Source organism: Anguilla rostrata, chromosome 6 (genome assembly GCF_018555375.3).
Source record: "Anguilla rostrata isolate EN2019 chromosome 6, ASM1855537v3, whole genome shotgun sequence".
Lineage (NCBI taxonomy): Eukaryota > Metazoa > Chordata > Actinopteri > Anguilliformes > Anguillidae > Anguilla > Anguilla rostrata.
The window spans coordinates 3348617-3488657 of NC_057938.1; the positions used below are offsets into that span (position 1 = coordinate 3348617).

A 140041-nucleotide genomic window follows, 5' to 3' on the forward strand; every position below is an offset into this window, starting at 1 on the left:
ACACCAACACACACACAGGCACACACACACACACACACCAACACACACACAGGCACACGCACACACACACACACACACCAACACACACTCACACTCACACACACCAACACACACACACACACACCAACACACCCGCACACGCACACGCACACACACCAACACGCACTCACACTCACACACACACACACACACACACACACTCACACCAACACACACACACACACCAACACACACCAACACACACACACACACACACACACACTCACACACACACTCACACACACCAACACACACACACACACACACACACACACACACCAACACACACACACACACACACACACACTCACACTCACACTCACACTCGCACACACCAACACACACATACACTCACACACACACTCACACTCACACACCAACACACACACACACACACACACACACTCACACTCACACTCGCACACACCAACACACACACACACTCACACTCACACTCACACTCACACACACCAACACACTCACACTCACACTCACACACAAACTCACACGCACACGGACACGCACACACACCAACACACACACACGCACACTCACACGAACACACACCAACACGCGCTTTTTGGTTTTGTCAGGATTCTGAACACTCTTTCGCAGCTCTGAATTATGTCAATAATTTTTAAAAATGAACGATTATTTGTAATGCACCAAAAAAAAAAAAAAATTTATGTTGAAGCCCTAGTGCTTCAGAGTAGTTCGGTTTAAACAAATAGTAGATTTCAACGATTATAAATCCTTCTAAACAAACGAAGACAAAAAAGCCTAATAAATCAACGGCAATAAGAATAATATCATTTGGACACAGAGAACTAGGTTAAATCCCCCCCCTCCCAAAAAAAGGCCTCACCCCTTGTAGTACTGCGGGGGGGGCAGGGTCCCGGCCCTCAGCAGCTGGTGCAGCAGCAGCCCCATGTGCTGCCGGGCGATGGCACTGCGCTCCAGCGTGGACTCCACGCCGGTCCTCACAAACACGGAGAGCTGCTGAGGCGCGTCCATCTCCCGCACACACTGCAGCGCCTCCTGCAGGCCAGACCGGGAACAGCGGGCCACCCCAGTCAGCAGGAGGTTTGCATGCATCAGGCAGGGGGATGTCATACCGGTGTGTGTGTGTGTGTGCGCGCACGTGTGTTTGTGTGTGTGTGTATGTTTGTGTGCGCGCACATGTGCGTGCGTGCGTGTGTGTGTGTGTGTGATACTGCAGGTGGCAGGGAGGAGGTTGGAAATGACTTCCTGAGCGGTAAACTGAAGGGCTGCCCAGCGCGGCTGCTGGAGGTCTACCGTCCCGTATCGTCCAAGCCTGAGCACATCTCATTCAGCAGCCAGGGAACTCACTGAGCGGCTAAGCAGCAGAGTCAGGTGTGCCAAATTAGGGTTGGAGTGAAAACCTGCAGGACGGTAGATCTCCAGGAACAGGAGCTGGGCAGCCCTGAGCTAACCCTGCGTTCGTAACGTTGCGTGCCAGTCCGGCACTGGAGTTGCAGTGCCCCCTGCTGACCTTCATTTCGTTGATATGCAGGTACTCCTCAATGATGGCCTTGGACTTCCTCTCCACGTCCTCCTCGCTCATCGCAGGCTTGGGCGGAGCCAAAGTGGGCGGAGCCATCGGGGCCGCCTCATGCTGAGCTGTGGAGAAAGAAGGGGCGTCACCAACAGTCCATCACTCACAGTCTCTCCGCCCACAGGGTACATCTGCGGTGGGGGGGGTGTTTCCCTGAGCCTGGAGAGCCACAGGGCTTCTTCAGGACGACGCCTGCAGTACTGCGATTGGGTGATTGGGACCGACAAGCGGAGAGCACAGTAACAGTACAATGATACTGTCAACCCTCTAACTCACCATGGTAACCTCTCTCCATTCTCTCACCCATCTTCCTGGTAACCCCTCCCCCACATCACCCTGGAAACCCCTTCCCCATTCTCCCACCCATCTCCCTGGTAACCACTCGACATTCTCTCACCCATCTCCAAAGCAACCCCTTCCTGTTCTCTCACAATCTCCCTGGAAACCCCTTTGTCATTCACCCACCCATCTCCCTGGTAACATCTCCCCATTCTCCCACCCATCTCCCTGGTAACCCCTCCCCCATATGCTCACCATCTCCCTGGTAACCCATCCACATTCTCTTACCCATCTCTCGGGTGCTGCCCCGGTCCTGGGTCCCCTGATCTCGACTGCCCCGGTCCTGGGTCCCCCGATCTCGACTGCCCCGGTCCCGGGTCCCCCGATCTCGACTGCCCCGGTCCCGGCTGCCCCGGTCCTGGGTCCCCCGATCTCGACTGCCCCGGTCGTGGGTCCCCCGATCTCGACTGCCCCGGTCCTGGGTCCCCCCATCTCGACTGCCCCGGTCCTGGGTCCCTCGATCTCGACTTCCCCGGTCCTGGGTCCCCCGATCTCGACTGCCCCGGTCCCGGCTGCCCCGGTCGTCGGTCATGCTGGACACCCTGCGCAGGGCCTCTCGGGGCCCGCCCGGCTCCCCCTCCCTGCCGTAGCTCCTCTTGGTGACGGGCAGCCGCTGGCGGTCCGGCCTGTCCGAGCGGTCGCGGTCGCCGCCGCGGACCAGCCGCTCGGGCCGCTCGAACCGGTCGCCGCGGTCACCGCGATCCCCGCGGTCCCGGCTGGAGCTGTTCCTGCAGGGGTTAGGGAAGGGGGGGGGGGGGGGGGGTGGAAAGGGAGGGTGAAGACGGGACAAGAGAGAGGGGAGAGGCAGAGAGCGCTTACTGCACTGCCAGTACCGCCTCCCTTCAGGACAACGCTTTTTTTCTTCTTCTTCTTCTTTTTAACCAAGGCCAAGCACCCCCACAGGAAGTGACCCACACACCAATCAGGGGTGGTCAGGGGTTCGATTCCCCGCCACGGTGGTACCACCTCCACCTGAAACCCCCTCTGTTGTACCCCGTGTCGTAACACAGTGGAGAAGTGAGCGGGTCCAGCAGCCATCTTGTTCAGAGACCACGTTCAAACAGAAAAGTGTGACGGACATACGGACGGACGGGCGGGGGGCTGACCTCCGGGGGGTCCTAGGGTCGCTTTCGGCAGAGCGGGACAGAGAGGAGGAGGTCTGCTGCAGGGCAGAGAAGCGGTTCAGGGTGCTGGTGGCGGGACGTCCCGACTCCGGAGCTGTGGATAAGACCAGACCGTTTTACACCTGCCTGCACCTCCATGACCAGCACAGTGTGTGTGTGTGGGTGTGTGTGTGTGTGTCTCTGCGTGTGTGTGTGTGTGTGTGTGTGTGTGTGTGTGTGCGTGTGTGTGTGTGTGTGCGTGTGTGTGCGTGCGTACCAGCCTCCCCGCTGGGTTTGAATCCTGATCCTCCACTGCTGCCTTTGCCCCAACTGCCCCACGTTCCTTTACCCCCAGGGGCAAGAAGCTGGTTGTTGAAGTCCAGTGTTCCTGGCTGGGGAGGGGGAGAGAGGGGGGCTCAGACACGTCAGAGAAGGACAGCTGATCTTGGATCCGTCTGGCATTTGTGCTCATAATGGGTAAGGTTAGCATGCGGAGCGGGCCAAACCTGATCCTAGATCAGATCCCAGCACACGCTATTTTTTCGGGGGTGGGGGGGGGGGGGGTCTCACCTTGGTGATCTTGCTGAGCCTGCTGGTGTCGATCGGCCGGCTTTTGGCGGAGACGGGGACGGTGTTCCACCCCTCGTCCTGGGGATGGGGGCCACGCCCCCCTGGCCCGGCGTGCGGCCCGCCTCTGACCCCGCCCCCAGGCCCGGCCCCGCCTCCGCGCATGTCCTTCTTGGACAGGAGCTGCTGCTGAACTTTGACCTGCTCCCGCTGCTCTTCCAGCTCCGCCTCCTTGTGGATCTGCTGGATGGTCTTGGGGCCCTGGTCGCTCCTCCTGGGAACCCAGCTGTTCTGTGAGGGGCAGAGGGGCCCCGTTAGAAAGCCATAACCGTCTCCAGGGGTACATGTGGGGCGAGGGGTTTTTGGATGGGGGGGGGGGCGTTACCTGTCGGAGGTCCAGCACGTCCTGCAGCATAAATCGGATTCGGGACGAGGTCTTCCTCTCCTTGATTATTTTCTCCATCTGGGTGAAGTACTGATCCATGCGGGGCTGCGAACACAGGCAGGGGAGGTCATAATTTGTGTGCGTTTGTGTGTGTGTGTGTATGTATGTAGACTGGTTGTGCGTGTGTGTATGTATGTGTGTGTGCGTGTGTGTATGTATGTGCGTGTGTATGTATGTGTGCGTGTGTGTGTGTACATGTGTACGTGTGTATGTATGTAGACTGCGTGTGCATGTGTGTGTGTGTGTGTGTGTGTGTGTGTGTGTGTGTGTGTGTGTGTGTGTACATGTGTGTGTATGTATGTGCGTGTGTATGTATGTGTGCGTGTGTGTGTGTACATGTGTACGTGTGTATGTATGTAGACTGCGTGTGTATATGTGTGTGTGTGTGTGTGTGAGTGTGTGTATGTGTGTATGTATGTCGACTGCGTGTGCATGTGTGTGTGTGTGTGTGTGTGTGTATATGTGTGTGTGTATGTATGTGTGTGTGTGCGTGTGCATGTGTGTGTGTTTGAGTGTGTGTGTGTGTGTGTGTGTGTGTGTGTGTGAGTGTGTGTGTGTGTGTGTGTGTGTGTGTGTGTGTGTGTACATATGCATGTGTGTACACACGCGTGCTGCAGCACCTTGGCCTTCTGGAAGTCCAGGTCCTTGCCGATGGTGGTGAGCAGGCGGCACAGGCACTCCAGGGACTCCTCGTCGTGGCTCTTGAGCAGCTTCACCACGCAGTCGTGCATGATGGCCTCCGTCAGCATCTTCAGCTTGAACAGCTCCCCGATGAACTTGATGTTGCCCAGCGACCGTCTCCGGGCCTGTTCCCTGGCCTCCTCCAGCTCCTCCTTCAACCGCTGCTTCTCCTCCTCCTGAACACCCGGGGGGGGGGGGGGTGAGCAGGGCAGAGTGGAAGCCACAGGGTATATTACTACATGAATAAGCACACGCATGTGACAGTGCTGCATCCAATAAGGGTCCGATACATCACAATGGCCCTGGAACCAGAAACCGGAAGAGTCGTTACCCCGGCAACGCATCCTTGCTCATTCCCCTCCCTGCTCCCTTTCTCCGACACGGTCATGACCATAATTTTCATGAACTCTGACCACCACTGTCACTGCATGGTCACCTGTGGACCTCCTCTGCAGCCTGTTCCTCACCAAACCTGACACCCGCCCGCCACCCTGCACGTCTCCACCCAACGGTTACCGTGGCAGCGGCCTCCATCTCCTTCTGCTTCTGCTCAAAGATCTGGTCGTTGTCCTTGTCCTTCTCAAACTCCATCTGGCAGCGGTTCAGAAGCAGCTTGCGGAAGTTCACCGTGACCGTCTGCTTCTCCGCGGTCGGGACTTTCAGCTGGGGGTGGTGGGTGGGGGGGGGGACAGAGACAAAAGGATTTAAGGGAGGAAAGGGCTCATTTTCATGGACGTTCAGACGTATGCTGGTTGCCACAGCAACCTGGAGGCTTAGAGGGACAGACGGACAGGACACACAGACAGTTTTGAGAGAGGACACTGATAAAGTTTCTGAAACAATGGACGTACAGACAGACAGACAGAGACAGACAAACAGGCAGACAGACAGAGATAGACAGGCAGTCGGACAGACAGACAGACACAGGGAGACATACAGACAGAGAGAAAGGCAGACAGACAGAGACAGACAGACAGAGACAGAGACAGACAGACAGACATACAGACAGACAGACAGGCGGGCCGGACGGCCCTCTCGCTCACCCCCGTGAGGCAGCGGCACATGTTGGCGTAGGCGACGGAGAAGTTGGGCTCGGAGATGGCCTTCTCGAAGACCAGGTCGATGACGCCCTTGAGCCGCTCCGTGGTGTCGATGGCCAGCTCGCTCACCTGCTTCATCAGCGGCTGGAACATCTGGGGCGTCAGCTTGTTCAGGACGCTGCGCACCTGGCGGAAGAGCTCCTGCGTGCGGGCCGCGTCGGGGTCCTCCTGGCCCCGCCCGCCTGGCCCCGGCCCCGCCCCCGGCCCAGGCCCCGCCCCCTTCCGGGCGGACGGCTTCCAGGCCTTGTCTGCCCGGTTGAGCTGCACGTCTTCGCTGAGCGACACGCTGGCGATGATCTTCCGCGGCGGCTCCTTCCGCTGGCCCTGCTGCGACCGGCGGCCTCCGCCCATCCCAGGGGGCTGTAGGGGAGGGGGGGGGGCCGTGGTTATCCGCCATTTAGAACGCCTAATTGACACGCCGCTCGTCACCGCGACTCTCCGAAGAGCGCAAATACGAGCCGGCGCTCCTTCGCTCTCCACGCTGAGCTCACGCAGGCGCCGCGGCAGACAGGAGCCATCTTATTGAGGGCCCAAACGGAACCAGCGCGTAGCGCGCATTTAAACACTACCCACTGAGCCGCTTCCTGTTCACGCCCACACCCACTCGGGGACGGGGACCCCAGATTTTGGAGTTCAGCCAGTCGGGTGGGAAAATCAACCAGCTGGGGGGGAAGGGGGGGTTGGCAATGGGGAGAGAGATTCTTCCAATGGCACTGTTTTTTGGCTGGACCGCAACAGCAGGGGCCAGCCCCACAAATGCGAATCTCTGGGACCGAATGACCGAATGACCGAGTGACCGAGTGACTGAGTGACTGAGTGACTGAGTGAGTGAGTGAGTGAGTTATGAAGTTATACCGTTGGTCGGGTGAGTTATAAAGTTACACCATTGGTCGGCCGGATCACGTGTATTAGGTCCAGCCATATACTAGGTTTTTTGACCTGGTCTTGTTACTAAGTTGACCGTAAATATATGTCCCGAAGTTGGCGGCCAAACAGAGGCCTGTAGGCGGACATTTAGCAGACAGCTGCACTTGGGGAACTGGCCACTAGAGTAGCACAGGCCACACTGGATAACGGCATCTGCCCAAGTAATAGGTCATCATTCCAATGCAGGTTGAGGCACAGAAAGAGCCAGCTGAGGGGGCGTGGCCCAGAAAGAGGGTGTGGCCTGGAAAGGGGGGCATGTTCCAGGAAGTGAGGTGTGACGGGATGGGGGGGGGCGGGGACTCACCGGGGCTCGGCTGCCCGTGGGCTGCCTGCCCAGGTTGGCGAAGGAGGGGGTAAAGTCTGGACCACAGCTCATGCCCGTCATACGGCTGGGGTCCACGGGGCGCAGGGGGGTCCTGTGTGCCTGAGAGAGAGAAAGAGAGAGAGAGGGAGAGGGAGAGAGGGAGCGAGAGGGAGCGAGGGAGAGAGAGAGAAAGGGAGAGAGAAAGAGAGGGAGAGAGGGAGGGAGAGAGAAAGAGAGAGAGAGAGAAAGGGAGAGAGAAAGAGAGGGAGAAAGGGAGCGAGAGAGAGAAAAAGAGAGAGAGCGGGAAAGAGAGAGCGAGGGAGAGAGAGAGAGTGAAGGGGAGCAAGAGCGAGGGAGAGAGAGAGAATGAGCGAGAGAGAGAGCAAAAGAGAGGGAAAGCCATAGAGAGAGAGCGAGGGGGGAGGGAAAGAGAGAGAGAGAGAGAGAGGGAGAGAGAGCAAAGACGTGACAAGCGGTCAGAATCGCCACTGTGGAGTTTGTGGCCCTTATAAAGTACAGTACTTCCTCCGAGCCAGCAGAGGGCAGCCCTTGTCCCACCTTGTCCAGAACCACGTCGCTGATGTGCGGCAGCCCCTCAGGCTTGTGCATGCTGACGCCGGCGAACTGGAAGCCCAGCAGGAACTCACGGTCGTACCTCTTCTTCTCCTCCTGGTCGATGGGTTTCCACTGTTCTGAGATGGGGAAGCGGGGGCGGGCGCGGGGGCGGGGGCAGGGGGGGTTTGGGTGGAGAGCGAAAGAGAGAGAGAGCACGAGTCAGAGGGAGAAAGAGGCCGAGAGAGAGATGCGATACCTGCTAGCACTTCAAACAGGGCTATGCTGCCGTTAGATGGTCATTTAAAGCACTGTGAGGGAGTTGGGCCGAATAAGGGATTTGGTGGAGAGGAGAAGGCGTGGCCCTACCTCTTTTGTACTGATATTTCAGGTCTCCAAGCTTGAGGGCCTCGGGTTTTAGGCTGCCGGGGTCCTGCTTTTCCTCCTCGTCTGGCTCCCCAGCGGGCGTGGCAGGGCGGGGCTCTAAGGTGGGCGTGGCAGGGCTGGGATCGCTTGTGGGCGTGGCAGGGCGAGGATCGCTGGTGGGCGTGGCAGGGCTGGGCACGCTGGTGGGCGAGGAAGGGAGGTGCTTGCTGGTGGGTGTGGCAGGGCTGGGCTCGCTGGTGGGCGAGGAAGGGAGGTGCTTGCTGGTCGGCATGGCAGGCTGGTCATGAGGCACGTCTGCTTGGGCCTGCTCCAACTCAGAAGGACCCTCCACTGCCTGCTCCTGGGGGGGAGGGGCAGGGGAGGGGTCAGCGAGAGGGACGGACAGCCAGCCTCGAACCACAGCCTCTCGCCATCAGAACAGCCTCAGCTCAAAGCACGTGATCTCAAGCACTGCATCATTCATCACTTCCAAAGCAACGCTCCAATGGCGCTTCACCACCGAGCCGTGGCGGAATCCGTGCTCCCGCTTTGTTTTGCTTTCTCCACTGCCACCTGACCCGTGCCGGGCCACAAGTACCCGTGCCGATTTTAGCTACTGCTCTGGGGTAGGTACCAAAGGTATTATTCGATACTGCAGACCGTTGATTGGTCAATGGAAATCGTCACAAACACGTCAGACTCATCCCATGTTCAGTTTGTTCACCGGCAGCAACCGCCATTTTTAAATACCACAACAGCAAGAGAGAGTCACGTTAACTAGCAAATTCTACAGTCAATTTCTGTGACTAAATATTGAATAAATATACATCCTTACCATTGGTTTTAAGTGTAGAGACGTTCCTTTTAAGACTGAGTGGTCATATATTGTCTTGGACAATACATTTGTGAAATATACATGCATTTGTGATGCCTGGGTACCTTCGTAAATAACGAGCTGTGCGTAATACCACACCTGTTGTTTATGGCATTGTCGCCCTTTTTAGTACAGTCTGGCTTGATTGACAAATCATTTATTCACTAGGTGAGAGTATAAGCTTTCTAACGACGTATAACATATCTAACTTCGCTTTTGGAATAGTGTTTTATAGGTCAGCGTAACCAAAACTTTTGTAAATTTTATAAAAAATTTTAAAATGTCATTCAACAATCAACATGGACAGTATCAACGAAAATAACATAATAGATAGTACTAATCACTATAACAGCAATAATAAAACAATAATAACACTTAAAGTAAAAACAGTAAGCAGTATCACAATTGACAACAATATTGATAATAGTAACAGTAGTAATAATAAAAGTAATACTTATTATCACCATTATAATTCATCTACAGCCTTGCCCTCTAACACACAGCTGCACCCCTGCACCCCTGCACCTCTTTAAAGGCCTCCAGGACGCCTCCCATCTGCTCCTCCCTGTTCGGCTCCTCCTGCGCCTCCTTCCTCCTTCCTGTGGGCGCGGACTCTGAGGCTGGGGGGGAGACGGGGGACATTACATTACAGGCATTTAGCAGACGCTCTTATCCAGAGTGACTTACACAGCTTTTTACATTGTATCCATTTCTACAGCTGGATACATACTGAAGTAGTTCAGGTACCTTGCTCAAGGGTACATCGGCAGTGTCCTTACCCGGGAATCGAACCTGCGACCTTTCGGTTCCAAGCCCAGTGCCTTGCCCGCTGCGCTACACTGCCGCCCACGCACGGTGAGCGGACGGACTGGTGGGGGCGAGGGGGAGGTCACGTGAGAGGGGGCGGGGTCACGGGAGGCCACGCCCCTGCTACCGCCAACCAACCTAGTGAGCCGCCTCGCTGAAGCCGCCAAAGCCGCCACGGCCTCCGCGCGATTCGGTCGGCCGCCGTTCGGCACCGTGCCCGTCGGCGAGCGGAGAGGAAGGAGAGGGTCGTCCCGACCGAACCCGCGCCGCTGGTCCCGCCGTCTCCACGGTTACCACCACGGAGCGTCAAAAAAAGAGCGAAAGCGAACGTCGCCAGGGCGGACCGCGTCGACCGCGTACGTTCCGAGTTCTGCGTTAAACTTCGCAGCCGAACGAAACGCTTCCTTCTTGGTCAGTGAAAAGGTACACATTCCCTCCAGAACATCGTGTCATGAGCACCTGATACCATTGGCTGCTGAAGCGTTGCCCAAAGAGAATAATTATCCAGAAGACCAAGCGAGCGCTAGCCAGCCGTATCGCTACCTAACAACTGTATCCGTGTGACTGGATCACGCTAGGCCATCTCGCCGTGCGAATCGTGACCGCTCGCCCCAACTCAGACGAGCGAATCAGTCGCAGGCGGCCAGGCATCGTGCCATTCTTCCGTAAAAATTCAAATTAAAACAGCGGCTCGATTTGCAAGCCTGCTAATCCCCAAAAAAAATGCAAATCGTGGCCCGGTGGCACAGAGTGACAGAGCCAGTGATATCAAACTGAGCGGCGTGTGAACTCAACTGAAAGGCATGAAGTAGCTTAACAGCGTTGGTATGTGAAAGGTTAACCCTCCTAAATTTGCTGGGGGGTGGTGGGGGGGGGAGCAGGGGCACCGTGCTCACCTTGCACAGGGGCGGTCCTGTCAGGGGCCTCCTCTTCCCCTGGGGGAGGGTGCGGACCCGTCCGTGCGTCTGCGGGGGTTGTTTCCGTGACGACGGGGCTGCTCGGCACGGGGCCCAGGCCGTTCGGGAGGCGGAGCTCCTGCCGCCGAGAGGAGGGGGCCTCGGGGGGGCCGTGGGGCCCGGAGGGCGGGGGGGCCACGGCGGTCCCGTTGCTCAGTCCGGAAGGCGCGTCCGCGGGCGCTGCAGGGCTCCTGGAGGAGTCGGGAGCCGGGCTGGGGGCGGGGCCTGGGTCGGCATCGACAACCGCCCGAGCCGGTTCCCCCTGCTGCTTTTCTGTCAGGCTCTCCTCCTGCTCTTCCTCCTCCTCCTCCTCCTCTGTCTCAGGCACGGGCAGCTGTTCTCCTGTTGCCGTGGTTACTGGGTGTTCGCCCGCCGGCGAGGCGGCGGGGCGGGGGCGGGGGCAGGCAGGGGGGCGTCCTCGCTGTCGCTGGCCGAGTGGGATGGGGGGGGTGTAGGGGATGGAGGGGGCGAGCGTTTCGGGGTCTCTCCGGGTGGAAGGAGCTGCTCTGCCTGGGTGGAGACCGGATTATCCCCATCGGCGCCAGTCTCGTCTGCAGGGGGCGCTGTGGGGACGGGCTTGGGGATTCTGGTGGGGGGCAGGGGCAAGGTCTCAGGGGCTGGGGCCGCGGAACCCTCTCCAGACTCTGTGAAGCAGAAACGGCAGAGGGTCAAGAGTGACCCGTCCAAAAATCCCACAGGCTCCTAAACAGGAGCAGCTGAACTGCACAGGCACACACACACATACACACACACAACACGCATGGCACATACACACACACGATGGGCACACACCCACACACACACACGCGCACACACACACACACACACACACACACACACACACACCCACACACACACACACACACACACACACACACACACACACACACACACACACACACACACACACACACACACACTCACCTGGTGTGTCTGCAGTGCGGTTGGTCGGCTCACGCACCCCGTTGGCCTGGATTGGCCCGTCTCCCTCAGGACTGCCCACACCGCACTGAAGGGGGAGAGGGAGGGAAGGGGGGGGGGGGCAATTTTACTTCATTTCACTGCATTAATGAGCAACTATTTCATGACAACAGCGCCACCCTGTGGTACAGCAGCACGGGGGCTGTTCGCCTACGCTTTGTCATTTGGCAAACACTCCAGACACCACTCACAACACCAATTCACACTAAAACATCTGGGGAAAGTACTGTCCCAAGAGAGCAGGTCAAAATCAGTTCTATTGGCTGCTACCAACGTGCTCCGTGATTGGTGCAGCTCAGCTCTGTTTCCTACCAGCAGGGTAGCTGGTCTCATCCTGACTTCATTTATCATCTATAGGACAAGTGCGAATTAACAAAGACCCGTTAGCTAGAGAACCCAAAATAAACTAAATCAAGCTAACATTAGCTAAAGTTAGCTTAACGAGCTAAGATTCGCTTCCTTAGTTTTTTGCGCTTGTCCAGAGACAACGAAATAAGGAGCAGACCAGCCAACCCAGACGTAGGAAAGAGAGCGGAGCTCCACCAATCACAGAGCACGTTGGTGGCAACAAAGAGAACGACACTTTTACCCCCCTTTCACACAGAAGAAAAAAGGAGTTTTCGAGACGGCTTCGATACCGCGCTTACGTCTGCGCGAGCACGGCGCGACGGCTTTTAAAACGCCGCATCGAAAACGCCTCTCCCGGCGTTTTCGAGGCGGCTCGACTGCCGCCGCATTTCTCCCGCGGGAACGGAAAGCAGCATCGACGACTGCTTTCTTGGGCGGCGTTCGATTTGCGTTACAGACCCGCGTTCCACGCGCGCCCGTCTCTCAACCGAAAAAATGGCATACGGAGGAAAAGACCTGGACCCACAAAAAAAAAGTGGAAATATTACAGTTGAGAAGCGAGGAAGAAATTGCCTTCCAACTGGAAGGTACAGTGAGAGACTCGGTGGTATATGAGCGGCTGGTGGAGCTGATACACTGTAAAAGCTCTGAGAACGCGAAAACTAATAACAAACAAAATGCGACCACTTGCACTTAAAAACGTAACAGGTTTGTTTGTTTGATTGTTTTTTGTTTTGCCGGACAATTACAAGAAGATTGCAACGAAAATAAATAACAAGTGACGTTATAGCTTTGGGCCTACATCAAGTGTGTTACTACGGTATGGGAACGTAAACAATTCATTCACGAGAGTTGAGTTCCACTGTGTGTGAAAGGTAAAGACGGCTCGAATGCCGCATTACTAATTCTGTGGGAAAGGGAACCTGTTTCCGCATCAGAGGCGGCTCAGATGCGGTATTAGCTGTGTGAAAGGGGCTTTAGAGTGGGTAGCAGGTACTCAGGGTACTTGCACTGCGATCAGCTAGTAAAGTTAGCATAAGCTAATACTAGCTTGCAAAGCTAATGAAAAGCTAACTAAAGCTAATGTTCGCTAACGTAGCTTACCGGCGGGGGGGTCGGCGTTGGGGTGGTCCTGCCGCCTGACATGATCTCCTCTGTGATGTCGCGGCCACCCTGATTGGGGTCGCGTATTCTAATCTGCGTGTGACAGAAGGTTGTGGGGTCAGAGCCCTTACACGGTGGGGCGAACGCACAGAGATGGAGAGAGAGAGAGAGAGAGAGAGAGAACAAGAGAGGGTGAAAGAGAGCAAGGCGAGAGATAGAGGGAGGAAAGCAGAGAGAAGAGACAGAGATAGCAAAAAGAGAAGAGGGTCCGGATTCATTGGGCTACATTCAGAAGGGGAGAAAGGGGCAGTTTTTATTAGTTCCAGGTTCTCCAAACCCTCACGAGAGGACATAATAAACGTTCGAAAGCACACGCTACAACAGTCTGGGCCACGCGACAGGCAACTGACAACCAGGCCATAAAACTACGCACCATTCCAGAGATTTCTCTCTCTCTCTCACACACACACACACACACACACGCACGCGCGCGCGCAAGCACACGCACACAGACATGCCATCTGGTAAAAACAAGGTAAACGGCAAAATTCACCCGCCTGCAGCCCACAGAATTCTGCCTGTAATGGTCTGTTGTGAGTGACAGGCACTGGTGGACACGGACACTTGCGTGCGTGCATGCGCACGGACACACACACACACACACACACACACGCACACACACGCACACACACAGACCTCAGTCTTACCTGCAAAAGCCCTGGCAGCAGAGAGTAGGGTAAACATGCGAGCAGACAGCCCAAAGGAGCAGGCCTCTCTCATCCTGGGTCTAGAGTACGGCTCCAGCCCGGCCGCCTGAGCTACAGGCTGGGCAGAGTTTCAGGCTGGCTGGGCTGCGGGGGCCTCTCTCTCCCTGGCTGAGCAGGAGTGTTGGAATGCGCTCCCTCCCACCAAGAAGCGCACCACAGACGAGGGGGGGCAGGGCTTTGCTAACCGACAAACTTAAGAAGAAAAAAAAAAGAAGAAAAAGAAAAACTTTTTCTCCCTTCCCTTCTCTCTCTCTCTCTCCTTTTGCTTCCTCTCCTCACAGGTAGCTTCAGTTCTCTCCCACTCTTTCCTTCTCTCAGTTTCTCGTACTCTCTCGCTCCAGCCCCAGTTGGGGGGTGGGGGGGGGGGGGGTGCTGGTTCTGCCACAGCAGCAGCAGCCGGTGCCCTGAGCTCATCTGCTTCCGGGAGGGGGGGGGGGGGGGGGGCAGTGGAGGGGAAGGGGGGCGCGACGGGGAGGGGGGGGTGAAAGCCACGTGGAGCTGGGCTGTGTGCTGACATGTCCTACACTTCCCCGCCCCCTGGCTGTTCCTCCACCCCCACCCCCCAGCAGCCAACTGCCAGCACAGCATGAAGAGGGGTGGGTGTGGGGCAGGGTGGGGGAGGGAGGGGGTGACTGGAGTTCAGAGCGTTCAGTAGAGACAGCATGTCTCTCACCCCACACGCATGCATGCACGCTCTCCAAAATACTTAACAGACCGCACAGCTGGTCAAACCCATTAGCCATAACTCTCTCTCTCTCTCTCTCTCTCTCTCTCTTTTTCATGCGCAAGAACTACACATTACCAATACTAAATGTAAAATGTCCACCTGTAAAATGTCCACCTGAGCCATAATAATAATAATAACAATAATAATAATAAATAACTCTTCCCCTCCCTCACTGGAAAGACGGGATAAAGTGAAACAGGTCTTCTTTTTCTCTGCCCCCCCCCCCAATCAGAGCAGAGGAGGAGCCAGCCTCCAATCAGAGCAGAGGAGGAGCCAGCCTCCTCCATTCAGAGCAGAGGAGGAGCCGGCCTCCAATCAGAGCACAAGATGAGCCAGCCTCCAATCAGAGCAGAGGAGGAGCCAGTCTCCAATCAGAGCAGAGGAGGTGCCAGGCTCCATTCAGAGCAGAGGAGGAGCCGGCTCCAATCAGAGCAGAGGAGGCGCCAAGTGCTCCACAAGCATCTCCAGGAGGTACAACTGAAGTACTGTGTGTATGACAGTTACCTCCAAAATTATGTAACTAGAAGTTTTCAGAATTAGAAGCAACAAAAAAGTTAATCCGAACTTAGTCCGCTAGCAACAATTAATTTTGATTTGATTGGTGCATTTCCATCAACAATGCACATCCAACAGACAGACAGACAGCCTCAGGTGAGACAGGTTACAGGCTAGCAAGAAACTCTGGTGCAACAGGAGACCAGACACAGGTAAAAGCAGACTCAGGTGTAACAGGTGAGCAGACACAGGTAAAAGCAGACTAAGGTGTAACAGGTGAGCAGACAGACAGGTAAAGGCAGACTCAGGTGTAACAGGTGAGCAGACAGACAGGTAAAGGCAGACTCAGGTGTAACCGGTGAGCAGACAGACAGGTAAAGGCAGACTCAGGTGTAACAGGTGAGCAGACAGACAGGTAAAGGCAGACTCAGGTGTAACAGGGGAGCAGACACAGGTAAAGGCAGACTCAGGTGTAACAGGTGAGCAGACAGACAGGTAAAAGCAGACTCAGGTGTAACCGGTGAGCAGACAGACAGGTAAAGGCAGACTCAGGTGTAACAGGTGAGCAGACAGACAGGTAAAGGCAGACTCAGGTGTAACAGGTGAGCAGACAGACAGGTAAAGGCAGACTCGGGTGTAACAGGTGAGCAGACAGACAGGTAAAAGCAGACTCAGGTGTAACAGGTGAGCAGACACAGGTAAAAGCAGACTCAGGTGTAACAGGTGAGCAGACAGACAGGTAAAGGCAGACTCAGGTGTAACAGGTGAGCAGACAGACAGGTAAATGCAGACTCAGGTGTAACAGGTGAGCAGACAGACAGGTAAAGGCAGACTCAGGTGTACAGTGCAGCAACAGGTAAATGGATTGATGGTGCATTCATCAACAGTAAGCACAGTCCAACAGACAGACAGACAGCTCAGGTGAGACAGGTTACAGGCAGGTAAAGAACTCTGGTGAACAGGAGACAGACACAGGTAAAAGCAGACTCAGGTGTAACAGGTGAGCAGACACAGGTAAAAGCAGACTAAGGTGTAACAGGTGAGCAGACAGACAGGTAAAAGCAGACTCAGGTGTAACCGGTGAGCAGACAGATAGGTAAAAGCAGACTCAGGTGTAACAGGTGAGCAGACAGACAGGTAAAAGCAGACTCAGGTGTAACCGGTGAGCAGACAGACAGGTAAAATCAGACTCAGGTGTAACAGGTGAGCAGACAGACAGGTAAAAGCAGACTCAGGTGTAACCGGTGAGCAGACAGACAGGTAAAAGCAGACTCAGGTGTAACCGGTGAGCAGACAGACAGGTAAAAGCAGACTCAGGTGTAACAGGTGAGCAGACAGACAGGTAAAAGCAGACTCAGGTGTAACAGGTGAGCAGACAGACTGGTAAAAGCAGACTCAGGTGTAACCGGTGAGCAGACAGACAGGTAAAGGCAGACTCAGGTGTAACAGGTGAGCAGACAGACAGGTAAAAGCAGACTCAGGTGTAACAGGTGAGCAGACAGACAGGTAAAGGCAGACTCAGGTGTAACAGGTGAGCAGACAGACAGGTAAAGGCAGACTCAGGTGTAACAGGTGAGCAGACAGACAGGTAAAAGCAGACTCAGGTGTAACAGGTGAGCAGACAGACAGGTAAAGGCAGACTCAGGTGTAACAGGTGAGCAGACAGACAGGTAAAGGCAGACTCAGGTGTAACAGGTGAGCAGACAGACAGGTAAAGGCAGGTGAGACCTGCTGGGCAGTACCTGCGTTCGCCCCCTCATAGACTGGACTTGCAGCTGTGGCGTGGGCTGTGGCTGGGCGGAGCTTAAGATGACGGACGCAGCGGCAACAGTGGGAGGGTACTGTGGCTGTGCTGGGTAATACGTTCCTGCTTTGGGGGGGGGGGACAAAAACCACTGTCAGCCCAAAGATGGGTTGGGAGGGACTGCCTACAGAACAGTGGAACAAATGTAAACCTGTGAACCTAATAAGCCCTCCTCTCTGTTCTGCCTTTCACACACGCACACTCACACACTCACACACTCACACACGCACACTCACACACGCACACTCACACACTCACACACGCACACTCACACACGCACACTCACACACGCACACTCACACACTCACACACTCACACACGCACACTCACACACGCACACTCACACACGCACACTCACACACTCACACACTCACACACGCACACTCACACACTCACACACGCACACTCACACACGCACACTCACACACGCACACTCACACACTCACACACGCACACTCACACACGCACACACGCACACTCACACACTCACACACGCACACTCACACACGCACACTCACACACGCACACTCACACACTCACACACTCACACACGCACACGCACGCACGCACGCACACTCACTCACTCACTCACACACGCACACTCACTCACTCACTCACACACGCACACTCACACACTCACACACGCACGCACGCACGCACACTCACTCACACACGCACACTCACACACTCACACACGCACGCATGCACACACACTCACTCACACACGCACACTCACACACGCAGGCACGCACACACACTCACTCACACACGCACACTCACACACTCACACACGCACACTCACACACGCACACTCACACACGCAGGCACGCACACACACTCACTCACACACGCACACTCACACACGCACGCACGCACACTCACACACGCACACTCACACACGCACGCACGCACACACACTCACTCACACACGCACACTCACACACGCACACTCACACACGCACGCACGCACACTCACACACGCACACTCACACACGCACGCACGCACACACACTCACTCACACATGCACACTCACACACTCACACACGCACGCACACACACTCACTCACACACGCACACTCACACACGCACGCACGCACACACACTCACTCACTCACACACGCACGCAATCACACGCGCACATTCACACTCACACGCACGCGCACTCACACACACACACTCACTCACTCACTCACGCACGCACGCACACTCACTCACTCACACACGCACACTCACACAAACACGCACGCACGCACACTCACTCACACACGCACGCAATCACATGCGCACATTCACACTCACGCGCACTCACGCACGCACACTCACTCACGCATGCACACTCACTCACTCACGCACGCACACTCACACACACGCACGCACGCACGCACACTCACACAAACACGCACTCATACGTGCACACGCACATGCACACACACACACTCACACGAACGCACGCGCACTCACGCGCACACTCATATTCACACTTACACGCACGCACACACTCACGCGCACTCATACGTGCACACGCACATGCACACACACACACTCACATTCACACGAATGCACGCGCACTCACGCGCACACTCACACACACACATTCACACTCACACTCACACAAACGCACGCACGCACATGCACACAAACATACGCACACACACACATATATACATATGCACACACACACGCACGTACACGTACACACACACACACACACAGGCACACAAAAAAGGTCCAGTTTTGGTTTGCTAAATGCATGTAAGGATGTAAGGACCGAGCATTGGTTTCATTACATGTTTTTAGAAAAACCTGGCTAAATGATGAATTGTTACCATATTTTGCAGGGCTGGTCCCGGGGTAGAATCCAGGGATTCCACTGGCCATGGGGTACTGCTGGGGCGGGGTCACGTATGTGGGCCGGCACTGCAAAGATGGTTATGCTTACATTTCAGATATTGCTGTTAGTTCAGAAACACTGTTAAATGATACTTCTGCAGCAATGACATTCTTCTCATCACGACAGGTCAGGCAAGCACCCCCTAATGCAGCTAGTCTATGATAAATGCAAATTAGTTAACATTTTAAAAAAATAATATGCAGCAATGACTTGTTTCCCGTGGCTGGCAAGAAGAGTCTAATCACATAAAAATGCACACAGAATTTTACAAAGCATACGTCACAACACCAAGGGTGTACTTTATGAGTGGGGGGGGGGGGGGGTGTGGGGTGTTAAAACCACTCAATATTACAAAACAAGCCAAATAACCCCCCTCCCCCAATAACATAACATGACGATGAGAAAAATTATTTCTTATAATAAAGATGGGAAATTCATCTTGTGATTGGGATATATTGATCAGTAGTCAGAAGTATTTTTTTTAGTGCAGGGCTGCCCAACCCTATTCCTGGAAATCTACCGTTCTGCAGGTTTTCATTTCAACCCTAATTCAGCATACCTGATTCTACTAACTGGCAGCTCAAAAAGAGCTGTAGTTGTTGAATGAGGCGTGTTCTGTTAGGGTTGGTGTGAAAGCCTACAGGTCCGTTCGATCTCCAGGAACACGGTGGGACAGCGCTGAGTTTGGGCCCAGTGACGCTGTGACCGCGGCGTGGGCCCGGAAGGGGGTGGCGGAGCTACCTGTCCAGGTGGAATGAAGTAGGCGGGGCTCTGCGGATTGGCGAATGGCAGCTGCTGCTGGGAGATCAGCATCATCGGAGTGCCGGCCTGGTAGAGGTGCGTGGGTGCCACAGGCCGGGGTGTGCTGCCGGGCTGGCGGGGGGTGGAGCCAGGCAAACCAGGGCGGGGCTGGTAGTACGACTGCAGATGTGTGTGTGTGTGTGGGGGGGTGGGGGGGCTGGTTTATAGACTGTCATCATTACCATTTCATTGGAATGCGCACGCACGCATGCGCACGCACACGCACACACGCAAACACACACAGTTGCTGACAGCAGGCCTGTGGAGGAGAGGACGGGGAAGGAGGAGATGGAAGCATGGCTGAAAGCCAGAAGGGGGAGCCATTACTTGCAGAGACCTGAATCGCCGCTACCCCCCCCCCCCCCAGTAGCACAGCAAACGAGAGAGACAGCAAGAAAGCAGGAGAAACTGTTTGTGCAAATGAAGCCACACACACACACACACACAACACCACTGACATCCATTAAGGTAAAGGCAACGGCCTGCCATTTTTATAATCACCCCTGAACCCTCCCCTCTCCCCAGCAAGGATGCTTCAGTACCTGCTGGCTTAAAGCACGAGGCCCCACAGAACTAGGACAGCAGGAGAGAGACAGAGGTTTGGCAGTCATAGGTCAAGGGTCAGACCCACACAGACACTGGGATACACTAGAGTGCTCTTCAGTTCTCAGCAGCAGTGCAGGAGGCAAAGCACTTCAGTGCATAGACGAGGAGAAACAGAAGAAAGGGAAAAGAGAGAGAGAGGGGGAAAGAGAGAGAGGGACAGAGAGAGGGGGACAATGCTTCTGTAAAGAAAATAAGAAAAGGTGAACAGGAAGGATTCGTGCTACTGACTGCATGCAGGGGAACTGATTCATCTTCTACTGCTCGAAGTGAGTCATTTAATGCACCAGTACCTAAACAGGAGGCATACCTGGCGGGGTGGGGGCACTGTGTTCATCTGGGGTGGTGGGGTTCCAAAGACAACGCTGGGGGGCTGACCCAGAGGATATGTGGCCTGGAGAGGTTGGGATGGGGGGGGGCGGTGGAGAAGTATTTGGTTTTTTAAAATTATTATTACACAATAAACCATGATTGTTAAGGGAAGAAAAAAAATATGGGGCTGTGGAAGTTACCGGAGGGAGTCCGGGGGAGGGGGGTGCAGCTATTGGCTGAGGGGCTTTGTTCATTTCATCTGGCCGGGTATGGAGTGTCACAGACCTGCAGAGAAATGTGAGGAAGAAGGAAGGGTGACGGAACCGAGAGAGAGAGAGAGAGAGATAGAGAAAGACAACTACCTGTGCGACAGGATGAGACTACCTCGTGTTGGGGAGATGGTCCGGGGGGGGGGGGGGGGGGCAGTGAGAGAGTGAGAGAGAGAGAGAGATATGGGGTGGGGAAACAGAAAAGAACAGATGAATGACCCATTTTCCCCACTTCACATCACACAGTTATACGTTATACCAAGGGCCAAACTGACGCTCTGAAGAAAACATGACTTTGTGTGCATGTGCGTGAGTGTGTGTTTATGTTTGTGTGAAATACCTGCCCTGCCCAAACACATATGCACGCACCGCAATAAATAAATAAATAAAATGCTACAACAAACCATGCAATGACAACCAATGGTGATGTCAAAAACCAGCCTAAGAGCAGGAACAGAGGAGCCAATCACGTGACGGCACCAAGAAGAGAAGTCACCATACTTGGGAAGCAAAAATCAATCGCTTAATCGCTCAACTGATGGCAGGCCTGCAGACCATGCCAACGATCAGGGGAGGGGTCGTGTGGGAGAAGGCAGTGACACGGCGTTAGCCAGGAATGTCGAATGGGACAGCTAATTTAAATAGCTACACTTGCACGACGTAAATACAGCAAGAGCTGTACCTACGCCTAATCTGTCTTGAGCGGCACTACATGGTGATGGGAACTTCAATCATTTTTCCTGACTCCTTCGGTGAAGAGAGCGAATCTTTCGGTTAATTCTCTTGATCCAGTCTCGTTCATTCAGTGTAGTCGATAGCCATTCTTTCACGTGAGAGATTAACTTGGCCCATGAGAGGCAAACCATTGCAAAACACCGTTCTTATAGCAAACACAACGAGATAATGTTCGTCCATTCGTTCAATCATAAAACACGAGTTTAGACAATCAGCAGCTGATGGGTTTACCTTAGGTTTTACAATGTTATGTCCTGCGACATCGGGTCATTTAAATTCTTTTGCACAATGCAATAAATTATCATGTTAAACAACACGTTGGTTGGAAGCTGAGCGTGATGTAGGCGGATCAGTTCGGCCAATCGAACGAGTTAAATGAGCGACTCAACTGAAAAAAACTAATCATTACTCCCGAGAATGAATCGTTCGCGACCAAACACCAACAAATATTGTACGTTGACATGTGTCATTCAGTACTATTAGCTAAAGCGTCAGCATCATATTTCAGGCGAATATGAGAATTTTATTTACTTATCGTATTCCTTCAAGATAACAGTCAAATCGTCGTGAGTGCCAGCGACTTGCTTGAAAGGTTCACAAAATACCCCTCATTTTCTAAAAGCAACTAAAAGTTGACAACAGAACAGTCACTGTAGTTCAAAATAAGCCACAAACGAGCTGTAGGAACAGCAACTTTAGTCTGACGCGAATGACAGGAGATGTAATCCAGTTTGAATACGTTTACTGAAATTGTAAGGTTTAAATTACATTGTGTCACACGTATTCAAACTGGATTACATCTCCTGCCATTCGCGTCAGACTACTGTGGCTACAGCTCGTTTGTGGTTTATTTTGAAACGGAATGCCACCACAGTTAGTAGAAAAACTGTGCTCCCGTGCCTAACGCAGCTCTGCCCGACTACCCTGCGAATTACTCTACTTTACATGACACCAGTCACTATATTAAAAGCAGCATCAATATACATGCATTTGTTTTTGTACATTTCATACATTACCTATGTCTTATACAATGACTAGAAATGATAAACCATGAATTTTCCATAATATTTAAATAAATTTATATTCTCAAAGTGTGGCTCTAGTGTTACAGTCACCGTAAACCTATTAAAGCTCAGCCTCCATGGGATTACAGGGCACAAATGTTATCACAATGGGCCTAAGCAGTCCGTCCGTTTTTCTTCAATTTTGGGCGGTGATGGTGATTTTAAAGCTGTAAGTAGCTAATATGAAACTGCAGCTAACGGTAGCTGTAACAACTTAATTGCTCGGAGTTACCTTTTTGGTACACTTCAAAATTGTACCGTGGTAATACAGAAATGCAAGAACAAGTCATAAATAAACTATCCCGGTTTATTGGTCATACCGGACGTAAATATTATGATGGAGTGAAGGGCCTTGTAATTCATTATCCAATGTTAGCCGCTACCTGCTCTGCAAGTAGCCTAAACCACGTCTCTCCTGTCACGATAACTGACCAGCGAGCGGGTAACTGCTAGGTGAAGCTACTTTAACATAGGCTACTCATAATCGTAGACAGACAATATGAATATTAATCTATGTAACCACAAACAAAAAGCGAAGGACGTTGCTAGTCTAGCAAGAAGTGATTCATTCAGCTCCGTAACAAGCTAACTTGCTGGCAGAAAACTGTCTGGGTGGTTAGCTAGCTTGCCAACCTTCTCTGCGGTCAAACAGGCAACCACAGGCAACCACCCAGTTTAAATAACTAGGTCCAAATAGTTGTTCAACCTGCCTATTTAAAAACGAACAGATTAAATGTAGTTAAAATAGGCAGTGCGAATAATGAACTAATTAGCAATCAATTTAACTTGATGATGCTTACCAGAATTTAGAATTCAGAAGCTATGAAGAATGTAGCGAGAATAGGGCTTACGTTTTTGTATATAGTTAGCGAGCTAGCTAGCCATCTCCTTTTCGCCAGTTTCTTTAGTTCAGTTCACTTTGAAAAGCAGCATGTCCTCAAATTTCCAAAGGGTAAGGGGACGCCCCCATATAAATTGACTGGTCAGGGTGAGAACTTTTAAGTTTAGCTCAATCGTTAAATCCCTTGCAATGTGCAAAACAAACAATAAAAATAACAAAAACTTGACCGATACGGCTTTTGGGAAAGGATTATTGACATAGCACGTGTCCACGGCTTGAACCGTAGCACTTGGGTTGCATGTGCAAAGCGTGGATGGATGCGGATGGACTGCGAGCAGTGCGCACCCTTCACAATTTTGGAGGGTCTACTACTAGGGAGCCATAGTAGTGCTCCTTTTTCATCGTTAATCATCGAAGCACAGGCAGGCTGTCTTTACGGGAGCCGCATGGCAATTTCCGGGTTAATTACGTCATTATCTCCTTCTTTGGCCACCCATCGATAACGTATAGTATTACCTGATGAAAAACACGTTTTCAACGTACAAAAACGCCAGGTTACTTACACATACAAAGCATGGTCTATAAGTCATTGCTTCAAATCTAGGCCTGCCATTAAAAGTATTGCTATCAAACTTGTGCCAAGTTACATGAAACAATATTGGCTCTTAACTCACACAAATTACACAAGCTGTATTCCAAAGAAATGCTAATGGATAGGTTTGTAAGATTCTATATTTATTTAATAGGCCTCAATATGTATAATTTTTTTATGTGTATTTATGTATTTACATAAATATAGGCTACACCCCCTTCCATAGTGTGGATGATTGTATGTTTCTTGGTATAAATATCTGTTTACAAATGTGAATGTTACGTGCTCCTAGGGAAATATCGTCATAGGGAGAACGAAGTATTGCATATATGTCTGTATGTATGTATGTACAGTATTTATTTTACAATCAGTATTTATGTGAAGTTGAAACTATACAAGGACTTGTATATTTTGTAAAATGGAACTTGACAACAAAGTATAAACATATCCTTTCTGGAGGAATATCCTTTCTTTAGGTATTGACCAGCAGTTTCATACATTCATTTAAATGCCTTGCATGAGGTAATTTTTTTTTAAATTAGAGACTTTGATGTGACACAAAGTTTGAATGACAACATTGTTTTCAGATGGTAAGATTAAAACAACACAGGGCCAAGTGACTTGAAAGAATTTAGAAAACATTGGGTAGCATTGCTTTGGAATACAGCTTATGTAATTTGAGTGAGCTATGATAGCTAATATTGTTCCATGTAACTTTGCACAATTTTGATATCAATACTTTTAATGGCAGGCCTAGATTTGAAGTAATGACTTATAGATAGTGCTTTGTATGTGTGAGTAATTCGGCATTTTTGTACGTTGAAAACTGGTTTTTCATCCGATAATACATACAGTGCAGAAAACAAAAAAAACTGCACACAGACTTACTGTCCAGGACTGGAGTTGAGTACACCTGTCCTAGACCACTGGTTCCAGCCTACACCCAGGCCAGAGGTGGGCAGTTCCAGTCCTGGAGGACCGGTGTGTATGTAGGTTTTTGTTTCAAACAATTCTACTGACTAATTGAGCTAATTGGCCATATACACCAACACTGGTTCACACGTAGATTATAGCACAGTAAAAACACCTCATATAGGGACGCAAGAACGATCTTAGGCTGTCATTCATGCACTTATCAAGAAATGGAGCTCAAATTTAAGTCGGCAAAACTGCTCAGGCTAATTGAGTAATTATGGCCAGAAGTTGAGATGAAGACAGCCTTCGGTGCCCAGTTCACTCCTGCACTACGAGAATCAGTCACCAGAGGGCACTAGAGTCCACCATGGACACAAAAGCAAGCATTTACACAGCATGTAAACTTAGTGTCACACACGGTAATGGCAGCAAAAGATGAGGAGAGGTTCAAGAAGAACATGAAAAATTTTTTTTTTTTTTTTTTTTTTTTTTTTAAAGAAACGTTTGTAAAATACTTAAACTTAAATTACCACCACCCCCTCCTCACTGCTAGTCCTGGAAATCCAGGCGGATCCACAGTAGCGCCTGACCAGACAGTCCCAGTTCTGTGAGTGCAGTACAGTAGTTCTACTGAGGTCAGTGGTGATCAAATAAAATATAACTTTTCACTGTTTGAAAGGAACAGTTGAAAATTCATAGAAACTGCACCCCTGCAGTTATCTTGAGCTATAATGCTCTGTATCAGAAATTGAATATATTGTAATATGGAAGCTGTCAAGGTGACTGTGGTGTGGGGATGGCTGGTTTAAGCAGCCACACCTGCCCTGGGTCAAGCTAATTAGACCTGGCCAATTGGATAATTGGTTAAGAATTAGATAATTGGCCAGGCTAATTGGACCCGGGAACAGGAGTGGCTGCACCTGTGCGTAGTGAGGCACTCAGTGCGCACAGTTTAAATCTGCCATCCCCACCCACACAAAGCAGAGCCTCTGTCATGACAGTTTTTACATCTGCTCAGTTGGCTGTAACATCTTGCCACCCGCGTAAATAAACCTGTACTGTTTGAACATCATCTCCCTGTGCTGGAGGGCCCCTTGGAAAGCCACTTCGGTGGCCTGTGGCAGGCTTGTTTGCCACAGTGACCTATTACAGTGTGAACACCAATAAAATCTTAATGCAAAATTTTACTAAGTTTGGCTTGGGACAGCAGGAACGGGAGAGGATGTGTGGAAGTAGTAATCTGAAATGTCTTTGTTGAAATGCTAGAATTACAAATGAATCATTTTTGGAACGATGGTGCTATGAATAGTGGGGGCTATGAGGATGGGGATGAATACAATATAGAGGGTATAATATAGAGGGGTACAAACTCACCAGGAAGGATAGATACAATAAGAGAGGTGGGGTATAGCTCTCTATGTAAAAGAAAATCTTAATGTGCAAGAGATTCCAGAAACTGGCCAACTCATGTCTGGTGAGGATATTTGGATTAAGCTCATATAGGAACATGAAAGAGGCCTTACTATAGACGTGTTTCTGGCTGCCAGCTTCAGACAGTAGTCTGAAATCAATGCTTTTTGGAAACGGAACAGGCTTGTCAGGAAGGTGAGACTATTATTATGAGTGACTTCAATTAGCTCATCATTAATTGGGAATTGATGACAGCAAGGAAAACGTGAGGAAGAATCTTTAGATGTAATAAATGACATTTTTTGGCACAATATGTCAGTCAGCCTACAAGTCAGTCAATTCTGGATCTGGTGCTATGCAACTTGCAGCATAGAGATAATCGAGCCACTTGGGGAAATTGATCATTCTGCTTTTTTTCTAGATATATTTTGGCAAATTAACAGGGCCTCCTCGAAGTCCAGATTTATTTATTTGAAACTAGCCGATTTTAACAAGATACGAGCAGCTTCTTGATTGCAAGACTGAATGAAGTGTGGCAGGTTTTAAAGGGTTATTCTTGAGGCACAATGTAAATTTATTCCACAGCTAAGGAAAATTAAGTTGAAGAAGCAGTCTCCCCAATGAACAAAGCCACGCGAGAGAGTTTGAGAAAAAAAAGATATGTAAAGTTCTACATGTGTAAAATAAGAACATAAGGTAGGATTACTTGTACAAAATTGGAATATGCTCAATTTGAAAAAGGCTTTTATCAACCATTACTCCCAAGTCTTTCAGGTTCTAGGTACCGTGCCGTAGTAGTTTATTATTGCAGAGTTTTTATGTGTTTGTTTTGTACATTTTTTCAGAATCAACCAGAAGCTGAACAAAAAAAAGAACTCCCTGCCCCCTTGCATGCAGATGGTTGGCGAACTGCCAAAGACAGGGGGTTTGTGAGGGTGAGTGATGCTCTTCTACACCTTCTGCTGGCAGGTGTGGAAAGTGCAGGCCTTCTCCAGTTCTGTGGGGCCGAGAGAAGAGGGGGAGAAAAACATGGCATCAGTTATTGCATGAACAGGGCTATCAGGTTAGGCGTCAGTTATCATACAAACAGGGCTATCAGGTTAGGCGTCAGTTATCATACAAACAGGGCTATCAGGTTAGGCGTCAGTTATCATACAAACAGGGCTATCAGGATAGGCGTCAGTTATCATACAAACAGGGCTATCAGGATAGGCGTCAGTTATCATACAAACAGGGCTATCAGGATAGGTGTCAGTTATCATACAAACAGGGAAATCAGGATAGGCGTCAGTTATCATACAAACAGGGCTATCAGGTTAGGCGTCAGTTATCATACAAACAGGGTTATCAGGTTAGACGTCAGTTATCATACAAACAGGTTGGCAGCCAGGTGTCTTTTTTGATGGGGGCCCGGCGCAGGCCAGCGACAGACCGATGGCAGAATTAAGGTAAGGCCCTATAGTTTCTGTGATAACAGAATCACAGACGGAATCGCGGAATTGAGAATTTAAAAAAGCTGTAACACAGATTCCATAGGGCCCTACATTAAGCCAGTGCTAAAAGCTGACTGGAGATTTGAAAATATGACTACGTAATGTGATTGTTGTTATAAATAAGTCGTTTTTTTAAAAATGCGTGTTGAATAAATAACTATTTACAGCACAGCATAGTCTTACAAAGAATCTGACAACAATGTACAGACTTGGAATGCTGTGTTTTCAACAACAACAAAAGAAATTAAATAAAAATAAATATCAAAGTTTTTGCACTCTACAAAACAACTTGAAAAAAGTCCTGATTGGCTACTGAATCTTACAACAAGCCTTGGAATGCTGGGCACATTTAAATAGGGATGACAATCGAGAACCGGTTCCAAGTTGTCCCATTCATTGGAATCGTATGCCTCCAAGCTTATCGATTCCGCTTCTTGAAGCCAGCATGTTTTTACGACAGCTGTGCATTGCAAAACAATGACGTAACGCCTTGGGGGAGGCACGCACGCAGGCGGCCTCTCTCAGGTGTTTGTTCTGGATGGCAGCTGTCACAACAAGTTTGATCCGGGCTGTCAGCCTGGATAGAATCTTTATTGCAAGAGAATGTAAGACAATTTCTAAGGCAATTTCTGGATGGTCCGGTGTGGTTTCAGTTACACGCAGGGAAAATGGTCGAGACAAAACCTACCTGACACGCTGGTGGAGCAAGTCTTGAGCGAGGTCACAGCGTCGTAATATTCTTTCCCCAGGAAGTCCTTGAAACTCTGGCCTTTAATCACCTCCTGGAGACACTTGGTGGAGTCTTTAAAGAGGAGGTTACTCCCTTCGGACTGGAACATCTTAAACAAGCCAGTGTCGGAGCCGTTGATTCCGAACAGGCTCTACGGGAGAAGGTACAAAAGACTGTTCAGAAACTAGCTACTTGCAGCTGGGCCTGTGTGTGTGTGTGTGTGTATGCGTGTGTGAGAATGTGTATTAAAGTTACCTCACAAAACTGTAATACCTGGGCAAATTTCTTAGCTACCAGGATAGGCTGCGAAACACATGCATGTTATGTTAAAGTTTTTTTTTTGTCAAGGTCTGGGGGGCATACTACAAAGCAAGATTATGTGGATAGCAAGCTACACTACATTTCCAAAAGTATACTGTATGAACACCTGAACATCACACCTGTATGTACTTAAAGGCATTCCTGGGGGAAGAACTAGGTGCAGATATACTCAGGGGTGTCTTTGCGGTGCAAAATTATTTACACCAACATATTCCGCTGGCTTTCCCCAAGGATACGCTCTATGAAAGATAAAGATTCTCAAAGGAATACAATACATATGCAAGCTCCTTTGACCATATATGTCTATATCCACGTATTCCTTAATCACGGTATAGTGATAAGCCACTGATATCAGTGTATCCTTGAGATTGTGAATACATTTTGGTGTGATTGCTCCGGGCCAGATTTTAAAGATTTTAGTGCTGTATAAAGTTTAAAGTTTTGGAACTCTTGAATGTGCAGTCGTCACTTGAAATAAACTGAAGGACAATCAGAAAGTATGTCGATCTATTTGTTATGAATGGTAATGTAAATAAGGTATTTACACGATTAGCATTTTTTTTCCAATGCTCCTCCCTGGCTTTGTTGGTGGCAACGGTGTTGTTTTAACCATTTTAACTGCTTTATATTCTTTATTTAGTCCTTTTAGTCTTTATTCCTCAGGACAGAATTAAGCTGCTCGAGTACGGTCAACAACAATGCCCCTTTTATGGGAACACGCACAGAGCTCAATTAACAAAGCCCATGTTCACTCAGCATGTTGATAACCGCCTTCACGATACTGGTTACACCCGATTGCGGTTGTAAGGTTTTGTCAAGCCAGCTAATGGAAAGGAACCCTGGTTATGTTAAGCTTCCTTTGTAGTGAACCCCCCAGAATAAACCTCATTTATTAGTCAACATTCTTACGGTACAAATGCTGCGGTTCAGGTGTACTGAATTTTAGGAGCACGGTTTTTTGGTCCTGCCCACCTCCTGGTCCTTCAGGAAAGCCACCACCTGGTCCTGCATCTCGGGCCGGGTCACGACGGCGTGGGCGGGCACTTTGGCCAGGTGACATTTCACGTAGTCAGAAACCGGGGCCCTTGTATTATCACGGCACAGCAGCTCAAAATCAGCAGACTTCAGGGCCGACGCCCAGGAGGGACCGTTTCCTAGGCAGAGATTAGGATGAGATGGTCTGCAGCGCACACACACACACAAGCACGCACACACACACACACATAGGTATGCACGCACACACACACACACACACACACATACACACCAGCATGTCCACACGCACACACACACATACACACAAGCATGTACATACATGCACACACACACGGGCACACACAGACACATGCAGATATTCATGCATGCACACACACATGCATGCGCACATGCACACACACAGACGCATGCACATACACTCAAACAAACACACCCATGCACACACACAGATGCATGCTTGTATGCATGCATGGACACACACAGGCATGCACAGTCACGTGCACACACACACACGTATACATACACATACAAACACATGTTGTGAAGGATATTTAGCCTATTTAGAGTAGCTTCAGTAAATATCCAGCTGTTTAAATGGATCTTATGTTTAAAAACATGCAAGCTTTCTTTGTCTTTTCACTGAGGGTGGGTCTGCTAAATATACAAATGGAAATGTTAATACTTTTCTATACAGCTATATACTGTATAGACAGAGTCTATACAGCTCATATATGTTTAGATAGATGACTTCATGCTAGTGCTAAAGACAGTTCTTACCATCACTGTTCTCTCCCACAATTGTGTGTTTCACAAAGGCAACATCACCACCACCCTCTGCCAGGCACCTTGCAGACAGGGAGAGGGAGGTCAGACACATCATGTGCACACAGAGAGAAACAAAAAACAAATGCATAACACAGACAGTGGAGGACATTACACACACACACCACACACATAGTGCGACTCAAAGTATAATGGGAAAGGAGCTGGTCTTGTAACCTAAAGGTCACAGGTTTGATTCACTGGCAGGACACGGTTGTACCCTTGAGCAAGGTACTTAAGTATATATATTGCTTCAGTGTATATCCAGCTGTATAAATGGATGCGATGTAAATGCTGTGTAAAAACGTTGTGTAAGTCGCTCTGGTTAAGAGAGTCTGATAAAGGCCGGCAATGTAATGTAACACACGCAAAGTATAAATGTGCCTTACACATCACTGACAGAGGGACCAATACACACACGCACACACACACACAAACACACACACACAGGGAGGGAAAAACAAAACCAGTCTAGTCACGTCACGCATGTGCAGCAACAGAGAAACAACTGATAGCAGAATATAGAGAGAGTGAAGAACTGTGCACATCACACAGAAGAAAGAGATGGAGAGAGAGACAGAGACGGAGAGAGAGGAGAAAACAGAGAGAGAGGGTGAGAGAGAGATAGACACAGGGAGAGAGAGATAGAGACAGGGAGGGAGAGAGAGAGAGACAGGGAGAGAGGGAGAGAGAGAGACAGAGAGAGGAGAAAAACGAGAGAGAGGGTGAGAGAGAGAGAGAGAGAGAGAGACAGCCTGTGCACATCTCACAGAGAGGGGAGCAGGCCGTGCAGCCCTACTGTACCGGAAAGCTCCGCTGTTGCCGTAGTACAGCTCCTCTGTGCTAGCTCTGCACTTGACGCCTCCCACGTTGTCCTTTCCCTTGCCAACGCACAGTTTGCACAGACTGGACCCCTCGTCAGCCCCAGGGGCACAGCTCTCGCTGAAGAAACTGGCTGTAAAACGAGGGAGCAACGTAACCCTCGTACGGTAAGCAGTAGCCCCCTTCTCTCTGTGTTGTCCACTGCAGAGCCCGTGACCACAAACCCACAGAACTGCATTTCAGACGGAACGGCTACTCCCAATCAATGAGACAAGGGACAGCCATTCCAGTTATTATAGCATTTGTGGTAATGTTCTCACTTTAACATAAATAACATTCATTTAATTACAATATAAAAATATAATTTAAAAAATGGGAACCTACACAGTTGTGTGTGTATGTGTACAGGGTTGACAAATGACACCCCTCCAGAGTGCTCCAACGCACACACACATACACACACACACACACAAAGACACAGAACACATTCAGCGTCACGGCTTCAGTGTCACTATAACACTTTGCCAGCACTCTCAGGCCTGTGACCCATGACCCCCAACACTACTCACAGAATTCACAGTCATTTGTGTCCTTGTGGATGAGACCCATGGGGACGTTCCAGCCCGCAGTGCGCCCCATTCCAGTGTGACACGACTTCTTGCCCCTCAGGTCAGCCCAGGAGAAGCCTGTGCCCTTCTTCGCCACGGCAACAGCATAGTAAGAGGAGGCGGGGGTATCTCCAGAATTACTACATTTAGCTGTGAATAGAAACAGACAGAGAGATATAAAATTACATTATAAATAATGTGGTTCCAAATGAGGGAATTGGTGGATGTAGAGATGGTTGGAACAGATAAACCAGCCTATCAGGGGTGGTTCTGAAGGTGGTTCTGACGGCGGTTCTGTGTTTGACCGGTACCTTCATCATACTGCTCCGCCATGACCGGAACCAGGCCACACATCCCCGCAGTGTACAACTCCCCTCCATCCAACGTCATGGCATCTGCCTCTTTACGCTGAGATGAGTGAGAGAAACATAAAGAGAGATAGAAATAGGTAGAGACACACATGAATAAAAAGAGATGAGAGAGAGAAAGAGGGAGAGAGACGGAGACAAAGAAATAAAGAAGGAACAAAAAGAGAGGAAGAGAGAAGCAGCAAGAGAGAAATTTAACTGTCCTTCCCAAAAAATTGTATCTACATTTCTTAACACCGGATCTTGTTATGTAAGGCATAATCCCTGACGAGGCGGTCAGCTATTGAGAAATAAAGGCAGCCGCAGAGGGGAGGGGGCTTGCCTCTGTGAAGGCCATTATTTACCCATAGCTGACCAACTCATGCCTATTCAGGAGCATCGGCTAACGGGGTGCTGGAGCAAGATACAAGGCAAGTTGCCACTAGTAGGTCATCGGACTCTCCTTAATACAAATTAGCATAAAATGTAATAACGGACTGTCTCCTGACATCAATGGCATAACACTGTCTACCTGGACCAGACAACACAAAACCGCTGTATCGATAGCTGAAAGACAACTACTTTTTATTTTTTATTATTCTGCTCTGCCTCTGTAATTCTGGCTCACTGTCTCTCTCCTGACCCTGTCAGTGTCGCCGGCATTTATTTGCTCCCCGGCCTCTGATTCAGCCTCACACCTTTTGTAATGTCGCTAACACTAGGTCAGTTTTCTCTTCGCCCACTGCAAATCTGATTGAATGTACCGTACAGCTAGCGCAAGTCATACAACTAGGCACAATCACAAAAAAAGTTGTCAGCTGTGGCGCGTCTTTCTGCGGAGTGATATGAACAGTTCTAGGTTAAATCGGACTGTTACGCATAGCAGCAGTCATTATAAAGTAATATCTGACCACTGAATGCCTAAAGTGACCAATCAGAATCGAAAATTGAACAAAGCCGTGTAATGAACCATGTTATACCATGATCTTTTTGATGCAGTCGTCCACGGTGGGTGCAGTAGCACAGCTGATCTTGTCTTTTCAGAGTCTGGATCGATGCTTGAGGCCCAGTTATCGCATTTTCTGGTCTCCTCATGCCCCACCGCGCACCACTTCACCTCCTTGGCATCCCGCTTCATGTCAGTGCCAGCTGTGGGCAAGGGGATCCGCCAAGCACAAATGAGCCAGCCGGACACGGATATGGCTCCTGCTGATACATTGTGTGCGTGTGTATGTGTGTGTGTCAGAGTGAGTGTGCGTGTGTGTGTGTGCGTGTATGTGTGTGTGCATGTTTGTGTGTGAGCATGTGTGCATGTGCGTCTCTTTGTGTGTGCGTGCGTGTATGTGTGTGTGTTTGTGTGCGTGGGTGTTTGTGTGTACGTGTGTGCGTGTGCACGTGTGTGTTCGTCTGTGCGTGTGTGCGCGCACATGTGTGAGTGCATGCATGCGCGTGTGTCTCTGTGTGCGTGCATGTGAGTGCGCGTGTGTCCGTGTGCATGCGGGTGTGTGTGTATGTGTGTGCGCATATGGCTCCTGCTGATACACTGTGTGTGTGTGTATGTGTGCACGCCTGTGTGTGTGTGCGCACGCACGTGTGTGTGCGCATGTGTGTGCTTGCATGCGAGTGCATGTATGCATGCATGTGTGTGCGCATGTGCCTGTGTGTGCGTATGTGTCTCACCTTTCTGCAGCGAGCGGACGATGCTCATATACTCTGCACCCAGGTAAAGGAAGCTCTCTGTGCTCTTGGGAATCTGGACCAGTTTGACAGTGGAGTCTTTGAAGAGCAGGTCCTTGGCTTTGTAGTTGGTGGACGAGAAAAGGGAAAATTTCTGTTGCACACACACAGGCACAAACACAACCGGATTAGAACCTGACCACCCATTCCACAACAGAAGCTCTGGTTGAGCTGGCGCAGCCATATGGGGGAGACATATAGGTGTGGCAGGTGAATGGTACAAGTGTACAGGCCAGTGGTGCAGGTGTAGTGGCCCAGGTGTAAAGAAGGATGGTACAGATGTGACATTGTCAGGTGAGTCGGTTGCACATGACACAGGTGAGCAGCGAGGGTACGACTGATGGACAGCACAGGTGTTTCAGGTGTACAGGTAAAGAGTGTACCATGGCTGTCTGAAGCATTTGCCAGATACGGTCAGCCAGGTCTGCGTCCTTACGGCTGACCACAGCATGGGCGGGCACTTTGGCCAGGTGGCATTCAGTAAAGTCATTGACGCTCTTCCTGGTGCCATCCTTACACAGCAGCTCGTATTTTGATTTCTCTGAGTCTACAAACAGGAAGTAGGAAACAGGAGGCGGAGTCAGTTATGCACATGCTGTGAGTGGTAGGCCTTGTCTGAAACAGCATGCCTGCCTACTACTGAGTACACAAGTTGTGTACAACTTGTATGCAACTTGTACACTCAATAGTAAGCAAATCAGCTGTTTCAGACACGGCCCTAGCTTCTCTCCAGAAAAGGACATAAAGAAAAAACTGCAAGAGTAACCAAGGGGCCAAGACCAGGCTTAGTGTTTGAAGGTCACTTCCTGGTGTTGTTGAGAGACATTGCTCTCTAGCGCCAGTGTGGTTGGCTCCAGTATAGGTCTGTCAGCCACCAGATTAATTATAAGCCAACAGTACCAATGCGGTCAAAATATGAAGTCAATCATTTTTACATCAACGATAGGTGTTTTTTCTTTGTCTAGTGTCTCCGTATGTGTCAATTTGTTAAGTTATTGTATCATTTTGAGAATATTTGAAAATTTTGTGGACCAATCAGGGACAGTTTGCATCGCTGCCTATTCACAGCGTATCACTCGAATGTCTATGGGTAAGGGCACAGTCACTTTGTCCATATTGGGTTTTTTTAAGGTCTATGAGAGTAACGTGAGCATTGACGTCAGCATCAGCACATTTGTCATCAGTTCACACAAGTCTTATTAACACATATTACATGTTTCATATTACACAGCAAGCAAGTGCCAATCGGACCGCCATTAGTGCCAGATTTGGTCCCCTTCTGCTAACAACAGGGCTGTTCATCCTTCATCCTTCTCTTTTGCATTCTTTTAACACCAGATACCTCATCTTGACTGCTTAGCCACAACTGTACACCAGTGGACTAATTTGCAAAAGGTTCGCTGCGCTCTGTCAGGCCAATAAGGCACAATTTGAATTGGTGAATTTGTGATTACCTGGGACTGTCGTATGTTTCACAAAGGCTACATCACCACCACGCTCCACCAGGCACCTGACAAGAGAGAAAAGGATAAGATGTCCGACAACCCATATTTATTTTCTTAAGAGTGACTCCAAACACACAGAAAATTTTACTTTGTCATTTTTTTTTAAAAAAAAAAAAAAACAGAATCCATGTATGAAATCACAAATCAAAGCACACTAAAGCAACTCAGGTTAAGCACCTTACTTGGGCGTGCAACAGCAGTGTCCTGCCTGGGAATGAAACCTGCAGCCCCATTCCTTACCCACCCCAAAGCCTAAACTGAACATGCTGGATAGAGCCAATATTAAAATGTCCCTCTCAATGTGGTCCAACACTCACATTAGCTTTTTTCTGTGTATGTCAATGGTTTGAAGACAGACACAGCACGGACATAGCAGAACTGAAAAATGTACATCAACCACGTTGTTCATGCTGAGAGAAGGCAGTTGTACCGTCCACTTAAAATAAAATTTCTGACTGGTTTTTATCTAACTAGTTTCCCATTTTCTCATGAAATTTCAACTATTTTTCCAAAGAAGGAAATCTCCAACTTTATTTGTGTGATAGTCAGAGACAGAATATTCTCCATAGTCGGTAGTCAGCCACCCCTAATAACTATGACGATTAAAAATTATTTTGTTTGCACACCCTGTGCAATACGGTAAACCAGAGATTTTCATTTCTGACCCTGGCGGGCAGCAGTTTTCTCGGGACCAGGACCAGGGATGAAGATCATGGGGGTAGATAGGGAGAGATCAGAGGAGAAAGCAATGGTAGCCCTGCAGGGGGCGCTGTGGGACTCACTTGAAGGCTCCACTGTAGTCATAGTAGGGATTCTTGTGTGTACGGGAGCAGTCGTTCCCGCACAGCTTACACAGGTTCTTGTACTTCTTAGCGTGCATATCCTGGTCAGCTCCCGGAACACAACTTTCAGAGAAGAACTCTGACACGGCTGCAGAGAAAACGGAAAATGCATTTCAGTGCACTGAAACATGCTTAAAAATGCACTGAAACATGACAAAAATACACTGAAGCGTGTTTAAAAATGCACTAAAACATGTTTAAAAACATACTGAAGCATGTTTTACAATGCCCTGAAACGTTTGAAAATGCACTGAAACATGCTTAGACATGTTAAAACAAGTTTGAAAATGCACTGAAACACACATAGGCATGTTGAAAATGTTTAAAAGCGCACTGAAATATGCCCAGAAATGTGCTGTAAACACATTTAAACACACAGGCAAGGATTTATACACATTCTTGCACACACCGCACTGTGACAATTTTCATCGCACTGGCAAACATGACTTTCACTCCTGTGCTTTTCATCCGCCACCGGTGTTCTCAACACAATAAGGCAAAATCATGGGAATGTCTCCTTGGACCTATTTCACTGCATGGCCTAAAAGAAACTACATGGCCCACAGTGCAGTGCGGCAGATCACCTTTCACAAGAGTTTCATCGTCGATTCCACCCCAGGAGATCTGATTCTGAGCTAGCAGAGTACCGATGGGAATTTTCCAACCAGCAGACTTCCCCAGGCCCGTGTGACATGACTTCTTCCCCTTCAGATCTTTGAACCCGAAGTTCGTGCCCGCCTTTGCCACGGCAACAGCGTAGAAGCAGGTGTCAGAGCCTACAGGGGAAGGGGGTGGAGACAACTTAGTGAGTTTTCACCCTGCTTTCTCTCTCTCTCAACCCCACTGTCTGTGTCTTTACCCTGCTCCCTCCGTTTATGCAACATGGAACCTGTAATCACCAACTGAGCGTTCAACAGCATTAGATTAAAGAAGCACATAGAGAAATATCATACCATTCATCACAAAGGAACGATTCTCTGTTGAAAAAGATTGCCTCTACACATGAACTCCCCCTTGCCCCACCACCCCATTAACTGTGCTGCAATCCTTTATATCAGGAATGTTCAACCAGTAGCTCTGGAGTCAAATGTGGGCCACTGTAGTCCTAGCCATTTTATCATTGAGAAAAAAAAAATGAGACAGGGCACACAAGCCCCCCTGCTTGAGTTATATCAGCTATGCATCCTCAATCTTATCCAGAAAGGGCCGGTCTGGGTGCAGGAACACACCTGATTCTACTAATCAAGGTCCTTAGCAAAGACTCTAGTGGTTGATTAGTAGAATCAGGTGTGTAACTGCTTGGTTGGAATGAAAGCCTGCACCCACACCGGCCCTTTCTGGATAAGATTGAGGACCCCTGCTCTATGGTGTTTATTTCCATGTATATATAATTTATTGACCTATGATTCATGATACCAACATAGCTGTAATCTTATCATAACCTTCACCCTTCACTGCCGTGTCGAAAGCCCCTGGCCTACCTGGGCCGTAGTCCTCGGCGATGATCGGGTGCAGGTCATAGTTTTCGAGTCCAGCATGGTAGATATCACCTCCATCTAGGGTAACAGCATCTGCTTCCCTATCCTGAGAGAGAGAGAGATTTGAGTTTTAACAAACCTTTATTGTACAATACACAGCCAATGGCAACAACAAACCAAAATTAAGAAAAAAAAATTATATATATATAAAAAACAAAGCGAGAAAGAAAAACAATAGGACGCACAATTAACATAAAGCATTGGTTACACCGTCATCTTAGTATGCTGTTAAATACTAATTCTCCTCCCTCCAGCCTACACTCAGCCTCCCCACGGCACCACCTATCCTGAAAAAACACAAATATCCTGCATCCTACTGTAGTACTCAAAGTCTGCTGACACCCTTGATCTGATGAGAGACTTATGCATCTCAATGATGCTCACCGTTACCCCCGCTTCTACTTTTTTTTCCTGCTGAGGTACACAGCCAGAGAGAGAGAGCGAGAGAGAGAGATGCAAAATGCACGAAGGAATTTTTGTTCCTAAATACATTACTTTCTTCGCCAGCACGCACCGTTCTTTTATTTATTTTCACCCGCACAATCTATTATGGGCTTTTATATGTATTTTGAAAGCCGTACTAAAAACTAAAAACTGTTATGAGCAAAAATGTTTTTAATCATTAGTCAGACGTATATTAACGACAGACGCTTTGAAATTCACATCAATCAGACTTTTCGCCATAGATGCCGGCGATAGAGTGACAGCGCCGTCCACTCACCTTAATGGCTTTTATGCAACCATCTGCCCCTTCTTTCTGCACGCACGTCAAAAGGTCCTTCAGTTCATTTTTGCCCGCTAGGTCGTCACATTTCTTCTTCTCTGCTTCAGACTGCGCGCACCATTTCACCGGAGGAGCTGCCAGTGCCGAGGCTGTGGGGGGAAGGCGACCAGACAGCAGCGCCACACCTGACACGGTTATTCTAATGATCGTACTTTTTGCCCCATCATTGCCGTGCACGACTCTTAATTGCAGCGCTAACACTTGGAGAAACAGCGGTCAAACAGTTTCATCGTCATTCTAACCATTGTTCCTCATCATTTTTAACGTTAATTTATATAATTCTTTTTATTAGGGAACAGAAGGTTCGGTACTTTACCGAGGCATCCAATGAGGAGCAAAGACACGACAGCCTTCATGTCTGTGGGATTCTGGCGTTGTTTCTGATTGGGAAAAGTGCAGATTAAAACCAGGCCAGCGCCGCGGCTTTTATACCTGACGGGTGGGCTGAGTTTGCTGGATAAAAACTCTGTTTGTTCAAGCTTTCCCAATACCTGGTCCACATATCTGGACGCATAATACAGCGGCAAACACGACCACGTGTGTGCGGGGGCTTGCGAGCCGTTCCTGAAATGGAGGGAATTGTTTCGGGTCAATTTGGTAGGCTACAGGTCGTTTCTTCACGTTGGAATTGCCGCGCAAATTCCCCTGTATGTTAATGGTACGCTAAAGTGTTTAATGTGAGCGGCGATGTAATGACACTGAGTCTCCCCAGTATTTGTGTACATGTCCACAAACAACTTATCAAGGTGCAAAAAGGTGAAAAACAACATCAATACTAAGTAAAATGAGCTTGTAGCTCAGATGTTGCTGGTTCTAATGTCGCTTTTCCACCACATGGTACCGGCTCAACTCGACTCGACTTTTTTGGTTTTCCATCGGGCAAAAGTTGTGGATAGTACCAGGTACTTTTTTTGGTATCACCTCCGTCGAGGTTCCAAGCGAGCTGAGGCGATACCAAAAGGTTGACGTGAAAATACTGCAGACCACTGAGTGGTCAGAGCAACGCGTTTCATGCGGTGTCGCTATATGACGACCAGCTACATTGACGGGGGTACTGTCTGTAGTGGAAAACAAAGTACCTGGTACCAACAGCGAGTAGAGTTGAGTCGAGTTGAGCCGGTACCAACGCACGTGTTACGGCAGTATCTCATTCTCATTGTTTTACGCGCATCAGTTTTTAAATTAATCTGGCTGCGAAGAAAAATACAGCTGAAGAAGAAGAAGTGGCAGAACGGCCGACCGGCGTCAGCCTCGTCCCCGTTCCCGCCCAAAAACCCGTTCAAATTACGCTTCTGCACTGTGTTTAAAACGTGTCACAAAGGGCTCTGTGTGACAAAATGGGTTATGACAAGATCTCTTTCTTTGTGTGCGGATTTTTCTTTTCTCTTTCTTTCCTTTTTTTTTTTTAAATCAAGCAAAGCAAAGCAAACAGAGAGTGTTGAGAAATTTGGGAATTTCTAATCCGAACAAGGTCTCACAGGTTGACACCGCAAGCCAGTGGGCACATGATAATGTTTTGTCAGTACACACGGCAGTTGGACATGACCAGTGACCAGGGTGTGTGCGGTTGACTGGGTTCGGGGCAGAATTTCCTGCCAGATCCTGACTGGGCCATCAGGTGGCCTTGGATATTGGGAGTGTTTGCTCAGGAAACTGAACCAATGACAACAAACTTATTATGCTCACATACCCACCCCCCCCTCCCCCACCCCCCGCCCCCCAACCAACCCACCAAAACCTTTCCCGTTACCTCTCTCTCTCTTCTGCTAAAATGAATGTTTTCAACATATTTGGGCTGGCAGGTGGTCCATCCTGGTCATACGCTGGATTTTGAGGGAGCCTCAGAGCTTGTGCTCTGCTTCATTGACTCCCTTACATTACATTAGATTTACCAGTTGCTATCGTCTATCCCGTGTGCCATCAAAGGAATCTTCCTCCAAAGACTATTTAAATAGTTATAGTTCAAAGACACGCCAGCAGTATCCTACCCTGGATTTGAACCTGCACGCTCAGTACCCTTTCCAAATTACACTATACTGCCCCCCCCCCCCCCCATCCCCCACTACGCTACGCGTTGCGTGCGAACCGCACGCCTGCAGGCTTTGCACTTCTGGCGAGACGACCCGTGACCCGCGACCCGCCAGGCAGTGCTCCCCCTAAGAAGAAACGGGCATCACGGGCGACCCCGCAAAAATACAACTGGGCCTTCGAAACCGGGCACAGAAACGGCGTGCAGTCCGGATAGACACACGTTAGGTAATTCAGGCTGTTAAGATAACATGACATGCGGATTGCTCCATCGACATGGTGGAGCAATGGTGGTGCGATGTGGGGTTTTTTTCCGATTGGGGGGCGGGGGGGGCTCACATGGCTTTGAGGAATTTACTGGCTGGCTCAATTCCTTCCCGACAAGAGAACATTCCAGAATGGAGGAGGTCTGTTGGGTTTTTCCACATCGTACTCAGAGAAACAACAGAAAAAAAACTGAGAAAAAAAAAATCAGAGAGAGGACCATCCCTTTGACATGCGAAAGTGCAAACTTGCAGACACATCTGGCCAATCAGATTCCACCTAAGAGGAGGTGGCTTTCCGTGATTGGGCAGTGGCTGTCACAGGCTACCTGTTGCCACATCTCAATACAAATATTGAAGCAGACTGCATTTATAAAGCGCTTTTTCCACTACGGGGACACAAATCGCTTTACAATTAATGCCTCTCATTCACCCATTCACCCAACGGCAAACGGCAGGCATGCAAGATGCCAACCAGCTCGCCAAGGGCAATGAGGTGTTAAGTATCTTCGCTCAAGGACAACTTTGATGCTTTTTTGCCCAGAGGGGTCGGGACTCTCAAACCGCCAACTCTCCAGACGATGGCTCTGGCAACTATCTCCCCATATCTCCCTCTCCGTGTCTCCCAGTCTGGCTCCAGGGGCTGGTGGGAAAAGTGCCTTGTCATGACCGCCCCGCCCGCACAAGACAACTGCATGAAAAAACTCGGATCGAGCTGCCCCCCCCCCCCCCCCCCCCCCCCCCCCCTTCCCCGCTGGCCCCCACTTCCACTGTTTGCCGAGCAAAGTTCAGTGGACCTGGAGGGACTGCCGCCCCCCCTGGTCACCCCTCACCCCTCATGCAGGGACGCTGCCACAGTGAGCGTGTGCGGAGGAGGGCGGGCGGTGAGTCAGCGGCTCTACGGCGAGGGTGAAAAAAAAAAAAAGACCCAGGAGCAAGGCGAACGGCGGAGACGCCATGATGAGTCGGGGGAGCGGGCAGCTCCGGTCCGAGTTTTGTCATGCAGTTGTCTTGTATACATCGAAGGGGTGAAAAAAAACACACACACACACACACTCGCTGTCTGAAAACTGTCTCAGCTGTGTGCAAAGTGCCGTTTTAATGCTGTGCTCCAACAGCATTTTCACTGAACTGCCCCCACAGAAACTCTCAGGTGGGAGGTCACTGCAAGAGTTTTACTCCCCGCCCCCCCCCCCTCTCACACACACACACATTTTAATTCTTTATTTAGGTCCACATTTATAAAATACATCATAAGGACCCAAATATATTTCAGTTGCTGTCTGGTGTCCTTCACTTGAGTAGCAGAAAGCACACCAGTAGGGATAACGCAAACAAAATGCAGGTTAGACATTTGCATCTCAATTGCACCGACAGGAAACATTACGGGTACAAGAAACATCTTCTCCTCCAAAAACCGCGACTGCCTATAATGGAGGAAACTGAGCAATATTCTGCTAGTCGCTTTGCTCTCCATTTTGCCAGCCCCATTATCCTAAGACCTCTGACCACAAGCCTGTGGACATGGCCATGGCTTCCAAAATATAAAAACTAGAAGTTGACACTTACACCCTAGTTCTGTTATGGCTTGTAGTAATGGCTGGTATTTTAACTGTTTAGCAAGAAATGCTTCTTCTAGGCATCGAAGGCACGGCCTGCTTCCAGTAGGAACTCTCTGTGGTCCTCATCAATCACAGTAAGACCAGGTGTGTTTGCACTTACATGCGTACGCATGCGTGCACGCACACACACACACACACACACACCGGAGAATCTGATAACCCTATTTGTTTCCATTTCGTCATCTGTTACATGTGCCGCTGTTTGCCCAGCGCGGTTCTGGCCCACAGCTCTCCTGGCCCTTCCCCACGTTGTCTCCGGCTTTGCGGTTCTCCCTGCCAAGCTACTCTTTGCCGAGCATTTATTGACGAAATTCGTGACATAAACGCTCCACAGCAAACACGAGTCGATTGATCACCCAACGGGCTTTTAGAAACCAGCAAGTGCAGAACTTCTGCTTTTTTTCCCCCACCCCCCCCATAATACTTTTAAAATTTGCGAGTTCAGAGGTGGAGGGCGATGCCTTTGACGACAGCGTCTCTCGTTGCACACTTCGTAGAAGTGGAGGTCGGCCAGCCGCCAAAAACCGGCCTCACAGCATTGCCACCATGTAGTGGCAGCGTTATAACATTGACAGAACTTTCCAGTGACATTGGGCCTCACTCACCAACCGTTCTTAAGAAGAATGTTTGCTCTTAAAACCCACTTGCGCAGTTTTCACGAAGATTCTGATATTCACCAATGTTCTCTTATTTGGGATTTGTTCTTAGGTAAGAACAGAGTCAACGCACAGTCAAGAGCACACTTACGCACATTTGAGTGCTGACATGTTTGTGCAAAACAATTGGTTATTGCGTTTTCTTCAGTTCTACAGTTGTATAATATTATAGGATTTAAATTGCAATAATATTTTTATCATTTCTAATATTTTTGTAATGATTATTTTCATTATGGTCTTTTAAAATAAACAAACACTACACTAACACTTCATGGTGGACAAATGGCAAACACAGAAACAATGTACCAGGTTAATGGTAAATATATCTGCATAATTTTCATTTCTCGATCATAATGTGTGTAAATGATTGTTGACAGTTAGCCTACATGTACCAAGTACCTTCCGTTAATGGCATGACGCTAATAACAACAAACAACGGAGTTCGTGACTCGCTTCCGTTGTCGTGCGTTCCGCAGGTCCTCGGCAACTCGTAATGTCGGAAATTTATCATGTGATCAGCAGTGGGTGATCTCATTGGTCCGCCTCCTTTACATCCCCGGCAGACACAGGTACTGTTCATGTGATGAATTTATGCCATGACCGCCCGAATGCAAACACCTCGTAAATACGACTTGGTCACGTGATGAATTTCTGACTTCTCGAGGACTGGTCCAAATCAGAGACGGTAAAAAATAGGTCCAAATGCACGATCTGCATGTGCACACGGCCCTGCAGTCTCACGCCCTTTTATGGGGACTGGCGGGGCGTTCACCTATGCTAATGAGGAACAACTGTCACGCACTTTCAATTTACGAGGACGATGGGATTCATCGTTATAAGAACACAGGCACGAACAATTCTGCGGTTTGAGAGCGCGTCACGAATCTGACGTAGACTTTTCTTAGGACCTTTCTCAAAAACAAATTTAAGAAAAAACTTAGGAAGATATTGGTGAATGAGGCGCGTTGTGAGGACTGCCGGGTGGCTCCTGTTCAGTATGAAGCAATGGAGACTAACCCATAGGGTCAGAGGTATTACAGATTGCGTTTCCCCCCTGATACAGCAGGTAGAACGTTACCCTTGGGCCCCTCGCTGTCCGATCAGGTCATCCAGATTACAACGTGAGACCACCCCCGCCCCCCCCCCCTTCCCAAGATCGATCCATACATGCCAGGGTCATGTTCCGGGCATGCTACCGTCACACTTTAACTCCCCATTGATTACGCGTCCGGGAAAGCTTGTATGAACTTTCAGCTCTGAGCGGCGTGCAGGTGGCCGCTTGCTACAATCCCACTCTCTCTCTCTCTTCCTCTCCCCCCCCCTCCCCCCCCCCCCCCTCCCCCCACTCTATCTCCACCCCCCCATCTCTCCCCCTCTCTCTCACTCCCCCCCTTCTCTCTTCCCTCTCTCTCTCTCCCTCCTTTCTCTTGCTCTCGGACAGACGCGGTGGTCGCGGCCGGCTTGCGAGGGAGAGGAAGGCCGCGCGACGCGTGGCGTGAAGGTCGGGCCCGAGCTCGGGCCTCGCCGTGGCCGCCTCGAAGCCGGGGGTTGGTATCCCGGAGCGGTGACATCACGCCCTGCCGCCACGGCGACGGAGTTCTCCCGCTCCGGCCGTGCCGACCTCAGTGCGGGGGCGGAGAGGGGGGCGCGTAGCCTCAATATTTCAACAGCTGTGCTTCTCCCTCCATCTGACCCCGTGCACACTGTCAGAGGCCAGCAGGGCAGAACGTGCAAACAGCCGACGAAAGAAAACAAGTCCGTGGATGGCGCATTGTGAGGTAACAGCTACAAGACGCTTATCGATGATTTGGGGGGGTGGGGGGTGGGGGGTGAGTAACGTTGGAATGTGGTCTACATGGGAGGGGTGCGCAAAATCTGCAGAAATAGGGGTAACACGCCTGTACCCCGGCCAAAAGTAACAAGCACCCAGCTCTCTCTGTCGGTCTTTCTCTCTCCTGTAAATGCACACGCTCACACGCACGACCAAGGACATTTAACAGATGCTCTGATCCACAGCAACATGCAGAGGGAGCACTTTTTTAAAACACACAATCCACTTATACTGTGCACCAGTTGAGGCAAACTACCTCGCTAAGAACACAGAAGGTCAGAACAACAGGTGTTGGAAAAGCACTTATTTATTGGTTGATTTGTTTTTGTCTCTCTCTTTTTTTCTTTTGCAGGAAAATATTACAATATTAAGACAAGTTGTGTAAAAACAAAAGTTTGGTCCCTCAAAGCACATACTTTTTTGTCTTTTTCTTCTTGTTTTTAGTCAGTCTCTCACACACAACTCTACTGCTACGCTGTGTGTCGTTATATACAGGAAAGATTCTACTTTGCCGGATGCATCCAGCAGCTTCAGAACCACATGGGACGAGGCGAGACGGGGCAGGGTTTTTTTTTTTTAAATAAGCAAAGGGATCCTTCCTGGACTCCACCCCTTTCTGCCTACCTGCACACAGCTAGTCCAGCCAGGTAAGATCACAGCTCAGAGATGTTCGAGTGCATGGAGGGGGGCGGGGGGGGGGGTCGAACCTGTGTTTCTCTGCATCTAAAACGATAACGAAGCCCGTCTCCCCACCGTTCTACACACTGGCCCACCGTGCTTTCAAACGAGTCCTTAAAAAATCCAAGCTAAACTTTGTTAAAAACTGCACCTTGCAACGTACAAATGACAGCGGTTTGCCGAAAAATAAAATATAACAAAAAAGCAAAGCTAGGAGGCTATTTACAAACTCCCCGCTCTGAACCTATTCAAATTACCAACCCCCCCCCCCCCCCCCAAGCCCCCAAACCCCCAACCCCCCCCCCGCCTCCCCACAGTGACAAAGTCATAGTCCTAACTGATCCACCACTCTGGGCCTGACCCTAACCCTCCCCCACCACCCCATACAGCTAGAGGGATGCAGGCTTGTTTTAGCCCAACCTCCTCCATCTTCCCAGGGAGGGTGGGAGCCGGTAGGAGCTGCAGGAGGACTACTCTGACAGGGCTGGGGAAAGGCATCTGCTTCTGACTGGAAAAGCTGCCGAACGACCTCAGCGAGCCAGTCTATGACACTGCGATGGCCCAGCGATAAGCCAACGATAAGCATGGGACTGAGGACCACTTACACACCCTGCTTATCCCTCACCCACACCCCCCCCCCCCAAAAAAAAAAAAATACAGTTAAAAAATTCCTCTGGCGAGTTGTGCTAAAGTACTCCCACGGCAGTTTTTAACATCACCAAAGTCATTGCTATTCACACAGGAATAATATTTTCTATTGTTAAAAAAAAAAAAAAATCTTTTCATAATTTAACAAGATGCATCAACTGACAAGATGGCCATCATCAGTGCCCTGACATATAGGGAATTTACACAACCGCAAAATGGTGATGATGGGGGAAGGGGGGGGGGGGGGGGGGCGGCGGGTGACTCACTAATTACATATATGTTCAAAACCCAACACTGCTCCCATGTGGAAGAATTAAAAAACGATCCCATCCCTGTGCGGACTGGTACGCGGTGAGCCGAAAACTTCCAGCTGCGTTGAGCTGGTATCACTCAGCGCGCTCGGCTCTCATTGGGCCCAAGCCTGCACAGCCAATCAGCGGCGTCACCGATGAGGCGCGGAGACGGAGACGCTATTGGGCGAGCAGCGCCTGTGTGGATGGAGCTACAGAGCGCGCCGCCCTCTGAAGCGCGTCCTGGCTTTCCGTCACATTCGCATGCAGCAGTTACCCCGGCACAAGGAGCGGCACGTGTAATCCGGGCCGATTGGCTAGGGCACGTCACAGTCGACCCCTAGGAGGCGTACACCACTCAAATGCCAATGGCTGTAGAGACCCTGGGGAGTCATTCCATTACTATGTCGTCATAGTTCCGTATTTTAGCAGATGAATAAAATTTGGTGTCAGTTTTTAAATACTGGCCTTAATTTCAGAATAATACCCATCTTGATTAAAAAAAAGGCATCTCCCACAATGCACCTGTAACTTCTTTTTTTAGAAGCACCTGACTGACAACCTGTTTGTTTATTTTTTCGTTTTTTTTTTTTTAATTGGTAGCCATGTCAACAAATTATCTGTGCTTGAGATGACCGATGGACGATGATGACCAAATGCTTCCTTCAATCAGCAAAAATGGCCCATGGAGACCATCGTGGAAAGACACACCTTCCTAAGCATGTCAAGAAATCTGGACTTAAATCGATGACACTCCTCCCAGCCATTGTGACATCAGCTGAAGCTCCGCCCAACTCATGCAGCCACATTCGGGAAGAAGAAAGCAGGCCAAAATTCCCTTTGTTTTGACGAATATATTTGAGCATCAACAATTTGTTTTTGTTTTTCTTGTAAATGGGGCAGTATATAAAAAAAAAAGAAAAAAAGAAAGCAAATGACTATAACTACACCTCTACACCAGACCTCCGCGGCACAAGGTTAGAACACAATCTCTGAGATACCCCACAGATCTGCCCCACCGTTACTGGTGTCTAATCCGACCCGGGGTCTCCCAATCCCATGTCACCTTGACAACCGACTCACAGCTGGCCTATGGGATGCTTAGCGGAGCACCACTCACCAAAGTCTTTCTTTCTGCAGTCAAAAAAAAAAAAAAAAAAAAACCTTTTCATGACACAATGTCATTAACAAATGTAACCAAAACTGGAGAGGGGAGGGGGAAAAAAAAGTGAAAATGACAACGTGTTGTTTGAGAACAGCATTAAAAAAAAAAAAAAAAAAAAGGTCCTGGAAATTCATGTCATGTGACCTTACATGTTGGAACTCCCTGAAACGCAGGGGTGGAGGGGGTCCTCAGCTGCTCAGCTGCACGCCGACCCACTGCGCTCAAGCCCCCGATTTCGCTCGACATTCGGTGAGAACCTCAACCAGGCCGGCTGAACGCTTCACGGCAACGTGGTACGTCGGCATGTTCCGTTGAAATGAGGACGGCCACCTGTTAAGACAGAGACCAGCGGCTTGCGAGAACACAGATTGGGGGGGGGGGAGGGGGGGGGAGGAGGAGGGGAGCGGAAGAGGCTGTGGTCTGCACGTTCTTCCTAGGTCCGAAAGTCAGAGATGAGGAGAGGCGGAGGGGCGAGGGGGACTGGAGCAGGACGGAGGCCCTAATTTCTTTCCTGCACAAAGACAGTCTCCTGTGGACACAGCCCCGCCTCCTGCAGCGTGATGTCATAGTCCAAGTGGGACAGCTTCCGTCGGGGGAAGTTGGTGACCAGTTCAAAGCGCTCGTTGGGGTAGCCTTTCGACTGCACGTGCTTCACCAGCGCCTACGGGAAGAGAGAGGGTGGGTCAACCGGGTAACAGGCACACCTGACGGCAGCACCGCCCCCCCGGCAGGCGAACAGGGACCAGGACCCACGTATTTTTGGGCTCTCGTTTTTGGTTTTCTAGAACTATTCTTCCCGCTGCTCTGGCCTGGTCAGCCCAAAGCGGCTCCCAAACTGTGGGTCGTGGGTGAGGTGGGTCCAGAGATGATGGGAAAAAAATTACTCGCCTACATACAGTGCACTTCCCCCCCCGATACCTACAGCCATCAAATTTAAAACGCTACACCTGTTGCATGTGACGTACTAGCCAAAGTGCACGCGCAGCTGCTCTGGCATACGCAAAAAAAAAAAAAAAAAAAGAAAGATTAATTCCACATTTGATGATATGCCAGCCATACATTTTACGAAGGGGAGGGTCACAGAAAACACACTGTCTCATTAAGCGGGTGTGGACAGTTTGGAGACTAACAGCGACAAATTACTCCCCCGCCCAGCTCCGCACCCAGCAGTCAGCAGATTCAATCCGAGTCCATTTGTGATGTCACGGGCTCTGGCTCTCCGGCTGCAGGGGATGCGACGCGCAGAGAAACCTGCTTTAACGGGTCAAGCCTCTGGGTGGGTGTGGCCCGTTACTGCCACGTTTCAGGAGAGGGTCGGGGCATGCCTCACCTCCGCACACCGGCGTCCAGGTGTGGGTGGATGTAAGTGCACCTGTGCCGCGGTCGGCAGGCAGGAACGGCACAGGTAAATTACCGTCTTACCGCGAGCGGTGCGCCCTTACCTGTCGCCAACACCGCTGCTCTGCGCACCGACCTGACATCTGAACTTTGACCCCGGCACACTCAACATTCCGACTGAGCGGTGTCAAGGTGGGTCCCTGTTCTTGGCGCTCAGTGAGAGAGCCTTACTGTACGCCACAGCGCCTCAACACCATCTTACACAGTGCACAGTGACATTTTCTGCAGTCTCGTCCTCGTTTCCACACCACGTGCGCAGTGACACATCAACACGATCATGCTCAGTAATGAATGATCCGTGGAAAAAAAAAAAAAAAAAGAAGTGACTTCACTGCAATTCCTACATTTCCCAGAGAACCCCAGCTCCCGGTGCAGAAGCTCCTCCACTCACCATGAGCTTGGCCTGCGTGGACATAGTGATCTGCTCCCTCTGGCCATCTGGGTACCGAAGCATCAACCGGGCCTTCGGACCTGCAACAGTCAGTCAGCGGCGAAACCAATTACTCAGTTACTTGTACTTGCTGCCAGACACACAACAGGGCTTTCTGAGCGATTTTACTGATTTCTTTGTACTGATCATGTTTTATTTTATTTTTTTTTAATTTGTATTTCTGTGTTCTGTATTTTTATCTTTTCAATTCTTTGCAATTGCTTTGATCTTAGTGCTGAATGTAAAGCACTTTGAGCTACATTTTATGTATGACAGGTGCTATATAAATAAAGCTTATTATTATTATTATTATTATAACATTTGGAAAACACATACGCTGCAAATAATCATCATGCTCTGCTTGGGATCGGTTTTGGAAAGCGTGATCTGAATTGGCCGAGGCCCGGGTTCTGTACCGTTGTCGTCGGGCTGGTCCAGGTGGGCGGGCTCGTCGGCGCCGGTCTCGGCGGGGGCCGGGCCGGAGTTCTGGGCCCGCGACCCGGCGAAGGGCTCCGGGGTGGCGGCCGGCGAGCTCTCCGGCGGCTCCAGGTGGTTCTTCTTGTTCTCCTCCTTCCTGTGGCTGGACTCCTTGTGCGGAGACCTCCTGTGGCGGGCGGGGCTGTCCGGCCGGGGGGGCGGGGTGGCCCGCGGCGGGGGGAGGGCGTGGCCGCCGGAGGGCCCCTCCCCCCCCTCGTCCTCGTCGTCGTCGTCGTCCGACCCGTCCACGGAGATGAGCCCCTCGCTGTCGGAGAAGGGCTCGGCCTCTGAGTCGTCCTCCGAGCGCGACTCGGCGTGGTCCGGGTTCGACTCGTAGTGCGTCTCCTGCAGCGACGCCCGGATCGCCGCCTCCAGCTGGCTGTCCTCGCTGGCGTCAATCAAACTCTCCTGGGGGGGCGGGGTCAGGGAAGAGGAGCAAAATGAGAGAGAGACTTTTGATGTGCCTTCTTTGAAAGGCAAAAACACTTTACACAGTTACCTCAAAACCTACCCCAACCCCATATTTTACAAACCGACTCCCACCCCTAGACAGAGAGAGAGAGAGACCAAGGGAACTAGGTAGAGGGAAGTAAAGAAGGAGAATGAAAAAGAAAAGGAAAATAAGAGTGATAGATGAAGGTATGGTCTGTCTGGTTTTTTTTGGGGGGGGGGCAGAGGGGGCAAGTAGGCACTGACAATAGTGCATTGGATGGATGTTCATGATCATTATTATCAACCAAAATTAGCTGTAAGGGGGGAGGGGGGGAGGGGAAAAGAATGAGGAAATAAAAGTCAAAGAAAAAGTGATAGAAATTAAAAACAAACACAAAGTGGGGGAAAAGTGAGAAAAGACCAAGAGGAAGAATATGGACTGGGGGGGGGGGGGACGGGACTCACAGAGCGCGCGCGTTTCGCGGGCGGGGGGCGACTGGACAGCCCGTCGAGCTGACCGTGTTCGCTCAGGAACCCCGACACCTGCTCCAGGAAGGAGGCCACGTCCAGCTGGTTCCACTCCACCATCTTCTGGCCTGGAGGTGACACAGGGGTCGTGGGTCAAGGGTCAGCATGGCATCTAAAAAAGTCACGTGCAACACATCTCGAATTGAAGCATTAGTCATCTGTACAGGGAGGGGGGTCACCTGTACGGGGGTCCAGTATGGAGATATAGGGAAACTTATTCAGTTTGTAGAACTGGATATACCTCTGTCCCTCCTCACTGTCGTGGTAAACCTGAACACATACACACACACTACAGGTGAATTAAAAGGTAAAAACAGGCTGTTTACCTCAAAACAACACCCGGAGAGTTTTCCTGCGCAAGGTCAAGTGTTCACCCACTTTTCTCCCAAATATCCTTATGTGTGAGAGTGTGTGAATGTGTGTGTGCGTGCGCATGTGAATGTGTATATGTGTGTGTGTGTGTGTGCGTGCGCATGTGAATGTGTGTGTGTGTGTGTGAGAGAGACAGAATGCGTGTGCATGTGTATGTGCGTACGCATGTGAATGTGTGTGTGTGTGTGTGTGTGTGTGTGTGTGTGAGAGAGACAGAATGCGTGCGCTTGCGAATGTGTACGTGTGTGCACGTTCGTTTGTGTGTGTGAGTGGGAAAGCGCGTTAGCGGGTGAGCGTGTGTACCTGCCAGAAGATGAAGTGCTCTCTAATGATGGTTCTGACAGCGTTGTTGCTCCACACGTCTCTGTTGAGACACTGGCAGGAGAAGTCCTGCACATTCTGAATGTTGATCATCAGCCACTTGTTCTCCAGTTGCCCACAGTCCTTCGCCTGGGGGGGGGGAGAGAGAAAGAAAGAGAGAGGGGAGAGAGACAGATTCACAATCTCTTTCCAACAGACCACTGGCAGGTGTAATTTACATTACATTACATTTATTTGGCAGTTGATTTTATTCAAATTTAGACAATAACCCTGCTCATTATTACTGAGCTATAAAACTTCCGGTTTCTTACATCCAGCTTCCTGACCTGTACAGAGTGCGGACTGGACAGCAGCATGTGAACTAAGCAGTGGCATGTGTGCCAACACTCCGCTTCGAAGTGAAGTGGAACGGTGGCACACGCATGTGTGGGTGTGCGCATGAATGTGTGCAAGTGTGTGTGTGTGTGTGTGTGTAAGTATGTGTGTGAGTGTGCGTGTGTGGGTGTGCATGTGCAAGTGTGTGTGTGTGTGTGTGGGTGTGCGTGTATGCGAGTGTGTGTGTGAGTGTATGTGTGTGTGTGTGTGAGTGTGCGTGTGTGAGAGTGTGCGTGTGTGAGTGTGTGCGTGAGAGTATGTGTGTGTGTGTGTGTGTGTGTGAGTGTGCGTGTATGCGAGTGTGTGTGTGAGTGTGTGCGAGTGTGTGTGTGTAAGAGTGTGTGAGTGTGTGCGTGTGCGTGTGCGTGAGAGTGTGTGTGTGTGTGTGTGTGTGAGTGTATGTGTGTGTGTGTGAGAGTGTGTGTGTGTGTGGGTGTGCGTGTGTGTGCGTGCGCACACTCCAGGGAGCTCACCGTCTCAAAGCTGCCTTTGTGCATGAGCTCGATGGGGGGGCGGAAGAGGTCGGCCAGGGTGCTCAGCTTCTTATCCACCGCACTGCCGTTCCGCAGCTCCTGCTCCTGCCGAACTGCCCACACAACAGGGAGCGTTAGAACTGCCCCCCCCCCCTCCGTGGGGTCAGGGGTCAGCTGTGACACAGACGGACCTGGAAGCTTACGCAAAAGATAACCCCTGAATCCCGGGAAGAACATCTGACCCCACTTACTCGTTTCGGTCTGGAAATCCCGGAAGCCGTCGAATATGGACCTCGCTGGTCTCCTCCTCTTTGGCACTGCAGAAGACAAAGGGCCGTTAGAACCCCAAAGCCGAGCTAATCTGCCCTCTGCTAAAGGCCAGGGGCCCGTGAGGGGCGCTATACTGCCCTCTGTTAAAGGCCAGGGGCCCGTGAGGGGCGCTATACTGCCCTCTGTTAAAGGCCAGGGGCCCGTGAGGGGCGCTATACTGCCCTCTGTTAAAGGCCAGGGGCCCGTGAGGGGCGCTATACTGCCCTCTGTTAAAGGCCAGGGGCCCGTGAGGGGCGCTATACTGCCCTCTGTTAAAGGCCAGGGGCCCGTGAGGGGCGCTATACTGCCCTCTGTTAAAGGCCAGCGTGGGGCACCTAACCAGGCTGAGGCGCTTACTGCCTCTGCGAGGACACCCGACAGCGCCGGCTCCACCAGGATGTCCTGTTTCTGGGGGATGGGTGCCCGCACCTCGTCCCTGAGGGCAAAGGACAACAACACACCTGAGTGACAAAACACCACCGCTGCCCATACAGGTACACACAAAAATCACAGCCCCCACCATACGACCTTAAAAACACACCTCATACATCAATACAGCCCACATACACACCTAACTAATATAACACCACCGCCCCCAACAGGTACACACAAAAATCACAGCCCCCCATACGCACTACACAATACACGCCTACAGTACACAAATCACAGCCTCACATAGTAACACACTAATACCCACCGCCGCCATACAGGTACACACAAAAATCACAGCCCCCACCATACGTACACCTACACTAATATAACGCCACCGCCGCCCATACAGGTACACACAAAAATCACAGCCCCCACCATACGTACACCTACACTAATATAACGCCACCGCCGCCCATACAGGTACACACCAAAATCACAGCCCCCACCATACGTACCCTACACTAAAACACCACCAAACAGGTACACACAAAAATCACAGCCCCCACCATACGTACACTACACTAATATAACCCACCGCCCCCATACAGGTACACAAACCAAAATCACATGCCCCCACCATACAATAACACCTGTACATATAATGCTAAAACAAAGCCCCCCCATACAATCGAGCCTACAGTACAAAAATCACAGCCCCCACCATACATAACACTTACATTAACAAAACAGCCCCCCCATACAGGTACACACAGGGTTTCAATTTAAAGCTGGGTCAGAAATGCCTCAGTTGGCGGGACAGCGCATGTACTCACTCTGGGAGGGGGAGTCTGCTGCTGGACGCCCCTGCTGAGCTTGAGCTGGTGCTGGGCTCCTCTGCGATCCCCCCTCCATCCAGGAACATGGTCACGGCCATTTCCAAGTTGTTGTCGCAGGCCTCCAACATGTGTTTCCCCACACTTTCAGTGGCTCCTGCAAGCACACACGGTTAGTGCCACACAGACACACACACACATACACACACACACACACAACCACTAGAGACACACACACCTCAATGTTACCCCCAAAGAGAGAGAGACACACAAACCCACACATACATTGCCCCAAGAGACACAGACACACACACCTCAACATTATCCCTACAGACACACACAAACACACACAACCCCTAGAGACACACACACACACATCAACATAATTCCTAGAGATAAGCAAACACACAGGCCTCAATATTACCCCTGGAGACACACCCACAGGCCTGCACACAAGCTAAAAGCACTTGCAACCCTGGTACCATGTACCGCAAACATGTCTATGCCATATAAGCACTTTTACTTGGTACAGGCACAAGAAAAATGCAAGTGACAAGTGCCTGTATTCATTCTACAAACATTCATACAGTTTGACATTAATGACCGTTTCAATAACATTTGTGGCACATTTTCATGCTTTCTGGCGAGTTGCTCGCTACCATTAAAAATCAAGGCAAGTTAATGTATGGAAATTTTCTCTGAAAAATGGGATAACCCCCAACTAAGCAGTGCATGTTCCTTCCCGTGGTTCATTCCAACATCTCAAAAAACTGTTCTTGAAATCCGCTCTGGGAGTGCGCATGCGTTGAAACATGTTGCAATCTTGCTAACGCTACATTTATTTCTTTACCAGTAACGTTACAAGGAGGCAGGACATCGCCAGTTATCTACCATACTGCATATTGTCTAAGCTACAAAGCAATTTCGCTTTAGATCGTTCTCTACGCTGTAGTTCTTGGAACCAGTTCATAAATTACTACTCAGTTAACGATATTGCTAGCTACATAGCTAGCTGGAGTTTGTTGACGGCTTTAATGCACTCCCGTGTTCCGAAATTTATTTCGATTAAACAAAAATGGGGAAACCGTATAGCAAGCTAGACATTATTTCAGACCTCGGTAAAATATTTAGAATTTAGAAGTTTTATCTTGCGAGGTGTTTTCAGAACAAGTAACCAACGGACTAGCTAGGTGTACAGTGATAGTACGAACACATCTTTTCGCTAGCTCCAGTTGAAGGATACGTCGAACCACCATTCCGCGGTTAGGAGGAGCCAACTAGCTAGAGGAAAATGTTGAACAGAACCTCCATTTCTTTATTGGACAAATTAAACAATGAAACGCACCTGCATGTAAAAAATGTGAATTTATGCAAGACTCTCTAAAACTACACCTGAATCATCCTCGCTATTGTCTTGCTGTGATGATCTTCGCTGAAAATTTTAAATGTTTCATTTTGGTGATCATGCACGTTTGCCCGTCCGAGTCCTTTCGATTTTGGTCTTTTTCCCTGTGCATGACAGAGGGGGCGGTAGTTTCTAATGCCCCTCTCGAGTTTTCTGCAGTTTGACTGTGCTTGTCACGCTACATTTTTTGTAAATATACCTTAAGGAAAATAAAACGGCAACACTTAAAAAACATATTATTTACCCGTTATGGCTGTAAATTGCTGTATTAACCCGTTCAGCCCCGGAGCTGATGCGTCCCCGAGCGCCGCCATCTTACCGCCGCCGACAACAACACACCGTTGCGCATGTGCACTGCACTGCTACACCCGCGACCTGGAGTTATGCGTCACAGCAATACATTTGGGTTTATGGGTAGTGTAGTTTTTGTGTATTTTAGTGCCGATTTGGTTGGAGCATGTGAATAACGAACGTTCGTGTCCTCAAAAAAACCAAATGTTGAGTCATATAAAATATTCTTACTGCCTTTTGTGCGGAAGCACCCCAGTAACATGAATGGCACGTAAAGCAAGCGATACATAAAACTGAAGTCAACGTTTCTACACTGTGCACATAGTTATTATATATAGCCTACAGTGAGCTCCTCAATGTTTGGGACAAAGACATCTTTTTTTGTTTTGGTTAATTTGGCTCCGTACTTCACAATCTTAGTTTTGCAATCAAACAATTCACATGCAGTTAAAGTGCACATTCTCAGATTTTATTTTTTCATTCACCTATGTCTTTTCATTATTTTTTCTTATTTCTTAGCATCATAATTCCTAATTGCTTGACTTGGGCCTCATGTTGAAAAATGGCAATAACAGACTCCAAAGTCAATCAAAAGCCGAGAATCAAGAGTAAACATTGAAAGCTCTTATACTTCCCTTAAGGGTTGAACACAATTGAACACACCCATCTTCTTAGCATACAATCAAATTCTAGACAATTCTGTCCTTCCCCAACAGTTTAGGGAAGGCCCTTTCCTGCTTCAGCATGACAATACCCCCGGGCACACAGCAAGGTCCATACAGAAATGGTTTTGTCAGGAACGGTGTGGAAGAACTTGACTGGCCTGCACAGAGCCTTGACCTCAACCCCATCCAACACCTTTGAGATCAATTGGAAAGGCAACTACAAGCCAGGCCTTGTCGCCCAATCATTACCCATCCTCACTAATGCTCTTCTGGCTGAATGGAAGAAAAATCCCTGCAGCAATGTTCCAACATCTAGTATAAAGCCTTCACAGAAGAGTGGAGGTTGTTATAGTAGCAAATGGTGGACCAACTCCATATTAATGCCCACAATTTTGCATGAGATGTTAGATGTCCACATACTTTTGGCCATGTAGTGTACATAGTTCAGCCAATATGAGGGTGATTGGGCCCTGAAACCGGTTTGGTCACATTTCCAGAGTCAGGTTTCCAGTCAGGCCTGCTAAATGGAAACAAATGTACGCCTAAAGCCTCATCCTCAAGACTCCAGAGTCCACCTGTCCGTTTGCTTGTCTGCTGATTGGCCCTCGGAGGTGCCAGTGTTCTAGAACCCGTAGCTTTTAACTACTAGTAGTGATTGCTACATCAGCATTAGAATGTTCATTTAAGAACGTTCTAATCACATATTTGCGATCTTGCACCTTAAAAGGGTTGAAAGTACCCACACCCGAATATTGTGAATTAACCACACATCTTTCAAAATGAAATGGGGAGAATCATGAATTTGGATAGACAAACACAAAAGGCCATATTTAATTTGAATTTATTTAATTATTTAATCTTTTATAATACATTCAGGTTAAAACAGTCAACCAAGCACTTGTAAAAATCAAATTTAAAAAAGGCAAACAAACAAAAAAAGAATCCCCCACACTCTCTCCTCCAAGCAGCTTTAGACTCTTCCCACAATCCTCCAGTGCTGCAGATCGGGTGTGGCTGAGGCTTTGACATTCTTTTCAGGTGTCACAGATCTTGTGCAGCCTGTGAGGCTTGTGAAAACATCCAGATGTACTACCACACCCCCACCCCAATCCCCAGACCCCCACGCAGGCTACATCCATCTGATGGAACCAGTACCTGTTCAGTGTTCACAAACACCTGTGGGGGAGGGATTGGAAGAACCACACCCCCAGACCCCTCCAGATCAATAAGAACCAAGCTACTGCACGTAAGATTCAAACAAAACAAACATTAACAAAAATCCACAAAACATGTTGTATGCTTTCGTACGCACTGTTGTGTACACCTCAAATGAAGGGTTCTATTGAAAAGAGGTGGGGGCATGCCATTTGAAAATGCAACCATACAAAGACAGTGCTCATAAGTGCACACCACCAGGAAAACAAAACTACTCATTTTAGTGTGTTTATTATTTCAAAATAACAGTTTTTTTTTTTACCAGAACTTAAATTAAAAGATAAAAAAATAAAAGATCCTGTTGCCTTCTGTGGTCTGCCTGAGCAGAGCGGAGTATACTCTGTGGCAGGTTGATAAATACTGACACGATACAACCAGTCAACATAAAACAGGACAAAGAGGCTATCCCTCGAGAGTGCAAAAGAAATCAATGACGAGAAAAGCCAACCCACTGCGCGAACAGTCTAAACAAGCCCACCTCAATTTTCTTGGGCTGTGTAGATTCCCTTTCCACTGATATACAACCACAACATGAGTACGTATTCCTGTGTGTGTGTGTGTGTGTGCGCGTGTGTGTTTGAAGGAGAAGAGAGCAGGGGAGGAAGGGGGTGAGTGTTATAATGTTATGGGGGGGTCCCTGTTTTGTTAACCAAATCCCAGCATGCACTGCTCCTCCTGATGTAGCGTGGGTGGGGTCAGAGCACTTCTGAAGCACAGGTCTTTTTTTTTGACTGTGTGAAACTGAACCATGTGGGGGGGTGGTGGTGGTGGTGGTGGGGGGGGGCATAAGAGAGGGCACACACAAACCCACATGCGAAGGGTTGGAGGGAAGTGGAAAAATCTTAAACCCCATTTCAGAAGGCATCGCACCCACGACACAGCTATGAATAAATAAGGGACTTCCATAAACAAGAGCGCAAAGCCGGAATGTGTGTGTGTGTGTGTGTGTGTGTGCGCCTGTGTTTACACAAGAGATAGCATGTGACCAATCCTGGGGTGTGTGTGTGTGGTTGAGGGTTTAGGTGTGCAGACAGACGTGGGGGCGTGGTGCTGGGGTCCTGGGGGTGGGGCTCACTGGCACGGCAGGGGGGCGGGGTCAGAAGCGGATGAAGGTGGCGTCTATCTGCCGCACGGTGGGCAGCGCCAGCATGATCTTGCGCCTGTACTGCGGGTCCTTCTGCAGCGGGTTGCGCTCCAGGTACACCGTCTCCAGCCCCCGCGCGTTCTTCAGCTCGTCCAGGTCGCCCCAGTTCTCGATCTGATTATCGTTCATCTGAGGGAGGGAGGGAGGGAGCGAGGGAGGAAGGGAGCAGGAGGGAACACGGAGAAAGGGAGGAGCAGAGAACGAGGGAAGGAGGGAGAGGAGATAGAGATAGAGATAGAGAGAGAGAGCGAGAGCGAGAGAGAGAGAGAGAGACACAAAGTGAGATCAATTAAGTCAGTTAAGAGTTTGACGTGGTTCACAGGAGTGGAAATGCAAAGGCACATGTATGCGAGCACCACCGACAGTCTACAGAGAGAGAGGTGTGAGGAAATGACTGCGCCCGTTGTTGCGCCCTGTCACTTGAACGCACGCCTCACCTTCCCTGCGCTTACCCAGAATTCCTGCAGCTCCGTCAGGTGGCTGATGTTCTCGATTCTCTTCACCCGATTGGCGGCGATGTCCAGAGTCGTCAGCTTTTTCTAACCCAGAAAAGCAGTACAGACGTGAGAATAAGAAGGGTTTGGGTGGGGGAGGGGGGTGTGGGGGGGGGGTGAAAGGGATGGACTGTGGGGGAAAGCATGGAACTCTGGGAACAGTAGTTCTGTGGCTAAAACATTTACATCGGTGAGTGAAAATAGTTCACACAAAGTAGACCCAAAGTTGCCAAACCTGGCCCTGGAGAGCAACAGAGTAGAAAAGCTACTGGTGTTTGTTTCACTTTAAAAATCAGCAACAAGTTTTCACCCAGGAAACTGGGCGAGGCGAGCCAACGGTTAAACGGGCAACGAAAGCCCTCAATCCCATGATTAGGCGGCAGTGTAGTATAATGGCGAAGGAGTTGGTCTTGTCATCTAAAGGTCGCAGGTTTGATTCCCCAACAGGACACTGCCGTTGTACCCTTGAGCAAGGTACTTAACCTGCATTGCTCCAGTATATATCCAGCTGTATAAACTGGATACAATGTAAGTCGCTCTGGATAAAAGCGTCTGCTAAATGCCTGTAAACTAAACCCATGAGCGCTGAAGAAGACACAGAGCAGATGACGACCTTGTGGAAGGGCAGAGGTTGTGCTTGTGGTATGTAGGCGAGTTTGTGAATGGCACTGCTGTACGGTGGGGGGTGGGGGGTGGTCTCACTCACGTTGTTTTCCAGGCCCTCGATGACCTCGATGCCATTGTGGCTCAGGTAGAGCTCCCGTAGGTTCACCAGACTCTGCAGTCCCTCCATCTTAGTGATGCGGTTACTCTGGGGGAATGGGTCAACACGGGTCGTCAAGAAAAAACCGATACGCACACACAACTTTCCAAGGGTTCCAAGCTCCCCACAAATAAGGTTCGGCTGAAACTTTGAGCAGGCTGGCTAAATCAACCGATATCAATAAATGCACATTTTTGAAAACAAAAGACAAAAACATTTTTTTTAAGTATGCGCAACCTTATTTCTCTAGTATGCAGTGAGTCACGTGCACAAAGGTGACCTGAAGCCAGGCCAGAGGGACTCACCTGGATGCTGAGCACCGTCAGGTTATGCAGCCCATCCAGGTTCTGGAGTTTGGTGATTTTATTGGTGCCCAGAAACAAGCTGTCCAGGGAGGAGAGAGAGTCCAGGTTCTCTATCACCTACAGACACACACACACACACACACACACACACACACAAATTAAGATTAAAAATATACACAGGCTGGACAGAAAGGCATGAATGTGCAGGGTGAAAGGTGTGAGAGACGCATGCCACTGCAAAGTACCACGCCTGCCATCCCAATATTATCCTGGGTTTTGTAATTACCATGGTTACTCGCCATAATGGCTTTGGGTGTCACTTGGGACAAAAGCACGCATCAAATGAATAAAACGTGAACCCAAAACAAATGGGCTGGTCCGAAGCAGCCTGGAGCCACACGTGACCTCACTATGCGTTCGCCTCTGACCCCTCACCCCTCACCCGGATGCGGTTGGAACCCAGCTCCAGCATCTCCAGGCCAGTCAGGTGGGCCAGGTTGTCGATGGCGCCGATCTTGTTGTGCAGCAGGAAGAGCTTCTTCAGCCGGGTCAGCCTCTCCAGACCCTCCACCTTCCTCAGGATGTTAAAGGACACGTCCAGGACACTGAGACAGAGAGAGAAAGAGACAGAAAGAGTGAGAGAGATTAAGAGTGAGAGTGAGAGAGACAGAGAGAAACAGAGAGAGAGAGAGAGATTAAGTGCATGGGTTGGTGAGTGTGTGCATATTAGTCAAACTTCAACTGCGGGTCCGTGTATACACATAAGAAGTGTGTCCGATTATGAGGCATGTGAATCTTGTGTGTGTGTGTGCGTGCGTGCGTGCGTGCGTGCGTGCGTGCGTGCGTCCGTTGGACTCACTCCAGCTCAGTTAGGTTCTGCAGGTTCTCCAGCCGGCGGATCTGGTTGTCATAGAGATCCAGTTCCCGTAGCAACGTGAGGGTCTCAAGGTTCTCGATCTTCTTGATGAGGTTCTGCCTCAAAGAGAGAGTCTGGGGGTGGGGGAGGGGGGAAGGGGGAGTGGGGAGAAAGGGTCCTGTCAACTTTCTTCCAAATATTTTCCAGTCAATTTCTGCTTTAACCTTTGGCCAAATGGCAAATCACTCCCTTTTACGCTCCATCCTACAGCTCTCATTTCTGGACGTAGGATCGTTTTCTTTTTAGAGACAAAGCACCTCATGGACCTGGCTTGTAACTCACATAGAGTAGTCTGAAGACTCGCCACAAGGGGGAGCCATTAGCGCTCAAACAACCGAAACCGGTGACACTTCCAAGCACTTCTGGCGTGCCGGAGCACAGTAACGGGGCTGCAACGTTAGAGTGGCGCTTTTTGTCTTGTGTGGCAGCAGCGACTAGCCAAACTCGCAAACAAGCCGAACCGCGTGACGGTAAAACAGGTTTGCATTTGAAGACACCAACATTACGCGAAGTTTCCACCGTTTCGTCGCTGGAAGAAGTACAAGCTGATGACACACAACGTTTCGCTTTTTTGTTCTCTAAGCCAAAGCACACTCTGTTGACAAAACTCACACTTCATTGCCAGTTAACTACAATAGCTGAATGCGAGCAAATCAACCCAAATAAAATCATCTGCCAACCACTCGACCACACGGTTTTATCAGACTGAATGCACAAGGGATGAACATGGATGACAATGCAAAAGACTCTTCTTTTTTGTGCTTTTCTGCCTTGTGTTATTTCCCAAATGAGAGGCAGAGCCAGATGTGGCCTACTTAAAGACAAGAAACTGACTGAAAAAAGCAAGTCCAAGCAAAGCTGACGTCATTTTAACATCATTCACAACGCAGCTACAGGACCCTTTAGAAGAAGCTGGGCGTTCGCTCTGCACTGCGCACAAGCTGCATGCATTGGCCACCAAAATAAAAAAAAACCCACAACTCAAAAACTATGAGCCAGAGGATTCTGGGATAGCATGGACCCACCTTAACCTTCCTCAGTACCTCCAGTCCCTCAATCTTCCCAATCCTGCAGTGAACCAAATCAACATCCTGCAAAGAATTTTTAAAAAGGATGAAAAGAAAAAATAGTAGAGAACAAAAAAAAAAGTGGAGGAAAAAAGATTCCATGTTAGCAAAAAACAAGTTTGCTTCTCAGCAGTGGAACAGCAGAGAAAGACAACCTACAAAAAGTATTAACGATGTATTAACTGCAATCCGAATCTTACTTGCAGTGTAAGACAGGTTAAATGTAGTTTAAACAGACTCAATGGCTCTTCTTACTGGAACATGTCGTGAGAATATTAAATTGGGAAACCATAAAAATCTGAAAAATAACATGCCCGCATCCAATTATTACCTCTTCCTCCGGATCCAGCGTTATGGTATCCATGTCAACAGGCACCTCCTCTTTTCCTTCATCGGGTAAGGATGAGAGAGGTAGACAGGAAAGAAGCAGGGGAGGAATTGAGAGTGAGAGAGGAACGAAGAGAGAAAGAGAGAGGCAAAAGAGGGACGAGGACAGGTGAAACAACGTCTTAATACATACAGGACCAAAACACACATCGTTTGACTGACAGCTCTAAAAGTCATCACGTACAAGCTTGCATTGCGCACATACATGCACACTTTTGAGACTTAAACACAAGAACAAACAGCTCTGGTCTTTTTTTTTTTTTTTTTTTAAGTCAGGGATGCCTTAGACCTTGTCATACACAAACACAGATTAACCGGGTCAGCCAGGTTAGTGGGTAACCGTAGAGACGGGGGAGGGGTCCGCACCTGTAGGAGGGGGCTCCTGGGGGTCCACCTCCCCATTCAGACTCTTCCTCTTGGTTTCCTCATCGCCGGACTCCTCGGATTCACCCTTCCTGTCAACTGGGAGAAAATAAAGAGTGAGATGCATTCTGAGGTTCAGTACAGAGATCATGACAGAAAAAAAAACAGGAGGAGGACGAGGAGGAGGAGGAGGAGGACTACTACTACTACTCAGTAAGAGTCAATTGCAGTGTGCTTAGCTGGAGTTTAAACCTCAGGGCTAAACCTTTCTACCCTAGAACTGCATTACAACTGGAATCGTTGTTCCAGATTTGCATAGCTGTTCCAGTTCTTGCGCAGTTCTGTTGTCTTGGGGTTTAAACTCCCAACTAATCGTGCAGTTGGTGTTATTATAATAATGATTATTGTTATTAGCGCTAATAACCAACTCCATACTGATCACATAACAGCAAGATTCGGTAAAAATCGATTTAAACTGCAATACTGTCCCCGCAACACAGAGCAGGTTAGCAAAAATTAGCAGGTTAGACGATGGATGGAATGTTCTCCACACCTTTTCCCAGAGTGAAATTCAACACGCCCTTTAAAGAACGCTTGCTAAGGATTTTCTAGCACTTCGTGGCTGTTGAACCATAATGTTGAATTAATTTCAACAGATGGCCAATATACAATCGTAACACTAACCAAATACAACAGTAACCAGACCCAACCTCTTTCAAACAATGTAATCAAAATCCTTCCCCAACGTTTAAAATGCTGTTTCAAAATTCAAGCATTCCGAAGTTCAATGACTTGAAGCACCCGTGGAAACATTGATAGCCGTCAGGCATGTCGTAGCATCACGGATCGCATGGGAAAAATCTTTCAAACGACGATAAACTTTGCTCAAAAGACAAGCAATGTCAAACAGATAACATCTAATGTCCACAGCTCGGCATATTATCTTCAATCTATTTTAGGTTAGGCAGCCACTGATATACCAATATAGCTGCAAATAATCATACCTAGTCCACTTTAAATTGTGCATACCTGCAACTAGCTACCTACAGAATGACACTCAGGCCCAGAGAGGGAGTGAAATTAACGTTAGCAAGCAACCCACCGTTAGCTATCTAAGGAAATGCGTCTATGACGCAGCAAAAATGAACAACAAATAGATTTTTTCCCCACAGTCCACCAAGATACAATTATTCGTCCAGCTAGCCCGCAAGTCAGTTGTATAACGTAGTCAGTTAGCGAACCAGTCAGTCAGCTGCATCATCTGATTTTGCTAGGCAGTTACAATAAATTTACGATAAACGCCAGTAATTGTTGATCTATTTATTAAAATACGAAGCAAATAATATCACCAGTACAATTAATAACGATGCTTAATATGTGGCCGCCGAAATTCACCACAGTAAAAACTGTAAACAAGATGACTATGGGAATGAATAGCTAACGGGAAACATGCTAGCTAGCCTGATCGACACGACACGATTCACTTCGCATTTTAGATAGCACTCGCGGATCTTTCACTGTCATTTAAAATTCTGATAGCCAAAAGCCCTATCCCACTGACACGCGATTCCGTTTTAGCTAATATTAAGAAGACAGCTTATCTTAATTTTCACTCACCTTCCATCTCTTGCGATTCGCTCACCGACAACGAAGCCATTTTTCCTGGCTGTTACCCCACCCTCTAGGTCATTTCATAAACTGACAGCTTCGTAAGCCAATAATGGCAGTGGCTCTGTGCACCTCGCAGGAAGAAGGTGGTTTTCCCCCGATCAGTACTGCGCAGAGAGGGATGTTTAAAAGAACGGGGTGGGTCCGCACGGTCATCGAGCGTAGCCTACTACCTCTACCCCTGTGAGGTTCGTTAATTTGCGCAGTTTTTCTCCAAAACAAGTGAGACCACCATCACTGAAGTAAACGCAGCGCAACGTATTTAATTGACGTAAACGCTGCGCAGATGCATCTCAGATTCGCCGCTGGAGGTGGTAGATTTTCCAAACAATGCAAAATACAGTCGGTTAAAGTTGGCTGGCGTTATGCACTCAGCGGCCACTTTATTAGGTAGGCTACGCTTGCACATTAACAGCTAAACGTGTCTACAGCTCAGTATGTAAAGCATACAGACCTGGTGACGAGGTTTAGTTGTTTTTTTTTTTTTTTAAGATTATCATGGGCAAAATTTGTAAAAGTGACTGTTCATGCCATATGTGGTGGTTCCAGCATCTCAGAAACAGCTGCCTGGCTGGCATTTTCTTTAAAGTTTACAGAGAATGGTGTGATTAAATAAATAAAAAATCCAGTGAGCGGCATTTTTTTGGGAAAACACCTTGTGAATAAGAGAGGTCTGAGGATAATGAGCAGGGTTGTTCAAGCCGGCAGAAAGGCCGCAAATTGTCAAATTTTTACAGCAAACAGCTTTTTATAGAAGCGGTGCTCCGAAGGGCATCTGTGGATGCACAATGCAATGAACTTTGAAGCGAATGGGCTACAGCAGTGGAAGAGTTGTCAGCTATCAGCTAAGAATAGGAAAATGTTGCTACAATGGGCACATGATCACCAAAGCTGGTCATTTGAAGATGGAAAAGTGTTGCCTGGTCTGGAAAATCTCAATTTATGTTGTGACAATCAGAAAGTAGGGTCATAACCACAGCCGTGGAATATAATGTAATATAATATAATGCTTGATGCAATATTCAAAATGCCCTACCTTGAGTGAGCAAGAAATGGAAAAGGTGCCACAGCACCATCTGCTGAATCTGCTTGGTTAAGCTGGTCTTGAAACCTGAAGGTCACAAGTTCAATTCCCAGGGTAGATGCAAATTGTTAGATGGCCACAAAAACAGAATGACTTGCCTTCGTTGATGATACAACTGCTGATGGCAGCAGCAGAGTTAATTCTGAAGTGTGCAGAAGCATCTTGTCCTTTCAAGTTCAAACAAATGCTATCATACCAGAGTCAAACGCCAGTCCTACAGGGCTCTACAGTGTCTGCTAGTTTTTGGGGCGTTCTTTGCGCCAGTGGTCCATTCAAGTCATTGATTGGCTAAAGAATCCACACGCCTTGTTCTCAAGGCCTTAATTGGCAGCTGATTGAAAGAAAACCACAAAAAAATTGTTTCAACAACAAGTGTTTTGTATGCTGAAGAGAAAACTATATGCAACAAACTACTAAATACATACATTATGGTGCCCGGAAATGGTGGGGGTTATGTGTAGAACGTGTTATAATTTCTACATGGCAAAACCAAAATGTACAAAAATACCCTTTAATAAAAACAAGTAAGAATCCACTCTTCAGCGTGTGAATTCCTTGATTACAAATATAAAATTGTGGCATGCAGAGCCAAATTAACTTTTCAGTCTTTTTCCCAAACATTATGGAGAACACTACATATTATTTGTCTTAGTGGCACATTTTATGTGCTTAAAGTCGACAGTGTCATGGTTCTGTGGTTTGTCTGCATTTCCCTTTTTGGGCCGCCAGATGGCGGCACTTCGGTTTTTAGTTCTGTTCTTTTACCCTGTTTAATTATATTGTTTTCAATTATTCAGTTGTTGTTTGGTTGTCTCGTTTTCCCTTCCCTCTCTGTGGCCTGATTGTGCATTGTGCCCTGCTGTGTCTCGTCAGTGTCTTGTCTATTTAAGTGCTTGTCTTCCCTGACTCGGGTGCTGGATCTTTGTGTGTGCTTCTGATTATGTTTCTGCCCTGTGTATTTCCTCCGGAGAGTAGCTCCCTGTGTGTTTCTGCCCACGTTCTGTTTTAACATGCTTTTGGATTCTTGGATTTTCTTTGTTTCCTGTGTTTTGAAGTTTTTCTTTGTTTTGAGTTGCCCTGCGATGCCTTTTGTTCCCTGCTTTAGTTCCTGTTTTGCAAGTAAAGTCCTTGTTTCCATTTACCGTTTGGAGTTTTGTGTTTTCGCCCTCACTCTGCGTTTGGGTCCTAACCCCGCACTACCGTGTCAGACAGGTCTGTTGCCAAATATGTGTCAGCTTGATGCTGCAGTTAGCGCAGACCTTCTCCGCCTCCATCGCTCCCAGCTAAAGCAACAGACTTGTTTTGTTTCTTATGGCGTTTTATGCGCCAGAATCCTCCTGACTGCCACTGTGTATCCGGTGCAATCAGTGCAAGGAACCAGACTGTTCTGAACAAATTGTGACAGTGCAGTAAAATGAGCACTGTTGAGTGACATCGAAAGAGAAAGCAACCTGTGCAAGCGACTGTGTGTGTGTGTGCATGAAATGGAGAGTTTGAACATGCCTGCACCCATGCATTTGTGTTTCTACCCTTTCATTTTGACAGGGGGGTCTTCCCGAGAGAGACTGTCTAATAAAATTGTGGACAGGCAGCTTAGGAAATGCGCACTTCCTTGACTGCCTTGAAGCACCCAATTTTTTTTATTTTTATAGCTCCACCCCTACCTCTGACCAAGTTCTGTTTATTTTCAAGTCCTGCTAATTAAAACAAAAGAATAAAACCGCTTTTAAAAGCTTACTGGGAATTCTAAAAATAAAAAAAGGCTATAGGGATTGATTTATTGCTGAGAAACATATTTGAAAGTTTTCCAACTGTCCTTTATCGCTTATTCTTTTGGGTGCGCACAGTGCAGGCAGTAGGCTACTTCCGTTGTTTATCACAAGATGTTACACTACACTTGAAAGTAACCTTTTGCACATCATACATTGCAAAATGACGAAGTACTGATATAGTCTAGAGCTAAGCGTTTAATTCGAACCTTACAAAGACTTTATCAATAATTGATGTTTTTGAGGGTTGTTTTGCGAACTTATGAACACTTGTAGACATGAAATTTGGAAAAAAAAACAAAAACAAATGGCTGCACGAAAGTTTTCTGTTGAGAATGGTGTCTTGAGAGGTTAACTGAATTTCCTACTTAACATGCAGTAATTTACCTCAACAAAAGTTATGTTGTCATTTTCACTGTTCGTTTATTTATTTATTAGGCTGTTTATTTAACACATGCACGTTTGATACACATGGCAAGTTCAATGTTAAGTCGCTTATACTTGAGTTCATTCTCATATACATCAATAAAACACAGTTTAATTTTAACGATAACAAGTGGAGAAAAAACTGAACAGCTTCTGCCCTTTAAACGGACCGGTTAACTGCGCCTCCTGAAGGATTTCCTCGTATAACCAATCAAACAACGGCATCACTTTAAAAGTCAACAAGACATGATTTCTTAATTCCTGGGCACATATCGCTTCTCTTCAATGCAAGGAGTCCCTCATGTATAACCACATATTCGTGGGGGAAAACTTAAGATTATTTTCGCATTAGTAAAGCCTAGCCTATAGTCTTTTTACATTTATCTGAACTCCAGTTTAAAAGCGAAACTAGAAACGGAAACTGAGAGCTTTTCACCAGTTTACGCCTTGGTCTTCATTTATTTTGACGAACGATGGGGATTCAGATTATCTTCTCGCTTTTATGGACAGTATTTTTCTCACTGCATGAAGCCAAAGGTAACTATTATTTTCTATTTTCCATTTTCATACAAATATGAAACCAAATGTTATGAAATATCTGCTCCACTAACAGAGTAAAATGTATTCTGAAACGGTTGATTTAACACGTAACATTTTATTGTGTCAGTTGTTAAAGTTTTCAAGTTTTCACGTTTTTCTTGAAAATATATAAATACCATCGTAATAGAGCTGTTTGTGTCTTGTGCCCTGTCTCAGTTACTGTACGCTATGTCTTTGGAAAAGTTTTGTTTTTGTTAAAATAATTCCGTGCGTTTCCTTTCAGCGTAACTCATTCGATTACGTTTACGGTATCTTCACCCTTTTTGCAGCAATTCCCCCGTTTTGTTACACATATACAATATAGACTATAAACAGCCTAATGTCTACAAACTATAGCTTAAACGTCAGCGAATTCAACGGCAACATAAACTCTCTGAGTTGATTTAATACCGTTTTATTGTATTTATTATTATGTATTATTTTTTTGTGTGAACGACCCCTCTCCTACCCCATATATATATTTTTATGCAGAAACAACGATTCGATATCAGCATAGTGGAATCGTCGGGGGGTCCCCGACTTCAGAAACCCTTACAATTGACAGTGTCCCGATCGGGTGGAGTGACAGACGAAACAACGGATTTCTCTCTATCAACACTGAATGCCAGGGTCTTTTTCGCATGACACTGAGGATGATCACCAGAAGTTTTAACCATACAACAACGAGTGAGTTCAGCTTCTGAATTATTATGGATATTCGTGTTATTGTTATTCATTCTGCTACTACAACAACAGCATCACAGCCCTGTTTTACTAATGTCATAAATGTGACTGTTGTTTGTTTTGTGCACCTGTCCCATTTTTGGCTGGACCGCAACAGACTGACTGAGTGATAAAGTTGCATCGCGCATGTCTGTGACATCGGCCTGTTCGGTCCAGCCATATACTAGGTTTTAACCTGGTCGTGTTTCGTCTGCTTTTAGACAATCACACGTATCAGCGCACGCACGAATGCTTCCTGGAGGGGCACAGGGTGCTGCGCGTGTCAGACCGGATTCACTACGATGGGGCGGAGTACCTGTGTCTGGACAGCGCCAAGAACACCTGGATGGCGGCCGTCCCACAAGCCCTCGCGCTAAAGCAGCAATGGGACCGGGAGAGCGGATGCACGGAGAGGCACAAGGTTCTCCTCCAGAACGGATGCACCGAGCTGATCGAAGAATTCTCACGCGACAAACATTCTGCCCCAGGTAGGCTAAAGGTGACGCAGCTGCATCCCTGCACTTGTTTGTACCGAGTTTAACCGTTGAGACAAACATGACTAATCATGTCTAGCTGGTTTCGTAAACTTTCATGTGCTGATCTGCTTATAAGCAGTCTAGTGGTGGGATTAGTGTGTAGTGACGTTGTGACATTCAGCTCCAAAGCTAGATGGAGATAATGTTGCAGGAAATCTTTGTTGATATTTTATGTAAGTCACAATAAATTCTATCCAAGCACACATGGCCAAATTGCCCAACATGTTTTCATAGGAATTCCATCTTTGTCCTCCACAGCAATAGAGGTGCATTGCGTTAGTTGTATCTACTGATAGCTAACTGGACTGACTGTACACTCTAACACAGAAAGCAAGGGCATCGTGACAAATTTTGTGCCAATGCTATCGCAAGAATTTCTACAAAATATATTGCAGCATACCTTGTTTTATTTTCAAATAAAGAAAACGTAAATAACTTTCTTTCTTTTTTTTTTTTTAAATTTATTTATGGTTTTTCTACAGAGGCATCTTTGGCTATTGTATTGATTCCCATCCTTATAATTGTAGTCCTCCTCTGTCAGTTCATGGTCAGCTTCCTGATTTCAAGACATGGTGAGTATGACTGTGCAGGAGTCCAGGGAGAATTAAATTATTTTTTGTTTCATTATAAGAACTTAAGAAGACACTGTAATTACATCCTGATACACCTTAATGCAACAAGGTTCTATTCTTTTAAACTGACATAATTAGCATTATCTCAGGAACAATTTAAAACTCTTGTTTGTGTATAACTGAAACATTTCTTGCCCCTGATCACACCACAAAAATTGTTACAAAGTGACCAGTGTTTACTTTTTTTTCTTCTACTTTTGACACACCTTGCCATTATTATTATTTTCTATTGTATGTCATAGTTTATTTTGTCTTAAATTTAGATTTTCATGCATTATGTGTAGACCCGTGGGTACTGTGTGTGTCTGCTGTAGAACCAGTTGCCCAAGAATGGGACTGGACAGATGTACCGTGTTAAATTTGTTGGACTTACTGTGTTTTTGCACTTCTGTCTTCTGGTCCCACAGGCTCAAGGCTCGCAGGAGGTAGGAACGGCTACTTCCGACACGACCCGGACACTGAGGTGGAATTAGCGGGGGTGTTGGGGGTGCAGTGCGCCCCTATGAGCGCCCATATGAGTCATGGGGGGGCCCCCTGAGTACCCAAACACACATGCAAACCTCGGCCTAATAACTTTTGGGCGGGGGCGGGGGGGTTCTCATTGTGCCTTGCACCCTTATGTATGACAGGTTAGCTCTGCCCGGGCACATTTCCTGTTGTCCACACTGTTTACCGTACATCTACGCAGCCAAAAAGATTCAGAACCTCTTGAAGAAATATTAACCAGCTGCCATAAAGGATTTACTTGGAGCATTGCTGCTGGCCCATTGCTTGGTAACAGATAAATCAGGCAATAGCTTCCCCTTCAGTTCCTACTCTCAGCTCAGATGAACACTTACTCTTCTGTGCCCTACTAATGCTGTACCTAACCCACATGTGTGTCCAGGGCAGGTGTGTTTACCTGTAAGGTGAGTCTTGTCTTCATTTGTCTTCCCTGCACAGGTGTTATGGGGTCAATCATCCATTACCCTCAGAGGAACGTGGGCATCAAACCCTTAAAGGGAGACCCAGAAGAACACAACTTGGCATTTACCCCCTCCAAAGGGGTAACACTCTTCCCTGCTGGTCATCCCAACTTAGGGAGGGACACTGCAGGGCAGTGTGGTGCAACCTGTGGGCCAAATCGCGCTATATGCAAAAAATTAATCGAGGCATTTGTCGATCCGTGCTTTGCTCAAAATTAGATTTTGCTCCCCATTCAAGGCAGCAGTGGAGCACGATGGTAGCATAATGGAGGATTGGATTTATAACCCCATAGTTGGAGATTAAATCCCCAGATGGAGCACTGCTGTTGTACCATTGAGCAAGGTACTTAACCTGACTTGCTTCAATTTATATCCAGCTGTATAAATGGATTGAATATAAGAAATTATGTAGCGTGTGTTAGCCACTCTGGATGAGAGCATTTTCTGAATTCCTGAAATGTACAGTGACAAGAAATGCTTCAATGAAAAAACCAAAAAAAATTCCTCACTTTGTCACACCAATTTTATTTGAGTTTTTTTAGGTTTTCTCAAATGAAATGTTCAGATTCATTCAAATGAACCTAAAGATTTTCATTTGAGAAAACCTAAAAAATATAAGGGTAACAAATAAAATATAGATTTTAGGCCCATACAATGGAACATGATTTTCAGTGTGATGTGTAAATATGTATAAAGAGAATGTTGCCAAAAGATAAAAATGTAGCTTGACATGCAATGTTATTTAGATTTTTTATCTGTCTAGGGTTTGTACTGATTTTTTTTTGCAGACTGTGAACTACATTTTATTCAGGTTGGGAAATTAGGCCTATATTGTTCATATGATTGGCTAACTTTTGCAGTTCTTGCTTATGGTTTGCTTGTCTATTGCAGTTCTTGCCTCTATTTGTCGTTTTGCTGACATGAGACAGAAATAAACAGTAATAAGCCCATTGACACCCAGTTTCAGTTCATTTATTTAGAGCAACGTGTAAATAAATAATGATGTGTTGAGCTATAGTTCTGTTGATAGGTATCCTATTTAGATTTCCCTCTTAAAAACAAACCTTCAAACTTTCAGCTACAATAAATGATTGACTAATTGTAAAGTTACGCATTCACCAGTACTGTGCACCAGCTACCCAACTGATGTGTGTTGTCAGCACTGGTAAGCTGAGGGCACACATACCCACAATTTAAAAACGGGAGTACGAGGAAAAATTCAGAGGAAATATGTCGCAACATGTTTTTACATATCGACTGTTCCTCGTTGTAATATGATTAATGCTGTGTGCTGCTGGAGATAGTTTTGTTTGCTTTTTGTGCGGCTTAGTTTCAGTGCTTTAAAAAACGAAACGCATTTATTACAGAGTAAAATAAAAAAATGTTTAGAGCTGAGTTGTCTCGTCTCTCCTGAGTGGTATCCTTTAAATGCGTGCAATAGGTCTTGCTACCGCTCTTGTAGTAATTTCGTATCAGGCGACATTGAAAATGACTGTGCCAAGTTTAAACACTCTGAAGCCGAGAGCGTGGCAGATAGCACAAGCATATTCCAGAAAACTGTAGACATTTTTTGACAGACAATAGTTTAAACTGTACCCCTACACAATCGTGCGAATGAAGTGCATTCTAGAGCGCAGCTCCAGTGGTCAAAAAAGAGAACTTATGCATCAGCAAGTTGCACACAGGACTAGCCTTTGGGTAGCTACCGTAAAATCGCCTTCAAATGGACCGTTCCCGAAATATTTGAAAGATGTTTTTCAACAACTGCTACATTTCACAAACATTTATGAAACAATTTTAAGTACAATACTATTGTCAGCGTTTTTTAAACTTCCTTTCATTCCAAACAAGCTATACGCTGCCCCAGCAGTGTAGGAACCCAGTGTTTCGGATCAGTGTTGTTCAAGCAACTTTAACAGTTACACAGGAAGAAAAAAAATCATAGGCGGATTGAAAATATAAACCAAATATCAGTGTGTTTCACGTACGTTTGAACAATGTATGCCTTCAGCAATATTTCTATGTCATAATGTAAACTGTTTTTTTGCGTCCATCTTAAAATGTGCAACGTTAGTTTGTGACCCGTCAATACAAGATAGTTACTTATTACGTCACGGATTCCGTCCGGACACTTATTACTGCCCGTACAGTAACATCTACCACAGAAACGTTACCGTGGACTCCGTTTGATATCAACTTCTTAAACTTTGCACCTTTCTTTTTATCTGTAGATTTTAATACATTAAATCTTTCAGCAAGAGATTCTGGTGACGATGGGTGTACCAAAATTTTACCGATGGATTTCGGAGCGATATCCTTGCCTCAGTGAAGTTGTCAAGGAGCATCAGGTATGATATCGATTGCTAGCTAGCAAGGTTGCTAAATATAACTAGCTTGCAGGCCTGTTGGAGTTTCACCTCCACGTCTCTCGGTTTTTCCACAGTTGCCGTAGTCTATGGCTAGTATTTGTTTACATTCGATTTTTCTCTTGTTGGGCCGTTTGTGATCTTAGAAAATAACTCGATTTTTATATTCGTGTTGATGTCAACCAGTTTTCCAAAATTACTGGGTTAGCTAGCTAAGTTACTTGGTAAATAAGGTTACTAGCAACCCAGACTGCTAGTTGATTTGAGGTCATGTTCCTCAGTGATTTACATTTTCTAGCCGAAGTTACAACTTGGTCAATGGACTTCCTCTCTCGCTTGTCGTGAAACAGTTAGTTATTCCTTGCACCGGCTAGTCGGTGCTTCTTTCTAAGTTATATTGTCGGGAACTTTTAACACAGTGTGATTTGCAAAGTAAACAGAGTTAGTAGTGAACTGTGTACGTGATTTACACGTATCTATGTTGTATATTATTACATTACATTACAACTATCATTAATGATTGAGCGTGAGGATTTCAAACATCTACAAAATCACACGCGTTAACGATGGAATCTGAAACGATTCGACGTTCTGGAGCAAGTCGGGGCGCTTTACTTCTGTTTATACGTTTTATGTTCAGACAACTTCCTCCCGATATTGCTTCCGTACATCGCTTCACTGATAAGTCTAAACAAGTTTGAAGTGAATTTATTGTACCAACAGCGTTCTGTTCTGTTGATAATATTTACGACTATATTATTCTGGCTTTTTGAACGATAGTTACACGTCGTTTAAAATAAAATAAACTAAATGAAATGTTTCCCTCTTTATAAATATTTTGACCCACACCGACTACTTAGATTCCGGAGTTCGACAACCTCTACCTGGACATGAACGGTATCATTCATCAGTGCTCCCACCCCAACGATGAAGACGTGCACTTCCGCATCTCAGAAGAGAAAATTTTCGCCGACATTTTCCACTACCTGGAGGTCCTCTTTCGCATCATCAAACCCCGCAAAGTGTTCTTCATGGCCGTTGATGGCGTCGCCCCCAGAGCCAAGATGAACCAGCAGCGCGGGAGACGATTCAGGTGTGTTCTGGTGAGGTCGAGTGTCCTGGCTTGATGCGCCATTTGGTTTCAGGCCTGGCTTTGATGCAAGTTGTCGTCAGATCTTGCCCCGATTCCCTGTGTCACAGGTAAAGTCGTTATTGTCCTGTAGGTCTGCGAAAGAAGCGGAGGATAAGATAAAGAAGGCTCTGGAGAAAGGAGAGGTTCTTCCCACAGAGGCTCGATTTGACTCAAACTGCATAACTCCAGGTGACCTACCGCCCGCATTCACCTGTCAGTCTGTTCTGTTCACCTGTCAGAGTCTCTGTACCATTGAGTTGTATGTGTCCTTCAGCAGTTTTTACCTGTCTGTAGTCAGTCTCTGTACTGTCTCTGTCTCTCTAGCCCATTCCCTTGTCTGTCTGTCACCGTAGTTTCACCTGGCTCTCTCTGTACTTTTAAGTTGTGTGCAGCATTGAGCCTGTCAGCTGTCCTTCGCACTGTGTCACTCTCTGTCTGTTACCGTGGCGGCACCTGAAGCACCTCGTTCTCTCTCTCTCTCTCTCTCTTCCTCCCCCAGGCACGGAGTTTATGGCCCGACTCCAGGAGCAGCTGAAGTATTTTGTCCACAGTAAACTGTCCACTGACAGGTCCTGGCAAGGGGTCAGTGTGTACCTGTCCGGCCACGAGGTGAGTGTGGAGGACGGGGGGGGGGGGGAGTGCCAGGCTACACACTGGCACCGTCGCCCGTGGCAGTGTGCCCTCCTGGAAGCCAGCCGTGTTCTCCTCGCTTAGTGGGTTAAACCCTGTCTCTGGGCTTCTTCCTTCAGACCCCCGGGGAAGGAGAGCATAAGATCATGGAGTTCATCCGCTCGGAGAACGCCAAGCCGGATCACGACCCCAACACCCGCCACTGCCTCTACGGCCTGGACGCGGACCTGGTGGGTGCCGGAACCGCGTGGAAGTGTGTTTGAAACCGGCTCTGAATGGCTGGAGTCTTAACCCATTTACACTGCCGTAGCAGTGTTAATGGAGCTCAAACTGGTTCTAAGCTAGCTGGCAGTGAGGAATTTTACATATCGGATATGAATGTTACGGAGTGAAGTATATCACACCCTGTCTTTGTCTGTTGAACAGGGCACAACGATCTAATAGTGTTTATTACAATTAAATGGCTACAATTGCGTTAAAAACTTGAAAGAAGTATTAAGAAGACAAGCAGTTGTCTCTTCTGGGGAATATAACCACAGTTTGAATCCTGTTTCCTGGACCTTTAAGGGGCAGTTCCGCTCTGGACAATTGGAGTTGTAGAACAGTTAATTTTTATCTGTTCAGAGAAGTTTCCACCCAACTCCCCCAAAAAGGAGCTACAGGAACTGATACTTTTTATCACAGTAATGGTTTCTCTTTATGAAGTTTATGGAGTGTGTTAATGTGTATGATCCCCTCGCTCACTCTCTATTCCTCTTTCTATCCCTGTCCCCCTTTCTCTGTCTCTCGCCACCTCCCTCTCGTCCTCTATCCCCCTCTCTCTCCTCTTTCTCTCCTCTTTCTCTCTCTCTGTCTCTCTCTCTCCCTTCCCCCCTCCCTCCCTCCCTCTCGCTCCCTCTCTCTTTCCCTCTCTCTTTCCCTCCCTCTCTTTCTCTCCCCTCCCCCCCTCTCCCTTCCTCTCTCCCGGTTGATGTAGATAATGCTCGGACTCACCAGCCATGAGCCCCATTTCTCCCTCCTGAGAGAAGAGGTGCGCTTCGGTGGGCGGAAGGCCCAGAAGAGGTGAGTCATCCTCCCGTTCCTGTCCTCTGTGTCCTGTTAGTGTGCTCACTAAACCCCAGTGTCCTGTTACTGCGCTCACTAAACCCCAGTGTCCTGTTACTGTGCTCACTAAACCCCAGTGTCCTGTTACTGTTCTCACTAAACCCCAGTGTCCTGTTACTGCGCTCACTAAACCCCAGTGTCCTGTTACTGTGCTCACTAAACCCCAGTGTCCTGTTACTGTGCCACTAAACCCCAGTGTCCTGTTACTGGCTACAACCGTGCCTTTGCACTAAACCCCAGTGTCCTGTTACTGTGCTCCTAAACCCCAGTGTCCTGTTACTGTGCTCACTAAACCCCAGTGTCCTGTTACTGTGCTCACTAAACCCCAGTGTCCTGTTACTGTGCTCACTAAACCCCAGTGTCCTGTTACTGTGCTCACTAAACCCCAGTGTCCTGTTACTGTGCTCACTAAACCCCAGTGTCCCGTTACTGTGTGCTCACTAAACCCCAGTGTCCTGTTACTGTGCTCACTGAACCCCAGTGTCCTGTTACTGTGCTCACTAAACCCCAGTGTCCTGTTACTGTGCTCACTAAACCCCAGTGTCCTGTTACTGTGCTCACTAAACCCCAGTGTCCCGTTACTGTGTTTATTAAATTAAATTAAATTAAATTAAATTAAATTAAATTAAATTAAATTAAATTGAACTGAAATGAATTGGAATAGGACATTTTGGGCCGGCACACGTCTTTAAATTGTGGCCCTCAAGTTTGGTTTCCTGAAGCTTGGTGTCCGCCTGTTTCTGTGCTGCAGAATTACAGCTCCTGAGGAGACTACTTTTCACCTGCTGCACCTGTCACTCATGAGGGAGTACATAGACTACGAGTTCTCTGAGCTAAAGGTGAGCGGGCGTAATGGTAATGTGAGAGTGGTTGTAGTGTAAGAGTGGTCGTAATGTAATGTAAAAGTGGTCGTAATGTAAATGGACTGCATTTATATAGCGCTTTTATCCAAAGCGCTTTACAATTGATGCCTCTCATTCGCCAGAGCAGTTAGGGGTTAGGTATCTTGCTCAAGGACACTTCAACACGCCCAGGGCAGGGTTTGAACCGGCAACCCTCCGACTGCCAGACAATCGGTCTTACCTCCTGAGCTACGTCGCCCCCAGTTGTAATGTAATGTAAGAGCGGTCGTAATGTAATGTAAGAGCGTTGGTAATGATAATGTAAGAGTGGTCGTAATGATAATGTAGGAGTGGTCGTAATGTAATGTGAGAGTGTTCGTAATGTAATGTAAGAGTGGTCGTAATGTAATGTAAGAGCGGTGGTAATGATAATGTAAGGGCAGTCGTAATGATAATGTAGGAGTGTTCGTAATGATAATGTAGGAGTGTTCGTAATGATAATGTAGGAGTGGTTGTAATGTAATGTGAGAGTGTTCGTAATGTAATGTAAGAGTGGTCGTAATGATAATGTAAGAGCGGTTGTAATGTAATGTAAGAGCGATTGTAATGTAATGTAAGAGCGGTGATAATGATAACGTAAGAGTGGCCGTAATGATAATGTCAGAGCGGTTGTAATGTAATGTAAGAGTGGTCGTAATGTATTGTGACGTGTTGATTGCTGCTCAGAATAAGATCTCGTTTGAGTACGACCTGGAGCGGATCATCGATGACTGGATACTGATGGGCTTCCTGGTGGGGAACGACTTCATTCCGCACCTCCCTCACCTTCACATCAACCACGACGCCCTGCCCCTGCTATACCGCACCTACATCAGCGTGCTGCCCAGTCTGACTGGTGAGTACCCCCCCACCCCCCCAACGTCCCACTTCACCGGGACGGAGCACACCCCGCCCCCTACCCTCCTCCTTGTGACATGACCGTTCCACTGAGGGCTGAGCTCATGGTTTCTGGGTGGGATGAGTTCAGGCTCGTTTGGGTGTTCGTGTTTGGCGTGACCCACAGCTGTGCACGGCCTGAGACAGCTGATAGATCAGCTTTTATGATAACTTCATGACTAACTGCCCTTTATATCTCTGTTTTATGACTGTCATCAGGTTACCTCAATGAGAATGGAAACTTGAACCTGGCCAACTTCCAGAAGTACCTGGACAAATTATCAGAGGTGAGGCCCGTTGTGGCAGGTAACCATGGTAGAGTGTGCGTGTGCATGTGTGTCTGTGCGTGTGTGTGCATGTGTGTGCGTGCATGCTCCTGTGTGTGTGTGTGCATGTTTGTTAATGTGTGTGCATGCATGCATGCATGCTTGTGTGTGTGTGTGTGTGCGCGCAAGTGTATGTGCGTGTGTGCATGCATGCTTGTGTGTGCGTGCATGTGCGTGTGTGTGCGTGCATGCATGCTTGTGTATGTGTGTGTGCGTGTTTGTTAATGTGCGTGCATGCATGCATGCTTGTGTGTGTGTGAGTGTGTGTGTGCGCATGTGCGTGCGGGTGCGGGTGTGTGTGTGTGTGTGTGAAAGAGACTGATCTCTCTCACACTCTTTCCGCCTCCCAGTTCGACCGGGAGCACTTCAGCGAGGTGTTTGTGGACCTGAAGTGGTTCGAGAGCAAGGTGGGGAACAAGTACCTGAACGAGGCGGCGGGGCTGGCAGCCGAGGAGGCGCACGCTCGCGAGGGGAGGAAGAGCAAGGTGAGGTCGCCCGTGAACGCGCCCCGACGCGCCTCTCACCTGGACCGTCTCTCGCGAGAACGCGCATTCGTGTGGGCTGCCCGCGCGTTCGTTCGGTGTGTGTGTGTGCGTAAGCGTGTGTGCACACGTGCGCGCGCACGCTCGTGTTTGTTCTCCCGAGAGGCCGGGCCACGTACGCGCACACTTGGGACGATGTTGAAAATTCCAGACCAAACTGCGGGGAGGAAAAAAATAAAAGCAGAACGTCTTGCTGAGCACGGGCAGCACACAGTTGAGAAAAACGAACGGCTTGTTAAAATTCGGGGAGCCTCTGGGTCTGGAGAAGGCGGTGCCTTTCCTGTCCCCGAAGAACCGTGTTGCAGTACGTGTGTAACCGGGCCGATTAATCAGTTTTGCGGTCTTGAGTGAAGGCCGTGATGTGCGTTGAGTGGTCGCGAGGTCTGAGACGCCTCGGACGTTTAGGGTGGCTCGACTGCTGACCTGTGTTCTGAAACGAAGGCGTAAAAAACGCGGGTGAACGTTGTGCTGAGCGGCGCTCCCCTGTGCCAGCAGGTGCTGGACGACTCTCTCTCTCTGACCGTGCTGGACGGCGGTAAGGACTCGGACGGCCTCCCTGCCAGAGGTAAAGCTGAAACCTTTCTGCCTGTGTTTCAGTTGGTGGTTATTGGTTGTTATTTTTATTATTATTATTATTATTATTATTATTATTATTAATAAAGGTGTTGCTACACTGCAGCCTCACATTGCCGTTTCTCTGCCTCACATTGCCGTGTCCCATCACGCCTCAGACTGTGGGGAGGAGGACGGGGAGGACGATGACCTGTTCGAGACGGAGTTCAGGCAGTACAAGCGCTCGTACTACATGACCAAGCTGGGCGTGGAGGTGGTTTCAGAGTGAGTGAGGCGCGCTTCGCGAACAGAGCCCCGCGTCACGTTCCCGCCCCTCTGCCGTTCTGGGCCTCCGCCCAGCACACGCGCCTGTGGCCGCGTGTGCGTGGTGTGTGTGTGTGTGTGTGTGTGTGTGTGTGTGTGTGTGTGTGTGTGTGCGCGCGTGTGTGTGCGTGTGTGTGTGTGTGTGTGTGTGTGTGCGTGTGAATATATGTGTGTAATGCTGTGTTCTCTCTTTGCAGTGAGTTTCTGGCCAGTCAGGCCCTTTGTTATGTTGAGGGTATTCAGTGGATCCTGCATTACTACTACCATGGAGTCCAGTCCTGGAGCTGGTGAGTGTGTGTGTGTTTGTTTGTTTGTGGGTGTGTGTGTGTGTGTGTGTGTGTGTGTGTGTGTGTGTGTGTGTGTGTGTGTGTGTGTGCGCTTGTTTGTGGGTGTGCATTTGTGTGTGCATTTGTTTGTGTGTGTGTGTGTGTGTATTTATGTGTGTGTGTGCCTGTGTGTATTTGTGTGTGTGTGTGCCTGTGTGTGTGCGTGTGTATGTGTGCGTATTTGTGCGTATATGTGCGTATATGTGTGTATTTGTGTGTGTGTGTGTGCCTGTGTGTGTGCGTGTGTATGTGTGCGTATTTGTGCGTATTTGTGTGTATATGTGTGTGTGTGTGTGTGTGTGTGTGTGTCTCAGGCTCTGTGTTGCTCTGTGCCTGTCCCAGGTACTACCCGCACCACTACGCCCCCTTCCTGTCGGACGTGAGGAACATCGCGGGGCTCAAGCTGGAGTTCGACCTCGGCAAGCCTTTCATGCCCTTTGAGCAGCTGCTGGGAGTCCTGCCTGCGGCCAGCAAAGACCTGCTGCCTCAGTGTTACCAGGTACGGGCATATACACACACACGCACACACACACACACACACACACACACTGTCTCTCTCTTACCTGGTACTTGGGCTGCCATGCTTTCCTCCGTCAGCACCTGATGACAGCGGAGAGCTCTCCCATCATAGAGTACTACCCCCTGGACTTTAAGACCGACCTATGGTAACAGCAGAGTGGCTGGTCACACCTTATCGACGAGGTACGCCACTGCTCCCATGACAGCAGGACTTCGTCCTGAGCTGCGGCTTGCCTGGAGTGGATTGGGTCTAGAGCCGAATGTTGTTGCTTGTCGTGCGCGTGCGGTGTGGGGTGTGGCGTTGCGCATGCCTGTTGTGTGTGTCGCTTGTGGTGGTGGCCGTGGTGTGTGGTGCTGCCTGTGTGTGTGCTTGTTGTGTGTGTGCGTGTGTGTGTGTGTGTGCGTGTGTGCGTGTGTGCTGTGTCGTGTTGTCGTGTGCGTGTGTGCTGTGTGTGTGCTGTGTGTGTGTGTGCGTGTGGCGTGTTGCTGTGTGTGCGTGTGTGTGCGTGTGCGTGTGTGTGCGTGTGCGTGTGTGTGTGTGGTGTGCGTGTGTGTGGTGTGCGTGTGTGTGTGTGTGCATGTGCATGCTGTGTGTGTGTGTTGCGTGTGTGTGTGTGGTGTGTGTGTGTGTGTGCGTGGCGTGTGCAGGTGTGTGCGTGTGTGCGTGTGTGCGTGTGTGGTGTGTGTGTGTGTGGTGTGTGTGCGCGTGTGTGCGTGCATGCCTGTGTGTGTGTGTGCGCGTGCTGTGTGTGTGTGCGCGCGTGTGTGTGTGTGGTGTGTGTGTGTGTGCGCGCGTGTGTGTGCGTGTGTGTGTGTGTGTGTGTGCGTGTGTGTGTGTGGTGTGTGTGTGTGTGTGTGTGTGTGTGTGTGTGTGTGCGTGTGTGTGTGTGTGTGTGGTGTGGTGTGTGTGCGTGTGTGTGTGCTGGTGTGTGTGCGTGTGTGTGTGTGTGGTGTGTGTGTGTGTGTGTTTCTCCTCAGACTCGGCTGCTGGCTGCTATGGAGCCCTACAGTGCTCTGATGAGTGCGGGAGAGAAGGCCAGGAACAGGCACACAGAGTGCGCTCTGTACCGCTACGACAGCGAGCTGGACTACACCTACACCTCCCCCCTGCCCGAGCTCTTCCCCAACATCCCCCACTGCCACGCCAGGTCTGTCTGTCTGTTACTGTGTCTGTTACTGTGTCTGTCTGTCTGTCTGTCTGTCACTTTGTCTGTTACTGTGTCTGTCTGTCTGTTACTGTGTCTGTCTGTCTGTCTGTCACTTTGTCTGTTACTGTGTCTGTCTGTCTGTCACTTTGTCAATGTGTCTGTCTGTCTGTCTGTCACTGTGTCTGTCTGTTGCTGTGTCGCTCTGTCTGCCACTGTATCTATCTGTCACTGTCAATCACTCAGACTGTCTGTCTGTCTTTCTGTCACTCTGTCTGTCTGTCTGTCCTGCGTCAGGTCTGCCTATTTCTGCCCCTGCTCCACTGTCTGTATCTTTATCTGTCATGCAGCATCTGTCTGTCTGTGTCTGTCTGTCTGTGTGTCTCTGTGTAATATGTATGCGGCTGCACTGGGGGCTGCGGACGGTGCCAGTAGCCCTGTCGCTGTCCACAGTGACGCTGCGTCGTCTGCGCGGGGGGGGGCGGGGGGGAAGGTGGTTCGGGGTCGTGCGGGCTAACGCGGTGCGATGTGATTGGCGGTTTCCAGGCAGTCCCCCATCCCCATGGACGCGTGGCGCGTGCCGCTGGACACCGTGGTGAAGCGGGTGGAGGCCAGCCTGCTGTACTTCTGCGGCTTCCCCACCCTCCGGCACATCCGCCATACGGTGAGAGCGGGCGTGGCGGGGCGGGGCGGGGCGGGGCACGGGACGAGGCCTTTTTTTATTCACCTGTCAGTTAAAGGAAATATTCGCAGCACTTGGTTCAATCCCTGTGTACCTTACGTATTCGTCTTTTGCAGACGTGGTTACCATGCAAAATGTAGCAATAGTTATCAGTCACTTAAAAATAGGACAGTAAAAAAACTTTTCTCCTGAGTTGGCATTGTAATACAATTCCCATCAGCCATTTCATCTGCTTTGTGGTGAACTATGGGAGGTTGAGGCAGGGGGGGAGGTGCAGCGGCAGCAGCGTCACCCTCTTTGGGTTTCTTAAGTTGCTCTGTCTGCTGAGCGTGTGTAACACACTCCTCCCCCCTCTGCAGTTTGCTCTGTCTGCTGAGCGTGTGTAACACACTCCTCCCCTCTCTGCAGTTCTGTAAGAAGAAGGCCGGGGTGGTGGTGTTCCAGCAGAGCAGCAGAGGGGAGAACACGATTCTGGAGATCAAGAGGGACCAGCAGAGGGAGCCGGTGAGCTGCGTCTGCTTTTTTTCCCCCCTCCCCGTTTCACAGTTTGAATCGGCTGCTCCTCTTCTTCTTCGTGGCTGATTTATGAAGCGCCTTTCCTGTGGCCCCTGCGCAGTTGCGTTCCTGTTTTACACTTTTGTCAAGAGACACCGTGGGTGAGAACGTCTGTCAGGTCGCAGTAATGCACAGGAGGGAGAAGCGTCAGAAAGGCAGCTTTAAGCGGCGTGGCAAGATCATGAGAATGCTTGATGGCGAGGGCTAGCCTTGTAGTGTCTAATTTTGGGTTGTCATGGTACTGTGTGTGTGCGTGTGCGTGTGCGTGTGCGTGTGCGTGTGCGTGTGCGTGTGCGTGTGCGTGTGCGTGTGCGTGTGTGTGTTCCCTGCCAGGACTGTGATGGCGTGGCGTCCCTGGTCCTGGGGAGGTCCGTGTTTGTGAATTGGCCCCACCTGGAGGAGGCGCGGATCGTGGCCGTGTCGGACGGGGAGATGAAGTAAGAGCCCGAAAGCACCTGACCCCGGCTGGGCCTGTCCTTCACGCGCAAGACGGGACGGTCTCAGTGTCTGTGGGCGTGTCTCAGTGGGAGTGGGTGTGTCTCAGTGACAGTGGGAGTGTCTCAGTGTCTGTGTGCGTGTCTATGGTCCTGTCTCTGGGCTTGTCTCAGTGGGAGTGGATCAGTGAGAGTGGGCGTGTCTCAGTGTCAGTGGGCGTGTCTCAGTGTCTGTGTGCGTGTCTCAGTGTCAGTGGGCGTGTCTCAGTGTCACTGGGAGTGTCTCTGTGTCAGTGGGCGTGTCTCAGTGTCAGTGGGAGTGTCTCAGTGACAGTGGGCGTGTCTCAGTGACAGTGGGCGTGTCTCAGTGACAGTGGGTTTGTCTCAGTGTCACTGGGAGTGTCTCAGTGGGTGTGTCTCAGTGACAGTGGGCGTGTCTCAGTGGGCGTGTCTCAGTGACAGTGGGCGTGTCTCAGTGGGTTTGTCTCAGTGTCAGTGGGCGTGTCTCAGTGTCAGTGGGCGTGTCTCAGTGACAGTGGGCGTGTCTCAGTGTCAGTGGGCGTGTCTCAGTGTCAGTGGGCGTGTCTCAGTGACAGTGGGCGTGTCTCAGTGTCAGTGGGCGTGTCTCAGTGACAGTGGGTGTGTCTCAGTGACAGTGGGAGTGTCTCAGTGACAGTGGGTTTGTCTCAGTGACAGTGGGCGTGTCTCAGTGACAGTGGGCGTGTCTCTGTGTCAGTGGGCGTGGCTCAGTGTCAGTGGAGCTCAGGTGTTCTCTGCTCCTGCAGGTTCAGCCTGGAGGAGGCCCCAGGAGTGCAGACGCTGTATCTAGGCAACACGCCGCCGCCCACCAAGGTGGCTTACCTGAGTGACAAGGAGCAGAAGGATTGGTTGAAGGAGGTGCAGACCGTCACTGAACAGTACGCAAAACCCCGCCTCCCCCTCACCTCCACAACCAATCATCTCCACCTCCATTCCACACCCTGTAACCAGTCCCCTCAATGTAAACTCTTCAAGCAGTAATCCAGTAATTAGTCGTAATTTCTGCTGTCCACAAGAACTAATCTCATTTTCCATTTCGTAACTAATAAACCATGGTCCTCAATTCCCCTTTTATCTGCCTGCCAAAATAATTTACAATGTGACCTGTGCAGTGTTGTGATCTTGTCTTCCCTCTTCCTGTTGTCTCCTGCTTCCCATTGGGCAGTTTCTCTAAGAGGAAGGGGATCATCATTAACGAGACTGCAGTTGTGCTGTATGGGCAGCTGCTGACAGGAAGGAAGTACGTGGTGGGCCACAGCGGCCAGGTGCGCCTGGAGAAACAGTGGGCCAAGCAGGTCCTGCCCTTCGCCTACCAGACCATCGTCAAGGTAACCAGCGGCAAGGCGACGGCATATTCCCCCATAGTGCATTTGACTGCAAATGGCAGCTCGAGTTCTCATTTGTGTGTGTGTTTATGTGTGTGTGTGTGTGTGTGCGTGCGCGCGTGTGTACGCACAGGACATCAAGGCCTTCGACCCCGCCTTCTCCCGCTTCAGAACCCTGGAGGAGCTGTTTCCACCGACGACCACCGTCTTCATGGTGGGGAACCCCTATTATGGGGCTATGGGAGAGGTCAGTACCGCACAGGACCCCCTCTGGGTAATGTAGTTTTCTGTACACCTTCTGCCACTCGGACATTCAGACGTAGAAAATGAGTGCTGCGTTGTGGGATTACAGAGACCGCACAGTTAAATGGGAAAGTGTGGTTATTAGTAAAAAGATTTCTTAACTTCTTAGTAATCCTTCACGAGTCCTTGTGTGAGTTGTTGCCTCATAGCTTCCGTTAATATGTGAGAGAGAACTTTATCTAATTCTAAATCGAGTTAGTTGCATCAGACTTCCTGTTTTCTTTTACCTATTACTGGCGTTTTGTGGACTCTGTTATCCGGAAAGATTTAAAATGCGAGCATGACTGCAAAGATCAGAGGTCAAAGTGCAGCGGTTTCTCCAGGGGGAAAAGTGCAGTTCCGACGGATGTGCAAGACGCGCACGCTCGATTTACGGCTACCTGCCCTTTTGAGAAACGATAATCCAGTCGCACGACCGATAACGATTATCTGCAATCGCCCGCAGGTTCAGGAGTCTGCTGATGTCATCAGTGAGGGACGGGTCCGGGTGGTTTTCACCGTGCCGTGTGAACCACAGCTCGACGCGCTAATGCAGAACCAGCACGTGAGTCCAGCCCCCCCAGACTCACAGGGGCGCCCCGCAACCCGTACCCCTGCTTTCTTCTCGCCCTCCCCCACTCACTCTCTCTCTTTCCCTCCTTCTTTCCTTCTGCCTCTCTCTCTCTCTCCCTCCTGCAGAAGTACTCAGTGAAGTACAGCCCGGGCTATGTTCTGGCGTCTCGGCTGGGCGTCACCAGTTACCTCGTGTCCCGGTTCTCTGGCAGCATCTTCATCGGAAGAGGCTCCAAGAGGAAGTGAGTCCGTCCCTACTGAGAGCCCAGCACACACACGGGGAGACCAGCACGGGGAGAGATGGACACACTGAGCCACATAGAGACACAGGGAGACGCTGACCCAGGGAGACACACTGACTCGAGGAGACACTGACTCAGGGAGACACTGACCCAGGGAGACGCACTGACTCGAGGAGACACTGACTCAGGGAGACACTGACTCAGGGAGACACTGACTCAGGGAGACACTGACTCAGGGCAACACACTGACTCGAGGAGACACTGACTCAGAGATGCACTGACTTAGGGGGAGACTCTTTTGTGCAGTGCTGAGGCCAGTGTCTTGGTCAAAGGCAATGGCAGGAGCATACCTGACCTGACATACATGTCTTAGCAGTCTGGAATTACACAGAAAAGCATGAAAAACTCTCAAAACCTCAACCACACAAGGCCTTTTAGCCTTCCAGTCTGCTTTTTGGGTTGAAGTGTGGTGTGTTGGCCATCTCTAAGCATCTACCCCCTTTCCCCCTTCCCTCGCCCCCCCCCCCGCCCCGTACCTCCAGCCCTCATGGGGAGCAGAAGGCCAACGTGGGCCTGAACCTGAAGTTTAACAAGAAGAACGAGGAGGTCCCGGGGTACACCAAGAGGACCGAGAAGGAGTGGCTCTACTCTGCAGCTGTGGAGGAGCTGCTGGCCGAGTACCTGGAGAGGTGTGTGTCTGTCTGTCTGTCTGTCTGTGTGTGTGTGCGCGCACGCGCGTGTGTGTGAGGTGTAACTGTGTGTATCACCTCCCTGCTCCTCCCTGTTCCAGGTTCTCAGAGGTGTTTGACGCGGTCTCCAGGAACAGTCACGATGACGTCTTCTACGAGGATGACGTCTGGCCGGGAGAGGACGAGAACGGGTAACGCAGGGTTCCTCTCTCTTTGCACCGCCGATGATGATGGTGGTGGTGGTGGTGATGATGATGGTGATGGTGATAATGGTGGTGGTGGTGGTGATAATGGTGGTGGTGATGGTGATGGATGATGATGTTTTCCCCTCTCAGGGCTGAGAAGGTCCAGGAGATCACATCCTGGCTGAAGACCCACCCGGTTAGCTCCTCCTCCCGTGCGTCATGTGACCTGCAGATCCTTGACGCGGGCATTGTGGAGAAGATCGAGGAGGAGCTGGAGAAGTCCAAGGTGAAGTGAGGCCCATGACACGGCTAACAGCCAGTCACTGTAGTGCATTGGTTGAGTGACAGGAGCACCGGCGAATCGCAGTAGAACTGTATCGCACACTGTTGCTTTGCATTGAACTCGGTACACTTTCATGCTTGTTACACTTTTATTGGGTGGGGGGGGGGGCAGTGTTTCCATTAAGCTTCCATTTATATTGACTGAGGCTGCAGCCTGGAAGGCCCCCCCGCTCCAACCCCTGTACCCCCCCCCCCCCCAGCGCTTCAGCCAGTTCCATGTGTCCAACCCTCTTCCTCAAATTTGGCAACTGGCAGGTTCAGTTACACCGTTAACTAGCCAGCTAGCATGCTAAGGCTAACGCAAATTCAGGTTTTGAATCTATTTGCATCGTTTTGGTTGTCTGCGAACCGCTAGCCGGGTGGCTGATAGCTACGCCAGCGGAACGGCAGTTATTCCAGACTGCGGCCTCTGAATCGACCATCAGGGCGAAAAAGGGCATCGGTGCGTCCCTTACAGAGGACCCGTTTGGGGCGTGACTCTTGGGTGTGTCGAGGAGGATGTTCGGCCAATCATTGAGCTCTTTGTTTGTCTCGACAGCTGAAGAAGAGCAGCAAGAAGGTCAGAGTGACCGTGAAGCCACACCTCCTGTTCAGGGTGAGTGTGCGTGTGTGAGAGGGATAATACGTATGGTCATTATGTGTTTGGTGTTATGTCTCATGAGTATTCTCATAACCTTCTCTTTCTTTATGTGCGTTCTGTATGCGTGTGTGTGTGTGTGTGTGTGTGTGTGCAGCCCCTGGAGCAGCAGCACGGCGTGGTTCCTGATCCTGATGGGGAGTACCGGCTGTTTGACCGCGTGGTGAACGTGAGAGAGAGCTTCACCGTGCCGCTGGGCCTGAGGGGAACCATCATCGGCATCAAGGGGGGTACGTCTCCTAGAGCCCCTTCCGTTTCTGTCTCTGTCTTTCTCTCTCTCACTCTCACTCTTCTCTCTCTCTCTCTGTCTCTTTCTTTTTGTATTTTTTTCCTCTCTCTCTCTCTCTCTCTCTCTGTCTGTCTCCATCTCTCGCTTTCTCTCTCTCACGCACTCCCTCAAAAGTGATGTGGAGGTTGTGTTCATCATGCTAAATACAGTTTTAATTGTTGTTTTTTGTGATGGTAAAGCTTATTCACCGGAGTGTATTTCAGTATAGTTAATTTCTCTCCCTCCCTTTCTCCCTTGCTCCCTCCCTCTGTCTCTCCCTCTCTCCCTCCGTCTCCCTCGCCCTCCCTTTCTCTCCCACAGCTGACAGGGAGGCTGAGGTTCTCTATGAGGTCGTGTTTGATGAGGAGTTTGCTGGAGGTCTCACCATCCGGTAGGTTCCCGGTTCCCAGGTCAAAGGCCACGCTCCTTTGATCACATGACATTGTTTGGCTTCATCGTGCACCTGTGAGGCCTTACTGGAGGAGTTGATGAGGAGAGCTGGCTGTGGGAGGGGCTAGGTTATATCCCCTCCTCGTCATTGGCTGAAACGGCCCTTCCCTCCCCACAGGTGCTCTCCTGGGCGGGGCTACCGCCTGCCCCCCAGTGCCTTAATCAATCTGACCCACGGCAGCCGGCTGGAGTTCGGCGGCCACAAACTGACCGCCATCGTCAAGCCACAGCCCGCGTCCTCCGCGCAACAAGGCCAGAAGGGTCAGCTGGGGGGCCTGAACCACTCCCCCCGCTCCCCTTTAATACCCACACAGGTAAGGGATAACCTAAACCACTCCCCTTTAATACCCACACAGGTAAGGGATAACCTAAACCACTCCCCTTTAATACCCACACAGGTAAGGGATAACCTAAACCACTCCCCTTTAATACCCACACAGGTAAGGGATAACCTAAACCACTCCCCTTTAATACCCACACAGGTAAGGGATAACCTAAACCACTCCCCTTTAATACCCTCACAGGTAAGGGATAACCTGAACCACTCCCCTTTAATACCCACATGGGTAAGGGATAACCTAAACCACTCCCCTTTAATACCCACACAGGTGAGGGATAATCTAAACCACTACCCTTTAATACCCACGCAGGTAAGGGATAACCTAAACCACTCCCCTTTAATAGCCACACAGGTAAGGGATAACCTAAACCACTCCCCTTTAATACCCACACAGGTAAGGGATAACCTAAACCACTCCCCTTTAATACCCTCACAGGTAAGGGATAACCTGAACCACTCCCCTTTAATACCCACATGGGTAAGGGATAACCTAAACCACTCCCCTTTAATACCCACACAGGTGAGGGATAATCTAAACCACTACCCTTTAATACCCACGCAGGTAAGGGATAACCTAAACCACTCCCCTTTAATACCCACGCAGGTAAAGGATAACCTAAACCACTCCCCTTTAATAACCACACAGGTAAGGGATAACCTAAACCACTCCCCTTTAATACCCGCACAGGTAGGGGATAACCTAAACCACTCCCCTTTAATACCCGCACAGTTAAGGGATAACCTAAACCACTCCCCTTTAATACCCGCACAGTTAAGGGATAACCTAAACCACTCCCCCATCCGTACTCACCTGCTTGTTTGATTGGTGGTTGATTCATTGGTTGATTGGTTAGTAGGGTGATGGGTTAATTGGGTGATTAATTGTTTGATTGGTTGATTGATTCTGTCAGCAACAGAATGGGAGACAAGGCTTCAATCTCAGGGCTGAAACTCAGACAAACAGAAACTCGCCTCATAAGAAGAATGCGCAGAAGGTACCGGCGTGTGTGTGTGTGTGTGTGTATGCATGTGTGTGGTAGTTATGTGTGTGTGTGTTTTGCGTGTGTGTGTGGTAGTTACATACATGTTGTCGTTTCTCCCTCTCTGTAGGGCTCATGTGCAGATGAGTTCAGTAATGTGTGTGTGTGGTAGTTATGTGTGCATGTGTGTGTTCGTTATGCAATATATGATGTATTTTCTCCCTCTCTGTAGGGCTTGTGTGCGGATGAGGAGTTCAGCAGTGTGTGGCAGTCCCTGCAGGGTTCTGGAATGCCCCAAATCCCCCTTACCCAATGGCAGAACAATGTCAGTACCCTATCGCTGCTGACATCACTTCCCGTGTGTCGTTTCCTGTTAGTGAAGTGTCATGTCCAGGGAGTTGCCGGGTTCACGCGTGTGTGACCTGAATGTAACCTTGTGTGTGTGTGTGTTTTCTGTGTGTGTGTGTTACAGGCTGCTCAAGGCTGGGGCTCTGGCTCTCCGGGGCAGAAGAGGCATCAGGAGGGGCAGCAGCAGGATCAGGGACAGAGCCACCTCGGTGAACCCCAGCCCTCGCAGCCTCACTGCAAGCCTGTATGTGTACCTGTGTATCTGTCTACCTGTGTACCTGTACACCTGTGTATCTGTCTACCTGTGTACCTGTGCACCCGTGTATCTGTCTACCTGTGTACCTGTACACCCGTGTATCTGTCTACCTGTGTACCTGTACACCCGTGTATCTGTCTACCTGTGTACCTGTACACCCGTGTATCTGTCTACCTGTGTACCTGTACACCCGTGTATCTGTCTACCTGTGTACCTGTACACCCGTGTATCTGTCTACCTGTGTACCTGTACACCCGTGTATCTGTCGACCTGTGTACCTGTACACCCGTGTATCTGTCTACCTGTACACTTGTGTACCAGCGTACCTGTGCACCTGGGTACCGGTGCCTCGAGTACCCTGTGCTGTGTGTTTCAGGACTGTGTAGTACAGACAGTGAGGTGCTGTGTGTTTCAGGACTGTGTAGCACAGACAGTGAGGTGCTGCGTGTTTCAGGACTGTGTAGTACAGACAGTGAGGTGCTATGTGTTTCAGGACTGTGTAGTACAGACAGTGAGGTGCTGTGTGTGCTCAGGACTGTGTAGTACAGACAGTGAGGTTCTGTGTGTGCTCAGGACTGTGTAGTACAGACAGTGAGGTGCTGTGTGTGCTCAGGACTGTGTAGTACAGACAGTGAGGTGCTGTGTGTTTCAGGACTGTGTAGTACAGACAGTGAGGTGCTGTGTGTTTCAGGACTGTGTAGTACAGGCCGTGAGGTGCTGTGTGTTTCAGGACTGTGTAGTACAGACAGTGAGGTTCTGTGTGTGCTCAGGACTGTGTAGTACAGACAGTGAGGTGCTGTGTGTTTCAGGACTGTGTAGTACAGACAGTGAGGTTCTGTGTGTGCTCAGGACTGTGTAGTACAGACAGTGAGGTTCTGTGTGTGCTCAGGACTGTGTAGTACAGACAGTGAGGTGCTGTGTGTTTCAGGACTGTGTAGTACAGACAGTGAGGTGCTGTGTGTTTCAGGACTGTGTAGTACAGACAGTGAGGTGCTGTGTGTTTCAGGACTGTGTAGTACAGACAGTGAGGTGCTGTGTGTGCTCAGGACTGTGTAGTACAGACAGTGAGGTGCTGTGTGTTTCAGGACTGTGTAGTACAGACAGTGAGGTGCTGTGTGTGCTCAGGACTGTGTAGTACAGACAGTGAGGTGCTGTGTGTGCTCAGGACTGTGTAGTACAGACAGTGAGGTTCTGTGTGTGCTCAGGACTGTGTAGTACAGACAGTGAGGTGCGGTGTGTGCTCAGGACTGTGTAGCACAGACAGTGAGGTGCGGTGTGTGCTCAGGACTGTGTAGTACAGACAGTGAGGTTCTGTGTGTGCTCAGGACTGTGTAGTACAGACAGTGAGGTTCTGTGTGTGCTCAGGACTGTGTAGTACAGACAGTGAGGTTCTGTGTGTGCTCAGGACTGTGTAGTACAGACAGTGAGGTGCTGTGTGTTTCAGGACTGTGTAGTACAGACAGTGAGGTTCTGTGTGCTGTGTGTTTCAGGACTGTGTAGTACAGACAGTGAGGTTCTGTGTGCGCTCAGGACTGTGTAGTACAGACAGTGAGGTGCTGTGTGTTTCAGGACTGTGTAGCACAGACAGTGAGGTGCTGTGTGTGCTCAGGACTGTGTAGTACAGACAGTGAGGTTCTGTGTGTGCTCAGGACTGTGTAGTACAGACAGTGAGGTGCTGTGTGTGATCAGGACTGTGTAGTACAGACAGTGAGGTTCTGTGTGTGCTCAGGACTGTGTAGTACAGACAGTGAGGTGCTGTGTGTGCTCAGGACTGTGTAGTACAGACAGTGAGGTTCTGTGTGTGCTCAGGACTGTGTAGTACAGACAGTGAGGTTCTGTGTGCTGTGTGTGCTCAGGACTGTGTAGTACAGACAGTGAGGTGCTGTGTGTGCTCAGGACTGTGTAGTACAGACAGTGAGGTGCTGTGTGTTTCAGGACTGTGTAGTACAGACAGTGAGGTGCTGTGTGCTGTGTGTGCTCAGGACTGTGTAGTACAGACAGTGAGGTGCTGTGTGTTTCAGGACTGTGTAGTACAGACAGTGAGGTGCTGTGTGTTTCAGGACTGTGTAGTACAGACAGTGAGGTTCTGTGTGTGCTCAGGACTGTGTAGTACAGACAGTGAGGTGCTCTATGTGATCAGGACTGTGTAGTACAGACAGTGAGGTGCTGTGTGTTTCAGGACTGTGTAGTACAGACAGTGAGGTTCTGTGTGTTTCAGGACTGTGTAGTACAGACAGTGAGGTGCTGTGTGTTTTAGGACTGTGTAGTACAGACAGTGAGGTTCTGTGTGTGCTCAGGACTGTGTAGTACAGACAGTGAGGTTCTGTGTGTGATCAGGACTGTGTAGTACAGACAGTGAGGTGCTGTGTGTGCTCAGGACTGTGTAGTACAGACAGTGAGGTGCTGTGTGTTTCAGGACTGTGTAGTACAGACAGTGAGGTGCTGTGTGTTTCAGGACTGTGTAGTACAGACAGTGAGGTTCTGTGTGCTCAGGACTGTGTAGTACAGACAGTGAGGTGCTGTGTGCTGTGTGTGTTTCAGGACTGTGTAGTACAGACAGTGAGGTGCTGTGTGTTTCAGGACTGTGTAGTACAGACAGTGAGGTTCTGTGTGCTCAGGACTGTGTAGTACAGACAGTGAGGTGCTGTGTGTTTCAGGACTGTGTAGTACAGACAGTGAGGTGCTGTGTGTTTCAGGACTGTGTAGTACAGACAGTGAGGTGCTGTGTGTTTCAGGACTGTGTAGTACAGACAGTGAGGTGCTGTGTGCTGTGTGTGCTCAGGACTGTGTAGTACAGACAGTGAGGTGCTGTGTGTTTCAGGACTGTGTAGTACAGACAGTGAGGTGCTGTGTGTTTCAGGACTGTGTAGTACAGACAGTGAGGTTCTGTGTGCTGTGTGTGTTTCAGGACTGTGTAGTACAGACAGTGAGGTGCGGTGTGCTGTGTGTGTTTCAGGACTGTGTAGTACAGACAGTGAGGTTCTGTGTGCTCAGGACTGTGTAGTACAGACAGTGAGGTTCTGTGTGTGTGTGTGCTACAGACAGTAGTACAGACAGTGAGGTGCTGTGTGTTTCAGGACTGTGTAGTACAGACAGTGAGGTGCTGTGTGTTTCAGGACTGTGTAGTACAGACAGTGAGGTTCTGTGTGTGTGTTTCAGGGTCCTGCTGGAAACATCAGAGTACTGAAGAGGAACGAAGACTTCAGCTCTCTCTTCCCCTCCCAGAACACACCGAGCAAGGTACTGCTCTCACACGCGCGCGCACACACACACGCACACACACACACACACACACACACACACAGGGTAACGTTAACTCTGTGTCCTCCAGAGCAACTCTGAGTTTGACGACTTGATCGCGAACCTGAAGATCTCTAAGACCAGCCCGGCCCCGCCTCCCCAGCCCAAAGAGGGGACCGCCAACGAGCCGCTGTCCCCTCAGTCCTTCGCCATGGTGAGCACCGCCTGCCACGCCCCCTTTCAGGAGGAGCCAGTCGGCTTGCTTTACAGACCAGACCCCGTGCCCAGCTCTGCTGTGAGGGATTGAATGTTGAGTGTGTCTCTGTCTCTCTCTTTGTCTCTCTCTCTCCCTTCTCTCTCTCTCTCTGTGCAGAAGGGGACACTTATGCTGAAGGAAATGCTGAAGATTGACGGCTCAGGCAGCCCTGGCCCCGCCCCTGACTCCGCCCCTTCGGCCGCCACTCAGAACTCGTCCGGCGGCAGTGGGCAGTACCCCGGCAGGAGGAAACCGTCCAAAAAGCTGGGTACTGCACCCCTCCCCCTGCTCCCTGTCTTCAGTCTGATGCTTCAGTGTCTTGGCGTGATACAGTGCTTGATACTGTCTAGCTTGTAGGTAAACCGAATACTCGGTACCCTTGAGTGGTGAGGAACATGGCGAGCACTGTTGAGCCGAAAGGCCTCTTCTCATCGCTATGTTATGTTATGTTACGTTACGAATCAGACAGCTGCTCTGGAGAGCAGCGCTCTTCGATTGGTTGAGCTCAGTGCCGCTCCTCGTCGTGACTGCCTCCGCCTCGGTTTGGACTCCATTGTGATGTCATGTGTGACTCCTCCCCTTTTCCCCCCCCCCGGGAATCCCCGACAGCCGCCCGGATCAACAAACCCCAGGGGGGGGAGTCTCCGGGGCAGCCTTTGCCCCCCGCGCCGGCCTGCGCCCCCCCTCCGCCCCTCATCCCCACCGTGGCGTCTGAGCTGGCCCGGATCTGCATGGGTCTGGGCATGGCCCCCCCCGAGTTTGCATACATTCGCAGCCCCCAGGTAAAAAAACTCTCCCCCCCACCCCCCCCCAGATCTCCACACACTCTGTCCCTGCTGTTGGGCGGCTGTATAGCATGACGGTTAGGGCAGTGGGCTTGCAGGTTTGATTCCCAGTGAGGACACTGCCGTCGTACTCTTGAGAATGGCTCCTCACCCAAATTTTTCAAGGAAGCGGACAGTTTATCGGACTGAACTGACCTGCTTTCACCAGGTTCACAGCGGGGAGCTGTAGACCTGGCATGGAAGATTAGTACTTTAGATGCACTCACACACACACACACACACACACACACGCACACACGCACACACACAGACACAGTGTGTCCCCCTGACTGTAATGCTTGTGTTTGTAATGCACTCTTAATTTAAATTCCAACACCTGTTTTTGTTGCGATGCAAGACAATTATCCCCAAGGGGGCAATAAGCAAATGACTATCTGTCTGTCTGCCTGTGTGTCTGTCTCTCTGTGTGTCTGTCGGTCTGTCTGTCTGTCTGTGTGTGTGCATGTCTGTCTGTGTGTGCGTCTCTCTGTCTCTCTGTGTGTCGTCTGCTGCTGTTCGGTCTGTGTGTGTCTTCGTCTCGGTCCGCGGCTCCAGGCTGACAGTGTGCCAGGTGAAGCTGGCAAGCGGGCTGCTGGTCCACGGGCCGCAGTGCCAGACCGAGAACGAAGCCAAGGAGAAAGCGGCGCTGTTCGCCCTCCAGCGGCTGGTGAGCACCACCCCCACCCCTGTGTGTGTGTGTGAGCACTACGCCACCTGTCCCTGTCTGTGTGTGTGAGCACCACCCCCACCCCTGTCCCTGTCTGTGTGTGTGAGTAACGCTGTGTGTGTGTATGTATGAGTAACACTGTGTGTGTGTGTGTGTGTGTGAGTATGAGTAACACTGTGTGTGTGTGTGTGTGTGTGTGTGTGTGTGTGTGTGTGTGTGAGTAACGCTGTGTGTGTGTGTGTGAGTTACGCTGTGTGTGTGTGTGTGAGTTACGCTGTGTGTGTGTGGTGTGTGTGTGAGTAACACGGTTGTTGGTGTATGTGTGAGTACACTGTGTGTGAGTAACGCTTTATGTGTGTGTGTGTGTGTGTGTGTGTGAGTAACGCTGTGTTTTTCTGCAGAATTCAGTGGGCTCCAGCTTCCCCATCCCTCCCCCCCTGTTCTCCAGCATGCAGCCGATGAGGGCGCTGGCACCGGGACCCCTGCCCTCTGTATTCGGCCAACCACCTGGTGAGTGAGTGCACGTGTGAGTGTGTGTGTGAGAGGTGTGTGTATGTGTGTGTGAGTGAGTGTGTGTGTGTGTGTGTGCGTGGGTGTGCGCGTGCATGTGTGTGTGTGTGCGTGTATGCATGGTCATGCTCTTGCTCAGCATCTGTTCCCTCTTCCTCCCCCCTCCCCCGTCTCTCCACAGGGGGTCTGCTGATGCACCCTCCGGCTCCGGGCTACGCCCCCCTGCACTGGCCCAGCCACGGCCACCTCCCCCACCAGGGCCCGCCCTTCTACCAGGGCACGTACCCCGGGGCGCGGCCCCCGAACTCCGGCCTGCCCCTCGGCTCCCACAACCAGTTCGTCCCGCTGCAGGTAAGAGCGCCGCCCTGCGGACAGCAGACGGGAAGTGCGCCTACGCCGCTGACGCCGCGGACGCGCTCGCTCGCGCTCGCTCTCCCGCCGTGAGCCCCGTGACTGTTTTACAGCCTGCAGGCCGCTCGGCGGCACGGGAGGGGGCCGCCCGTCACCAGAGGAGAGGCGTGTCTCCCTGGCAACTACTGGGTAAAGTGGGCGTTGTTCTTATAGAGCACTAGGGTTTATGTGGGCGTGTCCTATCGGTCCTTATAGAGCACTAGGGTTTATGTGGGCATGTCCTGTTGGTCCTTATAGAGCACTAGGGTTTAATTGGGCGTGTCCTATTGGTCCTTATAGAGCACTAGGGTTTATGTGGGTGTGTCCTATCGGTCCTTATAGAGCACTAGGGTTTATGTGGGTGTGTCCTGTCGGTCCTTATAGAGCACTAGGGTTTAATTGGGCGTGTCCTATTGGTCCTTATAGAGCACTAGGGTTTATGTGGGTGTGTCCTATTGGTCCTTATAGAGCACTAGGGTTTAAGTGGGCGTGTCCTATTGGTCCTTATAGAGCACTAGGGTTTAATTGGGCGTGTCCTATCTGTCCTTATAAAGCACTAGGGTTTATGTGGGTGTGTCCTATTGGTCCTTATAGAGCACTAGGGTTGAAGTGGGTGTGTCCTATTGGTCCTTATAGAGCACTAGGGTTTAATTGGGCGTGTCCTATTGGTCCTTATAGAGCACTAGGGTTGAAGTGGGTGTGTCCTATTGGTCCTTATAGAGCACTAGGGTTGAAGTGGGTGTGTCCTATTGGTCCTTATAGAGCACTAGGGTTTAATTGGGCGTGTCCTATTGGTCCTTATAGAGCACTAGGGTTGAAGTGGGTGTGTCCTATTGGTCCTTATAGAGCACTAGGGTTGAAGTGGGTGTGTCCTATTGGTCCTTATAGAGCACTAGGGTTATTGGCGTGTTATTGTCTATAGAGCTAGTTGAAGTGGGTGTCCTATTGGTCCTTATAGAGCACTAGGGTTGAAGTGGGTGTGTCCTATTGGTCCTTATAGAGCACTAGGGTTGAAGTGGGTGTGTCCTATTGGTTTTGCGACTCCCCGTCTCTGCAGGTAACGAAGAAGCGCGTGTCTGGCCGGAGGAACGCGGAGACGAGGGAGGTGTACAACTCGAGCTACGCGGGACGGCACCAAGGAAGCGAGCCCCCCCACCTAGCCCAGCCCGGCTTCGGCACGGCGTCCCCAAAGACTCCCCCCGCCTCCCAGGAGCCTCAGGACAAGCCCGCGCCCGCCACACCTAACGCCCCCAGGCAAAACCCCGCCCCTCACACCCCCGGCTCCGCCTCCAAGAGGAAAGCCAGGAAACTGGCTGTGAACTTTGAGGCTGGGAAGGTCCTTAAATGAGATTGCTGCCCCCCCCCCCCCCCACCCCAGGCTGTCTTTTTTTTAATTAAAAAAAAAAAAAAAAAGACTGTATTGTAGTTCCTTACAGAGGGAAAACAGCAGCAGCTAAACAACTGCAGCCAGGATGATGCTTTGTGTTCCTGTCCCAATCAAATTAGTGATTCAAATCGTCAGCTTCCTTTGTTGGGTCATTCTTATCCCAGTCTATTGAACTGGCGAGGATACTTTTTCGGTTTCTCTCATTTTTCGAGCTAGCCAACCTTTTGGCCCTTTTGGGATAGCGTTTTTAACTCAGCAGCCATTTTGTTTTTTTGTCTGTTTTTGGAATTTTTTTTTCTTCCATTTTCGTTTCACAAATAGTTTGATTTATTGTTTATTTCTACACACGTCTGTGTCAGGGTAAATTGTACTTCAAACCGTACATTTTTAAAAATGTTTTACTGCAAATGTTTGGCCGTCATTTTGAAGCCTGAATTTGAAGCCACTTCATCTTGAGCTGGAATATATTTTCTTTTTTTTCCCCCAGAAGCACAACACACGCCTCAAAAGAAAAGAAATGCCCGTTTCACAACATAAAGCATCACAGTTTCACACGACCCAATGCTAAAACACTGTCAGAGAACACAACCCCAATGCCCACTTGCCACGGAGTTGGTTCCTGGATGTGTTGTGGGGTATGTTCCCCAGCAGCCCCAAGTGACACGTGACCAGGCCTAATATTCTGTGGCTGGGCGCTTCACTGTCTCTAGTGAGTCTATACAACAGAAACCAAACCAGCACAACTTGACTGCTCTGGTTTCCATTTACTCTCTTTAGTAGCTGATTTGTGGGGGGTTTTTTTTGTTTTTGGTTTTTTTTTTGTTTTCTTTAGTTTACTATTTTCTAGACTCTTGTGGTCAATTTTTCACTATCTTGGATATCATGTCATGGGTTTTAATTTAATAATTCCTTCTCCGATGCGCAGACATTGAGAGAATATAAATTTAGTCAATTTTTTTTTTTTTTTAAATCACTTGTTCAACATGGATTTTTATAAGGGGCCCCTTTTAAAGATGGAAATTAACATGTGTTAGTCTCTTGGTGTAATTTTTATGACAGTTGCTAAAGATAAAGGCTACCTGAACCATTTGCACATCTGTGTTTTGTTTTCAGAACAGATTTTATGTTGTTCATTTAGCACCCTGAAAATGGTGGCTTGGCGCTGGGCAACCAATTGTATTTTAAAATGTAAGAAAGCATAGTAAACATTTTTCTGTTTTTCTGAAATTAAATTGGTTACATAAAGCAACAAAGGTGCTAAAAACTTGCAGAAATATTGCAGAAGCGTTTTTTCCATTTGGGAAATGGTGTAAATATCCATTTAATAAAACCTTTGTTATCTTTATGTGATTTACGTCATTTAATCATGTGTAGTGTTGAGTGTATCTCTAATTGAAAATGGCTGGTTTATACGTAATATGTGGAATATGGCTACGCTGCGGACATAACCACGCGCCACATAACATACCGCCAACGTCTTTTATTTCTAGTTATTTTATTTTCAGTGACGGCCTTTTATGTTATCAAGGAGGTTTATATGGTCTTATAAACCTCACTAATGCCATTGAATCAATGTGTGTGTGTATAGTACCCCTTGTCTTACAAATAAACCTATTATTGGTGTGATTGTTTTGTAATTATGAAAGGTATGTCTTAAGTCCCGTTTGCAATTTGCACGAAATGGCCTGCTTTATGACAGGAGCGATGATCCAGTAACCAGATAATTAGGTAATATTTAGCTACGCTGAATATTTGAAGTGTCCTGTGGTCGTAAGGTCTCCGACTGCCCTCAAGTTGGCGTGATTAAAGGGTGAATATGGCCTTGACCCTTTTTAGTATTAGCTACGGTTTGTGTTCTCACGGCAAGTGGTGACTCGCAGAGTCCTAGTTTCCCCCCTAGTCTCGAACAGACACTGTATCAACTTCTGTGAAGAAGGATTAGTTTGCTTTACCGTAAATAGTTGGATAAGGATGAATGATTGTACGCCGGTTTTGCTATTTCCTTCGCTATCTCTTTAAGGAAACATCCACTCCCACTAATCGACTGATTCGTGACGTAGCCTTTCGCGCTGGTGTGTTAATCCGGAGAAGAAACGCAGCCTATACCATTGTGGGGAGATGTGCGGCAGTGGTTGGTAAATTTGAAACTTCCAGGGTTTGCAACATATACGATTGGAAACCCCGAACCTCCCACTGGTTGGCCTGCAATAACGTTAATTTACATCCGCTCTCGAATTTAAAGAAACGGACGGGGATTGCTGTGGATGACTGACTCCGTTGTGAAGTTTGGAACTGCCGCAACTAAGTCCATACTGCACCAATTCCTGAAGTATTTGCGACTAAGTATTGGGCGTGCTAATTACGCAGAAAACTAAAAACATCGTTTGCAAGCGATCGGGAATCGAATGACTCCCTTTTGGGGGAGTCCCAAGTTATCCGTTATTATGGAAAAGATCTGCTGATGCGAATTCGTCAAACACCAGGTTTCTCCGAAGTCTCGATTCAAAGGTCTGGGGCCAAAGTCGAAGCGCCAGCCAGCCAGCATCAACTCACCTGCTAACACTGCTGATGAATTTAGTCTCAATGAGCCTGGGTGGACGTAACGCCGGATCTGTACTATAGGAGGTGGTCTCCTTTCTTCAACGGCTTCGAGCCTACGTTTAATAACCTACCTAAAATGGGAGCTCAGAGAAACGGCTTCAAAAGAGAAAGTTACATTCTTTCAGTTGATGTTGGTACAACATCTATACGATGTCACATATATGACAAGAATGCTGTAATAAAAGGATCGTGCTCCAAAAAGGTAAAGTCTAAGTTAACTGTGGGTAATTAAAAAAAAAAAAAAAAAATCTATGCTGAATTTAATGTGGAGTCATACAACAACATAGTGTGTTGTGGGGTTAGTCTTGGTCATGCTATCAATGTGATCTTTGTCTTGTACGCCGTGTGCAATGATTTTTGACCCTGTATTCCCTAGTGAACGAGGCTAAACGACTGCGTGCGTTTTTGTTTTTGTAGGTGACCCTAATGTACCCTGAGCCGGGCTGGGTCGAGATGGACCCCGAAGATTTGTGGCAGAACTTCGTTGCCGTCATCAAGGGCGCCGTGAAAGGTCTGCATTTCCTGTGCAAGACCAATGCGGATTTACTAGCCTCAATATCCGATTTGCGGTGTCCCGCTAGTTGGCTATTTGTCTTACGAGTTGAATTAAGCCTTTTTGAGATCAAAGATTTGCACCTTACTAGTCCATTCATTTCGAGGCACGTGTTTTTGTACTTGCATCAGAAACCTTACCATTTGTACAGGGTAACGACGAGTCACACTACACACAGTCACACGGCTTCCCGTATTTCCCCAGTCAGTGTTCCAGCGCGAGAATGATAGTAATGTTGACTAGAGTATAGGTTACTGCAGTCTTTACAGTTGATATGAAAGAATAAAGTAGATGGGTGTCGTGGTTTTTTTTGTACAGTGCAAAAACCACGAAAGTCAATATTAAGTATTTTAGTTTTTTTTGCTAAATAAGAAAAGAAATATGTTCGCAATCGGGTGAGACAGTTTTACTCATTTCAAGATTTGCCAATGGGCTAAGGCAATTTCACTTGTCGGGCAAAAAGTAACTTAAAACTAGCTAGTATTTTGTACTCGAGAGAAAAAAAAAGATTTAAAGTCTCATCACAGGACTAAAACACCTGTTAAGTCAAGGATTTTTTGTGTCCATGTTTTGTTACTTTAACCTCATTTTAACGTGTATGTTTGGACCGTGGTTAGATGCGCTATGGGTTTGGACAAGAATTCTGGAGTGGAGGTGACAAAACAAGGTCTCATTTTGCGTGTAATGGATGGTTCCTGTCCCCTAAAGGCTGACGAGAGTTTCTCTTCCCCCTCGACGGTTAGATTCGGGTTTGCAGATGGGACAGATGGAAGCCCTGGGGATCTCAACACAGAGGTCAACTTTCACCACCTGGGACAGGTGAGCATGAACAGGTGTACATGCAAAAACGCTTGACTGTGTGTTTGTATGTGGACTGGGGATAGGGGGATTCCATGGGCCCTGACTGAAAAAAAAAATTAGATCGTAGGATTTTCTGGGGTGAGATCTTTTCATGGGGCCCAAGATCCCTGGTGGTGGTGTTTGAGTAAGTAGCGGGGCTGCTAGATAGCTTGTCACTCAGACACTGTCCAGTGTTTGCTTTGCATGATTTTGCATTTTTTTCTCGTGCTCTTGGAGTATGTTAGCTCTGCGTTGCATTAAAAATAAAAGTCTACTTTAAATAAAGTCTAGTTTACGTTTGGCTTTATTTTCCGAGGTCTGCTCAAAGTGAGGCCAAATGGAACTTTCCCTCTTTCGTTTCCCTGCAAAGCATTTCGAGGGATTTTGATTATGTTTTCGCCAAGCGCACCAGGGATTCCTGCGTTATCTCTCTAGAACCGATTATCTCGTGTCGATAACACACAACCTCACTCGGTTGTCAAAACTGGCACCGGATCAGCTCAAGTACCTTTAAATGCAAGTCTACAGCGATCACAGTGAGAGTAGGAAACTGTAAAAGGCTGGTTAGAGATTATTTGAATAATGTCGCCGCTCAAAAATTGTGCCGAATCTTCCCAAACGTTGAGCATTTTTGTTAACGATTGGGCGATTAAACACACCCCTACTGTGGACAGCTGCGCACCTGTTTGCGTGTGTGTGTGCCTGTGTGTGCACAGGTGTGTGTGCAGATGTCTATCTGTGGACAGGTGTGATTTTTTTTTTTGTGGGCGTGTGTGTCTGCTAGCCCGTAATGATACATTCTTTGGATTCCCCCCTGCAGGAAGACCGGCAGGCCATTTCACAACTTCATCAGCTGGCAGGACCTCCGGGCCTCCGAGCTCGTGGGGACCTGGAACAGGTCCTGCACCATGAAGGTGAAGGGTGTGTGTGTGTGTAACGTTGAGGTTGTGTTCGTGTGTGTGTATGTGTGTGTGTGTAACTCTGGGGTTGTGTTAGTGTGTGTGTGTGTGTGTGTGTAACTTTGAGGTTGTGTTAGTGTGTGTTTGTGTAACTCTGGGGTTGTGTTAGTGTGTGTGTGTGTAACTCGGGTTGTTTTAGTGTGTGTGTAACTCTGGGGTTAGTATGTGTGTGTGTATGTGTAACTCTGGGGTTGTGTTAGTGTGTGTGTGTGTGTGTGTGTGTGTGTGTGTGTGTGTGTGTGTGTAACTCTGGGGTTGTGTTAGTGTGTGTGTGTAACTCTGGGGTTGTGTTAGTGTGTGTGGAACTCTGCGGTTGTGTTAGTGTGTGTGTGTAACTCTGGGGTTGTGTTAGTGTGTGTGGAACTCTGCGGTTGTGTTAGTGTGTGTGTGTAACTCTGGGGTTGTGTTTCTGGCTGCAGGCAGTTCATGGGGTGGCGAAGGTGCTGCACGTCCTCACCAGACAGAAGCGCTTCCACGCAGCGAGCCTGGTGGTGTTCTCCACCCAGCACGTTACCTTGCGCCTGGCCTGGGTCCTGCAACACTGCGCACAGGTGCGTGTGTGTGTGTGTGTGTGTGCACATGTCGGCGTGTGTCTGCGTGTGTGCATTTGAGTGTGTCTTGTTATCTGTCCTATATAAGCACTAGGTGTGTGTGTGTGTGAGTATGTGTGTGTGTGTGTGGGTCCGCGATTGCGTGCGTCTTGTTACTTGTCCAATAAAAGCCCTCGGTGTGTGTGTGTGTGGTGTGTGTGTGTGTGTGTGGTGAGTGTGTGTGTGTGTGTGTGTGGTGTGTGTGTGTGGTGTGTGGTGTGTGGTGTGTGGTGTGTGGTGTGTGGTGTGTGGCCGTGGGCGTGGCCCCTCTGTGCCTGATGAGCTGCTGTTCCCCAGGTGAGGCGGGCGGTGGCCGAGGGGAACTGCTGCTTCGGGACCATCGATACCTGGCTGCTGTACAAGCTTTCAAAAGGTGAGCGAGAGGAGGCGGGCTCACGGCCGGTCACCTGACCAGTTCCCAAGTCTGTGCGATTCACCCATTGGTCGTGTGTGTGTGTGTGTGTGTGTGTGTGTGTGTGTATGTGTGCGTATGTGTGTGTGGGCATGTATGTGTGTGTGCATGCGTGTGCGCGCGTGCATATGTGTGTGAGTGTGTGTGAGTGTTTGTGGTGTGTGTGGCGTGTGCATACGTGTGTTGTGCGCGTGAGTGTGCGTTGGTGCAATGTGTGTGTGTGTGTACATGTGTGTGTGTGTGTGTGTACATGTGTGTACGTGTGTGTATGTGTGTGTGAGTGTTTGTGAGTGTGTGTACGTGTGTGTGTGTGTGAGTGTGTGTACATGTGTGTGAGTGTGTGTACATGTGTGTGTGTGTGTACGTGTGTGTGTGTGAGTGTGTACATGTGTGTGTGAGTGTGTGTATGTGTGTGTGTGTGTGTGTACATGTGTGTGTGTGAGTGTGTGTACATGTGTGTGTGTGTGTGTGTGTGTGTGTATGTGTGTGTGTGTGTGTGGTATGTGTGTGTGTGTGTGTTTATGTGTGCGTGTGTGTATGTGTGTGTGTGTGTGTGTGTGTGTATGCGTGTGTGTGTGTGCGCGCGTGCGTTGTGTGTTTAATGTTGTTTCTGCTCTGTCGCAGGATCGCTCCATGTCACAGACTATTCCAACGCCAGCACTACGGGCCTCTATGACTCATACCAGGTGAGCCTGTTCTGCACGAGCCTCGCAGAGTTCAGCCTTACCTGAGGCTCTGGTCTTATCTCTCCTCCACCTGCCTGGCCTTTAAACAGTGCGATAACAACCACGGGCTGTGCTGGTGACTCTCTGTGTGTCTGTGATTCTGCGTCTGTGACAGACTCTGTGTCAGTGACTATGATATTGTGTCAGACTCTGTATTTGTGCCTCTGACTCTGTCTGTGACTCTGGCCCGGTCTGACTGTCTCTCTGACCCTGTTTCTGTCACTCTCTCTGTGGTTCGCCGTCTGTGACTTAGTGTCTGTGTCTGTGACTGTGACTTTGTGTCTGTGACTGTGTATGTGCGTGTGTGTCTGTGTCTGTGACTTTGTGTCTGTGACTGTGTATGTGCGTGTGTGTCTGTGACTGTGTATGTGCCTGTGGGTCTATGAGTCTGTATATGTTACTGAGAGTCTGTGACTCTGTCTGTGTCTGTGCCTGTGTCTGTGACTCAGATGTGCTGGAGCGGCTTCCTGTGCTCTCTGATCTCTTTGCCACTGTCCATCTTCCCCACAGTGGTGGACACAGGGTGAGTATCACATGACTTCTGTAGCTCTTCAGTGTCTCTCTGGTTTAAACAGGAAGCAAGTCGTGTTTAAAAAAAAAAAAAAAAAAGTTTTTTTTTTTTATTGCCGTTGCTCAAACGAGGCTTGTGTCCTGGGCATGAACGCTAATGTTCTTTATTGTGAGCGTTTAACATTCTGGGCATTTACATTCACCAGTTAATTAACCATTTTTGGAAGCAGGCTTTTTGGAATGTTGTCTCAGAATTCTAAATCAGTCAGCGTTCTAGAACTCCGCTGCTTTCAGTGACCAGCAGTGATTTGTCACACGCCAGTTAAGAACATATTGTTTGTGACCTTTACACCTTTAAATGGTTGGAAGAAACGGAACCAAACGGTTCAGGCGCGGTTCTCGGGTTGAAGTAACGCGCTGGACAGTTCCCGGGGAAATTAGAGAGGATTAATGCTGTAAAAGGGGGCACAAGCCTTCCCAGGCAGGGGGGGACGACTCGGGTCAGCTCCTCTTTTCTCTCCTTTCAGTCAGAACTACGGCTCGTCTGATCCCGGCGTCTTCGGCGTGCCGATCCCCATCATGTCTGTGGTGAGTCGGCCAGCGCGACTGCGGAGGCCCGCCACCGGAGGCGGAAGGTCTCGGGGTCGGGAAGTAAAATGGTCTTGTGTTCCTTCCTCCCCATCCCCCCCCCCCCCCCATGAACTCAGCCAGCTGATTTCACTAATTAGCTCCTACCCTCTGGCTGAGGAATTGTGCTAATTAGCACAAGGTGATTGGAACAAAAGAGTTTTACTTTCTGGGCCTGGGGTTTTCCCCCTCTGCCTGTGGCAGGTTCTGCAGGGAAGAGCTGTAGGGCGTATTACATCGGGGGGGGGGGGGTAGCTGCTGTTTTTAAGGCTTAACGTAAATGGAAAATAATTCTGGGGGGCGAGGGGGGGGGGGGCAAAAAACACAGGTGACCATGGACAGGTGAGTTTTCACCTACCTGTCTGAGGCAGATGCTTCCTCTGGTTGCTCTTGGTACATAATTTATCTGTGTAGAAGAGATTCTGTCAGGTGGAGGAGGAAGAAGGGAAGGAGGTAGAGGAGGGAAAAGATTAATGGAAAGGTCAGTATCAGTACCATCTGTGTCCCGTAGATGGCAGACCAGCAGGCCGCCATGTTCGGGGAGTGCTGCTTCGACACCGGTGATGTAAAGATCACCATGGGAACAGGAACCTTTATGGATATCAACACCGGGAACAAGCCACATGCTTCTTGGTCAGGTAGACAACTACACTTCCCACAATACCGCAGAGCACTGGCATCCAGCTGATAATAATTAATATGTCTCCTTACACCAAGTGTTTGCCTGCTTCTCATACGCGATTCTTGCAAAACGTTGAGCATTGATTATACATTTTGAATTCACTTTATTATAAATAAAGTTTGATATTTTATCTTCTCGCCAGATGTGTGCAGGTGGCACATGCTTGTTACAAAACATTATTTCTCGCAATAGCTCAGGTAACATTGTCAGTCAAGGGTTTCGTCAACCCCTGCATGTCAGTCTGAGCACCTACCTCTGCTCAGGTGAGGGGCTCAATTGTAAAGCGCTTGTAAAGCCTTATAAATCAGTCCATACCATACATTTTTTTAGCTGTCTTTGTTCTCCAGGGGGTGTGGAAAATTTAAAACTCTTGAGCCAAACCTAAAATGAACTCATCCCTGACACCTGTGTCTCCCTCCTCTTTTAAATTCAAATATGACACAGGTGATTTGTGTTGTTAATGCAGTTATGTGGTTGTTTATGTGCTCTCTCTCTGTCTCTCTCTCTCCTTCTCTCCCCCTCTCTCTCTGTCTGTTTGTCTGTCTATGTCTGTCTGTCCGTCTCTCTCCCTGTCTGTCTGTCTCTCCCTCTCTGTCTGTCTGTCCGTCTCTCTCTCTCCCTGTCTCTCTCTCCCTCTCTGTCTGTCTGTCTGTCTCCCTCTCTCTGTCTCTCCCTGCCTGCCTGTCTGTCTCTCTCCCTCTCTCCCTCTCTCTCTCTCTCTCTGTTCAGGACTCTACCCCCTCGTGGGGTGGAAGATTGGGCCGGAGGTGGTGTTCCTGGCGGAGGGGAACGCCGCGGACACGGGCACCGCCATAAAGTGGGCGTGCGAGCTGGGTGAGAGAGGGGCGGGGCCAGTCTCCACGGAGACATGTAACGCAGAGCGTTGGTGAAAATGATGATGATGATGATGATGGCGACGGTGATGAGGAAGTACGTTTTGAGTGCACCTGTGGTGCACAGAATCGAGTCATTTCATTTTTCCCAGGGGAAAATTTCCGTGGCGTCAACTTCTGTCAAACAAAAAAAAAACTAACTTTTTTTTTTTTTTTGCTTTCAGGCAAGTTCGGCCTGTTTTGCTGAGATAATTACTGTAGTCAAATTACGCCTCATGTAAATGTCGGTCTTTGAATTGTTTGGCATCCTGCCCGGTGCACTCCCGTGACATGCTGCTGTTTTTTTCCCTGGGGGCTGTGAGAGACTAAACTTTTGTCTGTGTCGAGTGTTGCTCTGGAGAAGCGCGGTCTCCTTGGTGACCGTGCTGAAAGGTAACGCGGCGTGTTGTTTGGCAGACCTGATTTCAGACGTACGGGAGACCGCGGCGTTGGCCACCAGCGTGGACGATTCGAACGGGGTGTGCTTCGTCCCCTCCTTCAGTGGCCTGCAGGTGTGTGTGTGTGCGCACGCGTGCGTGTGTGTGTGTGTGTGTGTGTGGAGCAGGTATGAGTCGGTTTGTGCTTGTGAACACGTTCAGAGACTGTTCTGTAAGACATTTCCTTTTTTGTTTTCGTCTTTGCTGCGGGTCTGTCCCTGGTGTTTAGTAAGTGGTGCTTTTTCCATCTATATTCTATTTATTTGTAATATGTAATTCTGTGTGATGTCACACATTCAGGTCATCCTCTCATGTTTTTGTGTGTGTGTGTGTGTGTGTGTGTGTGTGTGTGTGTGTGTGTGTGTGTGTGTGTGTGTGTGTGTGTGTGTGTGTGTGTGTGTGTGTGTGTGTGTGTGTGTGTGTGTGTGTGTGTGTGTGTGTGTGTGTGTGTTGTGTGTGTGTGTGTGTGTGTGTGTGTGTGTGTGTGTGTGTGTGTGTGTGTGTGCGTGTGTGTGTGTGTGTCCCAGGCTCCACTCAATGACCCCAGAGCATGTGCATCTTTCATGGGCCTGAAACCCTCAACAACGAAATGCCACCTGGTCCGTGCCATCCTGGAGTCCCTGGCCTTCCGGTGAGGTGCCGCCTGCCCCCTGCTCCCCCTGTCCTCCTTCTGCTCCTCCTCCCTCTCCTCCCCCCTGTCCTCCTTCTGCTCCTCCTCCCTCTCCTCCCCCCTGTCCTCCTTCTGCTCCTCCTCCCTCTCCTCCCCCCTTTCCTCTCTCCCTCTTTGCTTTGATACGTTGGTGGGTTTTCAGTCTGTAATGCGTGCTGTGCTCTGCTGTGCTGCGTTTGCAGGAACAAGCAGCTCTTTGACATCATGCTACGGGAAACGCGCATTCCCATCACCAGAATCAGGTACTTCCAGTCCGGTTGCCTGCTCTTGTCTTTTTTTAAAATTCCTGAACCCTCCCCAGCACCTCTGTGTTATCGGCAACTACGCATCACCCTGCCAGGACTACCAGCCCCCGTCAGCACTGGCACCGACCAGTGGGACCCATCCATGTTCTAGAACTAACGCCTTAACTTGATGAACCGCCCAGCACCCTCCTGTCAGCTTTTGCATTACTGCCGTTCTGAGAGTAAAGAGTGTGTGTGTGTGTGTGTTTGTGTGTGTGTTTGTGTATGTGTATGTGTGTGTGTGGCGTGTGTGTGTGCATGTGTGTTTGCGCGTGTGTGGTGTGTGCGTGCGTGCGTGTGTGTGTGTGTGTGTGTGTCTGTCCTCAGGGCGGACGGGGGTGTGTGCACCAATGACTTCATCCTGCAGCTGACGGCAGACCTGCTGGGGAGGAAGATCGACCGGCCCAGCCACTTCGACATGTCCAGTCTCGGGGCGGCGTTCGTGGCCGGCTTGCAAGTGGGTAGGTGTCCCTGTCCCCCCCACTGGCCTCCATCAGAGCCCCCACCACACTCCCGTAGCTGTTGTGCATACTCGACTGGTGAAGCAGGGCGTTGCTGCAAAAGAGCATCCGTGCTCAGCGAACCTACCCCGGGTAAATGAAGGCTAAATACATTTTTTGAAAATGAGAAAGTTATTAAGTAGGCAAACTTTTCTCTAAATGTAGTGTACCAGATAATGTACTTTTTATTTCCAGGGGTTTGTGTATTCGGGAGCATACTTTTCAGAAAGTAAACAGACATTTTGGTCCCATAAATGTGACGCGCAGCTTTTCTTTAAATACGCAGCACAGTGTCGCTGATGTTATCCTTCAGCAACGACATTTGAGCATTCCCATGCAAGATTTAAATGCCAACTACGAGGTGTGATGTCATACGACACTTCCACTAGTATGTTTGGAAAATAGTACGGATATTTTTTTTCCATGCGTACTGCATGTTGCTTACTAAACGGTAAGCAATACACAGTATGCTAGTACACAGTGCACGAGACGCAGTCAGTAAGTCTCTCTCTGTCCACACATTTCTCCGGGTCCCTCAGAATAAAGATGCCCGGGAGGGAAAAGGCAAAGCTGGCCAGTTTGCTCACTTGTGCCCCCTGCTGGTCCGTCCCTGCAGGTTTCTGGAAGAGTCGGGAGGAGTTGAAGAGGCTTCGCGGCTCTGACAGGGAGTTCCTGCCGGCGGACCTGCAGGGGAAGTACAGGCCCGTCCTGCAGAGCTGGGAGAGGGCCCTGCAGCGCTCCCTGCAGTGGTACGGCAAGACCTGACCAGCGCCCAGCAGGGAGCGTCAAAAACGCACACGCCGTCATTCCCATCCTGAGCATCTTGAGGGCGGAGCTGGCCCCTGCTTGGGGAATCTGCCCTCGATTGGGCGAGGTGCCCCCTCCGTGAACACCCCCACCCATCTCCTGTTACACCCCTGCAGTGCCAACTGGCAAAATGTTTTCGAAAAAAAAAAAAAAATTTCTTTAAAATTACTGGACGGTATTTGAAATGCTGGAAACGTAACAGCCGTTAGCTACGGACCGTTTGTCTGGATTTCGTCTGCGGAATTTTAAGGTCGCGTTTCTCCACCGTAATGAACGTGTCAGTGTAATGTTTACAGTGATTAATGAATGAATTGTCTGTGCACGGAAGCTACGGTATGAGCGATAAATGTGAGTGAATGAATCGGTGATATCTGTGGAAAAACTGTGGGCAGGGAGCGGGGCCTACTGACATTACTGGAACAAGATAAATGGATCATTCTGGATGTTTCTGTGGTTTGTGTGCGTGCGTGCGGCATAGGAAATCCGAATGAAATCTGAAATCTTATTGCAACACTAGGAAGTGATATCACCCTAATTTGTACTTTCTTTTGTGTCATTTTTCTGCCTGTTTCTGATGATGGGATGCTTGTGAGTTGTGTCTTCAGTTTTGGCGAAACTCTCACAGGTGTTCTGAGGAAAATGGGAACAGTTCTCTCTCTGTCTCTGTCTCTGTCTCTGTCTCTGTCTCTGTCTCTGTCTCTGTCTCTGTCTCTGTCTCTGTCTCTGTCTCTGTCTCTGTCTCTGTCTCTGTCTCTGTCTCTGTCTCTGTCTCTGTCTCTGTCTCTGTCTCTCTCTCTCTCTCTGTCTCTCTCGCGCGCACACACTCTGGCCCCACCTTTGGGCCCGTACTCACAAAATATCCGAGTCACAGTGCTAATCACTTTAGCCTTTTAGCTATGGTGCCTGAGGTTAGAACATGCACAGAGGAACCCTGATGCTGGATCAACGCTCTCTGCTCTGAAACCTCTTGTGAACGTTGGCCTCTGTCATTTGATTCTTAAAATCTGTTTGCACTTCAGAGTGCTGTGCAGTCATGAATTCCTTGCATTATCAGTGACCACCTTTATTATTTATGGAGAAAAAAAATTATTAAAACAGTTTTCATGGTCCATGGTCTCCATTAATGTGGGTAAATGTATCATTCATTGTGAGGCCAGATCGAGAGTTTCCACAGAAGGTTACGATATACCCTTTCGCCTCTAACTCAGTATCCTGCACTACTGACGTATTATATGTGCTGACGACTGAAGACTCACCTCTTCAGGCTGCACCACTCCCCATCCCTCCCTACCTCCCTGTAATCTCTTAAATGACTGTAAGTTTAGGGTTGTAACTAGGTAGCTGTTTCGCAGGTGACTTAGTTAATGCACCTGTCTTAACTACTGCTTGTATTTTTGCATGGACTATGTTGTTGCTGTTCTCGTTTGTGTTAGTGTTAATCAGTTTAACCTTCAGGGTCCAAGCTGAACTATGCGGTTGTTCCCTGCACTTGGACGGGTACTTCTCTCTAGGGTTTTTCGACACACTTGCTCCTGGTTATGGTTATACACTTTGTTGTACGTCGCTCTGGATAAGAGCGTCTGCCAAATGCCTGTAATGTAATGTAACTAAACAATGTGTTTCAATCAAAGTGCAATGAATTTAGCCAAGTCTTCCGCATTGATAACTACGGAATACATAGTGTTTGTCGCGGTATTACCAAAAGATCTCTTGCCCAGACCTTTCCGGTGTTCCCATCCCTTTGCAGTTAGGGGGTCAACGAATGTGCTTTTTGTATTTTTTTTTTAAGTTCTCCAACATCCTCCTTTGTTGGTGAAGTGGACACTTCTGTCCTGTTGAACAATGCCATACATTCGTTGTTTACAATATGCTGACTCTAGTCCTGCATTCAGCACTTCCTGTATTTGGGAGGACTGGGTGGCCTTCCTCGTCCTCGAGAGGTGTCGTCCGGGGCGCCTGGATCCAATCGGGCTGGAGGGCGGTCCGCTCTCAGCCGAATTTAAACCAGAGAAGCTGTGTTGGGATCGGTGTTTAGTAATCTCGCGTTCCGGTGACGTAGGATATTACGTATATCGTGTTTTACTTCTCTTTTACTCAAAGTGAAATGTCGCTGGAACATCTGGGTTGTTCTCTTCTCCCGCCCCCTCCCCCCCCCCAACGCCTTTCATTTTCAGGAAGATCGTAGCCATGTTGTGATTTAAGATGTTTTAATTTGATAATTAAAGCATGAAAATGTAGTCTGTTGTCTCCTGTCTTTAGTTCAACAAGCCCATTTGCAATGGAGTGTGGGAGCAGAGAAAAGGGGAATTAGACGGGCTGGTATTTCTGTGTTCACAGTCAGTCTGCTGCTTGATGTTGAAACAAATGGCGAAATCTGGCAGCCAAAAACCGGATCTACCCCCCTGACTGGAATCCTGTTGCCCTGGGTTGCCTAACCCTGTTCCTGAAGATTTACTGTCCTGTAGGTTTTCATTTCAACTCTACATTAGTACACCTGATTCTTCTAATTAGCAGCTCAATGAGATCTCTGTGTTGAATGAGGTGTGCTTTGTTAGTGTAGGGGTGAAGTCCTACAGGACGGTAGATCTCCAGGAACAAGGTTGGACAGCCCTGCTCTAGCTGTTGAATGAGGTGTGCTTTGTTAGGGTTGGGGTCAAATCCTACAGGATGGTAGATCTCCAGGAACAGGCCTGGGCAGCCCTGCTTTAGGTGGTCTTAATGCTTGTGCAGCAGTGGATTCACTGGATCCCTGGGGACCTTGGATGACCTTGTCCTCCCGACTGACCTACGTGTGAGCGATGCTGAGGGGTCAACCTACTCCCCCAGGGAAGCTGCAGAGGGTCTCCTGGGAACCGTCTCAAAACGTCCCCATGTGATGCCAAAATACCAACACACACTCCCTGTCTCATCTCAAAGAGGCGTATCTGCAAGGCTCCTTACTCATCTTCGCTGTGTGTTACGGAGGGAAAATTTTCCAAACTAAATATTTGACAGAGAACGTACAGAGTTCATAATGAGGGATGAGTTTTCTGTTAGAAATGCTTTAAAAATAATGGCTCAAAATGAGACAACTAAAGATTAAAAAATGAGTTATGACTAGAGATCTCGACCCAGGGATGGTTAGTTTTCTTTGGTTTTCGATATTCCAGTTTTAGTCTGTTTTTGATTGGTCCAGGCAGTTTTTGTGCGGGGTTTGTGGGCCAGTTGTAGTTTGCGGCAGTGGCCTGCAGGTGGCAGCAGACGTACATACCTGTAACTGACACTAAATACACAAATCCCGACATATGCTCACTTTCCCTTCCTTACCCGCACACGCACAAACTAGGGGTGTAATAAAACAACTTGATTACAATACGACACCAGCCATACTCTGAACAACAACAGGATTTCTACATTTATAACGATATTATACAATTATTGAAAATTAATCACAAAATGATTGATTAGCTGCAATGTGAATGTGACCATTAGATTTGACAGATTTCCCCACCCCGCCCTACCCCAGCAACACTCAAGAGATCACTGAAATAACAAACCATACAAACTTTCAAAGTTAATAAATGTGTTCATTTACTTCAGTGCCTTGGTCTGCCAAAATAAAAGTTTGTCGTAAATTAATGATTCGTCGCGATACGAATCAATTCATACATGTCACAACGATGCAGCTGTATCAAGACATTTGCCCTGTGATGCAGTGATCTATGTTTCAGTACACCCCTAACAAACACACACACACACACACGCACAAGCACGCATGCACACACACACACATCATCCACTGTTCTTTGTTTATTTACACTCATACTTGCACAAACTCACTCACTCACGCCCTGCTCACGTCATTGCAAGGCTGCTTGCTCTCAGACTTGTGCTGGGATACAGATTTTTGTCCCCACTGAGCATTCTTCACCTTCTCGCCGTCACAGCTAGTTAACAGGTCTAATCCCAAACAGCCCCTGCCCCCTTTTCCCCCCAAATGGAGGCCTGTCCCCACCTATGTACCACCTCCCCCCCCTCCCTAACCCCACCTTCATTCCCACCTTTCAGTGCCCCTCCTTCCTTCCTTCCTTCCTTGTGCATTTACTCTGAGCTGCTTCTGGGACGTCCCCTTGTTTTGGACGAATGCGTAATGGCCCAGTCCCTGCTAAATTTGGTAGAACCTGTCCCGGGGGGGGCTTAGGGGCGGGGGGGTGTTCTCTGTACCAAAAGACCGAGGGGTGGAATATAGGCAGAGGGAGGGAGGGGGCTGTTTTTGAGGAGGTCTCTGTGTTTACGAGGTTCCTCCTCAGCTTCAATCCTGGTACCACAGCAATTTAGAACCAATTAAACCCAACCGCACCCTCCCCTGTACACAATCCCCTATCCCTCATGTTAGGCTGCGGGTTTGGCGTGAAGAGCAGCAGTGTTGCCGCTGGGGCTTGGCTGAAGAACGGGACTCATGGGAATTGTAGTTTTTTTTTTAGGCCAGTTCCCTCATAAGGTTTATTGTTTCCCCCCTCCCCCTGAGGTTTAACCGTGCAATGAGGGCAGCATTAGTGCGTGTGTGAGAGATGGCTGTGGGCTCAGGCTGTAGAACGCAGTGACCTCGGGCTTCTATCGCCATGGTGACGTGCGGGCGGCGGAACAAGCCCAACTTACCCTCGCTGAGTGGCACAGTGAGGAGGAGAGAGAGAGAGAGGCAGAGGCTCTAATTGGTCCCACATTTACGCACGGTCTCTCATTCATGCAGAACACAATGGTGGGGATTGTCTGTGCGACCTGCACGGATGGGCAAACGTGCTGGCGAACACGGGGGGGGGGGCAAACGTGTGGCGAACAATGCGAGGGGGGGGGGCAAACGTGTTGGCGAACACGGGGGGGGGGGGGCAAACGTGCTGGCGAACACGGGGGGGGGGGGGCAACGGGGGGGGGGGGGCAACACGGGGGGGGGGTGGGGGGGGGCAAACGTGCTGGGAGACGCACAGGCTAACGCAGGGACGCTCGCTCGCCCACACGTGCAGCGGCAGAGGAGCATGGAGCGAGTCCTGCTTTCGCCTCCACAGGCTAAGCGCTGTGGTGATTTCACCACTGCCCAGCCGCACCTACGCACACCTACACACACACACACACACACACACACATAGTCTCACACGCACACTCTCTCTCGCACACACGCATTCACACACCACCACACCTACACACACACACACACACACCTACAACGTGCACACACACACATACTCTCACACGCACACTCTTTCTCTCGCACACACGCACTCACACACCACCACACATACACACACACACACTCACACACTCTCATACACATCTACACACACACTCATACACTCACAAACACGCACACACACATACTCGCGCACACACACACACGGATAGACTCCCTCATCAACTCTCATCTCTGTTTTTCAGTGTCATTAAAGCTCCTGTGCTTAGCCCTCTTCTCTCTGTCATCCCACTCTGTATTCCTCCCTCTCTCCCCCTTCTCTCTCTCTCTTCTCTCTTCTTCTCTCTTCTCTCTCTCTCTCTCCACCTGGTCCTGGAGCTCTCTCGCTCACAGCGTTACGTATGTCATTGGCCTCCACCGGCCCAAACCTGCAGGGGCGAGCGACAGTGGGGACGAGAGAGCAAGAAGAGAGAGATAGAGAGAGCGCACAGTAAAACGCACGAAATGTCGAATTAACTCTTACTGTGTGCTGGTGGCCCCAACTGGACTCCTGTAAGCGCCGATAGAGTTGAATTAGCACTGGACGTGTTACTGTGTGAGAGGGGGGATGGAGGGAGAGCGAGAGCGAGAGAGAGAGAGTGGCAGGTGAGACAGACTGTTGCAGAGTGAAGGATGATGGGAAATTGTGTGCATATGAGGTCGGTGCGGCTTTTTGGAAAGTGTGTGCGTCCCCTTTTTCATTTTGTGGGGTGCGACCAAAACACATAGGCTACCCACCTGCCACCCCCCAACCCCCCCCCCCCAGTACCAGCTCAATCAGGCCCCAGAGCCACCCAGCACTTTGAAGCGTCACTTATGTAACTGTGCCGGGTGCACCCTGTCCGCCGTGCTGATTATAATTAATATTACAGAGCACAGCGCGGATGAAAAGAGCCCAGCTCTAATAATGCATGCATGCAGGGAGAGCCCATTACCATGAGTGCAGCTCCTGAGTGTGTGTGTGTGTGTGTGTTTGTGTGTGTGCCTGTGAGTTTGAGTCTGTGTCTGTGTACCCACCTGGGTGTGTGTGTGTGTGTGTCTCAGTCTGTGTGTATACGTGCCTGCCTGCATGTGTGTGCACGTGTGTGTGTATGTGAGCTTGCGTGCGTGTGTGAATGTCTGGGCACGCTTGTTTAAGAGTTCAGGTGATATTTTATGAGGAGTGAAGAGTGCTGTTTGCTGGCTCTCAGGAAACGGATTTAAACAGAGATGCGTCTGCAAATCGTCAGGGGGGTGGGGTGGTGGGGTGGTGGGGGGGGGGGGGGTGGGACCTGTGCGCCAAGCTGTCCGTTACCATGGCGTTGTGATCACGGTAGTGACATGCGCTTTGGAGGGTGCTCCACAGATTTGAGTGATGGTGGTTATTGCTTGGTGCTTGGGCCAGAGCCAGCCAGCCTGACCAAATCTAAATTCAGTCATTCGGTACCAAGTGTTTTTTATTAGAATGTATTCTTCTTCATTTCCACTGTTTATTTACACACACACGTATACATATATATACATAAAACTTAAAAGGACAGAAGGGTCGCACACTCGGTACTGCAAACGTTTAGTCAAACCGAGTCCAATAAAATGCCCTGGAAATGTGCACCACTCTCGTACTCCTCACGAAGAGTCATCGGTGTTAAAATCCAGTGTTCACTGGGCCTTCCGCTATCCTGCGGGGTTTATGACGGCTGTGTCAGGGCTGGTGTTAAACTAAATCAGGAATTTGGGCTTAAATTTGTGGCCCATGTGACCCCCCCCATCCCCCCCCCCCATATTTTCCTGTTAATGTTTAACAATGGCCAGCTGAGAAATTAACGTGCCGTCATGTCAGAGGACAACATCGTAGATCATCCTGGCCGGGAGGCAATTGAGTGGCTTCATTGATTCACAGTAATGCTGGGGGAGATGAGCGTGAACCTCCTCGCTGTCCGGTGAAAAGAGGCGGCTGACGGACTCCATGTGTATCGGAGGCTGGCGTGTGGTAGTCTACACCCTCCCCAGACCGACGGAGGGTAGCGCGTCAACCAGGACTGTGTGATACACACGGGGAATTGGTATAACGACTAAATTGGGGAGAAAATGGCAACAAACAAAAAAAAAAAAAAAAAAGTGTCTCGGGGAGTTCCCTGCCTGTTGGTCCAGCTGGCCCGGGTTAATGTGGCGGTCGGAAGGGAGCGGGTCAGAGGTCATAGGTCAGAAGGTCATGGGTCAACTGACCGTTCATCTGCATGGTCGTGCGTATCTGCATGGGGGGAGCATGCTTATCAGAACGATTCTCTGAAAGCGCCTCGTTGGACCTCTGCTTGCATCCGATGCGTTTGTAGCAGTTTCACCTCGTCATGCCCATAAAGAAAAGCGAAAGCGCAATTTTGCTGTTGAAGTGAGAGACTGAGGGACAGCTAGTGAGGCACTTTGTCTATTATTTGTATTGTTAGTAGATTTGTTCTTATTTATTTCCCTTATTACTGTTTACCATTCAACTTGTAGGTTGGCTGTAGGTTTGGCTTTTTAAAAAAATTATGTATTTATTTATTTTATTTCACCAGTGTTAATTATATGTCTTGTGCGTCATTGTTCATTTTTTCATTGTAAATTGCTTTTGCAATGTTGTTTACATACAGACATGGCAATAAAGCATTATGGAACTGAATTGGAGAGAGAGACAGGGAGAAAGAGAGAGAGAGATAGAGGAAGGCGAGAGAGACGGAGAGAGGGAGAGAGGGGGGAGGGAGAAAGAGAGAGAGAGGAAGAGAGAGAAGGGGAGAGAGAGAGAGGGGGAAAGATAGGAAGAGGAAGAGATGGAGAGAGATAGAGAGGGAGAGAGAGGCAGAGGGGGAGAGAGGGAGAGGAAGAGGGAGAGAGAGGGAGAGGGGGAAAGAGAAAGAGGGAGAGGTAGAGAGAGGGAGAGGGGGAAATAGAGTGAGTGGGAGAGAGATAGAGAGAGAGGAGGAAGGGGAGATAGGGGGGAAAGAGAGAGGGGGAGGGGGAGGGGGAGGGGGAGAGCGGGCGGGAGAGGGAGGGGGGGTAGCGCTGGTGTCCTGGGCCGCTGTCCCCGCCAGCTCTCAGTGAATACTTTCCGGTATTACCTGTGACCCCAGCAGCGCGCGGGGCCGCTGCAGTGTGAGTGCAGGAGGAATGCCTGGGCTCTAATTAAAAACAGATTTACAGTGGGTGGGGAGGGTGCCCCCGAGGGCAGCGCGTGTGAAAGTCACCCGTGCGTGCGTGTGTGTGTGTGAGCGGGGTTCGAATAACAAGCTGAGCTCCCCTCCCACCCCGAAACAGAGTCGTCGTACCCCCCACCCAACCCTAACCCTAACCCTAACCCTAACCCCCCACCCCTCGGTCCAGAATCATGAACTCTCCAACCCCCTGGTCTCCATGATCTCACAACCGCCCCCCCCCCCCTCCCCCAAAGCCAGAGTGTAATTTCAACCGTGTGTGTGAGTGTATGTCTGTGTGTATGTGTGGCGGTGAAGAGTGTTAGTTATGGTGGGTGTGTGCAAGTGTAGGCGTTGTTATGATGATGGAGAGGTTTTGCTGGTGTGTGTGTGCGATGCCCGGAGTGTTGTCTGTGAACACCGTCTCTGTGGACAGACAGGGGCTGGTCTGGGTTCTGGGGTTGTTCTCCTCCTCACCCTGAGCCAAAAGTGCTGGAACACAGAGGGTGTCCACAACCCCCCTCAACCTCCACAACGCCCCACTCAACCCCCCTCAACCTCCACAACCCCCACTCACCCCTACCCCACAACCCCCAACCTCCACGCCACTAACCCCCCAAATCAACCAACCTCCACACCCCCCCAACCTCCACAACGCCCACTTAACCCCCAAAACCTCCAAAACCCCCCACAACCTCCATAATCACCCATACAACCCCCCAACCTCCACAACGCCCCACTTAACCCCCCAAAACCTCCAAAACCCCCCACAACCTCCATAATCACCCATACAACCCCCCAACTCCACAACGCCCCACTTAACCCCCAAAACCTCCAAACCCCCACAACCTCCATAATCACCCATACAACCCCCCAACCTCCACAACCCCCAAACCCCCACTCAACCCCCACAACCCAACCCTCAACCCCCCAACCTCCACAACCCCCAACCCAAAACCCCAAAACCCCCACAACCTCCATAACTCACCCATCCAAAACCCCCACTCAACCCCCCAAAACCTCCCACAACCCCCACAACCTCCATACACCCCACTCAACCCCCCACAACCCCCCCTCAACCTCCAACACCCCCACCCCACCTAACCCAACAACCCCCCACTCAACCCCCAAAACCTCCACAACCCCCACTCAACCCCCCACAACCTCCGGTGGCCAAGCACGTGAGCCACAAAAACACATTTGTTCATGTATCATGTATCATGTATCTCTCTCTCTCTCTCTAACACACATACTCACACTCATACACACACACACACACACACACACACACACACAGACACGCACACTCCTGAGTCTCTCCGTACAGCTGCTTCAGCACGGCAGGCAGTGCTGTCTTACAGAGGGGAGAAATAATAACACCATTAACTACCCTCTGCCCTCTGCTCACGCGAAAGACCGTGAAGGTGTGTGTGTGTGTGGGGGTATTATTCTTGCTTTCAGTGGGCCAGCTTCTGGTCCAATCAAAACCACAGCCGTGTAGACCACACCTCCTCCTACCTCTAGCCCCTCCCCAAATATCATTCAGCTGTCCTTCATCCTCCTCACCCAGCCCCCACGCAGTCACCAACCTCTCCATTGCCTCACTCTGCCTACCCCCCATTGCATTCTGGGAGAGGCTCTTGAGCTGGATGGCAGGGGTCTTTGTGCTGTTTTCAAAGGCGCACATACGTTACTCCACCACTAGGACCCTGGGCAGAGGGTGGAGGTGCTCCAGACGAAGGGGAGAACAGGAAAGGGGAGCCGACCCAAAGGTTAATAAATTCCCTGTGGAGCGGCGTAAATTCTCCTCAGACTGCAGAAGGGACGCTCTGGTGGTTGGAAATGTTACAGTTGGGTTGTGTCATCGGCGACATCAGCACCCCTGCAGTCGCGTGTGGAGGGCATTAGGGTGACGGGATTCCTTAATTTGCCTGCAAATTGACCGAGAGAGCTGGATGGGAGCGTTTTCCCCCAAAAAAACGTTCGCCCCATCGACAAGATCTTTTTCGGAGACCTCTATCACTGCTGAGATAGAGAGAGAAAGACAAAGGCTGTTTTGCTGTGGACATAAGTCATTCGAATTTAAGAGAGAGCGGGGTCAGAGACTTTTAAGGTCTCTTTTATTCTCCGATATCAAACAGAGACGTATGCAAAATGTTCACAGACAAGACACATTTGGAATAAAAATAATTGAAAATGGAAAAAAGAAAGAAATGTACATACAGTGCCTTCTAAACGTATGGTAATGGTAGAGTGAATTTTTATTTCTGCTATATACTTCGACATCAGAGGATGAATTTGTGACAAAAGTACAGACAATCAGCTATTACTTGATGGTATTTTCATGTATACATGTTTTTTTACAGAAACAGCTGTTTTTGTGTCCCCCCATTTTGAGGGCACTATATATGTATGTATGTGTGTGTGTGTGTGTGTGTGTACTCGTATAGAAACAGAAAGAGAGAGAAAGAGAGAGAGAGATGGAGAGACTCAGCCACAGGGTTGAGATAATACTGGCCTGTTTCAGTCAAAGCAGACTTGCTCTTAGTGGCGTGCACAGGGCCGTTGCCATGACCACAATTCATAAGATTCCCCCACCCCGTCTTTCACCGACATCCCCTGGTTCCTTTTTGATTAGTCACCAGTGTACTCCACTCCCTCCCCCCCCCCCTCCTATGTCCTGAGACTCACTAACCAAGCACACCCCCCCCCCCTTAAAAAAAAAAAAAAAAAACCCTGTACCCACCTTGGCATGCTTACAACGGAGAGATTGTTGTCATGGTTACGGAGTCTTGGGGAAACCCCTCTGGTTGACCTGCAGAATCCCTTCAGCAGAAGGGCCTGTGAGGGTGGGGGGGGGGGGGGGGGGGGGGGGGGTATTGTGTTTCAAAGCTTTCAGGCTTGATGTCACAGGTATACAAAAAAAGAACTACTAAAGTGCATGCAGTCTTGCAATGGATGCCAAAGTCTTAAGCAAGGCTTGGTCAATGGGCCATTGTCAGAGCTGAACCTAAAGGGCTAAGCCAAATGGATCCTTAGGATTTGTTTGCAAGAAGCAATCGATGTTAATGTGCTACCTCTTTTTTGTTTTGTTATTTTCCTTTTTTTTATTATCAAGCACCCTCCACAGTACAGAATATGGGGGGTGTGCAGTTAATGAAGCAATAGGAATAAACGTTTAAACAAAACAAAAATAAATAAACACATTTTAAAAAAACAAGTAAATAGTAGCAGAAATGTTTTAATTAAATAATTATGACTAGTTTTCACTTTGAAATTATTATCTGAAAAGGAATGCAGGGGATCTTTATATGTTTACAGCCACTGTCAGTTGGTTTTTATTATTGATGCAGAAAGTTTATTTAGGCTACTCGGTAAGACTTGCAGAAAATATGAATCCAGCTCTGCGACGTCTGTTTGGTCAAAATACCTTCCGTTACCTGTTGGGTGATTAAGGAGGATTGAGGGGTTTCAACCAAACCCACAAATTCGTGTGGCAGCTTCAGAACATCCATCTAAGTAAACGTGTGAATGATTTCCGTGCACGGTCGGCGACGTGAGGGCGCGCGGCCAGGCAATTTTCGTCCAAATTTCCCTTGAAATGTCAAATCATAACTCCTGGATGACAAAATTGGAATTTCGTACGGGGGGATCACTGCGCATGCGCGCTCATGTTCCTCAAACCCCCTTCTTCAAACGCGATCTCGGTGGAAGCTGGTTCGCTGTAGTCCTGCCGGCTCTGTAGACGAGGGTGCTAATCGGGGCAGAAGACTGCGTCGGTTCTACAACGTCAGAGGTTTTTTTTTTTTCCCCAAGAAAACATCACCACTATACAGACGCCCCCGTCATTCGTCTTACACACACACACACACGCACGCTTTTATTCCGGTACATCTCATCACCATCGTTCGTTTCCCCTCTTCTGCGCTAAGATCATGTCGAACCCGGCCATGTCGACCAAGGAGGAGAAACCCGAAGAACAGAAGGGGAACCAGTCCAGTTGGAAAGATTTTCTCTACAATCCGAGAACTGGGGAGTTTATTGGTCGCACGGCCAGCAGTTGGGGTAAGACTCTAAGAAGATGTGATGCAAATGGGGTTGCTGAACACACACACACACACACACACAATACAGATAATTGCATTAAGTATTAATTGGCATTGTGTGACAATGGATGGCGACGCATGTATGGACCTTTAGTCCACCCATTCATTAGTTGCATTAATGAAATTGTTAAGAAATTAATAGCTAGGCCTTCTGATATATACCACCTTCTGTTATTATAGGCTAAATGGGTTATATGTTGTAGCAGTCAACACATTAAAGCTTTTATATTAGTTGGTTCCGGTTCGTGCCATTGAAATCATGCTAGCTAGCGAAAAAGGTTTTCCTTGGGGAACAAGCAAGACATCTGCTCCATCATCCGCAGTTCTTTTTCTTCTTCTTATTCTTCTTCTTCTGAAATACAGTTACGGTGCCTTCCCATTCATTTCATGCCCGTGGCATTTGTGCAATTTCGAAAGGAACATGAAACGGTTCTTCATAGCCAATTTTGGAGCTTTTCTGTGATCATCTGCCTTTTCTCTGCCCAATAACACGAGAGCTTCAGTCAAAGGTCCGTTTCTCATAGCACATCCCCCAGGCTTCACCGAGGCTTAAAATGAAGTCAGTTTTTACAGTAGGCTATTCTACCAAATTCCGTTTGCTCGCTAACATGCCTAAAATGTTTTGACACCCAACAGCCAGCTTGGCAACCTGGGCATTGAAGTTAAGACAATAGAATTAGCTAGATTAGGCTATATTAAGCATAAGGGATACTGAGTCGAGGTATTAACGTTTTAAACCGCTTTGTGATCAGATTAATGTTTTGACTACGAATATCAGGCCATAAAAGACCATGGCTACTTTAGTATATGTAAGTGGCATGTAAATAGCCTATGCGTTTATTTGTAAAATACCACACCTGAATTTACTCACGCATCAAAACAATTTTAAAAGATTGCAATGTGTGGTCGGAATGTATTGTTAGACTATCCTTATGTATTCAGTAGCCTATAGGATTGTGTTGACAGTTGCAGTGCTCGTTGATCAAACAGAATGCGTAACGGTTTTTAACAAAATGCTTTTATTTTTTCAACTGTAACGCTTGCTAACGATAAACGTCCCCCCACGTCTTGAGAGTTCTTACACAGTGGGAAGACAACTAAATATTCTAAAATTAGCCCTACCTATGTGCATCGCATGTTCGCATCGCCTCAAAAGTCGTATCGAGTTTAACGTTAAACGATGGCTAACTTACATATCATATCACTGTGGACTAAATTAAGGAGCTCTGGAAAAAAAAAAAATTTACTAGATGCGTGGATGTGATGTGCGTGGAACCCAAGACTACAGCTCTCTGTCGGAATGGGTTTTTGCGGTGGTCTCACAAAATCCTTGTGCGAGCCAGTGTATCACAATATCCGTACCAGAGCAGCACGGCTGCTCATTGTTGGATAAAAAAGCTCGAATTGATATACCCTTGAATTGCGAGGAACGACATTCTTTTGGCGTTTGCTACTACAGTACGGGGAGGGGGCGGGGACGGGGAGACACTGGAGTCGATCACCCGCCCCTTTTCGCTGTCAATCAATAGGCGCATTCATGACGTCGGCTTCAGTCACTTGAAATTTAAATGAATCCACTGTAGCCCATACGCCCCGATGCGATAGGAAAATTCCACTTCCCCCCCTCCGCACAGTTTGTCAAAAGCCAGGCGACAAGCGATAATTTTTAAAAATACTCACTCTGCCTATATTTATTCTACGATATTCGTCTTAATAATTTTGTTGAATTACCGTATGCATTGTTTCATACATGGTAGCGTATAAATCCTACTCTTTTTTTTAATTGATCAATTTATGTATTTTTTCGGGAATAAATCATTGTTGTCTCCTCTCTTTTTAATGTGGATGTATCAAATGTGAAGTGCCTGCATGTTGCGAGGTCGCGCTGTTCGTTTTAAAATACAGTGATGCATGGCACGGTGCGAGCGCATTGCTCCTCATTTCCTGATGGATGGGCCTAGGTGTTCACGAGGCTGCAAAGTAGCGTCTCTGTCAAGGTCAAACTCCTTTCCCCTTGCGATTTGTGCGAAGAGAGATCATAAATAGCGTTTGACAAAGAGAGAGAAACATAATTTTTTTTAAAGACGGATTTCTTTTAAGGGAAATCTTATTTAGTGGACGATTGTCCTTGCTCAGTAATGGAGGCTTTGGTGTGCGCGCGCATGTGCAATGCGTGTTAATGTTTGCGTGTCTGGCGATTGTTTATTTGTGTGTGAATGATTCAGTTCATGAAACCACTGACTGCGTGCCCGTCATAAAGAATGAGGGTCAGGTCCTTCCAGCTGACAGGCTGAGTAGGGTTCAGAGCAGGTGCAGCTCTGAGGCATCGTGACAAGATCAACACCTTAGTGCACCTAAATTGTGCATTAAAAAACTACTCTGCAGCACATTTGAAAAGTAACTGTAAAGATGCTCTTCTTCTTCTTCTTCTTCTTCTTCTAGTAAGTAGGTTTGAGAGGGTCTCATCACGTGACTGATGATGTCACAAACATACCCAAGGTTGTATTCCATCATCAGGGTGTTCCCCGCCTCACTGTGCCACAGCGCCCCCTGTGGTCGACTGTGCCAGCTGCAGTGACGGTTGCACAGGCAGCGGCTGTCAATTTTTTTACGGCTTGCTTTGAGCAAGCAGCTAGCTTAGGCCTTTGAAGCAATTTGTGCAGACGCAAGTGAGGGAACACTCAGGGTGTCTGTGAAATAAGTGCGAACATCGGGACAGGAGCAGTATGAACGTGAGGTCCGTGTCTCCGTGCTGTAGCACATGTCTAGAGCGAGTGCATTACATTACATTACATTACAAGCATTTAGCAGACGCTCTTATCCAGAGCGACTTACACAACTTTTTACATAGCATTTTACATTGTATCCATTTATACAGCTGGATATATACTGAAGCAATTTCGGTTAAGTACCTTGCTCAAGGGTACAACGGCAGTGTCCTTACCCGGGAATCGAACCTGCGACCTTTCGGTTACAAGTCTAGTTCCTTACCCACTGTGCTACACTCCGTGCACGCAGAGGCCTTGCATTATGGCCGCCTGAACAGCGATAGTTTGATGAATAGTGGACGTTTTTAAAATACCTGAATCGATTGCAAATGTACCCTTTGGGCAGAACTTCCTTACTTACGCCCCCTTGTGTTTAGTGGTTGTTACAGCTTATCTCCTTATCACTTCACGTGGCCGGAAACACGTCTTAAATAATTCTTTAAATTAAAGTTAATGAAGTTCTTTGATAGTTTTTCCCTCGGACTTATTAACGTAACGCAGGCTTGGCTTGTTGGCATTTGCTTTGGCCTTCCAACTCTGCATTTCTGCGCATGCTTCAGTTTCACTGACTGTGCGTCCACACTCTTTCAGCAAAGACATGTTAGTCTCAAATTTATCAGTGAAAAATTCCTTTAAAAAAAACAAACAAAAAAAAAAAAATAATCATTTTGCCATAACAGCACATGGCAGGAAGGGAAAACATTTTTTGTCTGTTTTGCCGATTGAAGGTTCCCTGGATGTGAACACAGGACTATGTGTTCATCACGGCACACAGAGCTATTCCTGACGCGAGAGGGCTACTCCTCCCTGAGTGAGTTTAATTAAACGCGATTAAAACAGCTCGTTACTGTTCAGGGACTGTAATTGCGGGTGGAAGGGGAAAAACAGCACTCTCCTGGGATACCTGGGACCGAGGGCGTTGTGGTGGGGGGGAAGTGGGACTGACCACCCAGGGCCCGAATGGGGGGAGGACCCTCGAAAAGCCTGGAATGATGCGTGAGAGACATGGATCAAGAGAGGAAGGGGGCCCACAGAGACTGCTCATGTATAGGGCCCAGAATTTTGCGCTGCACCCCTGCCTGGGACCCAACGTGGGAACGCTGGACTCGGGAGACAGTGATTTCCTTGTTGGCGGAGTAGCGCAATGATGCTAAATGACGTTAGCGACACTCTTTCGAACGCCAAAAGAACCCTCTCGGGGGTGAATGTGCAGTGTTCTTAGCCGCAGAGTTTAGCCTTTGTACAGCACTGTGAAGAATGAAACTGCACTTTTGGAGTCTGTCTGTTGCTTATTTCATATGAGTAATAATTATTTTTTTTAAGAACTGATTTTTTTTTGTTGTCAAGCTTTCACTGTAGTCAGTAACTATATTGGGGTAAGCCAGAGGCTCAAACTTAATAGCCACAAATAATTGCTCTTTAAGAAACACTACAGGTATGAACAAAATTATATTTCTCAGCTACATGAAGAATTGTCGCCTCACAGCAAGGAGGTCCTGAGTTTGAATCGAGTCCAGACTGCCTGTAGGCATGAGGGTTTGAGTGAATGGATTGGCCACCTGTCCAGGGTGTAGTCCTGCCTCTCACCCAGTGCATGCTGGGATAGGCTCCAGCCTCCCCGTGACCCTGACCAGGAATAAGCAGGTTAGATAATGGATGGATGGATTGATGGAGAATTTGTACCATAAAGGGTTATTTCACATCTTTTCTTTGATTTGTTGCTGCCCCGCATGTCCTTTATGCTATGGCATTCGGTCACATATCTGGCTGCCGGTTCCTCTGAGCATTATTTATATATTTTCTTGATTTCTCTCCTTTTCTTTCTCTCTTTCTCTCTCTCTCTGTCTCTCTCTTCCCAGCCCTCATTTTGCTTTTCTACGTGGTGTTCTACGGCTTCCTGGCGGGCATGTTCACGCTCACCATGTGGGTGATGCTGCAGACGCTGGACGACAACACGCCCAAGTACCGCGACAGAGTGTCCAACCCAGGTAACGTCGCCCCAACGTCTGCCCCCAACGTCCCAGGCAACCCCCCAGAGCTAGAGGGAGCGAGAGGGAGTTGAGAGAGAGAGAGAGAGAGAGAGAGAGAGAGAGAGAGCACACAAATGGCCATATCACTCGGTTAACAACGCAAATGAGCTTATTTCTTGGAAACATGTGAAACGGGAGACAGAGATTTAAGCGTTCAGATTTAGTTAGCGAGAGGGGTATATTCCACCTGGAAGAGTCAGGAAGTTGAAGCTTTTGGGAAGGGTCAGGATGGTGAATGACCTGTAAGAATCGTCACACGCTGAAATTCTGGAATGGGAACAAAGGGGAACTGGGCTACCTGGTCTGAGGGGCTAGGCTATGGACACTCAAATCTGGCCCCTTGAATCCAAATCCAGTTCTGTTTTTTTTGTTCTCCCAGGTAATTAACTGAACAGTTAGTGTCTCTGATTGGCCAGTCTGTCTGTCACACCTGACCCCCAGGTAAAGGGAGGGTGGAAACCAGCACTCCTCGGCCCTCAAGGACCATGATTTGACTGACAGTGGGCTAGGGTTAGGCACATCCTCAAATAACTGAAGGGACGTCCTGGTTGTGTCTCTGCCTGTGGTGAGAGAAATGTTTCTCTGTCCGCTGAGAGGGCTGTCTGTTTCTCTCTGGGATGAAACAAATCTTTCTCTGTCTGTAATGAGTGCATCTCTGTGACCTGCAGGATCTCTCTGTAAGAGGATCTCAGTCTGTAATGAGTGCATCTCTGTGACCTGCAGGATCTCTCTGTAAGAGGATCTCAGTCTGTAATGAGAGGATCTCTGTGACCTGCAGGATATCTCTGTAAGAGGATCTCAGTCTGTAATGAGAGGATCTCTGTGATCTGCAGGATTTCTCTGTTAGAGATCTCAGTCTATAATGAGAGGATCTCTGTGACCTGCATGATTTCTGTGTTAGAGGATCTCTGGCTGCAATGAGAGGATCTCTGCCTATGATGTGCAGTACCACTTCCTGTTTGTGATACAAATAATCTCCCTAATGAATTGAATCTTTCTTTGTCTGTGTCTGTGTGACTGTTCTGTAATAGGAGGATCTCTGTAACAAGAGGATCTCTGTAACGAGGGGATCTCTCTCTCTGTGGGTAATACGGGGATCTCTGTCTGTAACAAGAGGATGTCTGTCTGGAATGCGGGGACCTCTGTAATGAGGGGATCTCTTTCTCTGTGGATAATGCGGGGATCTCTGTCTGTTATAAGAGGATGTCTGTCTGTAATGAGGGGATCTCTGTAATGAGAGGATCTTTCTCTGTGGGTAATGCAGGGATATTTGCCTGTAATGACAGGATCTTGGTGTGTGGTGTGAGGATCTCTCTCTGCGCCTGTGATGAGAGCTCTGTGTGAAAACGCCTCTGTGCGAAACCCACACACGCACACGCTCCCATATCTCTGGGCGATAATGGATTCCACCCACTGTCAAGACTCCACGCACGTCCTCCTGTTCCTCTCCTCTCCTCCCCCCTCGCTCCACCCTCTCTCATCTCTCTTTTTTCTTCTTTTCTTCTCACTTCCTGTTTCTATTTCTCCCGCTCGCCTTCTGCTTTCTCCTCATTTTTTTCTCCCGTCTGTGTGAAATCGGGAGGGCTCTGTAGTGCGCTAAAACTGCCTCTCATTTCCTGTTCCTGTTTCTGCCAGTTGTGTAAATCAGCTGCACTGTACCTCCTGTGGCACGTCAGCAGTAATACCATAGTAATAACGATGATGCTGACAAGGTATAGCCTCCTGGTTTTTCACGTCATTGTTCTGCAGTTGCGAGCGTTCGTCCATGCTGTCGCCGAGGCAGTGGGTGAATAGTGGCTGCCGTTACCATGGCAACGCACCAGCATCCTAACCGGTCAGTTCTGTGGGGCGGGCAGGACAGGGCGTTAGGTTGGGGCGCGGCGTCACTTGCATGCTAATGGTGACACCGGCAGGCGAGACGGACGGAAAGCAAACAAACCGCCGAGATGTGAATTTTGGGCAGACGGGTGTTTTTCCTCGAACCCGGGGACAAAAATGCCCCATGTCCTGGGAGGCTGCTACGTAAAGGAATTAAATGATGAGTCTAGGATGACTTATCAAAACCATATAGAACCCCCCCCCCTCCGAAACCCCACCCCCCGCTCTCTCCCCCTTGACAAGCTCTTTATGATGTCATAAAGCAGGAGGTTCACAGATGTTTCTCTGTCCCACACAGTGCTTCATCCTCCCTGGTCCTCCCTGATGCATTCTGGGATTGGTTCTGAATACAGAAATGCCCCCATGGCTTCTGGGATAGGGTGGGGAGTCATCACCATAGACACTGCCCATGTACATAACCCACCAATAAATTTAGCAGCCAGCCTTATTGGTCGTTCACCAAATCCCAGAAAAGCATGCTGGACGATATTGGTTGTTCACCAAATCCCAGAAAAGCATGCCGGACGGTATTGGTTGTTCACCAAATCCCAGAAAAGCATGCCGGACGGTATTGGTTGTTCACCAAATCCCAGAAAAGCATGCCCGGACGTTATTGGTCGTTCACCAAATCCCAGAAAAGCGTGCCAGATGGTATTGGTTGTTCACCAAATCTCAGAAAAGCATGCCAGATGGTATTGGTTGTTCACCAAATCCCAGAAAAGTGTGCCAGATGGTATTGGCTGTTCACAAATAATCCCAGAAAAGGTACTGGGCCCTGTGAACCGTTTCTGGTTCCCCTGAACGCTGCAATCCAAAGAGTAGACTAGGGTTCTGAACGTGAAACTTTGTCTTTGACTGAAGACTCACCTCTTCAGGCTGCACCTCTCCCCATCCCTCCCTCCCCCCCTTGTAAATGACTAAGCTTAGGGTTGTAACTAGGCAGCTGTTTCGTAGGTGACTTAGGTGCATTAACTGTCTTAACGACTACTTGTATTTTTTTCCATAGACTGCGTTGTTGCCGTTCTCGTTGTTAGTGTTAATCAGTTTAACCATCAGGGTCCAAGTTGAACTATGCGGTTGTTCCCTGCACTTGGACCGGTACTTCTCTCTAGGGGTTTCGTCATACTTGTTCCTGGTTATGGTTATACACTTTGTTGTACGTCGCTCTGGATAAGAGCGTCTGCCAAATGCCTGTAATGTAAAATGTAATGTAATGTCTGGTTCCCAGAATGTGTGGATGGATGCTATCTTTAAGCCTCAAGGAATGTTCCTGGAAGGGTTTTAGAAGTTAAGTTTTAGGTTTTCTTTTCTTGTTAGGACAAATTTGTTATTGTAGGGTGCCTTTCATGTTAATTTTCTTTTGGCGGGGGGAAAGTTAGAAATATGCATCAGATCTACCATTTCAGTATTTACATTCAAAACATTTATTCAAAAGTTTTTGAAACAAACACTCCATGTATGATTGTGAGGCCGGTCAGGGGATGAAATCAGATTGTACGCAACTTTGTATGTTTTTGAACGATTTCCTGTTACGAGGACAGAACTTGTTTGGGGCAATAACTGCTTTCAGCGATTGCTTGGGCAACGTTCTGATGACATCATTATCTCTCAGCCAATTGGGAATCTGAACAGAATGTTCCTTGTTGATTTTTTTGGTTGCTGCCAGTGTTTCACTCCAAATCTCCTTGCCCGCCAATTCGTCCAATAGGTACACTTAATCGCACGAGGCAAACAAACAGAGTAACTGTCTGCGCCAAGCTCTCATCCAGCTGAGCTGATGTTGAACCCCTGGCATATGACACTCCACCATTGGAGTTTGTGATTGGCCCGGTGGGTTTACAGGCCTTGGCAGATCAGGTAACATTTGATTACACTGTTTTCTTATTCTCTTCGGGATTTTAAATTATCCTCCATTTTGTGAAATTCGAGGTCTGGCCCAAGCTCTGTTCTTCGCTCTGCGAGCTGGTCTGGCTTTCTTTCTGGAACTGAATGAAAATATCAGCTTCCATTTGTCCAGATTCAGTGGTCGCTCCATGTCAGCTGGTCCTAAACTATATTTTATGAATGTGAGGAATATTTCTGTGTTTCTTGAAAACTGCTGACCATTGGCTATCAGGATGTCACATGTCATTTCTCTCTCTGTCTCAGGTTTGGTGATCAGGCCAAAGTTCATGGATATCATGTTTAACCGATCTGATCCTCTCAAGTACAAGCAGTACGTTCAGCACCTGGAGTCTTTCTTACAGCGTAAGTACGTGTGTGTGTGTGTGTGTGCGTGCGTGTGTGTGTACCTGCGTCTGTGTGTTTGTGCGTGTGTGTGTGTGTGCTTGCGTGTGTGTGTGTGTGTGTGTGTGTGTGTGTATGTGTGCGTGCGTGTGTGTGTATCTGTGTCTGTGTGTTTGTGTGTGTGTGTGTGGGCGTGTGTGCGCATGTGTGTGTATGTGTATATGTCTGTGTGTGTGTGTGTGTGTGTGTGCGCGTCGTGTGCGTGTATGTATGTCTGTGTGTTGCGTGAGTGAGTATGTGTAAGTGTACGAACGTATATTAGGTTGTGTATGAGCATGTGTGTATGAATGTATATGGGTGTGTTTGAGCACATTTGAGCAGGTATGAGTGTGTTTGCATGTGTTTGAGTGCGTATGGGTGCATAAGGGTGTGTATAAGCATGTATGTGTATGTATGAGTATATACGGATGTATAAAGGTGTGTACGAGCATGTATGTGTGTGTATGGGTGTGTTTGAGCGTGTAAGGGCATGTAAGGGCTTGTGTTTGAGCCATCCCCCCCCCCCCCCCGGGCCCCCCTGACCTCTGACCCCTGCCGGCTCCCCCCCCCCCAGCCTACAATGACACGGAGCAGGAGAAGAACGACCTGTGCATGTACGGGGAGTACACGGTGCAGGACCAGGAGGAGGTGAAGAGGGCTTGCCAGTTCAAACGCAGCCTCCTGGGGGAGTGCTCCGGCCTGGTCGACAGCAGCTTCGGCTACGCCCAGGGCAAGCCCTGCGTCCTGGTCAAGATGAACCGGGTGAGCGCTTCTGCCCTGCGGCATCTCTCTCTCCCTCTCTCTCTCTCTCTCTCTCAAATTCAAATTCAAATTGCTTTATTGGCAGGAAATACATACGTACATATTGCCAAAGCATTATAAATCAATTCAAAATACATATTTACAGTGGAATACTAATAACAATGAACATTCTATAAAAAAAATTAAAAAAAACAGAACAATAACAATATTAATGTTCAATCGGCACAAGAATTTAAAGAAAATAAATAAAATATAATATAAATAAATAAATAAATAAATAATTATAATTATGTAGGATGGTCACTCAGTGTCCCTCAGGTTATGGCAAGCTGAGACATATTGAGCTGCAATTGGGGCTGTTGGTCCTTGTCCTAAAAGGACTGCACATTTTTAATTCTTTGATAAAGAATGGAAGTTTTTTATGATTTCTGAAAATTTATGGTAGTATATTTTTCTTTTATTTCTATATTTTGTACAGTGCTGAAGTGTGAAGTGCATCTCTGTCTCAACCTCTCCTGTCTTGCAGTGACCACATATTCGCTCTTCTTTTGGTACCCATGAGTTTTTGTATCTGCCTATTTCAATTGAAAGCGTGTGGTCACTGAGCCTGTACTTGGTCAGGATCTGTCTCTGTTTTGTATCTCTGACAGAGAAGAGATACTCTGCCTGTGTGTATTTTCTGTTTAGGGCCCGATAACAATTCAGTTTATTTTGGGATTGGTCCAGATGGGAGTTTTTGATGTGTTTTATAATTTGGTTTACTCTAATGGGCTGTTGTGAAGCAGTGCTGGTCTGAAGCTGGTTTGCATTAGTATGTGTTAATGTTAGTCTAGAGAGGTTCAGAACCAGCTGACTGAGGGGATACTTTCCTGGGCTGAGCTCTTGGGTTTGGAGTGCCAAGAATTGTAAGGAGTCTGTTGGACTCATTTTTAGATGTTCAATAAAATTTAATGCCCTTTTTGAATTCGAATGAGAGTCGGAAATCTGCCTAATTCAGCCCTGCATGCATTGTTAGGGGCATTTCTGTGTACTTGTAGTATGCTTTTACAGAATTCTGCATGCAGGGTTTCAGCTGGATGTTTCTCCCACTTGGTGTAGTCTTGCTGACTGAGTGGACCCCATATTTTGCTTCCATACAGCATGATAGGCTGGATGACACAGTCAAAGATTTTTAACCAGATTCTAATGGGAATATTTATTTTATGGAATCTCCTTTTAATCGCATAAAAAGCCCTGTGGGCTTTTTCTTTCTCTTTCTCTCTCTAACTCCTGGGGTTAATCTGGATAGCATTGGGCTGTACACATATCAGTTTTATGAAATTCCAAAAATGATAAGCGATATGTATCCACCAACCCCCCTCCCCCCCAACTCTCCCCTGGTACCAAATCCCAGCTCAAATTCCTTAAAACCATTGAAACTTCGATAAGTATTCCTGCGGATTACTGCCAGTCTTAAAAGAAAAAAATGTCAGTGTTTTTGGTTAGTAGCGTGTTATTGTTGAAAACTGAGCTCTGTTGGTGTTTTGGGAGTTTTGCCGGGGTTAAAAGTCATTGCAAATATTTGTTTGACGCGGGTGGGTCTGGCAGTGCGCTTGTGTACACACGGCTGTTCCCTCCGTCCGACCAGCGCGGCCTCCGACCAGCGCGGTCTCCTGGGTCTGCTGGGTTACTGGGTCTGCTGGGTTACTGGAGAAGAGAGGGATCGGCGTTTGTTCACTGATTCGTGTGTCCTTCTTCTTGATCTTGCCCCCAGATCATCGGATTGAAGCCAGGGGGCGATCCGACTATTAACTGCACATCAAAGGTAAGCGTGCCCCCCCCCCCTTCCGCCCCGCCCCGCACCCCCGCACCACCAATACGCATCACCTGTGTGTGTGTGCACGCTCTGTTCAGCGATCAATGTTACCACATGAACCGTGTGAGGGGTGTAAAGTGTACACACCACAGAGGTTTTGTGGGGGGGGGGGGTATTGTGATTTCATAAATTTAGCATTACTAGGGAAGAATTAAGAGTGGCTTGGCCCATTTAAAATTTGCCCATGGGGTATATTTCTCCTAGAATAGATTAGAAGGGTTCATACAATACTTTCCCTGAAACACCTATTCATTCTCCCACCACTCCCCCCCACCCCCTTCCCAAAGTTAAAAGGTGCAGTGCTGGATTAATTCCCAAAAGAAACATTGATTGCCTTTAAAAATTCCCAGCAGTACGATGTTTGAAATACATCCAATTATATTTCAGTCTATCCCTCTCTACCAGGATGTGACACGCTTTTTATTTTTTACTGGGTCTGTCCGCATATGACGCCAAATTTGGGTTACTGGTGTGTTTATGTGCGCGCATACGCCCGTGTGTGCATGCATGCGTGTGTGCGTGTGTGTGTGTGTGTGTGTGCGCATATGTGTATGTATATGTGCGCGCGGGTGTTCTCTGTCTGTCTCTATGTGCGTCTGTTCTGTACGTGTTCACCTGTCTGTCTTTATCTGATTTCTCTACACGCTAACATGCTAACAGTAAACTGTGGTAAGCAGCAGTGTCTCCAGGGCTCCCTGCAAGGGCTTACTACCACCGCCCCCCCACCCCCCCAACCACGCCCCCCCCTCCCCATGCTGCCCCCCCTCTGCGCTACACTTGTGTGTGTACTTGTGCGCCATGTTACACGCTTTTTTCCCAGCATTCATTGCAGGCATACTGTATACCTTCAGTTTCCCAGCTGCAGGGGAGTAAGCTCTCAATGGCCGTCAGCATGTTTTTACAGTACGTATGAACTCATTTAACCCCGTATTTAAAGTGCCGTCTCCCCTAATGCTGCCTAAAGTTTGTCTCTCCAACAATATGGATTTAATCGTGTTCTTATTGATGGATGCAAACGCAACGAAGCTTCCATCTTTAAAGAGCCGTGCTTCCATTTATAACAGGCCTTGCCCCTCCCCCTTTTCTCCCTTTAAGCCACGATGTCACATCCTGGCGGCTGGCATGAAGGTATACAATGGGTGCTGTTCTCTGAGAGAGAGAGAGAGAGAGAGAGAGAGCCCTGCACCCACAGTGTTGTGACTCTTCTCTGATTGGCTGGTTCCTTCCTCTTCCCGCCCCTACCCCTGCACTTTTGCAGTTCATGGAAACTGACAGCAGGAGGAGAGAGAGAGAGGGAGAGAGAGGGAGAGAGAGAGAGGGAGAAAGAGGGAGAGAGAGAGAGAGAGAGAGAGAGCTTCCTGTGTCATAAAGCGCAACGTACTCTTCCCGTTACTGACCTTGGCCTGAACCTGTGCGCTGTACGCACACGGCGCCCTCTGTTGGAGCAAGCAGGGTGTTGCACCGACATGGACGTCCAGCTCGCCTGGCTGGTGATGCTAATTCCCATCCAGGCCTTTCCATTGCTTTATCATGCCTCAGACGAAAGCCTTCGCTGGGTCTGTGAGTGTGTTCGGAAACATCCGGGGAACTAAGAGACTCTGTCTGGGGACGAGGGTCTTCCCCTCTCAGTGCTGTCTTCTTGTCCTTGGCTCAGCGTAAAGAACCACTTATCATTTGGTGTGTGTGTGTGTGTGTGTGTGTGTGTGGGGGGGGGGGGAGGGGAGGTGGTTCCATTATCCGCAGTCTTTTTTATCTGCTGTGAATTATTTATAGTGGCTGTACGCTCATTGCTAACAGATTTGCTCTCTTTGGCGATCTGGGATGTGGCATGCTTGGTGATTCAACATAGGGTGTGGGGTGGAATCGGTGTTGGGGGGGGGGGGTTGCTGTTTGCTGCTCTTTCCAGGGGACAGACCTGTGGCTGGGCTTTTACTGGGGTAAAAGGTGAGAGCTACACCTGCCTCCTTACCAGGCACCCTTCTCTGCCACATATTACACTCTGTAATACACTGTCTCTCTCTTTCTCTCTCTCTCTCTCTCTCTCACACACGCTCACACACTCTCTCTCACACACACACACACGCACCCAAGCACACGCACACACACACGCTCACACACTCTCACACACACACACACACGCAAGCACACGCACACACACACACACACTCACACACACACTCTGTCATACAATCTGTCTCTGTCGCTCTCACACACACACACTCTCTTTTCTCTCTCTCAAACACAAACATACACTCTGTCTCTCTCCCTCGCACGCACACACACACACACACACACACACACTCTTGGCCTGGTGTTTCTGTGTTTGGGCCAGTCAGGCACCCTGACTCTTCCTCGCCCCCTCTCCTCTTCCTCGCTCAGAGAGAAAGTGACCTGGCGATGGAGTACTACCCCAGCGAGGGCAGGATCGATAAGATGTACTTCCCCTACTACGGGAAAAAGGCCCACGTAAGTGTCCCTCCGTGAACAGCCCGCTCAGCAACATTTCCGTGTGTCCTGGAACACGTGCAGTCAATAGAAACCACTGTGATGTGCACACACAGACACATATACACACTATCCAACTACAGACACATATACATACAATATGCACCTACAGACACATATACACAATATGCACCTACAGACACATATACATACAAATATGCACCTACAGACACATATACACAATATGCACACACAGACACATATACATACAATATGCACACACAGACACATATACACAATATACATCTACAGACACATATACACAATATACATCTACAGACACATATACACAATATACATCTACAGACACATATACACACAATATACATCTACAGACACATACACACAATATGCACACACAGACACATATACACAATATACACCTACAGACACATATACACAATATACACCTACAGACACATATACACAATATACACCTACAGACACATATACACAATATACACCTACAGACACATATACACAATATGCACCTACAGACACATATACACAATATACATCTACAGACACATATACACAATATACATCTACAGACACATATACACAATATACACCTACAGACACATATACACAATATACACCTACAGACACATATACACAATATGCACCTACAGACACATATACACAATATACATCTACAGACACATATACACAATATACACCTACAGACACATATACACAATATGCACCTACAGACACATATACACAATACACATCTACAGACACATATACACAATATACATCTACAGACACATATACACAATATGCACCTACAGACACATAACAGACACTTTACAGAGTAGCAGAAAAAGAGCAAGTAACAGAGTGAAAACTACGAACTCCAGGCCTGAACCCCCAAATAGCACATGAAGTACAAAACTCCCCAGTGGGGAGAAAAACCAATACGCCAACACAAAAATCCTCTCTCCATCCATCCCTCCCTCTCTGCCTCCCTCTCTCCATCCCTCCCTCCATCCCTCCCTCTCTGCCTTCCTGCCTCCCTGCCTCTCTCCCTCCCTCCCTGCCTCCCTGCCTCCCTCCCTCCATCCCTCCCTCCTTCCCTCCGTTTTCCCCTGCAGAAGAGCTACGTCCAGCCCCTGGTGGCGGTGCAGCTGCTGCTGACCCGGGAGGACTACGGGAAGGAGCTGAGCGTGGAGTGCAAGCTGAGGGGCACCGACCTGCGGAACGACGACGACCGCGACAAGTTCCTGGGCCGTGTCACCTTCCGGGTCAAGGTGACGGAGTGAGGGGGGCGGAGCCTCGTTTCCCGTGTCATGGTGACGGAGTGAGGGGGCGGAGCCTCGTTTTCCACGTGTTCCTCCCGCACTACCCTCCCTAAAACCCCCCCCCCCACCCCACCCCTTCCCCCCCCTCTCCCCTTTCCCCAGCCTGTGGCCCCTCCCACCTGGGACTCATCCCAATGCTCCTGCCCCCCCAAGCCCCCCCCCCCCCCCAATGACCACCCTTTGCACTGTACTGAAGGATCACGGCGGGGGGGGGGGTCTTGGGGAAAGGGGTACTCTTTTTAGCACAATGGGGGGCCAGTGGTAGGGAAGTGGTGGGGGGGGGGGGGCGAAGTTTCACGGCAAGATCCGCCAAACCTAGTCTCACCCCCACGCATTGAAACGAACAAAACGACACCCTCTCCCCCCACCCCCACCCCCCACCGTCACCCTCACCCCACCAACCTGCAACAACCGTTTTTTCAAAGATCTTGAACTTTATGAGATGGTGCCATATTAGGGACCTGTAAATAGCTGTACTTGAAGTTCCTCTGGACTCCCCTCGTCTCCAGTTTCTGTGCAGTCTTTGTGTTGTGCCGTTCTGTATGTACATGTACATGTTAATGGATTCCAACACTGTTTTTTCTGGGTTAGCTCACGTCACGTCAGGACCGTTGTAATAAATGATAAAGGAAATAAAAATAAGTATATAATGTAATAAAAAAAATTTAAAATAAATATGTTTCTAAAAGAAAATAATACAACAACAAAAAAAATCTTATCTGAAACCACCTGGGAAATGTTTAAAGGAAGTGATTTTTTTCAACCTCTGTTGGACTTGCATTGTCTAAACAGATGCCTTAAAACCTGTAAGATCTCTTGAAATAAAGGTGATTTTAAACAACTCTCCTGTTGCGTTGGCATGCTTTCAGTGAGTCTCGGCAAGCTGAGAGAGCTTCTTTTCATTGTTTCTAGAATGACTAATTTCAAACAGATAAAGGATACGGATAAAATGTTTTGTGGGATACCTTTAATTCAGGGACAGGCAAGGAGGATCCAGGTCGGTTTCTTGATTCAACAGCAACTTTTATTTTCAAATTATTTTCATACCCCGCTCCTGGGGGGCCTGGCGCGTCTGTGGGTTTTTGTGGTATCCTGTGGTGTCCTTTCTAGTAGGGAATGCCTAACAGGTCAAAAAAGTCTGACTGGAGTCTATTTCCTGCTATAGTTCAACAGCAACCTGTGGGATCTTCAACACAGTCCTCACCCTGTTATGCCGATTCAAAAAGAATGACACCCAGTGTATTTAAGCTGAATTTTAATATGATAAATTATGCTACAGCAAACGCAGGGTCTTTAATGTGACGCAGTGTTTTTAGTGCGATCGAATCAGGGAGCCAAGGAAGCACAAAACTACAAGATGCATTTAGTGCGGCCACAGGAGGGCGCCAAAGAACCGAAAATTATAAGCTGTATTTTGTGTGATTCAGTCCGACCACAGGAGGGCGCCAAAGGACCAAAAATTATAAAAAGTAATTCGTGTCATTCAGTCTGACCACAGGAGGGCGTCAAAGGACCGAAAATTGTAATGTGTATTTAGTGTGATATTAGTGTGACCGCTGGAGGGCGCCAGCTGCAATCGAGGGGGAGCAGACTCCTCACTAATCTAGCTCTTAAGAGCTTCAGTGATGCCTAATCTCTATCTTAGATTAGCCAGGGAAGCTCATAATAAAATGAGCGTGTTTGACTGCCTTAGGCAGCATTAGCTGGCCTGTTTTAGCGGTCCGACTGCTTCTTTGCAAGCTTCAAGCGTCAGGACGATGGTGCAA

At 48.8% G+C, this 140041-nt stretch overlaps 8 protein-coding genes and 1 long non-coding RNA gene across 14 annotated transcripts in view; 4 read left to right on the plus strand and 5 right to left on the minus strand.

Annotated features, from left to right (window-relative positions):
• The window catches only part of eif4g1a (eukaryotic translation initiation factor 4 gamma, 1a), a 15794-nt gene extending 4799 nt beyond the window's left edge, over window positions 1-10995 (minus strand). The window contains exons 1-15 of one of the 2 annotated variants that reach the window (XM_064341571.1): window positions 10577-10995; window positions 9399-9493; window positions 8003-8360; window positions 7640-7773; window positions 7082-7201; window positions 5794-6210; window positions 5267-5413; window positions 4690-4926; window positions 4010-4114; window positions 3628-3915; window positions 3335-3449; window positions 3061-3172; window positions 2183-2682; window positions 1553-1680; window positions 905-1077 (exon numbers count right to left, since the gene is read on the minus strand). In XM_064341571.1, the coding sequence (XP_064197641.1) occupies window positions 905-1077; window positions 1553-1680; window positions 2183-2682; window positions 3061-3172; window positions 3335-3449; window positions 3628-3915; window positions 4010-4114; window positions 4690-4926; window positions 5267-5413; window positions 5794-6210; window positions 7082-7201; window positions 7640-7773; window positions 8003-8360; window positions 9399-9428 (2864 nt within the window). In that variant the 5' untranslated portion in view covers window positions 9429-9493; window positions 10577-10995. Of the gene's footprint in view, window positions 1-904; window positions 1078-1552; window positions 1681-2182; window positions 2683-3060; window positions 3173-3334; window positions 3450-3627; window positions 3916-4009; window positions 4115-4689; window positions 4927-5266; window positions 5414-5793; window positions 6211-7081; window positions 7202-7639; window positions 7774-8002; window positions 8361-9398; window positions 9494-10567 lie in introns of both variants that reach the window. The other variant, XM_064341572.1, reaches the window with a different exon arrangement.
• Window positions 10996-11227: 232 nt separating this feature from the next.
• LOC135258237 (eukaryotic translation initiation factor 4 gamma 1-like) lies at window positions 11228-23921 on the minus strand. Of its 3 annotated transcripts, none has more exons than XM_064341582.1 (9): window positions 20833-23921; window positions 20671-20755; window positions 20469-20552; window positions 19496-19675; window positions 18690-18780; window positions 16801-16928; window positions 13777-14028; window positions 11561-11645; window positions 11228-11280 (listed from the first exon to the last, which is right to left on the minus strand). In XM_064341582.1, exons 2-7 carry the CDS (start codon window positions 20722-20724, stop codon window positions 14017-14019), a joined length of 549 nt encoding a protein of 182 aa, XP_064197652.1. In that variant the 5' UTR covers window positions 20725-20755; window positions 20833-23921; the 3' UTR covers window positions 11228-11280; window positions 11561-11645; window positions 13777-14016. The 3 variants fall into 3 exon arrangements, with proteins under 3 accessions (XP_064197652.1, XP_064197651.1, XP_064197653.1); XM_064341581.1 differs by lacking the exon at window positions 11228-11280 and adding an exon at window positions 13070-13162 and having other exon boundaries at window positions 11602-11645; XM_064341583.1 differs by lacking the exons at window positions 11228-11280; window positions 11561-11645 and adding an exon at window positions 13169-13351.
• Window positions 23922-27064: 3143 nt separating this feature from the next.
• Window positions 27065-39314, minus strand: tfa (transferrin-a). Its single transcript, XM_064341573.1, is given in 17 exon segments — window positions 27065-27293; window positions 28478-28670; window positions 29813-29994; window positions 30614-30681; window positions 31463-31613; window positions 32050-32238; window positions 32400-32496; window positions 33416-33472; window positions 33475-33584; window positions 34116-34266; window positions 34556-34719; window positions 35627-35682; window positions 36460-36607; window positions 37104-37295; window positions 38001-38103; window positions 38779-38930; window positions 39158-39314. Coding segments are annotated over 17 exon segments (2100 nt in total). The 5' UTR covers window positions 39198-39314; the 3' UTR covers window positions 27065-27246.
• A 6216-nt stretch (window positions 39315-45530) lies between these two features.
• ubxn7 (UBX domain protein 7) lies at window positions 45531-56076 on the minus strand. The gene is made up of 11 exons (XM_064341560.1): window positions 55992-56076; window positions 54343-54499; window positions 53512-53573; window positions 53080-53145; window positions 52829-52941; window positions 51963-52109; window positions 51467-51557; window positions 51225-51355; window positions 50267-50735; window positions 49812-49891; window positions 45531-48683 (listed from the first exon to the last, which is right to left on the minus strand). Exons 1-11 carry the CDS (start codon window positions 56059-56061, stop codon window positions 48522-48524), a joined length of 1548 nt encoding a protein of 515 aa, XP_064197630.1. The 5' UTR covers window positions 56062-56076; the 3' UTR covers window positions 45531-48521.
• Window positions 56077-57528: 1452 nt separating this feature from the next.
• ppp1r7 (protein phosphatase 1, regulatory (inhibitor) subunit 7) lies at window positions 57529-65407 on the minus strand. Its single transcript, XM_064341579.1, has 10 exons — window positions 64975-65407; window positions 63361-63456; window positions 62939-62994; window positions 62566-62631; window positions 61484-61614; window positions 61067-61229; window positions 60625-60741; window positions 60263-60367; window positions 59515-59601; window positions 57529-59191 (listed from the first exon to the last, which is right to left on the minus strand). Exons 1-10 carry the CDS (start codon window positions 65012-65014, stop codon window positions 59015-59017), a joined length of 1038 nt encoding a protein of 345 aa, XP_064197649.1. The 5' UTR covers window positions 65015-65407; the 3' UTR covers window positions 57529-59014.
• Window positions 65408-68515: 3108 nt separating this feature from the next.
• On the plus strand, window positions 68516-72693 carry LOC135258242 (uncharacterized). The gene is made up of 6 exons (XR_010330911.1): window positions 68516-68841; window positions 69376-69570; window positions 69828-70094; window positions 70625-70714; window positions 71182-71199; window positions 71717-72693. It is a non-coding gene; the product is annotated as an uncharacterized LOC135258242 (long non-coding RNA).
• A 1026-nt stretch (window positions 72694-73719) lies between these two features.
• On the plus strand, window positions 73720-100010 carry xrn1 (5'-3' exoribonuclease 1). The gene is given in 42 exon segments (XM_064341584.1): window positions 73720-74087; window positions 74966-75198; window positions 75329-75426; window positions 75737-75846; window positions 75987-76097; window positions 76844-76929; window positions 77723-77810; window positions 78540-78708; window positions 78969-79036; window positions 79426-79560; window positions 80113-80182; window positions 80349-80454; window positions 80691-80780; window positions 81162-81318; window positions 81417-81521; window positions 82317-82486; window positions 83030-83147; window positions 83574-83669; window positions 84054-84157; window positions 84940-85071; window positions 85359-85521; window positions 85652-85765; window positions 86267-86365; window positions 86500-86615; window positions 87158-87304; window positions 87406-87495; window positions 87640-87775; window positions 88370-88426; window positions 88566-88698; window positions 89058-89127; window positions 89305-89500; window positions 90438-90521; window positions 90739-90831; window positions 90979-91098; window positions 94270-94350; window positions 94442-94564; window positions 94724-94874; window positions 95216-95389; window positions 95985-96097; window positions 96499-96607; window positions 96789-96958; window positions 98055-100010. Coding segments are annotated over 42 exon segments (5151 nt in total). The 5' UTR covers window positions 73720-74012; the 3' UTR covers window positions 98346-100010.
• Window positions 100011-100207: 197 nt separating this feature from the next.
• gk5 (glycerol kinase 5) lies at window positions 100208-111562 on the plus strand. Its single transcript, XM_064341574.1, has 17 exons — window positions 100208-101187; window positions 101403-101496; window positions 102282-102357; window positions 103199-103292; window positions 103757-103888; window positions 104225-104300; window positions 104964-105025; window positions 105514-105587; window positions 106102-106162; window positions 106713-106839; window positions 107613-107717; window positions 108173-108267; window positions 108720-108823; window positions 109045-109104; window positions 109474-109607; window positions 110263-111112; window positions 111340-111562. Exons 1-16 carry the CDS (start codon window positions 101062-101064, stop codon window positions 110409-110411), a joined length of 1569 nt encoding a protein of 522 aa, XP_064197644.1. The 5' UTR covers window positions 100208-101061; the 3' UTR covers window positions 110412-111112; window positions 111340-111562.
• Window positions 111563-122486: 10924 nt separating this feature from the next.
• atp1b3a (ATPase Na+/K+ transporting subunit beta 3a) lies at window positions 122487-139117 on the plus strand. Of its 3 annotated transcripts, XM_064341562.1 has the most exons (8): window positions 122490-122867; window positions 127536-127664; window positions 131733-131831; window positions 132424-132611; window positions 134365-134415; window positions 136846-136932; window positions 138069-138223; window positions 138266-139117. In XM_064341562.1, the coding sequence occupies exons 1-8, from the start codon at window positions 122738-122740 to the stop codon at window positions 138276-138278; spliced, it is 852 nt and encodes a 283-aa protein (XP_064197632.1). In that variant the 5' UTR covers window positions 122490-122737; the 3' UTR covers window positions 138279-139117. The 3 variants fall into 3 exon arrangements, with proteins under 3 accessions (XP_064197633.1, XP_064197632.1, XP_064197631.1); XM_064341561.1 differs by having other exon boundaries at window positions 138069-139117; XM_064341563.1 differs by lacking the exon at window positions 127536-127664 and having other exon boundaries at window positions 122487-122867; window positions 138069-139117.
• Window positions 139118-140041: the final 924 nt, after the last annotated feature.

Coding starts and splice junctions, on each gene's coding strand:
- ppp1r7 (XM_064341579.1), bottom strand. CDS start 65,014: ATGGCTTCGTTGTCGGTGAGCGAATCGCAAGAGATGGAAG. Junction 60,368..60,624: donor TGACGGTGCTCAGCATCCAG/GTGAGTCCCTCT, acceptor CCATTCCCCCAG/AGTAACCGCATCACTAAGAT. Junction 59,192..59,514: donor CGGAGCTGCAGGAATTCTGG/GTAAGCGCAGGG, acceptor TCCCTCCCTCAG/ATGAACGATAATCAGATCGA.
- gk5 (XM_064341574.1), top strand. CDS start 101,062: ATGGGAGCTCAGAGAAACGGCTTCAAAAGAGAAAGTTACATTCTTTCA. Junction 104,301..104,963: donor GCTGTACAAGCTTTCAAAAG/GTGAGCGAGAGG, acceptor GCTCTGTCGCAG/GATCGCTCCATGTCACAGAC. Junction 109,105..109,473: donor ATTCCCATCACCAGAATCAG/GTACTTCCAGTC, acceptor GTCTGTCCTCAG/GGCGGACGGGGGTGTGTGCA.
- atp1b3a (XM_064341561.1), top strand. CDS start 122,738: ATGTCGAACCCGGCCATGTCGACCAAGGAGGAGAAACCCGAAGAACAG. Junction 122,868..127,535: donor TCGCACGGCCAGCAGTTGGG/GTAAGACTCTAA, acceptor CTCTCTTCCCAG/CCCTCATTTTGCTTTTCTAC. Junction 136,933..138,068: donor ACTACGGGAAAAAGGCCCAC/GTAAGTGTCCCT, acceptor TTTCCCCTGCAG/AAGAGCTACGTCCAGCCCCT.
- ubxn7 (XM_064341560.1), bottom strand. CDS start 56,061: ATGGCGGCGCTCGGGGACGCATCAGCTCCGGGGCTGAACGGGTTAATA. Junction 54,500..55,991: donor GCAATTTACAGCCATAACGG/GTAAATAATATG, acceptor GTGTGCTTGCAG/GAGCCACTGAAAGTGTGGGG. Junction 52,110..52,828: donor ACAAAGGCAGCTTTGAGACG/GTGAGCTCCCTG, acceptor CCCCCCCCCCAG/GCGAAGGACTGTGGGCAACT.
- LOC135258237 (XM_064341582.1), bottom strand. CDS start 20,724: ATGAACAAAGCCCCTCAGCCAATAGCTGCACCCCCCTCCCCCGGACTC. Junction 18,781..19,495: donor ACTTCATTCCACCTGGACAG/GTAGCTCCGCCA, acceptor CCATCTTTGCAG/TGCCGGCCCACATACGTGAC. Junction 16,929..18,689: donor GACCAGCCCTGCAAAATATG/GTAACAATTCAT, acceptor CCCCCCCCAAAG/CAGGAACGTATTACCCAGCA.